This window comes from Cuculus canorus, chromosome 9 (assembly GCF_017976375.1).
Source record: "Cuculus canorus isolate bCucCan1 chromosome 9, bCucCan1.pri, whole genome shotgun sequence".
Classification (NCBI taxonomy): domain Eukaryota; kingdom Metazoa; phylum Chordata; class Aves; order Cuculiformes; family Cuculidae; genus Cuculus; species Cuculus canorus.
This window is the reverse complement of record NC_071409.1, coordinates 25,233,355-25,375,831: the sequence shown is the minus strand read 5'-3', so window position 1 is coordinate 25,375,831 and position 142,477 is coordinate 25,233,355. Positions and strand designations below refer to the sequence as shown.

Sequence of the window (142,477 nt, the reverse complement as noted above, 5' to 3'; positions counted from 1 at the left end):
ACACCCCAAAGCTCCGAGCTTTGCACTTGTTTTTATCTGAGCCAGGTCTAAGAACCAGCCTGCCCTCCAGCCCAAACTGGGATGGGTGGAACCTAAGCAAGATTCGAGCTCTTCATGCTCTCCTGTGGCTGAAGGCAGCATTGCAGCAGCTTGCTGGGGCTCAGCAGAGGTCAACAGAAAAGAAATGAAGTTTAATAACCTCTTAGTCATCCTGCTTCTCGGTCTGGTTTAATCATGGTTATATGATATTGATTAACCTAACAAATTAACTTAAACCCTTTCCATAATTCAAAATGGTGACATTCGCCGTCCCTGCTTTGCCTGGCTTACAGTGATGGTCACAATATCCTCGTCCTCCTCCCCTCCACCATTGCCCCCAGCTCCTTTCAGCACACTGCTCTGAGTTCTGCAGCAGCACGCCTACACTTTTCTTCTCTTTTACTTTATAAAAAAACATTCCATTTAGCTCTGGAGCTCCCAGATAGACTCAGCCTCTTCGCCTTCTGAGATAATCCTGCTTTGTACCGTTGATTTAGTGGCAGCCTCTAAAATCTCCATCTACATCCATTTCCCCAAACTCATTAGTGAAAATTCTGATCATTACGCATTTAACAAAAGTGCTTCTGGTCTTACAATTAAAAATAGCAAAAATGTGACAAAAAGAAAAGATTCCTTTCAGAAATTATCAAGGGAATAAATAGTCTGTAGCATCCGGCTAGAAAACCATGAAAGTTTCTTTCCAGAACAGCTAATATTCAAGAGGTTCATTTTCTTCCCTCCAAAGTTCATCTCTGCAGATGTATCTGTTTGCTTTCAAGGGGCTTTTGCATGAGCTATTCACATCCCACTGCACAGGTGAAATGCATAACTCTGTAAAACCATCGTAAGGTAATCACGCCGCTCCTCCAGCCCCGGGTGTCACCGTGTTTCCAGCTCTGTACATCTCACAGCCTTTTGCCTTTGTTTTGTATGTTCTAGGTAATAAATCGGAGCGATCGTGCACCTGTGCTCGGCTCTGGTGAGGCCACACCTCAAATCTTGGGTTCAGTTTTGGGTTCCTCAGTGCAAGAAAGATGTTGAGGGGCTGGAGTGCCTCTAGAGAAGGGAACGGAGCTGGGGAAGGGGCTGGAGAACAGGGGTTATGGGAGGTGGCGGAGGGCCCTGGGGGTGTTCAGCCTGGAGAAGAGGAGGCTGAGGGGAGACCTTATTGCTCCCTACAACTACCTGAAAGGAGGTTGTAGTGAGGTGGGTGTCAGTCCTTTTGCCCAGGTAACACGTGATAGGATGAGAGGAAATGGCCTCAAGTTGCACCATGGGAGGTTTAGACTGGCTGTCAGGGAAAATTTATTTCCTGAAAGAGTGGTGAAGCATTGGAACAGGCTGCCCAGGGCAGTGGTGGAGGCCCCATCCCTGGAAGCGTTCAAAAAGTGTGTAGATGTGGCGCTTTGTGACATGGTTTGGTAGGCACAGTGGTGTCGGGCGGATGGTTGGACTTGATTGTCTTGATTCCTCTTTGCCAACCTCAATCATTCTACGATTCTATGGTTTTATGATTCTATACAAAGGTTAAAAACTGTGCGTTGCGCATACTCTTCTCTGTGTAATCCTTCTACTACTGAGTAGTACAAATAAAGACAAATTTAAATGAAAGAAACCCCAAAGCACAAGCTCTTCTGCGGGTTGTAGGTCACACAGGTAGGGCTAAGGGGAGATGAGCAGCGGTGGAGCTGTGGGCTGAGCTCGTCATGGGGAGAGCCCGCGATGCCCCGTCACCGCTGCGGCTGTGGACCATTGCTGCCCTCAGCCCAAGCGCCCCAACCACCCCCTCCTGCTGTCCCTGCCATCTCACCCACCAGCACCTGCTGGACTTGTGCCCACTGTGCTTCAGTTCTGGTCCAGCTGAGGATTTTGTGGTTTCATTTTGGTCTGCCTTCCTTCATTTTGGGTGGGGACAGAAAACTCAGCCTTCAGAAGAACAGGAATTCAGCTGTGAGTCAGACTGAAAATAGTCCAAGTATGTTTTAGCAGCGGTAAGCGATCTAAAAATAGATGTTCCTTGTGATGATCAGTGCCGGGTATGGCAAAGGGTCACATCCCCACGCTGGGTGCCCTCGGCTCTGCCCAGGGCTTGTCCAGTCAAATGCAGAAGCCAAGACACTGGGCTACTTCTAATCGCTGCTTTAAGGCGTCCAACTTGTCGGTCTGAAAGAGAGAGAGTTGCTTTCCAGGAGACGCCTGGCTTTAGGGGAAGGAGCTGCAGGAGCAGGACCCGCCTTTTGAGGGAAATCAAAACTGGCTACAACTCCACCCATCAGAGCAGCAGGATGAAAAATGCATAAGTTTATTTTTTATTCATTTGAAACCCAAGCAAACCCAAGCTCCTCTGCAGCTCGGAATATAGAAAAAGTCCTACAGTGTTTTTTTCCGACGCTTGGAGGGAATTTGCAGGATTTGCCTTTGTGCCCATCACCTCTTGCCCCATCACTGCCTCTGCCTGGCACCGCTGCTTGGGTGACAGGAACCCTGCTCCACTCTCCCCCAGCTCTTCGGCTGCCAAAGCAGCTTCTGCTCTGCATTAGCTTAATGATTATTTATAAGAATATCTTTCCAGAAGAACGGGATTGCCCGCAGGCTGCTGCAGTGGCTGTGGATTTAGTGCTGGGCCACGTGAAGGCTGGTTGCCTGCAAAGTCAGAAGGAGCCCTGGATACGTGAAATGAGCTCTCCCCGTGCTCAGCTGCAGCGTAGCTGTGCCCTGGGTACACCACAGTGCCCACCGGCCGGGCTCCCATCACTGCTGGTGCCCATCTGTGGGAAGAGCCCTTCTTCTGTATTCCTAACAGATTTTTAATTCCTGATGTCGGTAGCGATAGAGCTATTAATTCAGCTGACTTTCGTTTGTTTTCTTTCAATCTGGTTTTCACTTTCTAAAAATATTTAAGCTGAATAATCTTCCTGAAGCCCAGGAGGAACTTAGCTCTTTAGGAGAGTCCGTAAGGCAGCCAAATGCACTCCCACGTTGCTTTAAATGTTATCACCTAACAGTACCCCCAAGGTCCACAGACAGTATAAAACTCAAACAGAAATGCTTACATGTTCACATATTTGTTCAAAGCAGATTTACAGCAAATGATCAGCAACACAGGGGTCTGACCTGAATGCATAAACACCCCGAAGCGAGCACATTTCAGGTCACTGATGTCATGGGCAAGGTGGCTGTCTTAATAGTTCTTCTTACTTTTCCAGGTCTTGTCTTGATTCTGATGCACAGAAGTGAAGCCGAATATTTAACTGCTGTTTTTGACTCCCGTTGTCTACCCCCACACTCTAACTTCCCTTCCTGACATAGTCATGTAAGAATGGCAGGATGGAAAGCCTCATGAATTACCTTCAGTTGAAATAATTCAGTCATTTGATAAATAAAAGCAATTCAGCAGCTTTCGTGCTGACTTTTGAAATGAGTTCTGCACTCTCAGCTACTGTAAGTCGTGGTCTTATGAATTCCTTTTCCTTTCTAAAGACCTGCTTTGTTCTGGTGAGAAGCAGCCAACCTGTCCCACCTGGTGCCAGCTTGATTCCATCTCTCTGATGGGAAAGATGAAGACTGTTCCTTGCACAGCCCAGCCTCCCCAAGAGCTGGAGGCCACACGCTGCAGGTGCTGCTCTGCAGCTCAACGGGGCAGGGGATGAAGAGCCTGGGGAGTGCCCCACCACCTGGTGAGGGGCTGGGGTGGCCAACAGTGCTGATGACCTGGAGGAGGCAACGGATCCCACCTGCCCCAGACCCACAGGCTCTCCATCAGACAGGGTGTGGCAGCTTGGTGGAGATCACATAAGAATCATGGTAGCAGGCTTGTGCTTCCACAAGGCTCTCTCAACCCTGTGCTACCTGCAAGCTGTGGGTAGGAGCACCCAGAGTGCCACACTGGGGGTGCGTGAAGAAAGAGCCACCTGACACGGTAAGAATGAGCTAATGCTTCTCAAAGACCTTTTTCTAACTAAATACTAAACTGCAGCAGAAGATTTTGTTGCTGAATGTGGCGTCTCTTGGGAAAGCCTGGTTAGATAATCTGTTGAGAGGCAAAGCTCATATGAGCGTTTTGTGTGTTCTTGGGCTGTGGTGAGAGCCATCAGATGGAAATAAAGTTTCTATAGAGAAACAAAGTGATTTGGTTTGGCGTATCTAGCAACCGAAATGTATGTTTAGTGTTCATGCAGCAACGTGAAGGGGAACTGTTCTTTGCGAAGATGCAGTCTGTGACACGAGCAGGAACATTGTGAAATGTAGCACGTAGAAGCAAAAGCGGGGTTGGCATACAGGGCTGTGGTCTTCTTCGAGTTACTAACTGAGTGAAGACCGTGGCATCAGTCCTGAATGACAGCCCAGTCTGTTCCTTCAAAGGCATCATCTCCTTAACGTTGTCCTGAAGCAAATGTGGTGGAAAGCATAAGGCTGTTTGTCTTCCAACAGAGTAAAACATTAACACATCAAAACATTAAGCAGCTTTAAATGAAATGGCCAATTGGAGACTGATGGTCCCTGCTAGCTGGCCCATGCAGCTCAACACCAGTGAGGAACATTGGAAATGCCACCTGTCTACCCCGAGCTGAGGGATTCAGCTCTACCACTCTCGCTGCCTTTGCACATGGGCAGCAATTGAGCTCAGTTCTGTCTGCATAAGCTCGCTTTGTGCAAGCCTTTGATCAGGCTGAGAGCGCTTTGGGCTCAAAAGGGAAGGCGGAGGAAGCGGTGTCGCAACGGCAGCAGCTCTGTGCTCTTGCCAAGCAGGAGGGGAGGTTCAATTGTGTGTGCAAATGTCTGTGCATCAAACAAGAGGTGAAGGAGAAGCCCCTGGAAGGAGTTCTTGGCCTCTGCTTGCATTGCTTCCTGACAAAACTTGTTTTATGAAGATAATCTCGATCTTGTGGATCACCTGTGTCATTCTTTCATATTAACAAAACAGAAATCAGTCTTTGATGTTCTCTAATGACATACTTAAATTATTAACCTGCTAGCTTGAGTAATGCTGCCTGCTTGTGATGCTGAGAACTGAAAAAGCTAAAGCCAGAAGTGACTAATTCTTACGAACCAGATTTGAGCTATAGGGATTGACAATAAAAAAACAAACCCTACTGAGGTTCAGCAAAGAAAGTCGATTATGTGCCAATTACTAAGCTGCTTCTGCACTCTGGAGAAGCTGAAGTGGCTGTGCAAGTGTGGTTTTGGGGGATGTAAAAGATACAATATTGAATTTTGTTGAAAGGGCACCTGAAGTACTTTTCTCTTTGAAAACGATAACACTTTATAATAGGGGTGAGGATGGCTTAAATGCCTGAGTTTTTGTTCAGTACAGATTCCTCCACTCTTAGTTTAGGAAGAGAACAATTTTTAAGTTGAGTACTTGTTGAAGAGTTGTGGCTTTTTTCCCTGCAGAACAAGATGCTGAAATCTGCTGGCTTGCCGTAGCATTTTATAGTAGTGTTTAAGTCTTTACAATCTTAGTTTACCATTATTCTTTCCAAGATGTAAATGTCATAGGAAAGTTAACCCCACTCCTCTGCCAGGCTGTGCATTTGTCCAGGCAGCTGAGTGGCCACATGAAGGTGCAGTTGGGAGCATCCAGGAAAATACAGCAAACGCTGTGGTCCTGCTGGAGGCGTTGGGGTTGTCACACGCAGCTGAGTTCTGGAGCCTCGTGCACAGCGGGATGTTGGGGCTGCAGCACTGTCACTGCTCGGAGGGCTCCACACACCTCTGTGAGGTGGCAGTGGGTGTCCAGTGCTCTTAGTGGACCAGAGATGGTGCTCAGCAGCACTCGGCATGACCGTGTTGGCTGGCAACACACGGCTGTCCGGGCACTGCTGCTACCAGGAGGAAGGAAGCCACTGGTATGGAGTGGCTGCAAGAGGAAACCACAGTTAGGGCACACTGAAGTCAACCCAGAAACTGGTGTGGTGTGAGCTGGCATCAAGAAACTTCTCTGGTTTGACTATATGGAGTTGATATGTAAAGATATGACATGTAGAGATATTTCTACAAGAAAGTCGGAGAGTGACTATTTATAAAGGCCTTGTAGTGATAGGATGAGGGGGAACGGGTATAAAGTGGGGAGGGACAGAGTTAGACTGGAAATAAGGAAGAATTTCTTCACCATGAGGGTGATGAGGCCCTGGCCCAGGTTGCCCAGGGAAGCTGTGGCTGCCCCATCCCTGGAGGGGTTCCAGGCCAGGTTGGATGGGCCTTGGGCAGCCTGAGCCAGTGGGAGGTGTCCCTGCCTGTGGCAGAAGGTGGGACTGGGTGATCTTTAAGGTCCCTTCCAACCCAAACTATTCTATGATTCTATATTTTCAGGATATTTTGGTGTCACGCCTCCCTTTGCCTCTGTCTGAGTACTTGGCAAGATGATGCCCAGGGGTACTGGCAGAAGAAAAAGTCTCTATGCATAGGCTGCAAGTCACTGCTGTAAAGATGAGCTTAAATGCATTTTGGCTGCAAATGCTTAAAATGGAACTTAAAGGCCAGAATCAGTGAATTAAGCATTGATTTATTCATGTCTTGGCTCTTTGATGATTTGTCATCTGATGTTTATTAAGAACATCCTTGACTATTGACCTTTCTCTTCTTTATAGTGGTCTGTCATCGGTTTATTTTAAAACATTGGCTTTTGCCTACTGTGGAACACCTGAGAGGATGACAAAGAGTTGCTTTACTATATCTGTGTTCGACAGGTTTAAGGACCACCCCCACAGCTGGAACATTAATGCTATTCACCTTGTTTGTAGTTTGCTTAGTGCCAGCCTCAGTTTCCCTTCTGGTTACCTTCCAGCTGCTTTCCCGGCTCCTTGCTTGTTGCCATTGTAAAATTGATGATGCCTGAGCCACACAATTTCAAGGTCATTGGGTGTCCTCCCCCACCACCCCAGAGAGCCCTTCCACAGGCCTGAAATCACGGAGCTGAAGTCTCACCTGTGCCTGGGAGAGAGGGACGCAGAGGTGGTAATAAAAGCTGGTGGAAAACAATGACTGTAATAAGGATTGGGGCCCTGAACTGAATGGCTGTGAGATGACAGCTTCTTGGGAAAGAGTAGAAAGGAGTATCTGATTCTACTGATTTAGTTTGACTATGAGGAATAGCTTTAAAAAATGAACCGTCTATCATAGGAAACTAAATATTTAGACTTATTCATTAGAGTGGAAGGCCTTCTCTCTTCTAGACAGCAGTTTCCCCCGAGCTTGGCACCAGGAGCAGCTTCCTTTTGGGGGAGGATGTGTGGCCAGCAGGACTGCAGTGCTGAGAATCTTGGGCTGAAGCACAGCTCTCAAGCACGACTTCACTCGTGTGCCATTAGTGATGCTTGCGGGGTGCTGGAAATATAAGATAGCAGGGAAGCATGGGTTTAGTACCCATTTAATTTATTTGTATACCGATCCACACAATTTCCTTTTGAGCTTCTTTCAAGTGGGAGAAGTAGTTGTGACATACAAATTAGATTTGTTGGGTTTGTCTGACGCCAAGTCAGGAAGCGGGGAAATACATCGTTAACAATAACCTGAATATACAGATGATGACATCCTAAAGCAAAACTGAGAAATAAGACTAAGCTAGACAGCCTTGACTGAAAATACAGTTGTGAACTTATAAGTGTGAGCAATATTCTTGTTTGTGTGAGTAGCTGAGATTCAACAAATGAAACATTTCCAAGGCTGTCAGTGGGCTTTGATGGCTGCTGTCTGCTCTTTGTATTTCATCAAGACTACAAGACTTTGATTTGTTGCTGTTATGTTTTCAGAGGAGATCCCTGAGCAGACAGCAAGGGAGCAACATGGGATAAGGAAAACACATGTCATGTACTGGAAATGCAGATGAGTGCTCAGATCTTTGGTTTTGAAGTGCTGAGGGACATGGTTTAGGGAGTGTTAGGAATGGTTGGACTCGATGATCCAGTGGGTCCTTTCCAACCTGGTGGTTCTGTGATTCTGTGGGTGTTACAGGACAGTCAGAGCATCACTCCATGGTCCAGGCTTCAGGTAATGTTGGCGTTGACTGGCATTTCCCCACTGTCTGTGCCTCATTTCAACTGCTGACACACTTCATCTTCATTCTTCCCCCTCACTACAGCTTAGGCTGAATTTGCAGAAACACCTAAATTGTTTTTGAAAGAGAGCAATTTTTCCATTATTTATAGTGGTAATTAAGTTTTGGTTGAGTGTGAAAACCTTTAAAAATGACTGGAGTCAAACAGCATCAGCTTTGGTTGGATTATGTAAGCACTGACATGGAAGTGAAGATTCTTTACTTTCCTATTGCTAAAGGAATTTGCTAATATTCACACCTGAAATTTGGAAACATGTTACCGTAGTGTTAGATCAGCCTTGTGAAGTCTTTTTTTTCCTTTGCATTGGAAGTAAACTGTGGATACTCGCTGTGCTGTAAAAGAAGCGAAGACTGGTCTGCCAGTGTGCCCCAGAGCAGGGCAGCCACAATTGTAGCTGTACTATAACTGGAGGACTATAATAAAACATGATTTAAAAACCTTTTATTGCCAATGTGACCTTTAATATTGCTTGTTACGATGTGACAGGAGACATTGCTTAGGAGACAGAAAAATGATGTGACCCACCAAGCATTTGTTAACCAAGTTGTTTAGAATCAGGGAATTATTTAGGTTGGAGAAGAGTTTTAAGATCATGAAGTTTATCCATTTCACAGCTCCGTGCTGTTGTACCTGCTGGTTTGTCGGCACCTTTGGGTTTGGGAGCAGCGACATCAGCTGGTGCTGTCGGAGGAGGGATTTGGGGCTGATGTGCAGGATGGGGCACAGCACAGGGGGCTCAGCCACAGCTGGACACGCACATCTGGCTGCGGTGCTGTGGTTGATTGCAACACCACTGCCGACAGCATCGAGACAACTCGCAGGGTAGGCCTTAACGTATTGAGATACTACTATTTTCTACCACCTCATTTAATAAATAATATATAATTATAAAAGATAGTTAAAATACATGGTTATCTTTACATAGCTTTATATTATAGAATATAGAGTTAAAATATATATTTCAAATTAATATAGATTCTAGTTGTATTTAAATTGTCTCTGTGCCCTTGCAGTTGTTTTCCCTTCCTGATCATTCATAGCATTTCTCCACCATGAGGGTGGTGAGGCCCTGGCCCAGGGTGCCCAGGGAAGCTGTGGTTGCCCCATCCCTGGAGGGGTTCCAGGCCAGGTTGGATGGGGCTTGGAGCCCCTGATCCAGTGGGAGGTGTCCCTGCCCATGGCAGGGGGTTTGGAACTGGATGGGCTTTAAGGTCCCTTCCAACTCAAACTGTTTTATGATTCTATATCAAAAACTCTCTGGCATGTAACCCACGTTTTCAAGTGCCAAAATATCTGTTGACATAACATGGCACGTTTTGGTACCTTTGAAATATCAATATGGAGCGTAAGGCTAAAATGCTGTTTCAGGGTCCCTGAATAAGGATGCAAAGGAAGAGCTGTGATTGCCAAGAACTGGGAAACTCCTTAAAGAAATAATTGCTTGATGGCTGTGATACTCAGTAGTCTCAATAAATTTGTTTTATAGCTGGAAGGATCAAATTAGGAGACTATGCTTTTTATTATTATAGTAAATCACTTGGGAAAGTGCAATAAAGTCTACTGACAGGTGGAGCCATCCCAGGGGAAGATGTTGCTCCAGTGTCTTGTGGGAGGTAGAAAGTGGGCAAGAAGGAAAGCCTCTCGTTTTGCAAACTCTGTGACGGACAAAAAAAGGTCCCTGTCCTCTCTCTCACCCCAGGAGGGATCTCTGGCTCTTCACTGAGGCTGCTGTGAAACACTGTGCAGGTGGAGGGGAAGGCAGGACACTGGCAAATGGGGGTTTGACAAAGAACAATGCCAAACCTTTTGCAATAATAAATCAAGTGAAATTTATGATGAGAATAGCAGAAGCCTGCATTTGCATTGAATGAATCAGTTATATGCTAAAAGCAGTGGTCCCTCCAGGCTGCTGCCTCAAGATTTTCTTATGTTATTACTGTACTGCCAGTCAACATCAGATTTATTAGATATCTCCTTTGAGAAAGGATCTCTCTCCCTTCTTCTGTGATGGATTGTTTTTTAACAATGAATATTAACATGTTCCGGCACTGTATCCAGCTCAAGGTTGTTACTTAATCATCTCATGGATGATTAATAGTGATTTGCTAAGATATTTTCAGAGGGATTTAATAGGACTTTACATCGCAAAGCATGTGGCTGCACGCTAAGCATTAGGAATCTATTAGAGTGTTTTTAGAGGGGTTTAGATTTTTTTTGGTACAAAATTATACAATGTATGTCTTGCAGCAGAAAACACTGCCTTAATAAGCATATTAGTATTAAATTTAGTATGAAATTGGAAATGAGGGTACTTTGATATGCTATATTCCTTCCTTCTGCTTTTCCAGCAGCAAGTCCCTGGTGTATACTTCAGACGTTTATTCCAATCCATGAGCTTCTATGAGGTCTCACTTTCCTTGTAATATATGTTTCTGCAGAAGTAGCAAATGCGAGGTAATGTAAAAAATAATACCATTCCATAGAGTTGGTTTAGAACTACAAATAAAAGAATATCCCATTTAAATGGAATTATGAAGAGCAAGTTTAACCCAAGCCACTGGCCACGAGCCCACCTGCGTTAAGTGGAGGGGCCACCCATGGGAGCCCGGGGCTCTGCTGAGCCAGCAAACAGCTCCAAAGGTCTGCACCGCTCCAATGTGCTTTTTCCACCCCTGTAAGGTTGAACTTCAAAACATCTTCTGACTTTCTCTTTTCCTTTAAACTAACAACCAACCCCCCGCATCTTATTTCCTCTAATCAGGTAATGGAAAGTTTCAATCTGACACGACTTTAAATGATGAATCTCAGGCTGCTCCACTAATCTTTTTTCTATTGAATAGCTCCTGGCACTTGAGGAGTTTACCATTCTTCTAAGCAAATAAAGCTATCAGGATGCCCGATTGTGTTTTTCCCTGGCAGGTTTACTAGAGGAAATCCTCCTTCTGAAGGAGCACAATGGCTGGTGATTTCTCCCGGGTGAGCAGCAGCCAGTAAAAACAAACATTATCCTGTTCTAGTACATTTTGACAAAGGCCTGAATTAAAAACTTATGTATGAGGTTCAATCGCCATAATTTTATATCTAATAATACATTTTTTGAGTGGAGAGGAAGTACTTTATCATTCTGATTTGTTTTTTTTTTAATGATGTGTGGAGAAATTCTGGTTTCTGTTGCACCTTTCAAACCCGATATATCTGCAGGGCACTATTTTGGTATTGACTACCCTGAGCAACGCTGTTTTGTCCGAGGTTTGTACGTATAGTTCTGGCACAGGGAAATAACCTTTTCCTGATACGAGAGTACAATTTATTTTCAGTACCTATTTGGTTTTCAGGTTGCTTTTTCTTCTTTTAATTTTTATTTTTTTTGTGCCTTTTAGGCAGGTCATTATGAAATTACTAATATGTAATTTAGCTGCCCTGAGGCAAGTCTCAACATATCTTCAAGAACTTGGTTTTCTGATATCAGAACTCTTCTCCCTGGGGCCAACAACACTCCCCTGCTTGACTTCTGTGCCGGGACATCAGCCTGGGACTAAAGACTGTCGCCGTCCAGACTGCTGCTGGATGCTTAAATAGTTACAGTGTTGTGCTGTGGGGTTAAAATATGTGACTTTTGGAGATTTTTGTGCACGTAGCAGCCACGCTCACTGCTGACTATGATTTGCACGCTATTCCCAAAGATATTCTGGATTACTGAAATTTGCTTGAAAAAATGTAAAGGTGTCTCCAGTTTCACAGGACTGTTGGACATGAATATAAATGGAGCAGGAAATAATTCCCAATGAAAATGGAGCTGCACGGCACACAAACACCCCTTGATCTTGTAATGGCTGTAACATCAGCTTAGCATCATTTTGCAAATTAACAGCCATGGTTTTGAAGGTGCCTTTTCTTAAAGTCTTTGTTGCCTGCGCAGTCATTCAGACAAGAGCAGGGAAGAGTTTTTTTTCCCCCTGGAGCAGGTTGTCCCACAGCTGCCGTGTCCGCTCGGTGTCCCGGGACCCACAGGCTGGAGCCTCCCTGCAGAGGAATCTCATTTCTGGCACAAGCTGCCTGTTCCTGGCCCAGCTCCGCCGAGGGAGGCGAGCCGAGCGCTTCGGCAGTGAGTTCTCCTGGAAAACTTTAACATCTTCGGTGCAGGGAAGGACTGACGGATGGTGCCTTCAGCCGTGCTGAAGCCTCGTGCTGCGTCTGAGCTCCGGGCTGCTGGGTGAGTTTGGGAGCCAGATTGCCTGGCTGCTCCGTGAGCCCTGCAGCAGACCCACGCAGAAACATGATGAGAAAACATCCATCCACAGCCCTTCTGGGACTGAGTGACTGCAGATGTGGTCCTTGAATCTTAAAGGCGTGTAAACCCTCTTGAGTTGGCAGGACAGGTTGGGTGCTGAGCACCCTGTGAGGGCAGATCCGGGTGCCGTGGGGTGCAGGGTCCAGCATAGAATCACAGAATCACAAGGTTGGAAAGGACCCACTGGATCATTGAGTCCAACCATTCCTAACGCTCCCTTAAACCATGTCCCTAAGCACTTCATCCACCCGTTCCTTAGACCCCTCCAGGGAAGGCGACTCGACCCCCTCCCTGGGCAGCTGTTCCAGTGCCCGATGACTCTTACTGTGAAGAATTTTTTTCTGATATCCAACCTGAACCTCCCCTGACGGAGCTTCAGGCCATTCCCTCTTGTCCTGTCCTCAGTCACTTGGGAGAAGAGCCCAGCTCCCTCCTCTCCACAACCTCCTTTCAGGCAGTTGTAGAGAGCAATAAGGTCTCCCCTCAGCCTCCTCTTCTCCAGGCTGAACAGCCCCAGCTCTCTCAGCCGCTCCTCTCTCAGCTGTGGGTGCAGTGGGTGTTTGGTTCCTCCTGCGCCGTTACTCCTCTCACCCCTACATCTCATATAGAGCAAAGGATTCTTTGATGGATCATTGTCCTGAAAACTGAAATGGAATCATGACAGATTTTTTTTCCTCCCTTTTATCTGACTATCTGGACAGTATTTTTCCTTTATATTTACAGTTTTCTTAAAAACACAGCTGGGTTCTTGCCCAGCTCACTGTGCTATTCCATAGCAAAAGATTTGGCCCCTCTGGAGCCAGAGCCGCAGGCTGGATTGATCCCTGGACAATGCGGGGAACCTCACTGGGGTAACTGAACTGCTGCCTGAACTGGAATCAGGAGACTGAGTACTGACTGGCCATTCCTCTTTGACACCGAGTCCTCTGGCTCTGGTGAGTGGTGGTTGGAAGCAGAAGAGGAGAGATGTTCTTTCTATGGGAGTTCAGCAGATTTATTCCATTTGGAGTATCAGTGTAATGCAGAGAGCTGCTTTAATCAAATGGTTTTCTTGGTTTTCAGCAGTTTTTAAACCACTAAAATATCAAATGATTGTGGTAGTGTTAGTTTTTTCTAATTTTGCTTTCCTGCATGTGGTGAAGTTCGTCATTTCAATGTGATAATACCCTGAGAAACATGATCTTTGGGCCATTTGGGGAAAATGATGTGCTGGAGTGTTTGTGCCACAGACGATGTGTGTTCTTGGCAGCTGCCTGGGTGAGTATCCTGAGCTGTTGGAAATAAAGCCTGCGGTGAGCCGGAGCCGCCTGCCCGGCCCGGAGCACGCAGCAGTGTCCCGGTCACAGGGGCTGGGGGAATGGCAGGCACTTCCCTGGGTTTTCTAATTGAAATTCCATGTACTCAAGGCAAGACTTCAGTGGGTTAACTTAAATAATGCAGATATATCATTCTTTCAGCTGGCCGGCATTGTCTATCGTGCTCGAGTGTTTTATTTGACTTCATCCACTCCACGTCTGCAGATCTCATCCCAAACTTTAATTTGATGACTGGATTGTGAAGATGGAAGGTGACTTGTTCTGTTGTAAATCCTGCTCAAAGCTGGGGGTGAGGATTTGTTTCAGGTTTTGTTTGGTTGTCAGGATGAGGGCTGTAACCCCCAAGTGCCTGTCCCGGTCCTTGTCCTTGCCTGGGACCAGTTGTGCATTTTTCATCTTCATCTTGTGCATGGAGTCAGAGTTCAGTGGGCAGATGCTCTCTCCTTTCTTTTGATTTTTCTTATTTCCTAGAGTGGTTTCAGTAGTACACTCAAAAAGACAGAAATGAATTTTCCCATTACCACCAGAGGTTAATACTGCCTTTGTTTTCTCCTGACTGCAGTACCTTTAGGCACAGTATTTGGTACATCTTGGCAAGGGAAGAAATAACATCGGAATTGACCTTGGTACCAAAATAAATACAGAGGGATTAATGTCTAGTTATAATTATCCTGTTCTCATTAACAGTTCCTCTGCTTACTCCCAAATATATGAGGTTCCAAGGAGTGAACTTGTTATATTTATGAAAGTAGTTTTTCAAGACCTACTGCATGTGCAAGGAAGAATAAGTTTTCATGCTCCTTAAAACCATTTTCAGATTGCTCTGTATAACACTCAGCATTACTTTACACGAGACAAAGATCAAAATAAACAGACTTAAAATGCTTCCTTTTATATCAGAGATATCAGCTGTTCAATGAAAGCTGCTGCGTATCATTACAATAATCCAACCCATTGTATAACATACTGATATCACTGAATATCATTTCCTCAAATAGCATTTCTTAGCATGAAGTACTTCAATTTGATTCCTTGTACTGAACTTAAATCTTGTTTTAAGGAAGGTTTCTGCCTCATGCCTTCAAGAGGCAGCCTGGGAATCTGTTTGAATGGACTTGCTGTCTGGTTGCACACCTCGTGTTTATTTTTGTGTCTCGGTAAGTTGATCTTTCATTTTTTTTTTTACTTCTTGACATCTGTTTCTAAAAGGTAAGAATGCTCACATGGCTTCAGCCTCTCCTTCTGCAGAGTGTTCTGTGTGTTGCTCTGCTGTAGGGGCACAGGCTGCCATGGGCGAGGGAAACCAGCCTGGAACAGTGAAGAAACACTTTGGGCTGAAAACGCAGCACTCAGAAGCTTGACTTCACGCACAGGCAAGAGATGTGCTCTGGATGAGTTCCTCTTACTCTTCATCCATATTCATTTCTTTCTTTCAGCTACTTGAAGGCTATTTAATTAAGCAGCAGCTCATTACAAATATTGCGGAATTAGGAGCGTGACATCTGGTGACCCGTCTCTCCGCAGCTGGCTTTTCACTCCTGACACGCTGCTTTGCGTAGGCTCTACCACAACACAACAAAATGCAGTAATGTGAAGATTCGGGGAGCTTTTCTTCAGCCGATTTTTTTTCAGTACCTTTATAAGCAGAAGCCGAATGGAACGACATAGTTTGTTATATGGAGAAAGCTGAAGTGTTGTAAAAATCAGAAAAATAGCAATTTATTTAAACAAAGTGACGGGAAATGTGTGCATTCTGCAAATCCTGAGGTTTTTTCCTGTACTGAAACTGCCTGCTGTTAATATGAGTCTTGCATCAGGTGAGCTTGGTCAGTAGTGGAGGATGCACAAGGCAGGGCAGGATCGGGATGCAGGCGGACACCCAGCTGTGCACAGCGCCTGCTCCATCTCTCCTGGGGCAATTCAGGCTTAATCTCAGGCAGGAAAACGAGATGTGCTTAATAACAAAAGACACCACGTCTTCTTGAGGCAGCTAGGACTGCACCATGTCCAACCCTGTGCCCCAAGAGAGGCAATCCTGCTCTTCAATCCCACACTTAAGGTGGAGAGCTGGGCAACCCCAGAGTGACGGTGCCGGGGGGGAGCACGCAGGTCTGTTTGCAAATAGCAAAGTTCTTTGCAGTGGGAGAGCTTTAGAGTTTACTCTGGCAACAAGAGGTAAGCTCAGGACTGTGAATTCTGTCTGTTGTTACTCATATGTTGAAACTGGGACAGCTCAGTAATATTCCACATGAAATACTTGACCCGCGTGTCAAAGAGCAAAAGAAAGGATGAAATTTTCATCTTTCAGGTAGTTCTGACATAATGTTGTCATTAATATTAAATCCCTGTTGAGTACTGACCAGTTCGATGCTCCTCACTCCTGACACGTGGCTGTGGTTCATGTGCTTTGAATTCTCTAAGGTGCATTTTTTTCCTGCTCAGCTGATCACCCATGGTGTGTAAGCGATGGAGAAGCGGGACACCGGTACTGCCCCCCCTGCCACTCCAGCACTGCAGCTGCTGCAGAGGACCGGGGATGAAGCTGTCACGCAGCTGATTTACAAGCGAGGTTGGAGGCATCGTTTTGTGGCACTGCTGCACCCACAGCTCCAAAGCTGGATGTTAAATTTTCAAAACGAACTTTTATCTCTGTTCTGTAGTTATTCCAGCTGTACTCAGGCCCTTGTGGCACCGCAGCCACCTGTCCTCTCCCTCTGCTCAGCTCCTGATCCAGCGGCAACAACGCCTCCTTCTCCCCAGACAGCGCCTCTGAGAGGTACTTTCTTGAGCATTTACCCATACAAGTATTTAAAGCAGAAGTAATCTCTTCACCTTCAAGACTATAAACTTTATGTTAGTAGTAAAGCTGCGAGTTTTGGTTCTGATTTGGAATTTTTTTCCTGTCTTGTCCAGCCATCGCCCTTGGAAACGGGTAATTGTTTCAGTCTGGTTTCTCCAGTTGTGTCCTCTGCTGACTTAGCACAGATGGTGGGGTTTTTTTCAGACTAGCACAGAAAAAAAAGGGTCCATAATACTTCCATTAACTGACTCATGTTTGAATTGTACTTCACCCATTCTTTCTGTCAGCGATTAGAGGCAGGAGGCTGCCACTCACTTTTTTCATGCCATGTTGCGCCAGTGCCTCACCACCCTCAAGGTGAGAATTTCTTCCTTACGTGTAATCTAAATCTCCTCTCTTTCAGTTTAAAGCCATTCCTCTGTGTCCTATCACTCCAGGCCCTCATAAAAAGTCCCTCTCCAGCTTTCCTGGAGCCCCTTTCAGGACTGGAAGACCTCTACAAGATCTCCTTGGAGCTTTCTCTTCTCTGGGCTGAACAGCCCCAACTGTCTCAGCCTGTCTTCATAGGAGAGGTCCTCCAGCCCTTTGATAGTCTTGCTGCTTTTGTTAGCAACATCTGGAGTCATCACCTCCAGCGCCGTGTTCCATGTTGAGTAAGAGTTCAGTGAGTGAATGGCCAAAGCGCTGCTGTAGCCCCGTCCCCACTGGTGTTGTGTGGAGCCTCACAGGGTGTGGAGGTCTGGTGTCTCCCAAAGGCTAATGCCTTCTTCACTAAAACAAAACCCCACCTAATATTCCTAACGCCTAATATTCATTTACCCGAAATCTGATTTTTATGACACGTATCTCTGAACACTACTTAAACATCAAGTGTTCAACTTTAAATATTGAGTTAGAAAATCCAGCTTATGTTTACGGAATAAGCTAATCATTAACCCGAGGCTGTTGAGATATTGCCCTATGCCCTATTATGCCCATAGCTTGTATGATTGCATCAACTGAACTCTACTGAGTGAGTACCACTCCATTTTTATTTCAGTGGGACGGCAGGCTGGGGAAAGGCTGTGCTCTGAACCGAGAATTTCCAGAGTACGGGTGTGAGCCCATACGCTTCATGAACGGGATAGCTGTTTCTAAGAACAGTTGTGTCATAGAAAAATAGAGATCATGGAATTTTTGAGGTTGTGTCCAAGTAAGGGACTGGCATGTTTTCTGTCTGTCTGCTGGGGTCTGTGTTTGTCACCGCAGTCTGGCTTAGTGGTAGGTCTATCAGCCCACTTGTAGTTCTCAAGCAATGGGCGATTACAGAGAAATCCCTGAATTTATTGGTTTTTTTAATACAGCCAGAGTGAGATCCTAGGTGAAAGGAAGACAGAAGGAACTTTTCAATGTCTTCCCATTTTTCTGATCTGATAACTTTTAATGTAGGCATAAAAGGATGGGTCTGGGCATGTATGGGCGACGGCTTTGTGCAAGGGAAGTTGTCATAATAAAGCATTGTGACCTCTTGAGATTTTTGTGAACGCAACATCAACCTCAAAATACTTTATCTGTGTTGGTTAATTCCCCTGGCTGGGAAAATATGTGCTGTAAAAATGCTTGTTTGGAGGGCATTCGTAGGAGATGATGTGTCTGAAAGTAGGTATCAACTAGACTCATGAGAATTAGCAGTGTCTCCTAAAGAAATTGGGGACTATGGTTTATAGAAAAGATGGTGAGTTCCTGAGGGGTGAGGTAGTAGGAGTGTGGGAAGGAAAGTCAACTAGAATACCTTGGAATTTGCATTTATAATCGGCAGCAATTGAGAAATTTCCTACAGATGTTAAGATATTTGGCTTAGCTTTTACACTGGGAGCTAAAGCTGCAGCCGAGCTCTGGCATCTCTGCGATGAGGGGTGTAACTGCTGACAGAATGCTCCCGCGCTTCCCTTCAAACCTGCAACAACACGCTTAAGTAACACCTAAATATTTGGTTTAAGCCACAGTATCCCCTTTGCTGCTCTGAGCCGTAAAGCATAAAGCACCATATGCGCCTGCTCCCGGCAGTGCTGGCTGTGAGGATGTCCACAGCCGTGCTGGGTCCTCTGGGGGTGCTCATGGCAACCCCTAGATTAACCCGTCTCATGTAACGGATCCACATCCCGCAGTGGAGCGTTATCCCTTCCCGCATGCTGTGGCCATCCTTTGGGTTCAACCCCTCCCCTACGCTGGAGGGGCCCTTCCTTTGAGTCTCTGTAGGCTGAGTGATCTCTGGATGATGACAGAAGACGGAGTGGGGCGTGTGCTGCTTGCATTAATGTTGTTTATAAGAACATTCTTTGCTGGGGGCTGGAGAAGTGTGCTCCCACGCCTGCCTGCAGAGCTGCCCTCGTGGCTAAGGGGCTGGCTGGGCACGGCGCCCAGAGGATGCTCTTCCGAGCTGAGAAATGCAGTGGGGAGAAATACCCAGTCCCAAGGCAGGTGGCCCTCAGACTGACAACCCCAAAATTAAAGTATGTGTACAGCCTCCTCCAGAGTACTTGTGATCCACCGCTGCACTCTCCAGATATGGAATTAATGGGTTTTTTTGTTTTCCTTTCTCTCTTTTTCTCATGCTTCTAAAATGCTGCAGCAAATTTGGATAATAAGGACTGTTGCTGTCTGATACGGCTGTGGCAAAACGTTGCATTTAGTGCAGGTTTTAATTTCAAATACCCCAAACCTCGGCTGCTAATTCTTGTTATGCTCAGCACCCTTTATTTGGGGCAGGCTCTGTGAATCACAAAATCACAGAATGGTTTGAGTTGGAAGGGATCTCAAAGCCCATCCAGTCCCACCCTCTGCCATGGGCAGGGACACCTCCCACTGGATCAGGGGCTCCAAGCCCTATCCAACCTGGCCTTGAACCCCTCCAGGGATGGGGCAGCCCCATACCTTCTTATGTTGAGGATTCCAGAACTGGACACAATTGTCCAGATGAGGTCTCCCAAGAGAGGAATAGAGGGGCAGGATCCCCTCCCTCTCCCTGCTGGCCGCGCTGCTTTGGATGCAGCCCAGGACACAGTTGGCCTTCCGGGCTGCGAGCGCACATTGCATTCTGAGAACAACTGCTGTACCCTGGCAATTGGCTTCATCAGCACAGACGACCCCTCTGACCTGTAGGAACAGTCAATTCACACCTCTGAAACCTGAAAACCGATGTCCAGCACATATAGAACTTTGACTGTTGTTTAGGGAGATAATCACCGTTTTAATCAGGATTTCCCCTTGATTTTTGTCAGCTCCTCAGCTTGGTCATGTAGGGATGGGTGAGTGGGTGAATGCATTTCCTGTAAGTGTGCAAAATAATCTTTGGGGCTTCTGGACTGCATATAGATTTCTCATTTATATATAAAATATTTTTTCTCTTCTTAACTGTATGGTCTCACCATATCCTAATGTCCACTCAGTCGGTGAGCTTTGCCTTTCTCTTACTGGGACACTAAATACCAGTATTCATAAAAACCCAAACCAAAATCGGCCAAGTGGCTAATGAGTAAAACGGGGAAACACCACTAAGTAATTGTCACAGAAAGAAATAAAGGAGGGGAACAATGTCTGAAACCATAGGGCTGTCCCCTCCCCTTGGTCGTTTAAAGAGCAGCTGATGTGAAACGCGTGCCTTGGGTGGAGCTGGCGGGTGGCTCACCCAACATTCCCAGATCCAGTGGGAGGGGAGCGATGGAGGCGCTTGGAGCGAGGGCAGCCTCGTGAGCCGTGGTTTGCACAGCCATGAGATGACTTCAACTTTGGCAAGACCTGCCCTGCAGTCCCTCTGATAGAAACCAGACCGGAGCCAGCTGCAGGCCAGGAGCAAACTGGGAGGAAGGGTGAGAAGGCGCGTCCTGGCTGACTTGGTTGAGTCTCCACCATGAGCCCCACAAGCCCCCAGCGCTGTGCAGCCGCTGAGCTCTGCCGCCCTCCAGGTCAGGAGCCCTGAGCTGCTGACCCTCATGTCCTGATGCATTCCCCCTCCCTGGACATGCAGAAGCGTGCATTGATTTGGGTATTTAGTTTTGTGAGGTTGGAGGAGAACTTTAAGCATCACTTCAACAAAGTGATAAAAAAAAAAAGGTGCCCTTTTCTAGGCAGGGAACAAACCAGTCTGTCGTTGCAACCGGATTTGGGATGTGATGGGTGGGCTCTGGGTCCTGCCTGTAAATTTAGGGACTTCCCCCCTCCCCAGCTGATTAAGGTAAAAAATAACATCAACAATTGATTTAAAAGATGTTTATCCTCACTGGCACTGGGAACAGGAAAAGTTTTGGCTTATCAAACCCTAGACAGGAACAACAAGGAGGAGCGAAAAAGAAGAAAGGAGGGAAATAAAGAGGAAATAAGAGGGAAAATACCAAAGATTCACCACCCCAAGGCTCCAGCACTGAAAGGCTCCTTCCAGGATGGTGGGCGTGCAAATGACCCCTTTTTCCAGATTATGATTTATATTTTTTCAGTGGGCTTGCACAGTGTTCCTTCTAGGAAAGTTCTGGAACTGAATCTGGTGGCGGGGGGGGAGGATGCTCCTTCCAGGGGGGCTCTTTGGGCAGCAAGCACAGCTGGGTTGCTTTTGAGAGTCATGTAAGGTGTTGAAGGACACTGGTTCTGCTGCAGTCTCAACTATCATTTAAGGCAGCCAAAACGAATCAGTCTCTTACATCAGTCTCGCTTTCGCACTGCCCGAGGTTTCTTTACCCCTGGCAGCCTCCGGGTTCCCCTGGAGCCGCCCTCCTGCTCCGGATGGGATGGCTGCAGTCGGTCCTCTCCTGGGATGCCGCTTGCAGCCGTTTCCTCGAGCCCATTCAACCATCCTCCCCTAGAGCAAAAGGAAACGCGCAGGAGCTCAAATGTGGAAACAATCTCCTTGCCACGCTTTTCCTTCCCTGCAGTGAACTGCCTCGTTGGTTGGACGCAGACCCAGCACCAAAGGCCTTTCATGGCAGCCTCCTCCCCATCCCATCCCCTCCGATACAACCCCCCCCAAACACCAACTCATGACTATCTTTTCCGTTTGCGTGTTTGTGGCTATGCTTTGACGCGAGAATCCCCCACCTCCTTGCATTTGGGCACTGCTGGGATTGCGTTTTACTGTTTGAAGCCATGCAAGAAGACGAGGAGGGCTGTGGGACACCCTGGGGTGCTGTCTCCACTCCCTCCCTCAGCAGCATTGCAGCTGGCAGATGTGCAGCAGACTGGACCAAGGCAGGCTGTTTTGTGGCCCAAACATGGCAATTTGCGGAAAGGTTCACGAAACGACATCAGCAGATGCAGTCGGAGAGACTCAGCAGCGTTTTTGCAGGGCAGCTGCCGCTGCTTTGCTGCCGTGCTGCTCCTCAGCCGCAGCAGCTGCTTTGCTGCCGTGCTGCTCCTCAGCCGCAGCAGCTCCTGCATCTCGGGTGCTGCAGCCTCTCCACCACCCGCCGGCCGTGACTGCTCTGCCAGCCTTAAAAGGAGAGGAACAACATCTCCCTCTTGGCATATGGGCTTGCCATTCTAAAAGGGGAGTGAAACAGCCTTTGGCTTTGCCGGAGCTGGCGGAAGGGGTGTGGAGCTAAATACTGGTGTAGAGAAATGCATACACCACCATCACAAGGTGTCTGTCTGGAGCCGGGGCACTGCTGTCACAGAACTCTCTTGTTAAAAACTGGGGGAAAAAAATAGCATTCTCTTTGTTTGGCTAAAAATATGAGGGGTGCAGGAAGTCATGTCTGCCACGCTCATTACAATGTAATTATTTCATTATAATGTAATTATTTAAGTGTATGTGTAGGTTAACCTGCAATAACTTTCCATGTTCACATCAAAATGAAATCTGACTTTGAAATATAATTGTAATCTCCCTCATTGGCAGGAGGGGAACTGTGCTCCCTATCACAGACTTCCCAACCATGTAAGTACAGTTAGCGTGACTATACATAAAAGGCTGTGTGTTATTTTACTACACGTGAAAGGCTGTGTATTATTTTGGAGCCATTCTGCTACTTAGAGTGTTAAAGGGAGCCAGCAATATTAATAGGTCTCAGCATTTCAGCAGTAAATCCAGCCAACACCACTCTGGCGAGCTAACATTAATCAGCTGATGTTGCTCTAACAAATGTCAGAAGATAATGATAGTTGTCCTTTAGATTGTGAGCCTTTAAAAAAACACCTCCGCTCCTGAAATTGCTGTGTTCTATGTAAAGGAAGAGTTGCCATAGCTTTGCACTTGTGCAACTTGGCAGTTTTGCAACAAAACACTTTGAAAATGCAATCGCTTTGGATCACAGACGCAGAAAACCCTCTCACGAAGCAAAGGAAATACTTTGATAAAATGCCAAAATGCCAGAGCTTTCACACAGAACACAGTTTACTGCTTCTGTTAGCACAGCAGCACGCATACTTTTAGTTAAATATTAAAAGCAACTAATAAGTAGTTGGCTACAGTCTTTCCCTGAAGAATTTCTTCCTTTCTAAATGTGGCTGGTGAATTATTTGATGCCTCGAACTGCAGTTCCAAATGTCATTTAATTGCTGAAGCATGCAACAGCACCTTACTTGCTTCACAGAATAATAATACAGGTTAGTAGAGCTGCCCTGCAGGTGCAGTTCTGGTTTTGCTCCAGCTGATTGCTATTGGGCTAAATTGCATCCTTTGGTGCAGGAAGGAGATGCAGAGCAAGCCCTTCCTCATTTCTTCCTTGCAGCTGCATGAAGAGAGGTTTGCTGGTTTTCCGCTGTGGTGGAAGCACAGGAGAGAGGTGCGCCTTTATCCCTGGGACAGCCAAGGTAGAGCACGGTGGGTGAGGTGTTGTGGGCAAGGTATGGATGCTGTGGGCAAGGTGCTATGGGCAAGGTATGGATGCCGTGGGCAAGGTGCTATGGGCAAGGTATGGATGCCGTGGGCAAGGTGCTATGGGCAAGGTATGGATGCCGTGGGCAAGGTGCTATGGGCAAGGTATGGATGCCGTGGGCAAGGTGCTGTGGGCAAGGTGCTATGGGCAAGGTATGGATGCTGTGGGCAAGGTTTGGACATGTGGACAGTGTCCTCTCAGATTGAGGCAGCTCTATGCTGCCCCAACAGCCAGGGACTCTGCTGTGGACCCAAACCAGGCATGAAACAAGGAAAATGATTTCTTTGTTCCTCCTGAATTTCTGCCTTTTTGCCCACTGTGGGCTTTCAGAAGGATTCCCATCCAGAATTTGAATTCTTGCAGGGTCAGTTCAGTCTCCTTCATTACAAGCTAACAAACTGGAGTCATTTAAAGTGCTATGCCTTGGATAAATAAATGGAAGCTTCTGTGTTTTTATAACATTTTGGCATAAATAGTATTTTTCCTGTGAAAAAAGAGGTCATGAGGTCTGGCAGCAAGGGGTCCAAGAAGCATCCGTGCTCTGAGTGCAGGGCAGCAGTGGAGCATCAGGGCAAACCCCATGAGGTCTGGCAGCAAGGGGTCCAAGAAGCATCCGTGCTCCGAGTGCAGGGCAGCAGTGGAGCATCAGGGCAAACCCCAATTAACGCCTGAGATTTACCAGGCTTGTGGTGAAGATGCGTGGTGTGGTGCCTGGAGAGAGCCGAATGCTCTGGAGGAGCAAGGCAAACCACACTTCCCATGTCTGTTCCTTAGCTTACTTAGTGATTTGTCACCGGTATTAGTTTTCAGGTCCCATTTTATTTTCTTTTTTACTAAAGTGGCTATAGGACAGTTTCTGCCCTTAAAATAAATGCTGTCGTGCACTCGCAGCACACGGACCGGGCACTTGGGCTCTTTGAAGTCAGAGAAATAAAGTCAAAGGGAATGATTCCATGATAAAATATCACGTTTTCACCATCCAGTGAAAGGCCACTTGTGTAAATCTTGTGGGCTTTCAACTGTGAAATGGCATACAAGTCTGACACTTTGGATTTAGATAAAAAAGGAAAGAGAGAGGGCTGGGATCCGGCCCATGAAGGAAAATTCAGAATAGCAGAGGGATGAGTCTGGCACAAAGAAATGACAGTTGGTAGTGTGTAAGTAGAGAGTTATTTGTGATATTCGATGGAATTTTCCCTTTTTTTTAATTAAACATAGAGGAGTTGTTGGGCAGCTGTCAAAGGCATTGCTTATACTAAGGCTTGGGGAATCTATGTCTTTTCTGGCAACAGAAGGTCATAGAATGTAAAGAAATTAATGGACATCTCTATTAAAAAATCGAGAATGTGGGGTTTTTTCTTTCTCTTTGAAAACATTTCTTGCTCAGATGAAAGTATCTGAGTTCTCTCTACTTTTGATTGCCTTCTAATACCAAATATTTCTAATTCTAGTAATAATTTAAAACTGTTACAGATTTTACAGTAGCTTGAAAACAGTGGTATATATGCTGATCTCGTTTACTTTTGGGGGACTGTCAGAGACTTTCATTAAGAAAAGTCAAAAATTGCTAGAATTCAAGTTGTTAAAGAGGATAAACGAAAATGTCTGTCCATGGGGTTTGCTGAAGCCTGTAGTAAGTGGCGGCAATAATCCAACTTAATGGTAGTGTGACACTTGACTTCCAAGCTCCTTGTTGTGTGCAGAACTCCTCCCTCGGAGTGACTTAAGCCCAGCTTTGGCAAGATGTGTGTGAGTCAAAAGCAGACACCCTTTCCTGTTCTGTTTAAGACAGTATCGGTGCGTTTGGGGAAGCTGCAGTAACGGCGACCACATGGCAAAACATGGGAGATGCAAACAGGGAATGGGCAATGTCTCATGGATCCTGTAGCTGAGTAGCTAAAATCTGAAATAGTAGATTTAGAGAGGGGATAATTGTCTGAAGTTATGGCTGTACAAGGCGGTTGAATAAGATGCTGGTGTGCTGAGGATGGTGGAAGATGTAGGTCTAGTGGTGCCTTCATCACCCACAGAGGTGGGAGATGCTCATGCCCTGCACCTTGTTTTCACAGCTGGAATGGAGGGTGAGGTGGCCACTTGGCCTCCCTTCAGAGGCTGCTAATAAAGTGACTGCTGTAGATGGGCTGCTTTGGCTTTGTGATCAGTAACTGAATTCTTTAGATGGTCTGCTCTGTGGCTTCATAGAATCTGAAGACATCGGATGTCTCCAGAGGAGAAGACTGCTAGAATCGGACCAGGTTATCCTTGTCTTGGTCAGGCTGTGACCAGAGGGATGGCTTCTCCACGTGCTGCAGTTGTAGATGCCCTTGTGAGCTACTGCTTGTGTGGGGCTGACCTACCAAATGTGGCTAAATACATTTGTACAGGATTAGGAGAATAAGAAAAGCTCCTGAACGCAAAGTACACCAACGAGTCTCTGCTTTACTCTTGTATTTAATTGGAAAAACAGTCTACGATGCGCATTACACCTCCCAAACGAAGCAACCAATACTGAAGGAGCACACGGGAGAATCCCTGTGAAACTTCCAGCTGGATGATGTGTATCTCAATTTGTCAGGGATTGGTGACTTGTGAAATTAGCAGTGGTTGAGTTTGCTCCCAAAAGCCCCCCTGCAGGGGGTTGAATATGCCACCTCAGAGGAGAAAAATAGTTTCCTTCTGCAGTAATTTCAGTTCTAATCTCCCTGCTGAAGTAAGGGGAGAAATAAAAGAATCAAGAGAGAATGAGCCCCTTGATGGAAGTTATAAGCAAAGAGTGTTTATGGTGAAGTTACCTTTCTATACTGACTGAACATTTAATCACGTGCCTTATAAAGTGGTAGTGAAGAGACAGATCTGTGTGGATTTGTGGAAAGGATGAAAGGAGATCATTAATAAATATTTCCTCAGTGCAATGTCAAAGGGGTAAGGTCATATCAAATCACCTTATTATCGCTAAGGATGTGGAAGGGAAAGATAATTATGTTATCAGATGATACAGCTCTATAGGGATCCCACAAACCCAACACAAGCCTGTGAGTTGGGAGAGGGAGAAGCAATGTGGACAAGCCGGGACAGCTTGGAAAAAACCCAGCTGTGCCTGCTGTGACGAGCTGTGAGTGCAGACCCTCCTTGGGAAAGAGAAACCAGGCACAAACGATGAGAGGTAGGCAGCAGGTTAGATCTCAGCGTGGGGCACAGCTCGGCAGCCACGGATGCTGAGGTATTTCTGGCTGTGCACACCTGCAGCCCATGTGCCGGGAAGAAAAGCCTTCCTCCAGGAAGCATCACAGGCACCGCGGCATTGGCAAACCTCAGAGCTCAGCAAGAGCCTCACCCAGAAGATAAGAGAGAGAAAGAAATGAAGAAAATTTCCAGGAGTTAATATTTAATTTGGCAGAGTCTGTCTGGGCAGGAATGTGATATTGCCCTGAAAGAACAGGGAGGTTGTGAATAGCAGGGAAGGAGAGGAGCTGTGCTGACTGTTTGCCAGGCAGTGGGATGCTCACCAGTAGTATTGAAAAAGAGAATTAAATAAAGCACTAAGTGTGGAAAGCTGCAGATAAGTTCTGTGGTGGTGTATTGCATTGTGGAAGGATTGCCCGGAGAAAGGAGAGCGATGCCATCGGTTGGGACCTACTGAGGTGAGGCTAAACAGAGCTCCAGAAAACGTGTCGGAAAGCGACAGCACGTGCTTCTTTTAGCAAATGGAGATAAACTTTTTTCATTCCTGAAAAATCTATGACTCTGCTATATTAAGCATCTGCATTTGTCTCAGGGGAACGAGGCTTAAACCACTGCATTGTCAAGCAGTCCGTCCTTTAGAGGTCAGCATTGGCAGAATTCTTGCAGTTAAAAACCCTGTATTCCTCAGGAAATGATAAACACTTCAATCCAGTGATCCACTTCTAAAAGTCCTTAGGATTTAGGAGAAATGAAATTAGTTGTAAATGTTAGGATGGAAATGGCATTTTTCAGGGCTGTAGCATACTCACACTGAAGATCTTCATTATTCCCGTGGCACGTGAATGGGATTGTGAAAGTAATATCAAACAGCAAAGCTGTTAGTGGCAACGAACCGTGTCATAGCTCTTATATCAGTCTTTGATACTGAAGAAAGAACAGATATTTCAGTAACCAGAAGGTCAGGGTGAGGGATGAACCAGTAACCTTAACAGTCATAGAATCATAGAATGGTTTGGATTGGAGGCGACGTTAAAGCCCATCTCGTTCCAACCCCTCTGCCACGGGCAGGGACACCTCCCACTGGATCAGGGGCTCCAAGCCCCATCCAACCTGGCCTGGAACCCCTCCAGGGATGGGGCAGCCACCACTGCTCTGGGCAACCTGGGCCAGGGCTTCCCCACCCTCACAGGAAAAGAAATCTTCCTAATGTCTAATCTAAATCTTCTCCCTTCCAATTTAAAGCCATTCCCCATCATCCTGTCACTCTATGCCTTTAAAAAGCCCCTCCCCAGCTTTCCCGGAGCCCCTTTCAGCACTGGAAGCTGCTCTAAGGTCTCCCTGGAACCTTCTCTTCTCCAACCCCAACTCTCTCAGCCTGTCCTCGTCTTGGCATTAACGGAGCGCAGTATCTTGCTCCTGATGTGAAATGAGACTACTTCTGGTTCCAGATTCACTAATCAAGTTAATTAGAAGGTGGAATGAAGATACGCTCCTGTATTGAGGATGAAATGCATGGGAGCACGGCTGGCTTGCCTATTTTAAATGCCATGTTTATGCTGGCATGTGCCCAAGGACCAAAGCAGCCTTGAGTATAAACAGACTGTAAGAATCAGCTGCTTGGAGGACTTCTCAGCCTCCTCTCCAAAGCACTCTCCGGCTCGCTTTTTAAAGTTATGTATTGTTGTATGCGTGAATACCTTCAGTAAAAAAAAAAAAAAAAAAAAGAGAAAAATCCAGCAGAAAGGCCTTTAATAGCTATCAACATTGCTTGGGATTTAACCTCTGAAAGGAAAAAATGGGAAACAAAGGCCATCTATGTATCAGCCTTTTTACCTGCTATACTTTGTATTTACATACTGCCCATATTATGATAATAGAATGATTTGGGATGGAAGGGACCTTAAAGATCATCCAGTTCCACCCCCCTGTGATGCGCAGAGATCCTGCTTCTAGTTCCCATATTGGGGAAGAGACCTTTGTTTCCAATCTGGATCTGTTCAACGTGATATACGGCAGGAAGGCAAAGCTGTTATCTGCAAGCACTGGGACGAAATTGAGGAGAGAGGACGCTTTATCTCCTAACTAGAGAAAGAAGAGATTGTCCATATGTTTCCCACATTTCCTTTGGTTCAGATAACGCTTTGCAAATTAATCAAAGCATCCTCATTCTTTTCAAACAAAACAAAATATTCCTGCCCCTGAAAACTTTTAAAATTGTTATTTTTCAAAATAGAGCCAAAGACCTGACCAAAATTCAGAGAAATAATGAAAAGAGCAGTCAGGTGTCTGGCCAGACAAATATCAGCTTTAATAAGAAAATATTAAAGCTGCTGATGCAACCCAAACAGAAGCCTCTTTGGCACAGGAAAAGAAAATGGCATCATAGGATCTGTTCTGTTCTGATGGAAATGGATTGGATTTTTCCTTTTTCACTGGGAAAAAGTAGAATTCAGGGAGTTCCAAGCAGATCTTTTTTTTTTTTTTCCTTGGTTGGCTCCTGTCGTGTGGTCAGGATCACGTATGTATATAAACATTATCAGACTGTGCAATCCTGATCTTTTTAAACAGTAACTAGGGATGATGTTACTGGTGGAAATGCCACTTGGAAGACGTATGCTGGTGGGGCCCTATACCGAGGCACCAAAAGAGAAAGAGCTTGGTGTATTTTGTTTCTCCTCAGCCTTCCGTATGCCATTACTGAAGCAGAAGTCCAGTGGATGTCCATCTTCTTTACAGGGGAGCAAACAAACTCGGGAAGATGTTGGCAAGTTTTATAAACTCCCTCGTAGGAGAGCACTGATATTTTTACAGGGTTATATATAGCATAAAGGTCCGCGTGCTCTCCCGGCTTCTTTTAGCCAAGAAATTTGTAGAGCTTTTTACTGAATTTGGGAGGTTTAGAAATGAGGTTTGCGACAGCAGTGGCCGATGCGACTCTGAGCCCCCAGAACAAAGAGGCTCTAGGGAAGCACCATGCTGTAGTGTGTCTGCACAGGGCTGGTGTGCAAAGGTGGATTTTCCCCGTTGGCATTTTTAATGAACTTTGATGCGGTTTACAAAGAAATTTTCTGTGTCAGTGGGACTTCTGCACAGAGCTACCGGGGAACCTTGGGAACCGGTTGCATCCCTGCTGAATTTAGCACACAATTTCTCCGGAGAATGATTTCATTTTAACTCTTGTTACTACTTGACTACACTGTTCTCCTTCAGGTCCTGTCCTGTTGAACAGGGAATGTCCTAATTGGGAAATACCACATATGCAAGTGTATGTGCCAGTTACATCCTTCATAGTACATGAATGCTATGCGGTATATAGAAAGTATTTCTTACACATCTGCTTCTTGCTCAGATCCTTTTTCTTAACAGTAAGTGGGTATTAATGAGAGTTGTTTTCCCCACAAAAGCAGAAAGTCTCCATAAAAAAAATACTGAATGTAAACTTGGAGCCTTTCAGCATCATGGAGGATATTTGGGTTTAAACAGTTTGCTTTATGAATTTTCCATCTATTCTGCATCAACTATAATTTGCATAATTATGAAATTGTATTATTGAGTCAAAAAATGAAGTCCTGTAGGGCTGTTTACAAACCACAAGCAATCGTACAGCCTGGTTTTGCCAGCAGTCACCACAGCAGCTGCTGAACTGGATGCTTGTTAGTCTTTGCCTCCGCAACGGGTGAGGAAGCTGAGCCGGGATTGCCAGAGGCCAGAGAGCAGCTTCCAGCTTCCCCGCGCCCGGAGCTGAGGGGCTCAGCAGAGCTGCTCGTCCTGAATGAGGCTTCTCTTTCAGGCTTTGACCTGAGACCTGCTGGTCTCCCAGTCTTGAAAACGTATATCTTCAGGTCATGTCTGCCCACCTTTCCAACACTCAGATTCTCTTTAGGAAGTGGCATCCCAAATAGAATAATTAAAACTACAATAATGATGTATTACAACAAACAATACCCCCCACGAGTCCTAATACGTGTTCAGCCCTTTAATGGCAGTGTCAGTTCATGGCTCTCTGCAGCTGTTGGTGAAGTTTTCCCCACCTCGGTGAGTTCATCCCCCATCTCCTCCCTGGTCCTGCATAACCTGCAGTGCCACTTCTTCTCCTCTGAGGCTTTTCAAGTGGCCACCGCGCCGTCAAAGGGGCTTTTCAGAGCTCTATCAAGTGAATTGTGAATATCTCGACGCGTTCCCATTTTCAAACCAAAACCCCAAGTGACGGCAAAGCCCTTGAGCGCTGGGCGCGGGAGGCACTGACACAGCGGTGGCTTCGCACGAGCCCCGGGTGCAGACACCTGCCCTCAGGACAGCACGTGTGGGATGGCATAGCCCCGGGAAAAGACGCATTCACCATCTTCTCCAAAGGTTCTTCCTCCACAGCGTTAGCAATTGCTAATGACATTTGCAGGGAGAGAAAGTATTTTGCACAGCTCTTCTGCTTTCGCGTACTGTTTTGCTCGCTGGCATCGTGTTGCTGTGTTTGAGACACAGGCATCTCCACAGCAACAAGTCACACGCAGGGCTATGACTTCAGCCGGGGAACATGCAGAAAGCGTCGATGTGCTGCCAAGCGGCAAAGATGTTGTTCCAGCACGGATGCAAGAGGCAGACAGTGACACTGGGCTTGCTCTCTGGCTGTCCTCCTCCTGGTGAGCCCCTGCCGGAGGTAATTTAGGCTCAAGAGAGAAAAAAAACCCTCCCAAAGGAACTAATTATTTTAATGTCTGCTGAAGAAGGCCTAAGAAGGACCTCAGGCCTTGGACAACTCTTCAGGAGTAATAATAATAACTTAAAAAAGGAAGAAGCTAGACAGATAGTGTTGTCATCTGACCTAAGACCATAAATCGCCGTGAGAAGTCTGGTGTTGACAAAACTTCAGCTCCGTGCAAACGAAACACCGCAAAGCAAATGACAGTCTGAGCAAAGATGTGCCAACAAGTTCGTCTTTGATCAGTAATTAACGACTGGTTTCACTCATTCATCAGAGCATGAACGCTTTCCCAGCTGTGTATCCGACACTGCAGGGAAAGTGAGATGGTCCTGTTCTGAACATTTTACAAGCCCACGAATGAATATCACATGAAAGTGAATCACCTGAAGAGCCAAGAAGGGGTGATGTTTGCTGATATGCTGTGCCTGGCAGGGAAGAAATGTCTGACAAATGAGAAACATCTCTTTGTCATTTTAGCCATCACTGCCAGACTAGAGCAGGACCCCTCTCTGGGGATGCCTCTATTCCAACGGAGACCTCAAGAGCATGTTGGACTCTTACACAGGCAGCTGGCACACATGGAGAATCATGTGTGCTGCACCTCTGGGGTTGAAATTTCTGGGTACCTTTCACTCTTGTTGGAAGTCTTACCCTTACCAGGCTGCTGAACATCTGAAAAGCCCACACAAAGCACCAGCGTGCCTGTGTTTTGCCTGAAAAAAGGCTTCTGGATGGAAAAAGTGGAGCTCACTCATCACAGAATCACAGAATCACAAGGTTGGAAAGGACCCATTGGATCATCGACTCATGCATGGTATCTGCATCCTTGCAAAAACCCACCACTTGCTACACTAGAAATAGGTATATCTTAGAATAGTGTCCCAAAACCTTGGTAAAATTAAATCAGTTTATCACTTACATTCTGCAATTTCTGCGCATTTTGTTATTTATTAGCAACTGAAACCAAGACTCAAGATCTGAAGTCTGCAATGTTCTGGATCTTGCTTTGCTTTTCTCTGTTTGGCAAAGCTTGCTGGTTACCAAAAGGAGAGAAGTACTTATTGCTAGAAAAGGAAGTTACTTTTTTCCTGCTCTGTTGACTACGTTTGTTACATCACCCAATCAACCTAACGATGGAAGCCCAGAAGGGAAAGATATTACTGTAAAAGATGCAAACCCAGGATTTTGCCTCTCCAGACACACAGTGACACAGAATATCCTCTTATGCTACATGACCCTGGTGGATTTGGTAAGTGTGATACCTTTGAAGAGATAAGAAAAACATGATTTTTCGTTTGTATGTTTATTAAATAGCCTTACGGTGCTAAAAAATTGCAGAAACCCATTCAGGTGCACCAGGCTGTTTTCAGCTCTTGGCTGCTTGCCTGTGTCTGGTGGCTCAAGAATAGTTCTTTAGAAATTATGAGACCTCTATCTCGTGAGAAGGACTTTGCTAATGAATACACGGCCAGTGGGGAGAGCTTGAGCTGCACTTGGTGTCCAACACACCCCGGCACAGCGTGCTGCTCGGATGCTTGGGTGAAGAAACCTTGCCCTTCATAACGCGCAGCAGGTAACAGCGGCGCGTGAAGAGCAGCGCGTGATTCGGGGCAGCTCCCAGAAAAGCAAGGGAGGCTGGCACACTCCAAGTCACATTTTTCTAAAGCTGAGATGTGTGATTCGAGGAGCACAGTGGGTCAGAATACAGAAGTTGTGCATCTCCCCGGGGCTCCCCTGTGCACAGGACAGACGGTGTTTCTCCCTGCCTCCTTGGCAGTGCCTTTTCTCTCCCTGCCAGCTCTGCTCCTGCGTTCAACAGCTTGCGTATTTCACACACAGCAATTTTCAAATCCAAAATATAACCTCTCTGGTGTAAAATTCCTTAATCTTTTTCATTGTAAAACCTAGGAACACCTGTGAGGTTTGTGGGCTTGGACTTTACCCCACCTCAACCAAGCAGCAGCTGTATAAATACTTCATTTAAAAATTCACTGCTTAATTGACATCTCTAGTCTGAATTCTCTTAAACAGTTAACACATTTTAATGTACTATATATTAGAGAGCAGTTGACACTTAGAGATTAAATCTGTTCCCGCTGCCATTGCTGCAGATTAAGGATTTGCACGTGATGATAGGACTATCTGATCTCATTCAGTTGTGTGCCTCAGCTTAAACGATCCTAACACAATTTAACGGCATCTACAAGGGGGTTTGCCAAGATAGTTAAATGTTTCTAAGAGAATGAGAGCTTGTTCTTACAGGTAGATGTCTGTGCCAGCAGGGAGGAAGGGAGTCTGGGGGCAGCGTGGGAGGACATCACCCCTGAAACTCACCACTGAACCACAGCTGCCTGCAGACACCTTGCTGTAAGTTGTTAAAAAAGTAATTCCTTGGGCTGGCTTTGTGATTTCATTAGCAGTTGTTGTTTGGGCTCTTAATAAGGAAAAAAAGCCTGCGTTTTAAATCAAGTCCTAGTTTTCAGGTGTAAAAGTGAAACATGGCACTACATAAGGTGCCAAAGTATCAAACTTGGAGTATCCAGCTCCTTAAAAAACAGCTTTTGGTGCTTCGCCCTGTAGGAATTAGAATCATAGAATCACCAGGTTGGAAAAGAACTTTTGGATCATTGACTCCAAGCATACTTATCTGCCACTAAACCACGTCCTTAAGTACCTCATCTACCTTTCTTTTAAATACCTCCAGGGATGGTGATTCCACCGCCTCCCTGGGCAGCCTCTGTGAAATTTTTTTTCCTGCTATCCAGTCTGAAGCTCCCGAATCAGTAGAGTTTTTGCCCCTCTTCCTGCAAAACAAATGTAAGCTTAGTGCAGTATATATATTTTGCTGATCACTGTAGCTATTTGTTATTTCCCAGCAACAGCTCTTAGAGATGCTGTCTGCAGCGCTCGGGTCTTTGAAAGAGTCAAGCCCGCAGCAAGAGCTTAAAACCCTTCCGGCAAGGGTTATATTGCAGGCTGCTGCCAAGACACAGTGTGAGGGGGGATGCTTCCCTGTCTCTGACATCAAGGAGCTGTCTCTCCTGCCAGCCCATAGAATCATAGAATCACCAGGTTGGAAAGGACCCACTGGATCGTCGAATCCAACCATTCCCAACACTCCCTTAAACCATGTCCCTAAGCACTTCATCAACCCCTTCCTTAAACACCTCCAGGGAAGGTGACTCGACCCCCTCCCTGGGCAGCCTCTGCCACTGCCCGATGACTCTTTCAACTAAGAATTTTTTTCTGATGTCCAGTCTGACCCTCCCCTGGCAGAGCTTGAGGCCATTCCCTCTTGTCCTGTCCTCAGTCACTTGGGAGAAGAGCCCAACACCCTCCTCTCCACAACCTCCTTTCAGGTAGTTGTAATAAGGTCTCCCCTCAGCCTCCTCTTCTCCAGGCTAAACACCCCCAGCTCTCTCAGCCGCTCCTCGTCAGACGTTCTCCAGCCCCTCACCAGCTTCGTTGCTCTTCTCTGGACACACTCCAGAGCCTCAACATCCCTCTTGTGGGGAGAGGCCCAGAACTGAACACAGGATTCAAGGTGCGGTCTCACCAGTGCCGAGTACAGAGGCAGAATAACCTCCCTGGCCCTGCTGGTCACACCGTTTCTAATCCAAGCCAAGATGCCATTGGCCTTCTTGGCCACCTGGGCACACTGCTGGCTCATGGTCAGTCGCTGTCAACCATTACCCCCAGGTCCTTCTCTTCCGTGCAGCTCTCCAGCCACTCTTCCCCCAGTCTGTAGCACTGCATAGAGTTGATGTGCCCCAAGTGCAGGACCCGGCATTTGGCCTTGTTGAACCTCATGCCATTGGTCTCAGTCCAGCCTGTTCAGATCCCTTTGGAGCCTCCCTACCCTCCAGCAGATCCACACTTCCACCCAGCTTAGTGTCATCCGCAAACTCGCTGAGGGTGCACCCCATGGTGCAGGAGTCTGACAGTGACTACAAAGGAAACCCCTCTGGTGGTGCCTCTTCTTTCCCCAGCGGGCAGGGCTGCCCCACTGCCGCCAGGAGAGGCCGTCGCCGGGCACCGCTCCTGCCTGTCCCTGCCAGCTCTCGCCTCCCCACCCCATCTGGGACTTCAGTGACCAGGGCTGGAGGAGCTTCATTTCACTAAAGGGCAGGTCTTGCACTGAGCTCAGACAGCGAGATGTGCAGATGAAGGTGCCTCCTCCCGCAGTGCCCGGTGCAGCCAGCGTTGCAGCCAGCATCGCTGTGCTGAGCCGCAGGGCTGGCGGGGGCTGTGCCCGCACTCGGGGACAGCTGGTATGGGCGATGGCGATGGGCTGAGATGTGCTGAGGAATTCTTGTCAAGCTATTCTGTTAACTCATGCAACATCCTGTAGGATGAGATGGTGAACCATTGTGCCTTGACAGCAGCATTCTGACAGCACAGCAGGAGTAGAGGGAGACACCGGTAGAAGGGTCGAAAGCAATAACAGGAAATCCTGTTTGTGATTACTGCTGGTGTTGACTGCAGAATCCCTTTGCAGGGGTTTCCAGGCTGCTTTTAGTCTGGAGAAAAGGAGCCTGAGGGGAGACCTTATCACTTGCTACAGCTCTTTGATAGGAGATTGTGGCGCTGTGGATTTGGTCTCTTCTGCCAAATAGCAAGTGATAGGGCAAGAGGAAATGGCCTCAAGTTGCAACAGGGGAGGTTTAGACTGGATATTAGGAAATGCTGTTCACCACAGGAGCTGTCAAGCATTGGAACGGGCTGCCCGGGGAAGTGGTGGAGCGCCCATTCCTGGAGGTGTTCAAAAAACTTGCAGAAGAGGCACTTTGGGATGTGGTTTAGTAGGCACAGTGGTGCTGGGCTCATGGTTGGACCTGATGATCTTAGGTCTTTTCCAGCCTTAATGATTCTATGCTTTTATGTGCAGGCAGCACCTCCAGCCCGCTCTGGAAGAACGGGCAGTTAGGGGACACAGCTCCTGAGAAGCAGGCGGCTTTGCAAGCCCAGGGCTTTTGCACCGTGCCCTGTAAATCTGCAGCCCTCTTGTTCAAACAAGCAGAAAGGAAGCCAGACAGCGTTTCCGCTGCCGCGGTGCCCGCGCTGCTGCTCTCCAGCTGCCACCCACTCACCGCTCGTGCCCTGCGCAACACCCACCGCAGGCAGCCGGCTCCGAGGAGCTGCCCTCTGGTTTGGCAGAGGCTGCCAGGGACCGCTGAGGCCAGGGAGATGGTGTTTCCCTGCTTGGGTTGAGCAAGGCCCATTTCTAGCAAGTTCTGTAGTGCACAGCAAGCTTTCGCCGTGCAGCTTTGGGCGGAAGGGTTAGTGCTTGTGCAGGAAGCCGAGAGATGGTGGTGGTGGAGACAGAAACAGCGAAAATGGATCTGACTGCCTCTGGTTGCTGAGGCTGGCCGTGCTGTGCCAGCAGCAGTGCCGGCCAAGAAGCTGTTATCTGTGGCTGGCAGCAGGAAGGGAGCCCTGGGGGCACCACCCCAACCATCACCCCACTTCCAGGGACTGTGGGCAATGGCTCGATCGGATGGCTTGTGCCTGTCCCCCCGCCAGATGCCAGCGGGCGGATGAACGGGGCGCAGGAGAGGCGCCTTCAACCTGCACATGTCAAGAAGTATGTTTGTCCCCGAGACGCGAGCTTCCCCATGAGCAACTCGAGATGCGGCTGCAATGCAAAAGCACTTCCCCTTGCGCCTCTTTTTTTTTATTAGCTGAAAGTAATTTTTGCTTCTTTAACAAAATAGATATGCAAACCACAGCCCGTCGCCATGGTTACTGATGTATGCTACCGCGAATAGCTTATTTCACATCCTTAGACCTATAGGGTTTGGAAAGCGTAATTCTTCTGGCCTTTCACTGTTTCCCCCCTCGCTAGGCCACCAACCCACTGTTGCAAAAAACCCCGTGTTGTAATTGGCCCCGCGCGCTGCCGGAGGAGGCGGTGGCTGCGCTGCCCCAGCCCTGCAGCACGCGCCAACGCACCCCGCGCTGGGGGCCAAGGTAAGAATTACGCTTTTTACCCCACTTTGTGCCCTGAACAGCTGTGCAAATTAGCAACAGAAAAGTGTGTAGTTGTGTAGTGGGTCACGATAAGTTGTTCGGGAAGCTGAATTGTTTGATAACCGCATTTCATTGCACCTACTTTGGCATACGGGTCTGGCTATCGAGCTAAGTTAGGGAAGATTTAAATAATATGTTAAAGAAATGGGCACAGAATATAGTTTATTATGCAAAGTTTAGGTGACAAAACTCTGTGGTTCTGGAGAGTTTTAAAAGTGGTAGTTGGGTTTGAAAGCAAATCCTTCGTGGTGTTTGCTGGGGGCATGGCGGGACCCTGCGCGAGCACCAACCTGCTCCTACAACACTCGGGACAACCCCAGCAGGGCAGCCGGACACCACCACGTCTTTCTCTTTTTTTTTCTTCTGCTTTCCTAGCATTTTGTCTGTTAACCTCCCGCGGTGCTTAATGCTCTGGAAAAGTTGAGAGGAAGGTTTTCCTGTGCTTTCCAGAGCGCCATCGGTCGCTTTGCAGCAGGTTGTTCTGTGCTGTTGGTGGAGCAGCGGCTGCACCTCCATGGTAGTGCAGCACTTGGGGTGTGTTTCTCAGGGGTGTGAATGCTAGTCCCCCCCACTCAGGGGTTCCCTTTGGCCCCAGGCGAAGCGGGTGGGTGCCCAGCCTTGCAGCATCACTCCCTGGCCCTGCTCCGGCTCCCTGCGAGTGGTTGGTAAAGCCCGCAAGAAATTAAGATGACATTAATCCCTTGAGCGTGACCCCTCAGCTTCCTGCTGGGAAATACGCTGCTGCCAGCCAAAGTCCCACCAGTTTTCCGTGACTAAATATGATGTTGGATCACAGGCAGGGTCCACCTGGACTGGGCATCCATGGTGCTCCCCATAGAGGTCACAGTGGAAGTGGACCCCGGCACTGCCAGCTGGGCTCCAGCACGAACTAAAAAGCAATAAAGAAACCATCTTTACAGAGAATGACAAGGATGTAGCACACATTGTAATTGCTCCCTGTGAGATTAGTAGTGTGCATTTTGCTCATTTATATGCTTGTAGACTAGAAGAGACTTAAACCACTTTTAACAAAGATATTGTTATAGAATCATAGACTAGTTTGGGTTGGAAGGGACCTTAAAGATCACCCAGTTCCGCCCCCCCCCCGCCATGGGCAGGGACACCTTCCACTGGATCAGGGCCTCCAAACCCCATCCAACCTGGCCTGGAACCCCTGCAGGGATGGGGCAGCCACAGCTTCCCTGGGCACCCTGGGCCAGCACCTCACCACTCTCATGGTGAAGAAATTCCTCCTTATGTCTAGTTTAAATTTGCCCCTCTCCAGTTTATACCCATTGCCCCTCGTTCTGTCCCCACAAGCCTTTGTATACAGCCCCTCTCCAGCTTCCTTGTAGCCCCTTTAGATACTGGAAGGTCACTATAAGATCTCCTCAGAGATCTTCTCCAAGCGGAATAACCCCAACTCTCTCAGCCTGTCCTTGTATTGTCACTTAATAGTTGCAGGAAGCTTTATAATAAAAGCACAATACAGTGGAAGGGCCAAGTCTGAAATTTGTACACTATCTTCATTGAAATACACATGCAGATAATATCATTAAAACAGAAAAAGGTGCTTTTAGCACCATGGTGTGAAAGCAATGGCTTCCGTGCTGCTGCAAAGCGGGGGCGGAAGTTTGTTACTGCCGAAGTTGCCTTAGAGGAGATGGAACCACTGCTTTCGTTATCGGCAAGACTGAAATTCAATGTCAGCCCTTTTCGGGGAATTTGAGTTTCACGACTGTTGAACAAACAACAGGCTAAGGAAGCGGATAGCTTCTCCAGGTTTGTCATCAGGTTTAGTCTGTGTTTACAGTATCGCCTTTAATAAAAGCCAGGGGACAAAACCCAAATATTAGATACTAGGTTTATTTTGTGACTGTTGTATCCCAGCTATTTGGTGTGATGGAATGAAGGCGTATTTCAAACCAGATGGCTCGGTGCTGAGATTTTTCTTTCCGTGTTAAACAGGCAAGGGCAGGGCAGCACCCTGCACCCCTCGGGGGGGATTCAGCCGGGTGGGTGACAGCCAGCTGTGGAGACTGCAGGTCTCTCATGTAGTTATCCTTGAAGTGCTGTGTTACAGTACATGCTAAGGAGAGGAGCGTTGCTTTCGGGTGCCCAGCTGGAAGCGGCTGAACACGCCTCAGTGTGTTGGGTCCCGCCTAGGGGTGCTGGGGGCATGGGGAGCACAGGAGGCTCATCCAGGCACTGACCACACAGTGGCTGGAGTCCGAAGACGTTTTCAGCTAGTTCTGAATTAAATTAGGTTCTTAGCTGACTTTGTTGTTCTTTAGCGAATGATTCCTGTTTGATTTACAACCTCACTCAAGCAGGAGCTGGAGGGTGACACAGAGTGTTTGTGCAAGGCAAGCTGGAGGGTTTGGTCCTTCTTGGCTGTGCGGGTATCTGTTTGCGCACCTCCTGCCACCCCTGCCTGCCCACCTATAGACACCAGGCACCTCTCTGGACCCCTGTTCCGTGGGGGTGGGCAGCCAGGGGCTGCTTTTCTGGAGCAAAACCTGAGAAAAACGGTTGCTGGGTTGGCAGGTTACCTTCTCCTGCCCATGTGCGTGTCTTAAGAAGCATATCTCTGAGGGAGGGTTAGAACTGATCTATGAGGCTTCCATAATGCAAGTTCCTTAATTCTGCAGACTTAAGCCATCTTTCAGAGTATTTATTATGTTTGTAGTGACAAAGAGAAAATTTAAATCTATTTCCATCTTATGAACCCTCAACATAAGGAGATGGAGCTGTTGGAATGGGTCCAGAGGAGGCTACAAAGATGATCCGAGGGCTGGAGCACCTCCCATACAAGGACAGCCTGAGGGAGTTGGGGTTGTTCAGCCTGGAGAAGAGAAGGCTCCGAGGAGATCTTCTAGTGACCTTCCAGCACCTGAAAGGGGCTACAAGAAAACTGGGGAGGGGCTGTTCACAAAGGTGTGTGGTGATAGGACGAGGAGCAATGGATATAAACTGGAGAGGGGCAGATTTAGACTGGACATAAGGAGGAATTTCTTCACCATGAGGGTGGTGAGGCCCTGGCCCAGGTTGCCCAGGGAAGCAGTGGCTGCCCCATCCCTGGAGGTGTTCAAGGCCAGGTTGGTTGGGCCTTGGGCAGCCTGGTCTAGTGTCACATGTCCCTGTGATTCCATGATTATGTCCCTGATGCCTTTACAAGATGATCTGTCACTCAGATTTTTCACTTTAACCTTTTCCCTTCAGATCATTTTGAAGTAGGGGCTGAAGGGGGAAGTGCTTTCACTCTGCTTGAGGTGCAGTTGTGAGGAGGATGCCAACACCCATCCTCTTGCAGGACACACCCAAAACACTGGTGTCCCACTGGTGTGCGTGGGGGCTTCTGCCAGCTGTGGGTGGTCGGTGGCCCCACAGCTTTCCTCGCTCGGTTTCAGAAGGAAGGGCAGGCAACGGTTGCACAACTTTCAGAGGTCAAATTCTTGCTTCACTTGTGTGAGGGCTGAGTTAGCTCAGCCAAGAGAGTTCCTCTTTCCCGCTCCGGCTGTATTAACACACAGTGGCTTTAAAACACAAAATGTCTCTCAAAATACTTAGTCTGTATGCAGAGTGTTTCTTTTCTTTCCCTTGTCTCCTAATTTATGTCTTTTTGTTCAAATGACATATGAAGCTAAGCATACAATGACATATATCTTTATATATTTTCTTCTGCTGCTGGAAGATAATTAGTCCATTGTCTTGTTTGGTATCCCAGATGGTAATTAGCATTATGAGATGATAATCTGTGAGACCACTGGATCTGTGATTTCCTTACAGTTTCCTCTTTACCAAGCCCTGCCCGGACATGCTGTCACTGCAGAGTTTGTGCTCGGCATCTGCGCTCTAGGGTTTAATTCCCTATGGCCTATATAAACCTACGTGAAACACAATACATCCACTTTATAGGCTTTAGTGAGAAATGGCAGATTTCAGGTGAGCAGGGCATAAACCAAACTGGCCCTATCCCTATCCCTTGTTAGAGGAGGGAAGTCTTTGAGCAAGGCTCCTGGCAGAAGCCAGCACCAGGAGCGATGCCAGCAGAGATGCTGCCATCGTGGGTAGCCGGTACCAAACCCAGTGGGCAGGTTGCTCTGTGCTGGCACATGAAAATGCACTTGATGAGAAACTTAATAAACCCTAATCACCAACACAACCAATTACCAACTGTGGAGCAAGGATGCTGCTATGCCAGTGGTGCAGCTGGGAGCCTCTCGGTGCCCCTTATCCACTCTACTGCTGCGGCCGAGGCAGGACAAGGAGGCACAATTGAGATACCAGTTAGTTTTTAAAGCTATCTCAGTGTATAGAAAGGATTGTTTGTGCAAACACCGGCTTACTGAATGTATTTTAGAGAAATCTGGGCAAGGAGGAGTTTGTAGAGAAAACTTTGTGACCGGAACAACAGCTTTGAACGTGCCCAGTGTACTGATGTAAGCGTAGGGAGAGGAAACAGCCGCACGCATTTCTTTGTGATAGAACAGAAACAGGAAGACCAACAAATGGCCCATTACAATATTCATTCCCAGAGACTATCAAGGCGTGTGCAACCAATGCCGGACTTATCTGAACAGTGCATCTGTACCGCCGCTGCTTTACAGAATGACAGGCAACGTCATGCAAGTCAGGCAAACCTAAAAATATAGTGAGATATGAGTTACCACAATTTTTTTACTGATCTGGATTAAACTTCTGTGAAACACAAGTGTAAATTCAAGGCATATTTTCCTGAAAGCAAAAGGAATGTTTCTTTACGCCCTTTCAGTCTCCTGTTTCTGTAAAAAAAAAGCCAAAAAAAAGAGAGAAAAGATAAACAGAAAAGAGCAGAAAGTTCTCCCATGCAGTGACGTGCCTTTGCTTCCTTGGCACTCAGCACTCCAGGACGCTCCCCAAGGCTGCTCTGTCTGGAGGGACCCTCAAGGCATCCCATTTTTCACTACGGGTTCAGAAGTGCTGCCTGGTCCGTGGTAGTGTGTGATTAGAGCACAGAAAAAAAAAGAAGTTAATTATACTAGTGCCAGGCTGTATAATAGAACTAAAAGCTTTAAGAAGGAAACAGCTGGAGTTCAGATCTCTCAAGCAGGTAATATTATTTGTCTCCCAAAGTAAAGCAAGGGATTATTCAGTAGAGCTGAAAAGCATATTATCACGTCATTTCGCAAAATGTAACTCTACTTAGTTCAGCCCTGAGTACAGATCAGGAAAAAGGCAAATTTAAAGGCAGATTTCTTCTAATCTCCAAGGCTAATAAATTTCAAAGCAAACAGCAAAGTGGTTTGGCTTATTCTGTTATGGATTGAAGGATGTGGCAGATATAATTTGGAGCAATTATTCAAAATTTCAGAAGTCAACAGAAGCTTAGTATCCATGAATGAATAAAAGCAGCACCCAATTGCAGTGGAGATGGCACTTTGGTACTGATTTTTTTCATTTGTAAGATAAAAACAAATGCATTCTGGAACAACTGGGTCTGGGTAACCAGTGGTGCTCACAATTATAAAGACAAATGACAAGATTGGGGAGAAAAAAAGAGAAGAGGGAAAAGACGGAAAGAAAAAGTTCTAGCAGAACTACAAGCCCTAGTGTGCTTCGTAGGAAAAATATGTTTGGAACAAGGTGTCTGTGTTGATAGGTGTTTAAGGCAAACAAGTTACACTCCTGATACTTAAGAGGATCTTTGCATCTTTCCTTTCTTCCCTGATATCAATATGTCTTGTAGTTTCCTTGTAGTCTGCTCTTTGTGTGGACTGGGGATGAAAACCGTTCTCAGTTCAGAAAAACACATGGCATGAGAGTCCCAGAAAGAAACAGAGAGACCCTGAAATTAGGCCATGCTTGAAAATGGGATCCCGCTCGGAAGGAGGGAGGCTGTGTGTTAGTTTTCCAGCAGCAGGGCACCACTGCACGACTGCCGCTTGTCACAGCATCCAGCCCCAAGCGTTGCTGTGGCCACTCTGTGCTTCCAGCCGAGAGAGCCCAGGGTGGGACTGACACTGAGAACTGTACAGCATAGAGGGACTGGAACTCAGCGTGAAGTCACCGAGGTGTAAAGGACAGAGGTGTTTGGTAGCTGGTGTTTCCACCCAAAAGGGGGTGAGCAGGGCGATGTGGGGCCCGGGGCATCCCAAGAAGCACGTGCGCTGGAGCATTTAATAGGTCCCTTTGGTGAAGCACCGTGTGCTGGCCTGGGGCACTGACCTGGGTGTTACGGACCTGGAAGGCAGATCAGACCAGATTTGAAAACTTAAGCACAGAAAAGACTTCTACAGCTTTTTATGCTTTTCTTTCTGAAGTGTGTGGTACCCAGCTCCTCGCAAGAGCCCTTGAGCCCCTTCTCTCGCTGTGCATGTCCCTGTGCTGCAGTCCCTGCTGGTGGAGCACCCCTGCGTGACAACTACGGGACTTAGGAAAAAAGGGACTTAGGAACAACTACAGGACTCGGAAAAAATTGCCTCCGTATAGCCATTATGATGTCTTTTTGGCATGGTGTAGATATGCTGGCAGCAGAACTTGTTTATAGCATTTATACTCTTTCTCTCCATAAACATTCACTTATGTGATGGCTCTTAATTTTCACAAGCAAAGCAAGGAGAAGGGTCTATGGAGGTGAACGTGTGAGTGTTTGATATATCCATTTCACAATGGTTTCCAAATCCCAAAGCAGTTAAAGCTTCTGTGGAAGCTCCAGGGATGGGGAATCCACAACTTCCCTGGAACAGGTTGCCCAGAGCAGTGGTGGCTGCCCCATCCCTGGAGGTGTTCAAGGCCAGGTTGGATGGAGCCTTGGGCAGCCTGATCCGAGGGGGAAGAAGGGATTTTCTTGTCTTGACCAATTGGCTTACCATTGGATTTAGTAACAGGGACGAGAGAGGAACAGAAACTGTTTGAGCATTCATCATAAGGTAACAGTTTGCTGAGTTGTTCTCTATGGAAGAAAACAGAAATTGAGATTAAAAGTTTAGGGGGAAAACGGAATAAAGGAGGGTTTTTTTGAAAACGTACGTGTAGATGTATTGAAATATACTCAGTCTTAGCAATAAACAGTTGCTTCATATGCTATAATACTTGGAAAAAAATACTAAGCAAAATGTCTCCTGGAATCAGTGCAAATATTTGTAGGGTTTGGGTGTGAGTTTGGCTCAGACGTGACTGCTGCTTTGACATCAAAAGAGAGCTGGAGAGTCCTGCCACTGCTTTTATTAAAATGTTAAAATACGGAGAACTGAAAAACATAATTTTCAAAGGCATGGGACTCTTTTATAGCAAATGGGGTAAAATAACTAAAGAGTGAACAATGTAAGAGCTATTTTGTGAGCCTCAGGGAGGAACAGACTGCACACCATGAAAGAGAAGTATAGATCAAAAAGAGTAAACCTCGGCAGGGTCAGAGGAAGAAAGAGCTAGAAGAGGGACCTAAAAAGGTCACTTAATCCATTCCCTCGCCCCAGGCGGGATGGAGGGTACCTAAATCACTCCTCAAGATGAGTGTCTAACCTTGATTTAGTACCCTGTCAGTCAGTCCTTATTTTCCCCTCCTAGGTTCAGCCTGAATCTCTCTTCCTGCAGTTTAAGCCCATCTTCTTGTCCTCACCACCATAAATACAGACACAAGATTGTTCCTTATGGTGTCCTTAAACCTTGGAAGATCACTGCTGTGCTTCCTCCAGTCTTAGTGCTGACAGGCTGTCTCCAGTTCTCGTTTCATCCCCACCATGCCTGGAGCTCCCGCCCCACTTGCCGCATCTCAGTGGGCCAACACCGGTGGCACCAGACCCCGCGTGTCCCTGCTGCCCTCTCAGTGTATTTAGGTGTACATCCTTCTCTTTTTCCATCCCTTAGGTTAGCGCAACCTTGTTTTGTTGAGATTCCTTCGTGTGTTGCCCTAGATGCAAGTGTCCTGGCAAAGGACACATTTGTGATGTATCTGATGGGTCTATGTCAACATAGCTCCTTTTTCTGCGCTGGTCCCACTGGTGTGGTGACACTGATACCTGCCCACGGGACACTCACCAGAGCAGAACCGGCCCCTCGGTGACGGCTGTGCTGGCCTCCAAGGGACAGGCTCTCTCCGGAGCCTGGGAGGCTCAGAGCAGAGGGACAAGGTCTCTTTGGAGCCCAAGAGACTTTGGAGCCTGGGAGGCTCAGAGGAGTGGGATGGGGTCTCTTTGGAATCTGGGAGGCTCAGAGCAGCGGGATGGGGTCTCTTTGGAACCTTGGGAGGCTCAGAGCAGCGGGATGGGGTCTCTTTGGAGCTCGGGAGGCTCAGAGGAGTGGAATGGGGGTCTCTTTGGAGCCCGGGAGGCTCAGAGGAGTGGGATGGGGTCTCTTTGGAATCTGGGAGGCTCAGAGCAGCGGGATGGGGTCTCTTTGGAGCTCGGGAGGCTCAGAGGAGTGGAATGGGGGTCTCTTTGGAGCCCGGGAGGCTCAGAGGAGTGGGATGGGGTCTCTTTGGAGCCTGGAAATCTCAGAGCAGCGGAATGGGGTCTCTTTGGAGCCTGAGAGGCTCAGAGCAGTGAGACACCGTGCTGGGGTGCTGGGAGGCGCCCGGGGTGCAGCACCCGCCTGCCTTCGGGCTCACCTTGTCGGGGCAAACTGCAACAGTCTGCAATGCGCTTTATTAGCCCCGGAGTGGGGAAAGGGATGAAAGCGGGGTGGTTGCGCCCGCTCTGGATCAGCACTATCGCCTCGTGAGCAGAGCCGCATTTTGGGGGGCTCTGGGGAAAAAAAAACCAAACCCAGCCAATGGCTAAGGCAGCGCGGACAGCGGTGGCGGCGGGGCTGCTTTCCCGGAGAGGTTTTCCATCGCTTCCCTGCCCCCGCTTGGCTGTTTTTTTTTCCCTTTCCTCCGAAACCGGAGGCGGCGGGGCCGGGCACGTGTGCAGGGCCCGGGCACCGTGACTCATGCGGCGCCGGGCCGCTCCGCGCCGCGGGATGAGCGAGCCGAGCCCCCGCGGGAGCGCCGCTCCCAGCCCGCTGCTGCGGCTCCGGCCGGCACCAGGTCAGCGGGGAGCGGAGCGGGGACGGGCGGCGGCGGGAGCCGAGGCTGCGGTTGGAGCTGGGGCCGGAGCTGCGGGTGCAGCCGGAGTTTGGGGCTGGAGCGGGGGCCGAGGCCGGAGCTCGGGGTGGGGGTTGGAGCTGGGGAGGGAGCGGGAGCTGCGGGAGCTGCGGCTGGAGCCGGAGCTTGGGGATGGCGCTGGAACTGAGGCCGGGGCTGGAGCTGGAGTTGTGGCTGGAGCTTGGGATGGGAGCTGCGGCCCGGACTGGGGCTTGGGGTTGAGGCTTGAGCTGGGGCCGAGGCTGCAGCTCCGGGCTGGAGCCGGAGCCGGAGCCGGGACTGGAGCCGGGGGTCGGCTGCGGGGCCGGGCCCGGGTCTGGCGGCGGGGCCCGCGCTTCCGGGCGGGGCGGGGATGCGGCGGAAGCCGGGGCGGGCGCGGGGAGCCCGGGCCGTGCCGCCTCCCGCCCGCCGCGCCGGCGGCGCTGTCAGCGCGCGCCCCCCCCGCCGGGCGCCGCCAGCGGGCGAGAGGTGAGGGGCCGGGCCGGGGCGGGCTGAGCTGGGCTCGGTGCGGGCTCTGCTTGGGGCGGGCGCCGAGGGTTGTGCTGAGCTGGGCTCGGTGCGGGTTGGGGAGGCTGATGCGGGTTGGGCTGTGCTGAGCTGAGCTTGGTGCGAGTTGGCGCAGGGTGGGCTGCGCTTGGGGCGGGTTTGGGCAGGCGATGCGGGTTGAGGGGGCTGATGCGGGCTGTGCTGGGCTTGGTGCGGGATGGAGAGGCTGATGCGGATTGGGCTGTGCTGAGCTGGGCTTGGTGCGAGTTGGCGCGGGCTGTGTTGAGCTCTGTGCGGGGTCAGGCTGGGCTGAGTGCGGGGTTAGGCTGGGCTGGGTGCGGGCTAAGGCTGGGCTGGGTGCGGGGTTAGGCTGAGCTGGGTGCGGGGTTAGGCTGCGCTGGGTGCGGGGTTAGGCTGAGCTGGGTGTGGGGTTTGGCTGGGCTGGGTGCGGGGTTAGGCTGGGCTGGGTGAGGGGTTAGGCTGGGCTGGGTGCGGGGTTAGGCTGAGCTGGGTGTGGGGTTTGGCTGGGCTGGGTGCGGGGTTAGGCTGCGCTGGGTGCGGGGTTAGGCTGCGCTGGGTGCGGGGTTAGGCTGAGCTGGGTGTGGGGTTTGGCTGGGCTGAGTGCGGGGTTAGGCTGGGCTGTTCTGGGCCAGGTGCGGGTTATGGCACGCGATGCAGGTTGGGGAGCCAAGCACAGGCTGGGCTGTGCTGGGCACGATGCGGTTAGGGTGTTGGGCTGTGCTTGATGCAGGTCGGGGTGCGGGTTGGGCTGTGCTCGGTGCAGGCTGGGTTGGGCACGGTGCGGGGATGCAGGTTGGGTTGTGTTGCTAACAAAGAGGGTAACTTGGAAGGGTTGGCTCCAGCCTAGGTGTGGGCATATCCCAACATCACACAGAATCCCGTCTGGATGCCCACACACTGTGCTGCTTGTCCTGGGAGCGCTTAAGGGAACAGGGTGGAAATAGGGCTTTCCCCCCCCCCCCCCCCTTAATTTTTAGAGAAAGTTCTTGAATTCAGAAGTTTGTTTTGCGTCTAATTGCTGCAAACGGATCTTTTGCTTAAGATGTTGGCATAGTGGAACAGGAAAATGCAGGGACGTCATCTGTATAAAATGGTTCTTTGGAAAAATTTATGATTGTTTCTTTTAGGCAGAAATTATTTCTTTTGGTGATTTGTTGATAGGGGGAATATATGCTGCAAAGCTTGGTAGTGCAGTTGGACTTGGTGTTAAAGGTTGGACTTGGTGTTAAAGGTTGGACTTGATGTTAAAGGTCTTTCTCAACCTAAAAGATTCTGTGATTCAGCAGCAGGAGGACAGAGGTGGAGACAGTGAAACCATGTGAGGGCCTGTTAATCCAAGAGGCATCATTGACAGTAGAGAGGTCTGTAACTGGGGAGCAAGAAAAAAGAAAACAATGGTATCTTTAACACTGCAGGGAAAAAAAAAGGTTCTAATGAGATGACAACAGTTTCACAGTGACAACAAGGAAGTAATTTGCATAATGACTAATTAACTGATGGTACTTATTCCTGCAGGGGAAGTTTGAGGGTGAGCACCTGAGGTGAGGGCTTGGAAGCTGTAGTGGATTGAGGCAAGGGAGGGCACCCGGCTCCCTGAAGGCTCTGCTTGCCTGTGTTTGGTACTGACCCTTCCAGACCTGCTGATGTATAACAATATTATGACAATTTAAAATAGAAGAGAAAGAAAGTAAATACTTGCCATCCCCAGCTTCACTGAAATGGGTGATGAAACTTCTGCGTGTGGAAGTTTGCGATGTACCAGTGCTGAAACCCGCTGTGCTGAGAATCTCTGCACGTGGAGTGGTGCAAGATGAGCTTGGAGCACTACCCGTGAGGTTTTCTATGGACCAGAGCACCCCGATGGTCCATCCGGAGGGAGCAGGGGTGCTGAGCTCTGTGGTTGCAGCATGTGCTTTTGCAATTTAAATTTTATGAAGCCTATGTCACACTGCTTCCCTCGGCTCCTGTTGGGTCAGGTGAAGACTAGAACATTGTACAAGGGAATTCCTGGAGTTAAGGGCTGGGCTTCTGAGCTTACAAAATTTCTTTAGGCTGTGTTGAAACAAAAGGTATTTAAATAAAAAAGTGATGGTGATAACTGAATATTCAGAGTTTCATAACCAATTAGGTCTCCAGCCTTGAAAAAACTTTGTAAACAAGTTACCCGGCACGTTGTAGGTATGTTTTGCTGGTCGTGGTAGAGCCTGCCTCGTTTATGTGGCATTTAAAAGTACAGGCTCATGTAGTTGTTATTTACTCGGGCTGCTGAGGAAAGACACACAGGCAGCAGATTGCTCAGTCTGATAGACGCGAGCGAACGTGGCAGGACATATTTATTGTCTCATTTCCGTAAGCCATCATTGGATTGAATTCATTTTGAATAGTAGGCGAGGGGCTGAGTCTGGGGATGCTTTGTTGTACTACGAAGCAGTTGAATCAGTGGGCAAAACTGGGGCATTATGTGAGTAGTTCGTAATTCATTCGGGTCAGGAAATGGTGCCAAAGCTGTGCCATGAAATCTCCCCTCAGCTGCAGTGGAGGGGATGGGTTCTGTACACCCACTGTGCCGCACTGGCGTTCCCTTTGATGGGAAGAGCCTCGCTTGGTGCTTTCGTTTGCCCCCAAACTCGCTGTGCTCGCTGTCTCAGAGGTGGTGGGAAGTTTGGCTGAGCCACTTGCTGCATAGGCACAAGCTTCGTGTTTCTCTGGGCTGAAAACTGTATTGCAACCACGGGAAATGGCGGGTTCTGAGGTGTCCGACATCTGCCTCCAGCTCAAAGCCTGCCAGGCAGGGGCTGGCGTGTCGCCTTCATCCTCAGGCAGAGGATGTTAAGAGTTTTAGATCTGGTAGATTAACAAGGGAATAGAGTGTCTGTCTTCAGGAGTATCAACAAAGCAGTTTAATTAGTGGAAGCAGAGAATTTTAATTTAAAATTTCTCTGGTATATTATTTTCTAATTGCGGAACTAATCATAATTGGGAATAGTCTTTACTCTGGGTTTTTTCTGTAGGCAGTCATGGCCAAGAAGTTGCTCTTTCACTGACTCGCTGCGGTCAGTGTACATTATTGTGAGGGCTTTTGGTCCAGTTCATCCCAGTGAGACTTAGGAGACTGCGAAAGCATAATCCGAGGATCTTGGAATGGGGGTTTAGTAGGGTGCTGCTCAAGTTCCTGGAGAACATCACGCTCATGGCGCCTCAGAAAGGCTGGGATGTGGGTAGTGCTCTGCACTGGGCTGTGGTGGGTGACAGGCACTCTGTGGCTGCCGACCCTGGAGGAGGGCATGTAAAAATCCCAGAGGGTTTGGATGTTACTTTAGGCTGGAAGTGCTGCTAATTCCTTCTGCTTTGGGAAGTTCAACAGTATAACCAGAATAAGTATGTGTGAATGAAGCTGCTTTGAGCCTTAAGAAGTTCAGTTTCAATTTTGGAGATAGGTTAATTTTGTTTTGCATGACTCCACCTCTTGAATTCTGTTACTTTGCCACTTCACCAAGTCTCAGATGCTGTTCCTTAACAGAGGAATAATGCCCAATAGTAGATTACTAGGTAATAATTACTGAGTTTGTCTATAGTCTGCTTCCTATAGCGAGGCCAAAGATTTAATAAACTCCCGTTTGTAGACACCTCTGTGACAAATACCACACACTGACAAGCATTCGCAAGTAGCAGGTGCTGCTGTTGCTTTCTTTTAAAGCCTGTTTTACATGGAGGTTTCTGGTGCTTGTCCAGTTTGTGTTTCTCAGAAGCACAGAAAATGCTACTTTCCAGAATTTCCTAATCGGGGATGATACTGTGGAGAAGATTCTGTGATGTTATTCTCTGTGATCTGTCCTGCAAGGGGCTTTGAACAGCTGGTAAATGGACTATTTGGTGGCCTTTGCACCACATCCAAGCTGCGTCACTTTGCATCCCGGCCGCAGGTGCCAATTTGACTTCCCTGGACTTAGGCTCTGTCTATATTTGAAACCTGGAAAAGAAGTCTGAGGTGCAGGAGGTGGTGATGCATCACACCAAACGTTCAGCAGTCAAAGGGTTCTCCACAGGACACCTGTTTGAGTTGCCTAGAGGAGATGGACCATTAAAGCTATGTGGTTTCTTCTGTCCTGTCTGGGATGGGTTATGTGGCCACAGTAAAAGTTCTTATACCTGTGGTGTAGGTGGAGATCTCATGGCCGGTTCAGATGAAAACGGCTTTCCTCTCTGCTTTTATTTCCTTTAAGTACTTGTTTTTATTCTGCTGCTTCAGATCTAATGAAGAGGTGGTAATGACACAGGAATGCCTGTAATTCAGGAGGATGACCCTTAGTACCTCTTAATATCCAGAATAGAAGATGATTACTACTTAGGAACCACAGGTATAAACTGCGAACATCATTTTTCTAACAGTGCTAACACCAAGGAGCTCACGCGTGGTGGATTTTATAAGATGCCTTGCAGTAAGTAGTCATTACTTTCAAAGGCTTAGTATGCGTTTTCCTATGCCTCATGCACATTTTAAATGCAAAGGCTATGAAGACATGATTCGGCTGTTAACGAAGACCAGGTCATTAAGGTAAACTGCAAAAACACAGTTTTTCCAACTGTTCCTTTTCATTCTCATCTTTTTATGATTGTTGTCCATGCCAAGGGTGACTTCTATAGCTAGGAATAATTATCAGAAAATTCCTGCAACAATTCCTGTCCAGAAGGAATTTTACTGTGGTTGTATATTGTATATTTTTTAGAGGTGTTCCGGTATGGACGAGGAAGGACACTCACACAAGTGATCAGGGAAATAATCTGGATTTGTACCGTTGTTTTGTTTGTCAGTGGTGGCAGAACAATCCTGCACACAAACATGCAGGTGCTGCCCAAGGGCTCAGAGATCTGCTGGAGTGGGAGCAGAGCTCGGCTCTGTGGATCCGAGAGTTTGGTTAATGTGCTGTATCCTCCCAGTGGCTCTAAGGTGTGGAATCTGGCTGGATTTGATCGCTTCCCTGGGGACTCCTGTGTTGGAATCTGTCCTGCTGGTTTCAGCTCCACGCAGGGCAGAGGGGTGACAGGAGCCAGGGCACATGTGGTGGGTCTCCACTGTTTGTATTTCTTAGGGATTAGAGCAGTTGCCTATGATTATTTTTTGTTATTTTTTATTTTATTAACAACTATATTTTGTAAACTTAGTTTCCCAAGTCATGGAGCACAGTAAACAACATTTCCTTCCTACTACCCCCCATAATTATTTACCGAAAGGATAAACATGTGAGTGTTTTTTTATTGCTGTCCTTGGTGACATTTGGAGTCTGTTCTGCTGTGAATATGTGCAATTGTAATTCCCATTAGTGTCAATGAGAGTTTGCAGCAATTAACAAGGGAAAAGAAGGGACCATTAAAACTGTATCACAGTTTTGATGACACTTGAATGTGTCTCAAGATGAAAAAATGTGTCCCAAGATAAAAAATATCACATTTAATATAAAAAGTTGAGATACGAAGGTTTTGCACTTGGCATTTTACAGTGGAGCGTGGTTCCTGGTGAGGATGTCCAGGCGAGCAGTTGATGTCACTCATTCCTGTTCTACCTTTAGCAGTTTGTGCAGGGTGAACATCTTGGTCACTGTGGACAAATGTTGTTTTACACTGTTCGGTGCATTCAGAACCTGCAGTGAATGTTCCTCCTCCCAAGACTGACCTGGGATTCCTTCTATAGCTTCAGTGGCAGCAGTGATGCTCTGGTAGGGTCACAAGTCTGCTTACGCCTGTTGGGCTACTTGATAATTCTGTGAGGGTTTGAGGTGTGCTGGCGTCAGGATGAAATCCAGCTGTGGATCAGGAGAATTGCCTTTCCTCTGGCATCAACTGGGGATTTTTTTTTTACACGTCTGCTTGCTGCCAACTGCTACCCAGTATAACAGCCCATGTTTCAAATTATGTGCAGCTGATGCATTGTTATAAAAGAATATTTTAGAAAAGATATTTTATAAAATATAAAAGGATATCTTATAAAATATGTTTTAAAATAATATTTTGTAACAATTGATGCATTGCTATGAAAGAATATATTTGGTTTAGGTAGCTGGGAAAACCCTCTTTTAATGTACTATAAAGAAAAAAATGGAAGATTGCAATAGATGCAACCTGTCCTCACTGAAGTCTAACTCAAGTTCTCACTAAATGCAGCTTCAATTTTCAGTGGGGTGATTGCTGTTTGCTATTAATTAGGAATATCATCAACATGGTAAAAGTATACTTAGGTCGTTCTGATGCTAAAGAGTGCGCTCCGAGTTCATTTTTGGTTGCATCTACCGACTGCGTGAGAAAACTGAGGAAGGCAGGACTGAGTAAACCAAGATTGGCCGAGTTTTGTGCAGCCAGGTTATCATTCCTGAAAGCCGAGTGTATAATCAAGCATTTAACTGGGTGCGGGCAGTGCTGCGTCCCACACAGCCCCCGCGGTGGCATGTCCTTCTGCAGCCCCGGAGCTGCCGGGCACTGCTGGCAAGGAGTCTTGGAGAGAAACAGCCTCCAGCCCTTCCTTGAGCACTCAGGAAGTGTGCAAGTGCCTGTTTGGCTCTGACCTTAGGTTTTTTGGTAAATATGCCAAATATTTGTTTTCACAGAGAAATATTTTGAGCCATACATATGCGAGCTGTGTACCGGTGGCTGAATCACAATGAATTTCAGCACAAAGGAAAGAAAGAAGTACTGACAGGTTATAATACGTCTGGTTGTTTGGCTTTTAGAGAAATTGGCCCTGGCACAGCCCCCATTGCTGGCCCGGCTGCGTTTGACTCATTTTATCCGTTCTTTGTTTAAATTTACAGGTGGCAGTTTAACTTTCTGTGTGTAATCCCGGTTTCCCTGTTGGAAGCGTATCTCAGTGTTATAGAGTGATAGAATAGATCATAGAATCATAGAATAGTTTGGGTTGGAAGGGACCTTAAAGCCCATCCAGTTCCACCCCCTGCCATGGGCAGGGACACCTCCCACTGGTTCAGGCTGCCTGAGGCCCATCCAACCTGGCCTGGAACCCCTCCAGGGATGGGGCAGCCACAGCTTCCCTGGGCACCCTGGGCCAGGGCCTCACCACCCTCATGGTGAAGAAATTCTTCCTTATGTCCAGTCTAAACCTGCCCCTCTCCAGTTTGCACCCATTCCTTCGTCCTATCCCCACAAGCCTTTGTGAACAGCCCCTCTCCAGCTTTCTTGTAGCCCCTTTCAGGTACTGGAAGGTCGCTATGAGATCTCCTTAGAGCCTTCTCCAGGCTGAACAAGCCTAACTCAGCCTGTCCTCGGATGTCCACTGCGGAGGGGAAGCTGCTGCTATAAGGTGAGGTTTTCTCACTCGCCTACTTCTCATTGCCATTGCATTCAGGGCTGGATCTTCCAAAAGTGCCTCGGTCTTGCTTGCAGTGGCTCGGAAAAAAATTAACAGAGCGCATACTGAATTTCCCCCTTATCTCGCTATACCACATTTTAAATATCTTGTAGTGAGGTGTTTTGTTTCTACGGTTTCAGACTTCGTGTTCCGCAAGATTAATGGACTTAGCAGCCCTGTTTGCGAGGCTTAGTGATGATAACAATGTAATAAGTCATGAGACGGTCGCAGATCATCTGGCAAGGCAAAATATGCCTTGGGCTTGAACTTGGGAGCAGGTATTTTTGCAGAGAAAAGTAGAATGTTGCAAGCATTATAAATAATGCGTCCTGCCTTGGGGATGAGTTTAAGTTTGCCTGGGAGCCTGGATGGGAAGCAGCATCAGGATTCACCCATCGCGCATACTCACAGAGAGGTGGTGTTCATCGAGTACGTGTGTGGTATTGAACGCAGCAAGTACGAAGCTCAGAATGTTTCCTCTGGCTGAGCTCGGGTGTGGATGCCAGCGGAGCAGGCTGGCAGCGTGATGCCAGACCCAGGCTCCCCGCAGCCCTTGCTGCCCGCGCTGCCTGGAGCGGCTCCACTCATTCCCACTGCGCTCCCAGCTCCTGCGCAAGCGAGTCTGGCTGCGAGCGGTGAGTAAGGACTTGAGAACCCAGAGCATTTTTGGGCTCTGGGCCCAGTCCTGCTTCCAGAGAAGTTAATGGGAATTTTTCCTTCTAAAAAAGGGAGGGCGGTCAGAGCTCCAAGAAGGTGCTCCTCTGTAGTTCCTCACCTCCAGGCTCCCGTGTGGACGGGGAGGAGATGACCCACCAGTGCGTGGCCGCAGCCAGCTGAGAGTACGCTCCTGAGACAGCTGTAGCTTGGCACAGCAGTGGCACCTGCACGGATTTCAAGGAGATCAGCTTTTCTTTTAAATTTAAGCAAATTGCTGTAGGAACAAAGGAAGTTTGCTGTGGTAATTGGGTCTGGGCATACCTGAGATCTCAAGTCTTTAAAGTCCGTGCTCCGAGGGGCACCATGGAGGAACGTGCAGGCTCCAGGAGCTCACTGAACCAGGCAGATATGTCAGGTTTTCCAAGCAGGTTGCCAAGCTGAAGGCAACAGTCATTAGACCTTCATTCACCGTAGAAAATCTGTGTCTCTGTGCGTAGGCGCCCAAGAGCCAGTGCTCCAACATCTGCTGAACTTGGCTGGTGGAGGCGCGGGTGGGGATGGGGCTTCTCTGGGCATGGCTGTGCCAAACCGTTCACTTGTCCCCAGGGGTTGGTGCTCACCAGCCCAACTGATGTTGGCTATTTCAGCATCGCTTGTGCCGTCTGGTTTCCATGAACAAAAGCTCCTGTCAACTGCATGTACTGATTTTATTGGTGAGAAATAAGCTCAACTGTTTTTTGGGTTTTTTTTGGTCTTTTTTTATGGTGACTCTCTGAGCCTGGAAAAAATAAACCAAACAAAAAAAATGTTTCTTCCAGTGCTTGGAAGTCTTTATTAGCTCCCGGGCAGCATTCTTCACTTGGTATGATAACTTATGGGTTTCAGTGAAATCCTTTCCATGTGTAATTTTATATGAGAATCCTTCAGCGCTCGATGCGTAGTCAAAACTTAAACTGACTTGGAGTCTTCCTTCACAAGCAGTGGAAAATCAAAGGTGGCGAGGCTGTGCTACTGATAATACAATTATGTGCTTTTCAGCTTTTTGATGTGTGGCAGTTAAAAATGTTCTTTTGGGAGCGTGGACAGTTGCTGCTATGACTTAGCTTTGCAAACTGCTTAAAAGAAAGTCCCTGGGAAAATACCTTGCTTGCTGCTCCTCAGCATTTTATTGAGTTCCCGTATTTATGTGCAAATAGATTCCATAAATGAATCTTCAGTCATGTGATTTCTTGTGAAAAGTAGACACAGATCTGTTTAATTCTTCTAATGAAATACAGCTGATAGTGGTAACTAAAATACAAGATTTTGAACCTCTTTCACTAATTTTTCTGCATGACCTATCTAATTACTGTTTTAGGTTTGTTTGTTTTCTATAACTTCTGAGCACTCTGTCTTTCATCACCATTTTTATAAAAATTGCTTTCTCTTAAATCTTTTCAGAAGCTATTTTGCCTATTAGTCCGTGTTTTTTTTGTATAAGACTAGAATTTTAAACATGTGTATTTGGTATTTTTAAATGGCTTTTAGAGGTAAGAGTGAGAATACAAGGGGAAGGGTAATCTTTTGAGCTTTTTCAGGTATTCCTTCACTGTGTGGTTCAACTTCGGCAGCTCACACGGGTATGTTAATGAAAAAAGGGACGTGTTGAGGAGAACTCAAGTGGAGGATAGATGGGAATCTTCCATGTGAGGAATACTTTGGTAAAGCAGGTGCAATTACTGGAGGTAATCAGTGATGCTGAATGTTTGAGATATGACCTCTGCTGTGGCTCTTCTTTGGAAAGAGAATAGAAACGGAGCTGCGGAATTGGGGCTCAGTGTGAGTGGCACCATAAAATGGGCTTGAGTACTTTTTTGTATTGCGGTTTCATACGGCGTGGTTCTTCAGGCTGTTACTTTGCATTGTTTAAACAATAGGAATGTTTAAGGTCACTCGGATGACAGGGGCATAACCTGAGTATTGAGATACTTCTGAAAATTGTCCACCAATTTTTGTCCACATCTGTGATCCTTTGGCTTGTTGATGTTGGTATTTTTGTTCTGTGGTAGCAGGCATTTTGAGAAAAGTGATCCATTCTTATGTAGTGTGAATATATAGAAGCTGTTTCTTCTGCAAGGACAATTAAGGGGAATTTGAAGGTTATGCGTTCCGTGATTTGGCACTGGTTTTGCATAGAAAAAGTTGCCCATCGAGCGAGCAAAAAGGACACAGCTCACTTCTGGCTGGAGAAGGAGGCTGTTGGAGACCAGGCTGAGAGCTTTGGTGCAGCAGGAACGGCTGCTCCCTCGGCCTGACCTGAGCAGAACAGGCTAGGAGAGCAAGTCTTGGGCACATGTCGTGGGAACAGGAGCCATCTGGCAGCTATTACAACATGAGACCATGAGGAATACAAGAATGCAAGAGGGTAACGAAGGATCCGCATTCATTCTGCCTCAGAGATATTCCTTGGTTAGGTCAGCTGTGCAGCAGCCATAAAAACTTAGCAAGGAAGTGGGTTAGGACCCAATCCATACCCCAGGAACAAAAATTAATATTAAAGATCCAACTGGCCAAGGTGCGAACCCCTGGTGCCATTTGAGGTGATGCAGACAAAGGTGCCACCAAATTCACTGCACCTTCCACGCCAGGCTGCTGCTGGCTGTTTTTCTTAAATACACATTTGTTAAGCTCAGATGATGACAGCCCGTGGGTGATCTTGTGTGCCATGTGTGTTACACCAGCTGTGTCCCTGAAGCTGCTTTTGTTTGGTGGCCCCAGGACCTGGTGCTGGCAGTGGCCGGGGTTCTTGCTGCAGGCGTGAAGGCATTACAGCTGCCTCTAGTCCGAGCACAGACGTTCTGTAAGGGTCTGATGGGTGTGGAAGTAACCAGAAATCTCTCTTTCATGCTCCCATAAGTTCATCTTTATTGCCTACAGCAAAAAGCTGAAAACAAGAGAGAAGTTGTGTGCAAGCGTGTCCTGAAGCAGCGTTACGCCAGCTGGGTTGTTCAGGCATCGGGGAACTCATGAACAAAATGAGTGTTAGCGAAATTCATCACCAAGCCCAGCTCTTGATATCATTCCCAGAGCTTGAGTGCTCCCAGGAAACTGGAGAGCCTGGTTTTGGGAAGGCTGCAACACATGAGCTGCTTCTCCTCTGCAACACATGAGCTGCTTCTCCTCTTGGCTGGGGAGCTGGAGAGGAAGGCTGGCCCGACCCCGTGAACCGCGGTGCTGTGTGGGGACAGCCTTGCTCAGAAATCCCATTGGAATTCACTTCCATCAGTCCTGGCATTTCTTCCGGCTAAGATCTGTGCAGAAAGAGCAGTTCCAAACAGGGCTGTTAGCGGGTTGTTTTCATGATTATTGTTAGCTACGTAAAGATTATGATTCAAGATGAACAAGCATAACGGTAAATTACAGCAAAGACTGATTAAAAATGGTTTCGAAGACATTTTTCACTTTGCTAAAATAAAGCACAGTCATTCAGTTTTTATTATTTTGTTTTAATTTGGAACTTTTCCTTGATACCTGAAGACGTGTATTTATTTAGCCTGGGTGATATTGTTCTTGTTGCAAAATTAATCGCATCACTAAGTGTTTCTGTGCTGCTGAGCATGGTGTGTGTAGTGATCTCTGAGTTAAGGAAAGTGTCTCATAAACTTGATTAGTTTTGTTTTATACTGAAGAATCATTTTGCTCATATAGCAGCGCACATTTGTCTCAGATGCCTTGGATGGTGACAGAGCGTAGAAGGTTAGAAAACCCCATTCTCTAGCATTTAAATTCTTACATAAATAATGAAATTATTTTAGATTCATAATATTTTTTATCAATTATATAAAGTCTTTACTATGCTGGAAGGATACCACTGATAAATATAAATAACATGTAAGGCCAGAGTGTATTAAACCACTGAAAATACTCTGGTTTGGATTTGTGATTCTTTGAGAAACGGAAAGCTTTGAACTGAAGCGAAGTCAACTTTATCTCCTGTCTTGCAATAGATGCGGCAGTAGTTTTCCAGCACTGTCCTTGCCTTGTGATTCATGGTAGTGTTAGCAGGAGTTGGGCAGTCCCATCTTGGTGCAGCGCTGGCGATGCCTCGCTGCTCTGGGCATCCGTGATGTGGCAGCGCTGTGGTGGCTGGGGATGGGGTGGGTTTGGAGATGTGGGTCTCTAGACCTTCCTTGGAGGTGCTGTGCCGGGGTGCTGCTCTGCCATGCCTGGGTGACAGCTTGGCCCTGCCGCAACTCTCTTTGAGTCCCTACCATGGTAGACACTTAATTTTCACTCGTTGCCGTGTAATTTTCTCCTCCATAGAGAGAGGCGTGTGATTGCCGCAGCATCACCACAGCTCGCCATTACTGAGCTGAAGTGACCAAGCCACTGAACACTGAGTTCCAACTTGCTGTTGAAAGCGGAACTCTGTGTAATGTGTTCCTCATTATCTGTATCCGTGTCTTTTTTTGTTTGCCCTCAAGTCAGATGCAAGATGAAGCAATGCACAGAATTACACCTGATTTGCCCTGAGGCAAGCATCCCGGGGATGTAGCAGGTAGTGCTAAGGTGCTCTGCATGGAATTTTGCTGAGGGTGCCTCAGTCTTAGAATCATAGAATAGTTTCAGTTGAATGGGGCCTTAAAGATCATCCAGGTCCAACCACCCTGCCATAGGCAGGGACATCCCACTAAATCAGGCTGTCCAAGGCCCATCCAACCTGGCCTGGAACGCCTCCAAGGATGGGGCAGCCACAGCTTCCCTGGGCAGCCTGGGCCAGGGCCTCACCACTCTCATGGCGAAGAAATTCTTGCTTATGTCCAGTCTAAATCTGCCCCTCTCCAGTTTGTACCCATTGCCCCTCGTCCTGTTACTCCAAGCCTTTGTGAACAGCCCCTCTCCAGCTTTCTTGTAGCCCCTTCAGGTACTGGAAGGCCGCTGTAAGATCTCCTCAGAGCCTTCTCTTCTCCAGGCTGAACAACCCCAACTCTCTCAGCCTGTCCTTGTATGGGAGGTGCTCCAGGCCTCTGATCATCCTTGTAGCCTCCTCTGGACCCATTCCAACAGCTCCACATCCTTCTTATATTGAGGATTCCAGAACTGGACACAATACTCCAGATGAGGTCTTACAAGAGAAGAATAGAGGGGCAGAATCACCTCCCTCCCTGCTGGCCACGTTTCTTTTGCTGCAGCCAAGATAGGGTTGGCCTTCTGGGCTGCAAGCGCACATTGCCAGCTCATGCCAAGCTTCGTGTCAGCCAGCACCCCAGCACCCAGGCTTCCCTGTTGGCCTCATCGGGTCGGGAGTGTGACTGGGAGCGGGGCTACGCGCCAGTTTGGAGCCAGTGACACGAATGGCCTTTGCCATTTCTGGGAATGAAGTTCAGATTTAATCTTGCCGGTTAATGTGACTTGTGCAAGGATGCGGTGGCTGCATCCGGGCTCCCTGTTCGTCGTTACTCACATAACAAAATGGTTGTTGTGTGGCTGGGGAAGGACTTCGAAGCCTTTTAAGAGTTTGGGGACAGGAGCGAAAGTGAGAGGGGGTGCACAGAGCAGGGCAGGGCAGCAGAGCTAAGCGAAGCAGCCTGTTGTCTGAAGCAAATGCTATTAGTGATATATGAATAATAATGTCAGTACTAACCACGTCTATGCCGTAATCCATCAGGCGCTCACCAGAGCAGCCCTCACGACTCGTTTTACCTGCCATGGGGATCTTATTTCTGGGGAAGGCAAAAGCCACCCTTTGCAGCCAGGGCCACGCGGCAGCTGCCTTCGGAAAGGAAGTGAAAAGTGATATAGCTGACGGTAAACAGTGGGAACCTTTCTCGAGGGAACACGCAGATTTAATTTAGAGCCTTAGCAGTAGTCAGGTGCCAGCATTTTTCCCTTTGCTCTGCAGTAGTTGTTGAGGTGTCTGACCTACAATAAGCTACGCTGAGTGTCTGCTGCATCTCCTACGAGCGAGAGCTCCTCCAGGTCACTTTATCTCCCTGAAACTATCAGCGTCAGCTGAATTTGATGTTAGAGGGAAGCGGTTGCTGAGTCATGGGCATCGCTGTTTTCTGTAGTAGCGGTTGTCATGATTGATGCTAATAACCATGTTTTATGGGCACCCTGATCTAGTGGGATGTCCCTGCCCGTGGCAGGGGGGTTGGAACTAGATGATCTTCAAGGTTCCTTGCGACCCAAACTATTCTATGATTCCATGATTTATAGGTATATAACGTTTTATATAAGTATACACATGTACTGTTAAGAATCCCCTGTCAATATATAGATAAGGCTTGTAGTGATGGGAGTAGGGGCAGTGGAGAGAGGCAGATTTAGACTGGATGTAGGGAGGAATTTCTTCATGATGAGAGTGGTGAGGCCCTGGCCCAGGGTGCCCAGAGCAGTGGTGGCTGCCCCATCCCTGGAGGGGTTCCAGGCCAGGTTGGATGGGCCTTGGGCAGCCTGAGCCAGTGGGAGGTGTCCCTGCCCATGGCAGGGGGGTTGGAACTGGATGCTCTTTAAGGCCCCGTTCAACCTGAACTGTTCTGTGATTCTATAATATAGGCATGTTTCTTGGTGATGTGTAGCTTTTACCCCCTAGTCTTGAATCTCGGTCATGGCCCCTGTGCTGAAGTTCTTCTCCCTGTGGTTTGTGAAGAAGACATCCAAAAGCTGCTGCATGCAGAGCACTCTCAGCATCGCCGGCCATCTCCCCCGAAACAGGCAGGAAAAGGGCTTTATAAAGCCACACGCATGCACGGTGCAGGAGAGAACAGGAAACATTTTGCAGGTGAAGTGCACTGTGGTGGCCCAGGGGAGAGGGTTGAGCAGCCGTTGTGCTGGGTGACTCTGCTCGTGTGCCCCGAGGAGCCCAATGTGCGTGTGATGCCACTGGCAGGATCATTTCACTCCCCTCCTGCAGCTCTTGGCTTCCTATCCTCATAGTTCATCAAACAAACTGGCTTTAATGTGCAGAGGTCTGATTAATAAATAGCTCAGTACTTTTTGGAAGAGCACATAGTTATTATGTTATGGCCTCTTAAATGTCTTTGTCTAGAAACTCGATGTTTAAAATTAATATTAATTAGAACAAGCACATAAGATTGATTTTAAAAAAAAAAAAGAGCTTTTGGTGATTTCAATTCAGTTTGATTTCTTTTTTTTTAAAAAAAATGACTTCTTGGAGTTTTAAGTCAAATCACTTGACTGCCTCTTTTTTTTGAAGATAAACGATTCTAGACTGGTGTGGGAAACGTTGCTTTTCTAATGACTGAAATTCCCCTATGCCAGGACAATGCAGAACTGAGTACTTCTAAAAGATATTGTGTAAATGCTATGGTAAAGGAATTACAATTTGGGTATGTTTTTACTACCAGAAGCAGTATTTGTAACTTCAGTGGTGTGGATGGATATGGGAATGCTTTGTAATACATAAATCAATGGCAAAATGGATTACACGCAGAGTGGTCCTTCCTGCCATTTTGTGCCTCTGGTTTACAAGTTGAAAGAGCAGAATAATGTCTAGGATACACATTCCCTAGCCTAGAGACAAGCACTGACCTTGCCCTGGTTTAGTTTATAAATACACATCCATCTAAAGCTGCTAGATAATGTGATTTCTGCCTTCCTCCAAAGCCCCAATTTTTATAAAGGAGATTGATATATACCATGATTTATAAAATTAAGGAAAAATTCAACAGGCTTATTTATTGTCTTTAAAGGTTTTTTTTTTAAATTATTGTAATAGTGGTTACTTTGTAGCCATCTACTCTTTAAAGGAAAGAGGGTTTATGGAATTTCCAGTATAACTTTCTGACTTGAAAATAGCATTACTCTAATTAATCTAAAGTAAGAAAGGATCGGGCTGTGGGATTTGTACATCAGTGCCATTACACTGGTGCTGGGAATTCCTTCACACTTTGATTAGGGATGTAAATCGTGGAGAACTGATCAAGGCAATATTTTATTTCTGCACACTGCAGTAATTTGTGTGCAGGTGGGGGCACTTATTTCCTGGCATGTTGTCTCTTTTTGTACTATTTATCCAGTTTTCATGAACTGAGTACACTTGGTTGTGTTAAATTCAGAGGTAACGTCGCAGTTAGGTGTTTTTTGCTAACACAGTTTCAGAAACTGTGAAATATGCTCCAGATAAACACTCAGCTGATGAGGATCTGCCCGAGGAGCCCAGTGAAGTCAGTGGGAGGTTGCGCTGCCTTCCTGAGCAGTGAAATAACCGAAATAACCTTTGAAGCGCTGCTGCTCGCACTGCTGCTACTCAAACTATGCATATCATGCAAAATATCTGGGTCATAGAAATAATGTTGGCAGGTTTTTTTTTTACGAATCCGGTGTGGGACTTCCTTAGTAGTTCAGTATGTGCTCGTTGCTTTACCAAGCTGTTTTGTGTCACCAATTGTTGGCCTGTGGGGCTGTGAACCGCATCTCCAGGGTATTCCCTTTCAGAGTTGACTGTTCTGTGCTTTTACACTCTGCTTATTCTCGATATATGTGAAAAGACAAGATAGAGAGATCTTTTTGCTTTTCCATGCTGTCGCATGGGTATAGTGGATACAGTTCCTACAGAGCTAGAGGACGAGAAAATTCGGTTTGTTCAGCGGTAGTTTCCTAAAGAATATTTTTCTTTAACCAATCCTTCACTGTTAAGCGGCCAGAAGTTAATTAGCTCATTGTTTCTGCTTAATTTTTGTGACAAGGCTATAATTATACCCCCCAGTTGTGCCATGAAGTAATTGCTTTATCTTTTCCAAATTTTATGTTGGGAGGAATTATTGGTAAACTTTGAATTTGGCAGAGGTATCAGTAATTTTTGTATTTCTTTATTTAAAAGACAGCCGTTTGGCAATTTCAAGCTTTGAGGCTGTATTGTCAGTGTAATTGGGATATTGATTTTCTTCCATTTGCTGTCTCATTAGAGTCATTGTCATGAGGCTAGATTCACGTTGTGTAATTATCTGTTCTTGCTGACAGTTCTCATGTCATTGAGGCTGGTGTTTCCAGCTTCTACTTTCTGTAAGCATAAAAATAGCATTCTTTACTGCCATGTTCTTCTTTAGTGTTGTGCTTTTTGCCTGTCCAACTTCAGACGTCTTAATTTCTCTGAGACGTGTGTACGAACACAGAGAAAACAGGGATGTCCTTCAACGCCAGTTACAGGCAGAGTAAAAACCACGGCCTCTGGGGAAGAGTCCTGGTGCAGTGAAGATGCTCCTGGTTGGAGATCTTACTTTTCTGTCAAAGATTGCAATGAGAAAAGGAGGAAAAACCTATCTTTAACCCTTCTGTACCTCGTTTTATTATAGCAATAAGAGGACATATTTAATCTGAACTTAAAAAACATAATTATAGTCCTTTCTGTGTTGGTTTCGGTTTCTCAGGCATTTCCCGATGACATTTCCTTAGATTTGGGAGGCGGTCTCTTCTCAGAAACCTGCTCAGCAGACAACTAAGTCGCCTCTCTTAAGGAATTGACTTCTCAGTGTTATTTCTCTCTTTTGTCTTTTCCAAGAATAACTTTATAATTTGTTTTCAATATTTTTAGCTTCATTTTCCTTCTATTCCCACTGATGGGTGAAGGCAAGGGTGTGCTTTGTCCAAACCAGTGTTGCAGCAGCCTCGAGACACGTAGCACATACTGTCACATTTCAAAAGGTGAACTTCAGCCCCTCAGTGGATTAAGAGCAGCCTCGATAATACAGAATGGTCTATGAGGTGGAGTCTAGGAACTGCCAACCCCCAAAGAAATTTAATTAAATTAATAAAAGATCATTTAAAATCAACTCAACTCCTTTCGTGTCCTCCCACTATGGTTCCTCCCCCGGATTTGTTGCAGTCTTTCTTAGTTTAGCAGAGACGGCTCAAACAGAGACATCTTTATATCTGCTGGTTGTGCAGACAGCGATATCCTGTAGTCTTTGTGGCTTAGGGGGTGCTCCTTATTGACTTGCAATATCACAAGAAAATTTCGGAAGTGAGAGGAAAATTCTATGCTAACATCTTCCTTTATTTATTGGAGCTATTGAAGATACACCTCTGGTCTGAAGTCAGTTTTGAGTTTTGCTAGCAGGCTATTTTTAAAGCTGACATTTCTGACTATGTTTTCAGGTAGATAACAAATTCTGACAAAACAATTTTCTTCAAGTAACGGCACAGACAAAATATACCTCTGGCATTTCTTCACATGCGGAAGATTTACCTTTGGGGCATCACAGCTCCTTGGAGGAATTCTTTCCTTTTTGTAACTGGCAACCTAAAGAACGAAGGGTGAAACTCAGCGTTGTTTAATGCAGTTACAGATCTGTCAGTGGCCTCAACAGGAGCAGGTTTCTCTTCAGGATTTCTTTGTGAGTAGGTGGTTAGTCTGACTTCACATAAACTTGTTACAAAGCTAGGAATACAACATAGTTCCCTGAGTTTTACCAGGAATATTACTCTTTTTGCTGTATGTGAGCACAAAAGACAGTTTTCATCTGTTTCCCTTCATGCTGTCTTTCTTTCCTTGATAGGGATGATTACTCTTGTAATGAGAGTGAAATTAAATATCTTGGTTTGAAAACGTGGCCTTTAACTTCCTTTGGCTTTAGCATTTAAAGTATATCAATTGGTGCTCTAACTCTTCTTGGTATTGGAAAAATCAGCGCTTGGTATGGATGGTACACTAAGTGGATGAGCGGGAGGCAATCCCTGCTTAGAGCTGTTTCATGGCTTTGTAGAAAGCTCTGACCACCTGTGTTGGCATCACCCTCTCCCAAGGGTCTTACAGGGAATAAACATTCATGACAAAGTAACACTCCAAAGTCCTCATTTTGGGCTGTGCAGGAGGGATGGTGGGAGGAAGTAGATATATCTGTTATTTGTGCTGGTGGAGGACAAGAGTGCCTTGGCTGGAGGCCAGGTGATGCCTTTCAGGCTCTGGAAAGGTCCCTAATGTGAAGGGCAGTCCTGCACGAGGTGGCTGGAGATGCCTGGAGCAGGTCCCACCATGGTGCCCAAGCGGATCTGCTGGCACGTGGCTGTGGGCAGGTGGCATCATGAGGGCTTGGTGCATGAGTCTGCCATGAGTCTTTCAGATCTCTTGGTGCTTACCCATCCCAGCTGGGTAGCGTTGCAGGGGGGAGACAACCACACATATTTGTTTGAGCACTTTTTGCAGAGTGACTTTGCAAGACCGGGGTCTCTGCTGTATCCCGGGGTGCTGACCTGTACGGAGTGCTGGCACCGATGACTCCGACTTCTCAGTTTTAGGCACTTGAAGCAAATGAATGTCTGTGTTTACCAAGAAGACACCTGACTGTTAACTTGTGCTTGCAAGCAGTTATGTCACCTGCTAGCAGGGATTAAATATGTGGCCATGATTAGAAATGTCCTGGCAAGGAACCCACAGTGCCTGTTATAATCTTATTAGCTGCGTTGGGTGTGCTTTGCTTCTCCCGCAGTTTGTTGCTCTAATCACTTAGTCCCTGGAAATAGACTCTTTGTGGATTTTCCTCATCTGTTGGTTTGCATCCATGCTGACCAGTGTCACTTCCCAGGAGGTGTTTCTGATGACAGTGCCGGTGACACTGCTTTGGGCAGTGGGAAATACAAAAATCGTGAAGCAGTGACTTTAGAAAGATGGGATGTGAAAAATCCCCTCAAAGCAGGCGGGCAGGAGAATTCCCATTGTCTGTGTTGCTCACTTGCTGCGATGTTGTCCCACAGTATGTCATGAGCACAGCTGCTTTGAACTCCAGGCTGCTCTTTTGAGATCTGCAGGCTGGGACAAGAGTCATAATAGATTTAGAGTTATAGACATGTGGAACCAGAGTTCTATGTCAAAGCTGGGCGTTGCAGATAATGAGGGCAGCGGAGCATCTCTCTCGTGAGGAAAGGGTTGGAGTCCTAGGTCGGTGCAGCCTGGAGAAGAGAAGGCTAAGAGGATCTCATCAATGCTGATCAGTATCTGACAGATGGGGGCCGGGAGGATGGGACCAAACTCTGTTCAGTGGTGCCCAGTGACAGGACAAGGGACACGGGGCACAAACTGGAGCAGAGGAAGTTCCACCTGTGAGGGGTGGCTGAGGGATTTGGGGCTGTTTCGCCTGGAGAAAAGGAAGCTGAGGGGAGACGTCATTGCTGTCTGCAACTGCCTGAAGGGAGGTTGTGGTGAGGTGGGTGCTGAGCGCTGCTCCCAAGTGAGAGGTGATAGGATGAGAGGGAATGGCCTCAGGTAGCACCAGGGCAGGTTCGGATTGGACATCTGGGAAACTTTATTCACTGGAAACGTTACTGGGCATTGGAAGAGGCTGCCCAAAGAGGTGATTGAGTCTCCATAGAATGGTTTGAGTTGGAAGGGACCTTAAAGCCTGTCCGGTCCCCCTGCCATGGGCAGGGACACCTCCCATTGGATCAGGGGCTCCAAGCCCCATCCAACCTGGCCTGGAACCTCTCCAGGGATGGGGCAGCCACCACTTCATGGGGCAACCTGGGCCAGGGCCTTCCCACCTTCATTGTGAAGAATTTCTGCCTAATGTCTAATTTCAGTCTTCCCCTTTCAATTTAAAGCCATTCCTTCTCATCCCATCACTCCAGGAAAAAGCCCCTCCCCAGCTTTCCTGGAGCCCCTTTCAGCACTGGAAGCTGCTCTAAGGCCTCCCTGGAGCCTTCTCTTCTCCAGGCTGTACTGCCCCAACTCTCTCCACCTTCCTTGCCACCCTGGAGGGGTTTCACAGACGGGTGCATGAGGTGCTCAGGGATGTGGTTTCAAAGTGGACAGGCATGGTTGGACTCGATGGTCTCAAAGGTCCTTTCCACTCCAATGGTTCTATGAGAGAGTGGGGCAGGTGGAGGGCGGATCCCTACCCCGCCCCGCCCCTCATAGCCCCGCCCCTTCACACTGCCCACCCAACCACCACGCTCGGCCCGCTAAGCCACGCCCCCTTAGTGCCCCACCTGATCACCACGCCCCAACCCTTCACCACGTTCTGCCTGCCAAGCCCCGCCCCCTCAGCATGCCCTGCCCTTCACCCCTCTCTGTCTGCTAAAGCCACGCCCCCTGCCTCCGCCCACCAAGCCACACCCCTTCACCGTGCTCCACCCGAACACCCCACTACTCGCTAAACCACGCCCCATTGGCCACACCCTACCGCTATAACATGCCCCCTTCACCACGCTCCACCCTATCACCACGCTCCGCCCACCAAGCCCCGCCCTATCGTCACTCCCCGCTCATTAAACCACGCCCCTAACTACGCTCCGCCCGCTAAACCACGCCTCCTTTCGCCACGCTCCGCCCAATCAGTCTCCGCCCGCTGAACCACGCCCCCTTCGCAGGCCCCGCCCAAACACCACGCTCCGCCCCACAGTAAACCACACCCCTTAGCGCCTTCCTCCCAATCCCCGCGCTCTGCCCGTCAAGCCCCGCCCCCTCGCCCCGCCCCTTCGCCGCTCTCCTCCCGCCGCGCCCCGCCCGCTCTCCGCATGTCGGGCCGCGCCCGGGCGCACACGCTCGTCGTGGGGCGGGCGGGGAGCCCCGTGGCGCGGGCGCCGCTCGGGGCAGCGCCTCCAGCGCGTCTGACAGGCGCGACCTTCCTTTCATAAGACGGCCCCCGCCATTGGCTTCCCGCCCGGAGTGTGGCTGCAAGGCCGCCTGCGATTGGCCCGCTCGCCATCATGCCTGGCTCGGCACGGGGAAGCGGCCCCGGGCTGGCGTGAGTGCCCTGCGCGGGGCGGCAGCGGCCAGCACCGCCGGGACGCCGCCCGCTGACTGTAACGTGTCTCTTCTCTCTACAGGTTGGTACTAAGAAGTGCCTTTCCCTGACGTCTCTGCTGCTTGGGACCCGCTTCTAGAGCAGCCGCTGCTTTTTGCCTTGCTTGCTGCCAAGCTAAGACTGCGAGGACAGCGCAGGACCCAGCCAGCCGCTTACAGCACCCAAAAGTTTGCTGGGAAGGTCAGAGCCCTGCTGCCCGAAAACCCAGGAGAGGAGGAAAAAAAAAAAAAATATATATATACACACCCAATATCGATCGTTGCTCTAAACTGCTGCATCTCTCTATGCCAAACTAATCGATCCCGATTGCACCGCAAAGCCCCTCGTGCGGTTCGGCTGCGTGGAGATTCCCTTCCCGACAACTTTCTTGACAGCAGATTTGGAATTTCCAGTGTCCCCGGGCCTGCCACGTTTTCCTGCTTGCACTCTGGGCTCCGGCTGGCTCTCAGGATGGGTTGCTGAGCGCAGGAGGCTGGTTCGGGCCGTACAGCGTAACGTTGACCCTGCCGGCAATTTGAGGGCGAGACCTCTGGCCACCAAAATATCACGCTTCGAACTCCTGGTGGCACATCCTTGAGGTTGTGGCCACCCTGTTTGATACATACTTTTAAAATAGGGAGCCGGGGTGGGGGGGGAAAGAAAAGGTATTTTGGAGGTGGCACTTTCATCATTTCCGATTTATCGGTTCGGCTACTTGTTTGTCCGTTTCATTGGGAATTTTAACTACCTGTAAAATCTAAAGATGGCTGTTAGTGTCACGCCAATTCGGGACACAAAATGGCTAACGCTGGAAGTGTGTAGGGAGTTCCAAAGGGGGACTTGCTCACGACCAGACACGGAATGTAAATTTGCACACCCATCGAAAAGCTGCCAAGTTGAAAACGGACGCGTAATCGCCTGCTTTGATTCATTGAAAGTGAGTAACTGTTATATTATTTTCAAGGATATACGGTTAATGAAAGAAGCAGTTGTAGCCAGAGAAACCCTGGAGCCCGAAAGGGAGCAATTACTGCCTGCCAGCAGCGGGATGTTTTGCTGCTTCTATTTTATTGATGCTTGTTGATTTGTTTTGCTGTTTTCCTCAGGGAAAGGATAGCGGGGTTGAAGGGAAAATATGCCTGGCAGGGCTCAGATCCTCCGGTATGGCTGGTTCCTTGCCTCTAAATTATTCTCTGCCAGTAGCTGGAATAAAGGGCGCTTCACGTAGAAACAGCAAAGTCACTGTAAGGATTCTTTGTTTTTAATAGCACAAACCACGTAAGCAATATGATGATTTGTTTCCTTCTCGCAACTACCAGCGGTTGTTGGTGTCTCTGAACAGCTGATGGTGAATCTTAGAAGAGTGTTTTCCTCCCCGGGTTATTTGGATGTCTGAGAGCACCCTGCTTGTATTTCTGTGTCTGGGACTGCTGTGGTTATCCCGTCTTTTTCACAAATGCACTTGCTTAAGGAAAGGACAACACTCAGTGGGAGACAAGGTGCCTCTAGACGTGTAAGCAGGATCTATCAGGGAGGGTGCAGCCTCCCTCTGATTTTTAGGAGCTATATCCAAGTTAGGTGCTGTGAATATATAGCTGCTGTTTTACTGTTGCAGTAGTTTCGGTCATAGGTGTTAAATGTGTAGATCCCAGTGCTTTCCCTACATTTTTTATTAATTAAATAATTGTTTACATTTCAAATACTCATCCAACAAATAGTGCAGAATTGGTTTAGTAGAGTCAAAGAAAAAAAAAAATCAAAAAGTTAGGAAACAGAAATACGCCTGTCAGATTTTCTACAGTGTAATTTTCTCTTCCTGGGACCAAATCCCGGGCAGCTGAGCAGAGCCTGAGCGTGTGGAGCTGGCTTACGGCAGAGACGCGCTCGGGGGAGGCGGTTGTAGCTGTTAGCAGCTACTGCAGGTCGCCTGTGCAGCCAGGCCCTGATTGCGTGGGAGCTGGGCAGCCAGCAGGTTTATCACAGTTTTATATAAATCCTGCAACATCCCTGAGTTTCAAAACACGTTTTGTGTTAGATCAGGGTAAAGGATGAACATTCGAAATGCTCTTGGGCCTGAAATACCCAGCCCCATCACCCCCAGCTGTGGTTTATCTTGGCGATACTGAAATATTTTTGTTTCTATGTTTATTTAGAAATTGCAGTAATTATGATGTATGTGCGGGAAGAAATAATAATTTTAGAATGTGGAATTAAAATGTTTTTGCACATTCAAAAAGCATTGGAGTTCGGAGCGGTGCCAGGAGCAGCTGACACTGATGGGGAGTCCCAGCTCTGAGGCTTTGCCCTTGGTGGTGGAGTGGCCTGGGGCCTCCTGCCCAGGTGGCCACCGCCCAGGTGAGCCTGCCTGGTGCTTCGTCGTCGTGGCAAGGCGTGGTGTGGCGTGGCACAGGCCAGCTGCGAGGGTGCTGTGCTGCAGGTGCTGCCGTGGCCACCGTGCTGGGGTGTCATTGCGCTGCACCTCATCGTGGTGGTGTGCTGCACCCTGTTGTGCCCTTAGCACTGTGCCCATGGCGGCATACTTGATGGAAATGCGGGCCTGGCTGTGGAGCTGTAAACCTGGAAGAGGGTGTGAGAGTGAAGAGCTGTTGGCCGGTGAAGTAGTACCTTTGGTATCCCCGGTTTGATTTTTCCACTGTGCTGGTATTTGATCGCACGGCAGCTGCAGCAGCCTTAACCCTGCTGGCCTTGCACTTCTCTGAGCAAGGACCCAACAGACAAGGCTGGCACAAACACCAGAGTTAATTGGATGTGAATTTCCTTCGCTATGGGAGGCACCACCTGAGCTCACTGTGGATTGCATCCTCCGCTCAGGTTTCTGCTGTCCCTGGTCACTGGAAGGGCCCTGAGAGCAGCAGTGTGGGCTGGTGCCTGGACGAGGGACAAGCCAGGGACCAACCGCATTGCCCTGTCCCTGGCGATACTACTGGCTCTTCTCTTGCCGTCAGCAGGGCTCTTCCATTTCCTCTTTTAATGGAGGAGATTATTATCACCTTTGTAAAGAGCTGCAAGGTCTGTGGATTATAGCGGCAGGTGACTTGACAGCATTATTACATTGCTTCACAATACTCTATGGAAGAGTCCGCTGTTGCCTGTGTAAAGCCAGTGCAGGAGCCAAGTTGTAAGCTGCGAAGGAGGCTGCTGTTTAGGATCACACTACTTACCAGGTGTGTTTACCTGTGTTCATACTGAGAGGTTTCCATGGGGCTGAGGTGCTCACTCCAAGTGCTGTGTGCTGGAGAGACTCCTGGGAGACCTGGGGGATCCCCTCGCTGCGGAACGGGAAGCAGGACAGGATCACCTTGCTGTCACCACTAGAGCAGGGAGAGGTGCTCCTGGACACCTCTGTTTGGTTATTTGGTTTTCCCTAGTTAAATAGCTTCTGTAATGTATGAGAATACCTTTGATAAACAGAATACAGAATCTATGCCTCCAGTGAATTCCCTGTCCAGTCCCCATGGCAGAAAAGCAATTTCTCAGTGTGGATTTTGTTTCAGATCTTGGTGAATTTTTGTGTGTGTGGAGCCAAACCAGCACCCGTTACTTTCTTTATTATGTTTTCCACACTATCAGCACCTATAGATGTTGTGCAAAAGTGATTTAGGGAAGTGTTATATCAGGTCTTTGCAGAGCCTTTAAAGTTAGTTAATAGTTTAGCATTCAAAAGTGTTGTTTAATATTTCAGTAACTCAGTGTGGATGTAACGTTCTCACCCTTCACTAAAATACCAATACCCCTTAAAATTTAGCTTAATATTAAAATACTTGATTTCTTATAAGTATATGAATAGTAGTGTTAGTTAAACAGCTATTCCTGCATTGTCTCTTGGATGTTAGACAGATATTTAATCACTGAGTTTTGCTTTACATCACTCACTCGCTCAGTCTTAGAAGACACGTGTATTCGCCGACACCAGGCAGGTGTGTGTTAGTGCTGCAGGAGCCGCAGCTCCCAACGGGAACACCTGTTCCGGGGCTGGAGATGGCCGGCCAGCCTGCCTATATTTAGAACATCAACAGGCAAAGCAAATCCCCTCTGAGAGGACCCTGTGAAATGGCAGTGCTCTCCAGCACTGGCCTCTGGCCCAGGTGTCTGCCGCAGATGCTGTGCAAGAACGGAGCGCGCGGACGCAAGGAAGTGCGCCTCATCTAGGCTGCTTCTTGGAGGTAAAAATAGATTTCAGAAGGAGAACTTTGAGCTTTGTTTTTCCCCTCCCTGTGAGATGAAAGCAAAACCTGTATTTGTAGGCCTGGAGCAAAAGGAGAGGGGCATCTGCTCCATGTTGGGTTGCAGGTGCTGTTGTTGGCAAGGGCTGCGCGTGGAACCATGGCGCTGATCACTGGCCACGAGCCGTTTGTTGGGAAACACGAACCCTGCACACGCCTTACCAAGTCTTTCTTAATTCTGGATTGGTAACAAGCAGCCGTTGTTCCGTGGCCATGAGGAACGTTGGCGAGAAAAAGGAAGGCAGACACGTGTCTGTGACCTCGGCGAGCGGTGCAAGGAGGAGGTCAGGGCCACGTCAATCAGAGCAAGACTTTATCATCCCTCTGTTGAATTCACTGCTTCGTAATTAGTCCTAACGAAACCTGGAAGGCTGTCCCTAGGGAAGTACATTAATCAGGATAAATGCCTGTGCGATAATCCAGCCCTTAGATATTGGGAGGATCATTTTAAAATGAGAATGGTTATGTAGTATATTCAAATTGTGAGCTTGAGTGGCTGAATCAGCTCCAGCTCTGGCTCTGCGTTGTTTGAATGCCGTAGGATTTTTTTTCCTAAATTTGGATGCCTAAAATCCTGTTAAACTGTCTACAGCAAAAATAAGCTTGTGAGTTCCTCAATCGGGAAACCAGATTGCAACAGATATTAGATTTTTAGTGTAATTTAAAAACATTTTTCTTCTTTTTTTTTTTTGCTTGGAAAAAATGCGCTTAAGTAGGATTCATTTTTGAAATTACATTACCTTAATCAGATGTTCCGATAGATGAGTCATCTGACGTTTCCTGAAAACTGAGATAAAGATGTCTTCACAACGGGGAGATAGATGTCAAATGCAAGTCTCGTGGGAGGCTGCAGATGTGCTGAGGCCACCCAGCCAGCCTGCCTGCAGCTTGTCCCTGTGCACCATCTCCTCTGGCTGCCACGTGCTCTTTCTTAGCCATATATTTTGGCAAGTATAAAAACAATGAGCAAGAAGATGGGCAAGGGCTGGTGTGGACTGGGACTGGCATTTCTGTAGTGCTGCCTGGCTGTGGTCAGCCCTGCTCGGGGTCGGTGCCTCCTCACTGGCTTCCTACAGGGTGCAAACCAGGGTGATCCACAACGGGCTGGTTCTCAGTGATCTAAACTTCATGAGATTTCGGTGGACTCGGTAAAGATGCAGAATTTGGGCTGAACCGCAGTTTATTCCTTTGGAGCTTGTGTTCCCTACGAGTACTGAGACTTTCAAATACATTTTTGCTCTCGGAAGTTACGCTCCTGCTGAGGGGGCTGCTTCATGCTTGAGTTGGATGTCCTGATGAAGTGTAAAAAGCTTTTTCCTGCTCTTGAACAGCCCAAAAGGCTTGAGCGTTCATATTTCTCTGCTTTTTTTAACTTCTGAGAAAAAGGTAGGGACTAGAAGTTCAGGTCTTATCACTGGTGATGGCTGCGTTTGAAGTCTGGTGGCTTGTGTTAGAGACTCTCACAGGAAAACATTTCTTCCTAATAACTAAGCTAAATCTCCCCTCTTTCAGCTTAAAACCATTACCCCTCATCCTGTCTCCGTCCTCCCTGATAAAGACCCCCTCCCCAGCTTTCCTGGAGCCCCTTTCAGTACTAAAAGGCAGCTCTAAGGTCTCCAGGAGCCCCAGCTCCCTCAGCTTGGCCTCCTAGCAGAGGGGCTCCAGCCCCTGCATCATCTTCGTGACCCTTCTCGGGACTCACTCCAACAGGTCCATGTCCTTCCTTCATGGAGTGCCAAGGACTCCGGAACTGAATGCAGAGCTCCAGGTGAGATCTCACCAGAGCAGAGTAGAGGAAGAGACCTTACTTATTGTAATACAAAGAAAAGAAAATAGTGATAAATGTATTTAATTAATAAAGTGAGAATGGCAGATCATTTGCTCTAGCAGTCCTTTAATTAAGGCAGAATTAAAAATCCAGATACATGAGTACAGAATGCTTTAGCAGATGACTCTTTAGTAGTTGTAACTTTGGGGTGTTGTATGGCATCACTCGAGTGTGAGGCAACCACAGCATTGAGGGCGCAGAAGTTCGGTTCGGCATGGGAGGCACATGGACAGACATCTGATTCCAAGGAAACTCGTAAAACAGTAACCCTTGGAAAAAAATGAAAATATAAACAGTGTTTGAATTCCTAAGATCTGATTTGCCATTTTTCTCCTCTTCAGGCTGTGCGCCTGCCAGTAGGCTGAGCTCCAGCGGAAGCGAAGGGAAAGCGGCAAACACATTGGGGAAAATGGTGCGATTGCTAGGCTGAGTGGCAAATAGTGCATTAAAAAAACAAAGAGTCAAAACCATGCGCATTCCTCTGCACGACTATAAATGGCATTTTGAAAGCTTATCGGATACTGAGACAAAGAGTTGTGGCTCACTATGGTGTCCAGAGTTCACGTTACAGTTTCAGTTCTGCAGGAGGAAATGAAAAAAAAAAAAAAGACACATTGCATTACAGTGTTTGCACCGTCCTTTTTTTCAGAGATTGGACACGATAGAAACCAGTGTGGGTTTCTGTCACGTACGGTCAAGAACTCTGCAGTACAGTCCACATCAGCAGAATGCTGAACTAATTTGTGGGAAAATTTAAAAGAGGTATAAAATAAGAAAACCTCATGTAAGGAGTATTCAGTTGTTTGTCCCGAGCGTTCAAATGAGAGCCCAAGCAGCTGGAAAGGCCTCTCTCCTGCCTGGATTGACCCCAAGCCTCTTGCTCTCTTTGCCTGAATACAGGTGCCTTGTTACCGAGGTTCACTCCAAAATGTGTTGGAAGCAACAAATGGCATTTGAGACCGAATGATCACATCTGTTTTCTTGACTTTGGCGAAGTGTTAATGTTTCTCCATAGAGCCTGCATAGCTGTGTGAGCCCAACGGGATAGCGCTTAGGCAGTGCTGCCCTGGGTGCTGCTAGGGAGGCAGGACTAGCTCCTGCATCCGAGCCGTGTCCAACATTGGAGGATGGCCAGACTCCTCAAAAAGAACTCTCAAAGCCAAGGCAAATCCATTGCCCTCCTATGATTTGGTCAGATTTGAGAAACCAGTTAAGAGAAAAGCTTGGATTGTTTTGGGGTGATGTGTAATGGACACCTCTTTAATCTGTTTTCTTCTGCTTCCTTCTGCACGAAGTTGTTTTTTCTTGTAAGTTGGTGATGGATGCTTGGGGCCGGGCTCATCGGAGAACCGAGGACCTGCTCTCCCTGTTTCGCACCAGTGGTTCTTGCCTTGGGATCCAGCTCCTGGCACTGCCCCTGCACCATCCCACTGCTGGTCGGGGTCTGGACTCAGTGGCACAGCCTTGGGGGTAGAGAAGGCTTCAGTGATGAGCAATTAAAATATATTCCTGTCTATCCTATATCTTTTCTCTGCTTCATCTCACTTTGGAATGAACAAAAGGGAGACCGTGAGGGCTGGTGCTGGCTGGAGCACCTTCAAGGGAGGGAGCGCTGCCTGCGGCATCCAGTCAGCTCTCCCGTTCTGCAGACAGAGGATCCCAGGCGGCGCGTAATCTCAGGGACGCTAATTGCTTCATTTTGTTCTCTGACTGCCTCGCTGTGCGTTTCCTCCCTCCTGGGCTTGTCTCATGCTGTTTTAGGGGAATAAGAGTGATCTTTCTAGTCTTTAAAGGATATGCAGCAACCTCACCGAGTCTCTTGTCTTGTTTACCTACCCATTATTAGCAGGCTTCGGGGTCTAGTGTGATGGGCTTACAGTGAGAACACTCCAGAAAAGTGAAAATGGATTGAGTCCTTCAACAAGCAGCCTAGACAATATTGCATAGTATTGCCTGCTAAAGACTTCAGTTGATCAGTGGTGGTTTTGCTGTGTAGCTGCTTCTCACAGAAGCTTGTAAGCGATGGATTAAACTGAGTTTGCTACCTACTGGTGATTTAAGACCTGGATACTGATAGCGTGAAGGTTTGGGACTGCAGTGTTAAGAACCTACTTTGATTCCAGGCAGAAATGTCAGACAGAGAACTGAACTGTTTGCCTATTTGAAAGATAAGTGGGAAAATCAAGAGCTCTAACTATGTACTTTTTTAATACTGTATGTAAGCATTTTTTATATTAATTCTGTTATGAATTTTATTTCATAACAATATATGTTATTGTTATGACTGTGCTAATTGGGGTGCTTGTGGGCAGCCTTCATCGCGAGGGATTGGCCTTGTAGGGCTGAATCCATCCCCAGCAGCACCGAGGCAGTGTCAGCTGGCCCCTGCTTGCCTGACTGTGAGCATTACCTGATTGCGGGGTATACTGGCTTTTAGTTTCTTCATCCAGGGCTGCACAGCAGCACTTAAATTAGTTCCCATACAAAATAGCAAAAGACATGCTTTTATTCTGATCAGAATTCTGTCTTTTTCCTTAATTCGCACACTACTACTTGAAGGGCTACTGCTATTGAAATAAGATCTAATTAAACACTGGGTTGTAACATGCTGAAACACGGGATTATGGAAATAATTTTTTGGGGGATTCATGTTTGAATGTGTTGAAATACTTACGACATAGCCTCTTCACCAGAGTATGTCTAATCATTTAACTGATACAAGTACCCACTGAGGTAGTTGGAAGCGTCTCCAGGATTTTGATCAAATAGAGGAAAATATCAGCTTCTGACAATGTAAATTTTTTAAAGAGGAATAATTAATGCAGCACCTTCATCTGCGAGGTGTAGCAGTGCTGGAGTGCTGCACACAGTGATGGTGAGCTGTGGGATGCTGTGGCTCTGCGAAGTCCCACTGCGTTAGTAGCAACAGTGCAGGAGACCTTGAAGGACCACAGCTTGAAGCTGTGCTGGAAAGTAGTTGCATATCCAGGCAGTGCTGGTGGGAGCTCCAGGAGCTCCAGAGGGAGTTGTCCCTGTGCCATCCCTGCAGGGGCTGGCAGGGGTGTGGTGCATGCCTCCTGCCCAGCCACGTCCCCTATCCCTCTGTGGCAGGGCATCCGAGAGGCAGCACTGGGGCAGAACTGATGAGTGCCGTCTTCTGCGTGTCTCTGTGCCCACTTGCAGCTGAGATCTGCTCAGTTATAGAGAAACAGAATTGCGTTTGGTGGGCACTGCCTCGAGAGGTGATGACCCTGCTTCAGAGTGAGTAGAGGCATTCTTGGATGTTGCCTCTACACTGGTAAACGGGATCTCTGTCCTCAGATTGTGGTTTTTTTTATATCGCAGTCACTGCACGAACCTCCTGGTTGATGAAAATGCTGAACTCAGCAGCCTTTTGCACCCCAGTGACTGCCAACTCTCAACCCTGGAGATCCCAAAGGGTTCTCTTGTTGCTCCGAAACAAGATGCTGGCAGCAGTAGTGCTGCTCTGATGGGAAAATGCTGATATTTTAGAAGCTTGAAGACTGCTGTGGAGTGGTGGTGCTTTAGTAGGAAGGTTTGAAGAGGCTGGCTCGGGTAGTGGCTTTGGATCGAGCTTGCATCTCAAGAGCACTTCAAGTCCTGTCAAGTTCCTGGAAAGACGCTCTGCAGCCCCAGATTCCTCTGAACCATTCCTAACTTGGCTAAATAGTACAGCGAGTTAGCAAAAAAGGAAGACAGTACCATTTGAAGAAAGGGATGGGTTTCTTGAGGAAACTGACAATCCATTACAGAAGTGAATTCTTTTACCCTGACAGGATTCCTGAGGGATTTTGGTCCTCGTCTTCTGTACTAGGTGAGGGAGGGGTTGCATGTTCTTTTTGAGAAGGCTTTTTCCAGCCTTGACTGGCCCCTGGAGAGGTGTTCACTTCTCCGGAACTCAGCAGATCCTCAGCTGTGTGTAGCAGCTTGCGTAGCATCATTGGGAACAGTGCACGTTTGTTAATAGAGGCATTGGAGAAGGCACCTTTAACTGAAGGCTTTTGAGGACAACAGACAGTGAAACATTTTCTGGGACTTCAGGACTCCCTGTGAACTGGCTCAGGTGAAACAAATACTGAGAGGAAAAAAAACCCTTATGCTTTGTCTTGGTCTTTGCAGGCAGCTCTGGCTTTGGAGCACGTTGTGCACCCAGAGCAAGCTGGAGCTGGAGAGGCCGCTGGCTCTTCTGTCACTTCCCATCTTCAAGAGCAGAGTCAAGTTTAGAGCCAGCTTTTGGTGCTAAATTGTGCCTGTAATTCAGCCTTCTGGTGTAGGACATGTTCAAAAGATCATTTGCATTGACATCTCCTTGCTTGGCTGGTGAAATCCTCCCTGCAGTGAACGGAGTTGAGAGAGCTCGGATTTGTGCAGGGATTGTAACCACATGGAAAAGCAGACGAGTTAGGTAAAACCCCCGATTAGTCAAACTAAATGATTAAAGATTTCACACTTAAAACAGATGCTCCACAGGGGAAACAGAAGAGTCAGGGGGTATTTAGTATTTAGTCTATTGTTATCTATTCCAGGTTTCTATTGAACACTGAGACTGCCCCTGATGTTCTCTGGAACAGAGTAAGATGCTTTCCTTTCCTTGCACAAGGCATGCAGTCAGTGGATGGATGGATACGCGTGGTTACATATATCAGCTTTATTTCAAAGTAAAGTGCTTTAAAATCTTTTTGGTAGTGGAGTGTGAGGAATTGCTTCATAGGAAAAAAAGTAATTTGTGATTCAGATCTTTCCAGTTGATGCTGGGAGGGCTGGTGTCAGGGTTTGTCGGTCAGGGCAATTTCACATTTGACCAAGTGTTTGTTGCACAGAAATGACTGTGTGTGGAGCTGCAATCTGGTAAAATGCACCTGCAGCAAAAGGGTGAGCACGCTGTGACCAGAGCGAAGGATTTTGATCTTATTCTGTGGCTGCACTGGACAGGAGGGGAAAAGGGATTTTTTTGAACAGAAGTACCATGCAGCTTCAGTTAAAACTGGCTTTTTTGGAAGTGATTATAAGCTCTCAGGAGCACAAGTTAAAAGAGTCTCCGTACTCTAAAGTTAACTCAGCTTAAGTCAACTCAGCTTTTCACTGCACTGAAAGTAAAACTGCCTGCGTTGTCCTGAGGGCACCAGCGAAGGTTGTAACAATATAGGACTGGACAATCCTTTAAAATGTTGCTAGGAAGAGTGTTTAGAAGGGTTTAAACAATTTTTTTTCCCACAATAAGTTGTTTGGAACAACTTATTTGAACATTCCTAGTTTTAATGTCATGAGCAGTGGGCGCAGGGCTGTCATTTCTGCGCTTTCACTTGGGAAAGCGTTTGTGCAGAGAGGGTACATTTGCAAGGAATCTTACGGAACTCTTCAGGAAGAATAAACCTAAAGGCATAGAAACGTGATAACATTGGTGAGAAGTTAACTTTTCTGCATGCAATCAGCCTAGTGGCTGATTTTTAAGAAATATCTGGATGTGTACATGGAGGAAAAAGACATATGGCTAGATATAAACCAAAATTTAAATGCCTGCAGAGTGTGATGCAACTGCCTTTTGCTTCTGGTACGGCTTCTTGTATCACTAACATAAATGGACTGGCAAAGGTAAGAATGCCATTGCGAGAAGGCAGAACTAACCACGTCTTGGCAACCGTATTTGGTATATTAGGTCATGGATTACTGTGTTTAAAGCTTTCCTGGAACATTACTTTCCTAAAGCTGAAATAAACTTCAATTGTACACAGAGTCAAAATCTAGTTTATGTACTCTGCCTTCTTCAGAGGTCTTTTAGGGATTCTTGTTATCTTACAATCATTTAGTTGCCCTCTTCCGTAAAATTTCTGTGCAGCAGGACCTCACAGCTTTGTTGGGCTGGAGAGGGATCTGTAGGCTACTGGTCAGAGCTTTTTCTATAGTCACTACCACTAAAAGCCATTAATTAAAGTAGCTGTAGATGCTTAAGGATTTTTATGTGCCTGGTTACTCTGAATAGAGATGCGTGTTCAAAAGTACAGTTGTGTGTGGTGTTGCTCACTTTACTTTTAAAAGTTTTGAATTGTGAACAATTATTCAAATGCTGATTTTAAAAAGGCAGGGAAAAAGCCTGTCTTGAGAATTATTTCTCATTTGGTTTTAAAACCTCCTTGAACTGATGTTTAAAAACAAAAAAATCGTCCTCTGTAGGTATAAATTGTGTGGTTTCTTTGTGTGGAATTAAGCAGCTCTTGCTATGTCTCTATTTGAACGTGTATCCACTCGTACTGAGTAGAGCAATTGCGTTGAGCCTTGTCTCACTGTGACAGACAGAACGTGTTCTATTCCCACCTCTGGTCTCTCCCCTCCGGCTCTTGGTTCCCGAGTTATAGGGTCAGTCTCAGTTTTTTTGTGTCAGATCTTGTGCAGTGGCCCCGGACCACTGGGGCGGCATTCTTAGGCACAGCTAATTTTGTCCTGTCTCTTGAATTCTTGGCCTTTCTGTGGTTTATCCCAGCAATTGCTGCAACCATGCCAGGTGGCTCCTCCAAGTTTTGTTCAGGCTGCTGTATTTTCTGTATTGACTTTGATTCTGCATCTAAAAAGGCGCCTTCAGCAGCTGGAGAGACCTTTTGAGAATTACGAGGCTCTCCTTGGTGCTTAAACAAATTTAAAATAGCAGTTGCTAAAAATACACCCATATTTAATTTTTAAAATTTGGAAAGCATCGCTGCGTTTTATTATTGTCTGGAGTGCAGCAGAAGGGCACTTGTCCAGCACCATCCGTCGGGGCTTCGTTCTTTCCTCTCTGTTCTGTTTAAATGACAAGTAGTTCGATGTTATTAAATGACTACTTAAGTTCTGTTTTGATCACCTGACAAACCACTCTGTTCAGCTTCTGCTTCTTAACTTGGTTTAAAAGAACGTCTTGGCCCTTGGGAGCTGAGAAAGGCAGGGATTTCCAGTGGTGTTGTGTGCTTCAGTGCTCTGATGGGTGGGAGGTGCTTTGCCTGCTGGAGGCTGGGACCTGCATTCCCAAGCAGAAACTCTCAGTGCTGGATGGAGAGGATGCTTTTAAGGGCCTGCCTAATACAAGTTCAGATTCTGTTGCTGGGGCCAAGCATCAGGAAGGCATCAGCAGTTGGGGTCCTCCTTGCTCCCTGTTCTTGCCGTTGTTAATGCAGAGCCTGAGGAGGAGGAGGAGGAGGATGGCGCGTGGTGTGTCACCACCTGTAGCAGCGGTGGGAGCAGTCCTGGGCAGCAATGCCAGTCCTTCCTCCAGCTTTCTTCCTCCTTTCTTTCATCTCAGCTTCTGGTCCTATCCTTCTCCTTCCACTTCTCCATCCTCCTCCTGCTTCTATGCCAGGAGCTGACAGCCTTCAGCCCTCGTTCTTAGGGTGGGAAAATTAATATTACCAGCACTGCTGAGAAGCCTGACGTTAAACTGGCTTTGTCCATGAGGAGGAAGAGGAGAGAGGTGTGTGCCAGTGAAGCCGTGTCTTATCCTTCATCAGCACCCTTGGAGGTGCTGCGGTGGAGCAGGATGGAAGCTCCAGCGCAGTGCAGGGGAACAGCACTGGCTGTTTGGAGCACTGCGACTCTGGAGCCTGTGAAATACTTTCCTGGGGCTTCTAGGGCTTGGCAGCAGTGAGTGGCAAAGTTTCAGCTTGAACTTGTTTGATTGTAGAGAGTTTAGAGGGTAAAAAGTCTTCCTTTGCTGTTTCACTTCTTTCTTGTTTTGCTGCTTTTAGAGTCAATCTGGTCTCACTTTAAAGAAAAGAAGTTGAGGAAAAGAGGGGAATGTTTTAATTTCCTTTTAATACTTAGAAATCAGTTGTTTCCTCCCTTATATATCTGTGTGAAATATATTAAAGGAGAATTCAGGCTCTAAAAGAGCAAACCCCTTTAAAGCAGCCCTCCAACCCAGCTGTGAGGCTGATGCTCTCATCTCTGTGACTTCAATTTTGCTTCACACATGCTGAACTTAGGGGAAAAGTGCTTCTGAAATGAGGTCATGATACGCTGGTCTTCCTTCTGAATGTTACTTTTTGTTCCATCGGTTCAGCTGGCTCCCACACATGGAAAATTTTCAATTGCCCACCAGCTATGTGGCTGAGCGCTTCAAGCGAGAGTGTTGATGTCTTCAGGTCATAGGCCTGGGTTTGAGTTTATACGCCCTACAGATAATATCTGCAGAGGTTGCATTTTCTTTTTCTTGCTGTATACGGGAAAAGTAGTGGAACTGTTGAAATGTCTTATAACGAACTTAAACTGCCACTTCCTACAGAGAGGTTGCTTCTGTAAAACAAGTACAGCCCCCTCGTTTTCACCATTGCATTTGGATTTTGTACCTTCCTGCCCCTGCCCTGACAGTGCCTGGGAGCCAAACTTCATCCAGAGGAAAGCTGCTGCTTCTGCCTACACAGTTTGTTTTTGTGACAGGACATTTCAATTGTCAGTGCCCATGTTAAAATAAACAATTGCAGGGAATTCTGACCACAAAGCAGTATTTTGGCATATTTAGTGACTATTTAGAGTTAGGAAAATAAACCCTGCCATCTGTGTTTCCCACCCATTCATGTCCATTGTCCTCTTCTGTTCTGCCAGTCAAGCAAAATAGCGAGGGCAGATTAATCTTCACCTCTTCATTCCCTCGGAGCCCAGATGCTCTGTAAGACCTTACACGTGATGACAAAACAGTTTCTGCTGTTTATGTGTAGTTTTGCTCCTCTAATGTCATTGTCACATATTTAATAAGCTTTACTGAGCTATCATTGCCTTTTTTCCCCCCAACACGTGACTTTGACAGAGTTTCAAGGCTTTAATACCAAATATTCACCCTGCAGCCATGTTTCTGAGCGCACACGGGCTTTCACTGGCTCTTTTCCAAGGAGAACAGCACGTGGATCTCAAAATCGTGCTGGGGCTGCAGGACGGTTCCAAGGCCAGCGAGCAGCCTTCCCTTGGAAGCAGGAGGGGGATGTGGGGACGAGCCAAGGCGACAGACAGGCACCGTCCCTGGTGGTGTGAGGGCTCCCAGCCTGCTCCGATGGTGCTGTGGGGTGCGCTCCGTGGGTTCCCAGCACTGTCTGGGCTGTACGAGGCCTGGAGTGTGAGAACCATTGGATTTGTCTTAACAGTGCAGATCTACACTGTGATCATACACATACACTGTGTATGTTTGTATCTATTTGCTCTAACAAAGAATTGCATTTTTAATAGTAAAGCTTATACAGGGGCTTTAACAGAGAGAAGATAAAGTGCTCCTGAGAGCAAGTGATGTTTTTTTCTTAGCCTTAATTATATTTGCACGGCACTGGAATGGACAATGTTGATACTATCTGTATTTGCACACTGTGACTTACAGTGGATCTTTTGTTCTGTTGTTTTATTGTCGTTTGGTGTTACTTAGAAAGTGAGCAAGGCCAAACCTTCTGATGTAAAAGCTAAAAGGGGTACGGCGTGTGAGATTACAGCAGCACTGCCTGTTAGCTAAGGTTTAATTAGTGCATACATCCGTCATGCAGCTTTGTCTTTGTAAAATATTGATCTACAATATCAGTGTTGTGGGGCCTGGAAAGCACTTAGTGCAGGAAATTATTCCCAAGCTGTATGAAAAATAAATCCGTGGCTGATACAGGGCCTGTTGAGTCCAGCTTTGCTGCAGCACCTGCCATTCCCCTCTGCTTCGAACGGTGTTGTGTAGAGCTCTGAGCAAGAGAGTCTTCATCGGTGTGGGTTGAAACTTTCCGTTTTTGCTAGCATTCCCGTGTCCCAGTGTTAATGGTTATTGAGTAGGTGGTGGAGCCAGACCCTGACCTGAGGGTGTGGTGGCTGAACACTAGACTGAGCCCGGGCCTCGGGTGTCGGTGGGTGATGTGTGGTGATGGCGAGCTGTCGTGGGCCACCACAGATCGGGAATTAAACAAAGCTTTGCCTGTGGCATTGGGTGATCCCGCCGGAGCTGGGCAGAAGCAGTCTGGGCTGGCAGACTCAGCCATCCCTCGCCGTGCCCCGAGGAGCCCTGCCGACTCCTCCACGGCCAGGGAGCTGCTTCCACGGCTTTCCTGCGCTGCTGGGCAGCCCTGGGGCGATACCAGCAGTGCAGGCCCAAAAGGGCCAGTGTCTATGGCATTCCCTGGTCCTTCGGTCTGCGGAGGGCCCCTCCATGCCCATCGTGCCGTACGCACAGACTGTGCGTGGTGCCTGCCAGGTGAGGCCAGCCTCGCGCGTGATGTGGCTGTAACATGTACATTTGTACCTGCGGAGAGGAGTGTCCTCTCCTTTTGATTTTCAATGGAGCCATTACACCACTTCAGGGCTGTGTTTGGGTTTGTGGTTTTTTTTTTTCAAGTAAACATGACAAGTGCATCCCAAAATGCATCATGAAGTGGTGCTTTATGCGAGGGCTCATGTGTTGCTCTGCCGCTTGGGTTCACTGGCCAGTGAACCTCCAGCTCTATACCACGATTCTTGACTTTGCCACAGCCCCAGTTAGCGGTAAGGACTGGCAGGTTGTTTATTCAGTTAGGAAGACTTTATTGTGCCTTAGCACACACTCGCTAACTAAAACAAACCTGATGTGTCAGCCTTTATTTGCCCGCAACACTTTCCCTTTGCTACTCTTGCTTGCTTATACTTGTTCTTTGTTAAAGACTTTAAATGCTCCCTCTTTCTCCCTATGTCAAACCCTGGTTCTCTTTTTTGCCACTGAAATCTGAATTACTTATGGACAGGTTTTCATTATAGTCATTTTTAAACTGTAAACTTGGTTAAGTTTTCTCATTTCTCTGCTGCTGAACCATTTCTTTATTGCATCCTCTTCTTCCCTCACTTGCCTAAGCGGTAAAAAGCATTATTAATGAAGCTTGTCTTAATTTTGGCATGGTTTGGTTGCTTTCTTTATCTAGCCTCTTATTTTAAATCTGCCTTTCTCTCTCACTATGCGTGCCCCTCCAGATGATGTAGTAAAATTTTGAACTTGTGTTTTTCTAACACGGTCCCTTTGCTAACATCCAGTGAAATTACCCCTCCATCAGCGAGCAGTGCAAACCATCTTTTAAAGGTAAGGAAGAGCGCTTTTTGGTGTGGAAAAGCGCTCTCAGGGAAGTCTCACCTGATTTTCAACATTTCTTCCCACTTGTGAGGCTTCTGTGAAGTACCCTTCTGCTCTACAAGAGCCACCAGAAATGGGCTATTCCGTACACTGGCAAAATGTTCCCCAGGGTTATGCTTTGGTGTGCTGGGCTGTGCTCTGCCCACCTGGGTCCTGCCCTTGGCAGTGGTTCACAAGCTCCCGTGCAGCGTCTGCTCATCTCCAGTGCCATTCTTTGGCAGTTCCTAATGGAGCTGAGGGATTGCTGCCCGTGAAAGGCAGTGGGTTTCCTGTGCTGCATCCGTCATACTTAACTCACCTGAAGCTGTTCTGCAGTGGGTTTCAATGCTAATGGTAATTGCTCAAAATTAAATATATCCTTAAATACTAAGTGCTGTATTTCAGCCTTCCTTGGCTTCCCCTAGGATTTTCTTATCTGTCCCAGTCTGAGCAGGTGTGGTGCTCTCTGTGCTGAAGACAACAGAGGAGGACCTGGGGATGGAGTTTAGCCAGGTCACAGCTCACTTCAGTCATTAGCACAAGTCATGGGCTGAGCTAGCCGGGGATGACAGGAGCCTATGCAGCAGATCCAGCTGTATTCCCAAGGAGTGTGCTGGAGCAGAGCTGCCCGGCATCCTGCAGGGACACCTGGGCAGGACAGACCTGCTCCTCCGGCCAGCGTGGTGGCTGCAGCAGAGTGTGTCCCCTGCTCTGCCCTGCCTGTGCCGCGAGCTGAGCTCTGCTCTCCGGGCTCTCCCAGCACGGCTGCTCCAGCTTGCCACTGGGCTCTCCTCCTGCCCCTCTCACATACGCTTTGCTTTTTTTGTCCAGAAATGACTAAGCTTCCTGTTATTCCACTCTGTCAGTTTTTCCCCAGTACTGGTGTCATGTTGAGCAATATTTACTTGCCAGCAGCTTCCTCTGGTGCTGTCCAGCTCTGGCTCTGTTGTGTTCCCACATACCTTCCAGCAGCCGGGCTTTGTTACTAGCAGCCCTTACAGATGTTCGCATTCACTCGGTTGGACTTGTATCCACCAAACCCAGTATCTATAAAGGGAAGAATTTCTTCACCTTAAGGCTGGTGAGGCCCTGGCCCAGGTTTCCCAGGGAAGTGGTGGCTGCCCCATCCCTGGAGGTGTTCCAGGCCAGGTCGGATGGGGCTTGGAGCAGCCTGAGCCAGTGGGAGGTGTCCCTGCCCATGGCACAGGGTGGGAATGGATGGGCTTTGAGATCCCTTCCAACCCAAACTATTCTATGATTCTATAAGTCAACCCCAGAAGAGCTTTAATGAGTCACTCCAGGAGTACCATGTGAACCACGTTCTGTCTGTGGAAGGGAAATGTGCATTGCGGTTCTTCCTGGAAGCAACGGTGTTGAGTGCAGTCAGGATGGGCATTGTTGAGTTGTCCTCAGCCGTCCTGAGCTGATAAATGCTGTTTATGTGGATGAAGGAGTTGTTTCTGCCTCATTGGAAGCTGTGAGCCCATTTTGGTTTAGAAAGGCTTTCCTCCAGACAATTGAAAATCAAACACTTCTTTTCCAGCAGCGACAGCTTAGGAGAAGGCTTTCCTTCTGGAGCTCCCAGAGCGGTATGGAGGCACTGGGTAGCTTGGAGAATGGCTCCTGTGCGTGGCTTGCAGGGTGGGTGGTGGGAGAAGATGTTTCTCGTAGACCCTCTGGATATAGGGACCTCTCTCAGCCTTCTGCACCGATATGGGATGACCAGCTGGACACAGACGTCCCCGAGCCGGTGTCCTGCAGGGCTGACATGCCTGGCCCCCAACATGTGCCTTCGCTAGGACCTCGGCAGCAAACCACCACGGATACCCAGAGCTGCCAGTGTAAAAATAACGCATCAGGAGGCATAAACAAGTTATTTTTGTGTATTAGGGGTGGCCGTGTGTAACTGACTCAGGGCCTCGCCTTGCTCTGACACTGAGGGCTTACTCAGGCTTCATTTAGAAACAGCTTAAGGCGTTTCCCCTGGTTTTTGGAAGGTGGAATGGGGGACAGCGAGGCAGAAGGGGATGTCGGTGCCCCAGGAAGGGATCCGAGTGCCAGGTCCAGAGATCCTGCAGCAAGACAGGCTCATCCTGCCGAAGCCGCTGCCAGTTCTAGTGATGGTTATGCCCCATTAGTTACACCGGGGTTTCAACAAACTATAAGGGATACAAAGCACTCAATCTCTCTGAAAATCAGCAGTTTATTAAAAAAATGTGAAATTTATACCAATATTTTATCACTAGTGATTTTTGCGAAGCTGCTGGCACAGTTCAGTGGAAGGAATAGAGTTGGTTTTGGAAAGCTGGTGCAGCTGACTGCAGCCCGCCCTGCCCTCTTCTCTTGCTGTGCTGCAGGACGCCGCGGCAATTTGCTCTCTTCGGATAAATCTGAGATTTTGTTTTCCTTCAGAGAAATGTTTTCTAGAAGTTGATAGGGATAAAGCTGGTAGAAGATGAATAGTGCCCAGCAGAAACTAGGCGTGAAAGATAACACAGAATAAAAAAACAGTTTGTCTTACGTAGAATTAAACACTTGTCCCTCTTGTTTTGTTCCTTTTGATGGCACTGTGCCACTTTGAAAGGTTTCCATTTTCATTGTTATAATTTGCATGTGCTAAATACTGTCAGTTACTAAATTGAATGGAACAGTACCTGTTCCCAGCTAGGTTCCATGGGTTTTGTGGTGATGAGTGATGACCGTGGAATGAAGCACTCTGTATTTTTGTAGACTCTCTCCCTGTCCTCTTGTAGAGATTTTCTTCTGTGAGAGCAGGCAGGGCTTTAAGTGTCCCATAAGTGCTTGTATTGGAGCCCGTGGTTTAGATGTAATGTTATCCCTTGGTTTACCCACATAGATAAACCATTTGCATTGGGCATGCTCTCTCCATGGCTGGAGAAGAGCACTGCTGGGTTGGAGCTGGTTGCCCTGGCTGGTTTGGCCAAAGAGCTGCCGCAGCAGCCGTTAGATGTGAGTGGAAGGCAACACCTCTTTTTGACTATAAAAGGTATCCATGCAAGTTCCTTCCACACCAAGTAGCCAGCAAGGAGAGCAAGAAGGAGTTGTGAAGTGTGACAGAAAGCCTCCCTGCCTCACTGTATGCAGATGGGTAATGTATTTTATTATTTTTTTTGATCTGTGAAGTGTCCATGAGAGTTTTGTGCCAGGTAGCCAGCCCTTCCGCTTTTCCCTTTTGAAGTGCCTTTACTGTTCCTTGACATAACAGTCATTCTTACCTGTGATTTCTGGCCATCAGTCTACCTCTAGGAGAAAGATTTCACTGTTCGGTGGAACGTAAAGCTCAGGTAGTGTTGAAATGCATCTCCACGTGCCAAAAAAAAAAAGGCCCCAGCTAACAGTTCTACTTAGTTGTGATTGTGATGCAGTAGAGAGGGAAAAGAGAAGAACGGTGTTTGTTCTGTCTTGCACATCTAAGGAAAAGTGCGAGCCTGGTTTCTGTCAGCCCAGTCTTTATCTTTTAATGATTGTTCTTTGATTTTCACTTCAAAACAGACAGAATTAAGCTTTAAAAGAAAAATTTCAAAGGCAGTGGGGAATTTAATTGCCTGCCGACAGAAAACAAGAGGGAAGGTGTGGGACATGGTGTGCCCTGTTGCAGGTGGCAGCGGCAAACTGGGCTTCAGGGGCTGTGGCTGATCTGTGGATGCGTTTTGGCTTGAGGTCCATGATTCATCCTTGCTTGTAGCTGCATGCTGCCAGGTTCCTTAATTCCTGTTGAACTATGTGTGATGAAGTTTTGCAAGATTTCGTTGCCATTGAGGAGGTGTTCGATGTAGTAACGTGGAGCTGCAGGAAACTCAGTAGTTGCCTGATTGCAGCATGTGGTGAGATGCAGTGAGGAGTTGTGTTCCATGCTGACCCTTGGACAGCCGGCCTTGCCCTTTGCTGGCGCATGATTGCACATTAATTACTCTTTGTTTAGTGTACTTCTGCCTACAGCAGCTTCTGTCAGCTCCAGCTCCATCAGTGCAATAAATAATGATCAGACGCTGACACTTGTTGGCTTGGTTGGATATGCAGACCAACTGTTCACTCTGCAGTCTCCTCACTCCCATTTAAGAACACAGTTAAGTACCTGTTTTGTCAGGTTGAGCATAGCTGCTGCTGCTGGTTGCACACCTCTCTCTACCCCAGCAGCTCCTGCATGGGTGTCCCTGCAGCTGTACAAGTGCTGTTATTTGCTGTAGTGCCCCACAGAGTCTCCGTCGTGGTCTCCTGACATCTCTCCCCTTCCCAGCTGTGGCTGCTGCTCTCCATTTGGTTTGGCAGTACCGAGTATGTGCAGTAATCAACTGGAAAGGTTTGGAGGTTACTGAAGCGGTATGCTTCCATCTAAGAAAGTTTACTGTATTGTAATGTGTCTCGCACATGTGAGCCTTAGGCACCGGAGAGCTGTTTGCATTCCTGAAAATCAGGTCACTTCTCCGTGCCTCTTCCAGCGCCTTGCGATGGGCAGCCGTGCCCTGCACTTAGTCGGTTTTCCTTGCAAGCAAAATGTGCTGGGTTTTTCTCTAGTTTGACTGAAAGCACCAGCCAGTTCTTCCAGAGCTGTACAGAGGAGCAGAGTGTGCTGCTCCATCGAGATTTCAGTGTGGCTTTACTGGGAGAGTCAAGATTGTTTCTCATGCTGGTAATTCAAAACTGCTATCCTTTGCAAACTTGTGGAAAAAAGCTTTTAGTGCTGAGAAATTAACTGTCACTTTTCCAGGAGAAATAGCAGTTGCTTCCTATAGTGCCGCTAACCTGCTCTGCATTCCTTGTGTGAAGATTTGTTAGAGCCCATGCTCAGTGTTTGTGCGATGAGGATTCACTGTCTTTTCACATTCCAGTGGAGCAGAGCTGAGTGGATACATCTCAGGGCAGAGCTGAGTGGATGTGTCTCGGGGCAGAGCTCAGTGAATGCATCGCGGGGCAGAGCTGAGTGGATGTCTCAGGGCAGAGCTGAGTGGATGCGTCTCGGGGCAGAGCTGAGTGGATGCGTCTCGGGGCAGAGCTCAGTGGATGCGTCTCAGGGCGGAGCTGAGTGGATGCGTCTTGGGGTGGAGCACAGTGAATGCGTCTCAAGGCAGAGCTCAGTGGATGTGTCTCGGGGCAGAGTTGAGTGGATGCGTCTCGGGGCAGAGCTGAGTGGATGCATCTCGGGGCAGAGTTGAGTGGATGCGTCTCAGAGCAGAGCTGAGTGGTACATCTCAAGGAAGAGCTGAGTGGATGCATTTAAAACCGTTACCCCAGGCTTTGGAATTCATTCGCAGAACAGTTCCCATGTGACTGATTGCCCTTAGCTTCAGATAAATGAGGTTCGTATTTTAATGAGTACCTCAAGACCCAACAGTTTTCATGTTCTGTCTTTTCCTCTTATCTAGAAACTGGTCCTCTTTCCCCTCAATTGATGATATCACCAGGGAGAAGGTACCGTTTAGCTCTTTGCCATGGTGGATGCTCAGGCATTGCCTTCATTCTCTGCCTGAGTCTGCCTGCTCGCAGGGGAGCCTCTGGTCCTCCTGGCTGAGGTGTTGCTTTTAGTGGTGGAAATGACCATTTAGATATTTAAAGTTTGGAGTACAAGTTTTCAGCATTTGGCTGTCATTTGAGAGAATTACTCAGCACTGCTTTGAGATACCGAATCAGGTGAGATTAGCCTGTACCCAGCGGAGTCCCTGCAGAAGGAGGGACACCAGCAGGAGGGACGCAGATCAGTCTTGCCGAATATCAAGTATCTCCTGCAAGCCTGCAGCTTCCAGTGGTTTCAGTTCACATTTGGGGCTGGTAGCATCCCTGGAGGGGAGTGACCTTTGATTAATCCCAAGTCAGTGGGTGTCCTGTCACAAAAGAAGTGTCAGAGCAGGTCCTGGGGCAGCTGCCTGTGTTTTCAGTAGGAATTACAGTTCTGGTATTTGCAGCCTCTAATTAACCCTTCAGCGGATCTATTCATCTCTGACTCTGCGGGCTTGAAGTGGAGGATAGGCGGCAGCGAGGCAGCTTGGGCTGCGTTCGGGCACTTGTGCAGAAGTGGACCTGAACAGGCACATCGTACGGTTGGATTTGCCTGGGGAAAAAATCTGGTTGAGAGAGGGACTTTGGCAGGAGAAGAAACCCAAAGCACAGAAACAGGGTAAGACACAGACACCCAAACGGGGCAGGATGTGTGGCGTGTCGCCGACGGCAGCTGCCAGGGCACGATGCCCAGCAGAGCAACCATATGGGGCACGTGCCATGGGGTGGGATGTGGCAAGAGAGCGGCAGCACCGTCTGCTTTGCCTGGAGCACTGGAACCGCTGCTGGGAGGTCTCACCATCGGAAAGCACAGAGTGGGGTTCTCTGTTTGGATACAGAGGCACAGAATACAAACTCAGAAAGCTTTGTTTCACTTCTACTCGGTGACGTTGCGAAGTCAAATGCTATTTTGAAATTCCATTTGATAATTTTCTGTATTTTAATTAGAATTTGTCATTTAATTTCAGTTGAATAAAATGGTGTTTTAACACTTACTTTTCCCCACTAATGTTCTTAGGTAGTTTTTAGTCAAATTTAGGAATAGTTTCAGTCAATTAGTATTCGTTACTTTTCAATCAATAAATTATTTACCTGACAAATTTATTCTAATTGTATTTAAAATAATGTGTCAAGACACTGTATTTGCTAACAAGGAAAATACTACCTAAGGGATAGCAAGAAAACAGAAAAATATAAATTGTCAGGTAAGCCACATCAATAAAAAAACCCAAACATGTAAATATGTTGGCTTTTCCAGGTTTCAAATCCAGCAGGGTTTTCCAGTGTTGGGGGCTGCAGCTTTCACCAGTGCTTTTAAATCAGTCTCTCTTCGATAAAAATCGAGACAGAAAATAATGACAGGAATTGACCTTCAGACTGGTACAGGAGGGCTGGAGGTGTGCTGCTGGAATGGAGAACAGTTTATTGATATGACGTTATTTTTCTGTTACTCAGCAGTGACCTTACCTCTGAACACGAGCAGAGGCTGCGCGGCGTTGGCAGGCGGCGCGGCTGCTCGTCTCACCTGGCACGGCGGAGCAGTGCAGTCTGTGTCCTTGTTTTACCTGGCGCTTCATCCCTCCGCAGCCGCGTTACTCGTGAGGATGGAGGCAGATAAGAGACCTCCCAAGTTTCACTACCGGCATAATCCAATTTGCTTATTTATTTAAAGCCTTAGCCTGCAAAGGACCCAGCAAGAGTAGATTTTAGGAGAGATTCAATATCACCACTGGAAAAATGTACTCACGAAAGTAATGTGCGTTGTGGCGGGTAATTCTGCATGGAAGTTGGGAGGAATTACTACTCTTGATGGAGGAAATACAGAATGAGCTTTCAGGGTGAGTCTGGAGGTTGCAGGATATTATAGGCAAGGTTTAAAGCAAGAAGGATTTCTGGTGAGATTACTCCTGTCTAGAGGAGTGAGGCTGGGGAACATCCTCCTCCCTGTGCCTGTCTGACTGTCTCGGCCCGGCTGCCCTTTGCAGCATTTCCATGGTTGTATCCTGAACTCCTGCAGTCGGGCTTTGCTTTTCCAGATGCACGTCCATGCCGCGTCTGCAGCCTGCTGTCAGCTCAGGGGTTTATCTCTGGTTTTAAATCAGTCCCACAGGTCTATAGTGCTCTGCCGGGTTTGTGCCTTGGAACACGGGGCTACGCCTCCGCAGCAGTAGTGCGGTGTAATGCAGGCAGCTCCAGATGCCACTGGATTGCAGAGGATTCCGGCTTCTGCTATTTCCTACCTGAATTCTGCACAACTGAAAATGCTTTTACGTATTTAACTCTTTCAGCGCTTTACATTTTTATGTTTAATAGTTTGAATTACCATGGGTGTTGGTTCAGTTTTCTTTTCTTCCTCCACCTCAACAAGAGGAAAGATGCAGAACAGAGGAATGAAGCCGTGAAGCAGGATGGGAAGGAGCCAGGATGCTGCTGTGGGGAGGGGAGCGGCTGTTGGAGGCGTGGGGAGCCACAGAGGAGATGCGTACCGGCAGCCGGAGGGCAGCAGGCGCAGTCTGGGGGGTGGGGCGGAGGAAAGGGTCATGGCACCTTGTCCTCTTGGGGCAGAGGAAGAGCCTGCACGAAGCAGGTCTCGAGGAGACGGGTCTTCTTGTGGGTTGCTCGCAAGGTCGCCCTGAGATCAGTTCAAGGTGCTGTTGTCTTGGGGGAATGGAATGGAACGGGATGGGATAGCTCTGCCTTCTCCGTGCCTACCTGGGGGGGCCCTGCCCTGGGTTTCCCTTTGTAGCATGCAAAGTAGTATAAAGGTAAGGAAAAAATAGTCACCGCCATGAATATGAAAATACCAAATACTTGGAAAAGTGCTTGAAGGTCACGCTAAGCTTGGCCGTTGTGCTCCCGCAGCTCTGCCCTGCTGCTAAAGACGTAGGCGAGCATCTAGCTCGCAGGGTATGATTTCCAGCCCCAAACAGCAGCAGCCAGCATCCTCTTCCTGCAGCGGGAGACTCCATTTGTTAAAGATTCCCATTTCCTTAGCGGCTGCTGCTTACACATTGGCTCCACAAGCTTATCCTTTGTGACAGTCATTGTCCCCCACTGCAGCCCGGCACCCTGCTTCAGGTCCCGGCACCAGCCTGGGGTGAGTCTCTGCTGCTGTATCAAACCAGCCTAAACGTTTTTAAGTACTGGGAAAGTAAAATTTGGACAATTGTGCCTTCAAATTGCTCTTATTTAAGAAACCCAAACACTGCAGAAGCCATGGAAGTGCAGGCAGGGACAGCTGCGAGCGCAGCTACAGCGTTGTGGAAAGCTGTTGGAGCAACATGCTGGAGATGAGTTGCAAAGCTTAAAGAGGGAAATTAATGATGTGTATAATTAAAGTGAAATTTTCTGAAAATATTTTATATCCTTTTTTTTTAAGGATATTTTTGGCTTTGCAGGGTATCGTGAGTTGGTTATTTGGTCCTTTCTCTTTAGGAAGCAGCACGGCAGTTGGCAGCTGTGAATGTTGCTCACGTTGCAAACAGCACAACTGCGATGCCTCGTGTTGCCATAAAGCCTCGCCGCAGCGTTAAGGAGGGAAAGTGTGCTTCCTCTTTCTAAGGTGAATGACATAGTGTGAAGAGTAGAGACTTTTCCCCCTCTCCCCTCCTGGTCCGTGTCCTGGAGCTTACCCTGAGCCCCCTGTGTGCCTCTTGGAAGGAGTCCTTCAGTCTCCAGCCACGTCCCGCTGCAGGCTGGGATGCGGGTGCTGTTGGTGTGTTGGAAAGGCCAGTGCACTGTCTGAGCAGGGTGTGGGGGATGCCAACCTGAGAACACGCTGCAGGCGTGTCGGTGGGAGACAAAAGCAGCCGTCGGAGGTGCCAGGGCTGGGGGTATCCCCAATTGACTTGGTCCACGCTCCACACAGAGGGATCAGCGCAGCGATGATGCCTTGTCCCGTCTTGTGCAGGTTGGTTCCTACGTGTTCCAGGTTAGATTCAGTATCAAGATGCTCTGTGTCGTGCCTGTATAATTTAGGGTAGAGCTTTTTAAATCAAATGTCAGAACGGCATTGCTCCCGCAGCAGAGGCACGGCCAGGGCTGCCCCGGCACCATCTCTCACGTGCTGCGAGCTCCAGCTTGCTGTGTTTGGCCTGAGCTTGCTCCCTGTTTGCCGATGTGAGCAACAGGCGGTGGCAATTCCTCTTGCTTGAAATCGTAAAAGCAAGATTTTATTTTTAAACTATAGCAATTCAGGTTTAAATATAGCACCTGTGATGGAGAATTCTCCTGCGTGTTTATGCTTGGGTGAGGACAGGAATTATCCAATTTGGATCCCCGTGCCACCCACCTCCCCTTCTCACCAGGCAGAAGACGCGGAACATGCCAGTGTGCTGCAAAAACAAATGAAAATAGCTAAATGAGGGCTCAGGTCTGTATTTTACGTGTGCTCTATCTAGCTTAAAAGTCAGGTTTGATACCTGATAAGAAGAGAGCGACTACGTTTGAGTAACTGGGACCACAGAGAGGGTGCTGGAGGCAGTGCACGGCAAGTGCCCTGGGCAGAGCCGGGACTGGGGCAGTGGGAACAACCCTGCAGGCAGCCAGGATGGGTTGCTACACAACATTAAAATACATTGACTGTGTAAGAAGTATGCGATAATATACCTAATGTCATCCCTCTTGTGGTGTTCCCTTTCTGAATTTGCTGGAGGTAATGCTGACCTGTTGCAGCAGCTCTGCTGAACAAGGGCCCTGTCCTTTTGTGTTCCCCTAGTTTGGATGCAGCATTTGATAAATTGCTTGTTTTCCATCCTACCACACCAAAACAAAGCCTGAAAATATTATTAAATATTAATTATGCTGCAGTACATCCATTAAACAGCCACAGTGGAACCCAATGGATCCTCAGCTCACTGCTTGTTTTAATAATTTATTTGGAACTGCTCAGATCCCAAGAGGAGAGACTGAGCGGCAAAGGGACTGTTGGTCTGACCAAGTCATTTACTTGGAGATTATACACTGTGAATAGAAATGTCGGGAAAAGGAATCCTCGGTACCTCGGTGAGGCTTTGTACAGCGCGGTTTTGTTCACAGCCACTCGCTGGGCGGCACTGTATGGAGCTGTGATGATAAATAGATTAAATCTTGCCTATGTTTGACTTGATCTCGACATAAAGAGATTCGTTTTACTCTTAAAATGTTAGTTATTATGTACTTGAATGAGGATCGTACGGATTACTGGAGATTGCTTTAACAGGATTTTATGGCTTTAGTTCAGAGTGCGCAGTTTCTGAAGTCCTTGCTGGAAATGCTTTGTAGTTTGTCCTACTGTCATCACCCATGTGCAGCCCCTGGGAATAACAAGCTCCGGACAATTGATTTTGCTGGATAGGCCGGGAAAAATGCAATTCCCTCTTGTCCTGCTCTGGTTAGGGGGCAGACGTTGGGTCTTGCTTGGGAGAAATCCAGCGTTGCTCTGTCGGTGTACAGAGTTTGTGTGTCTGAGGAGTGGGGTAAATACAAATATTGGTAAATTAATACATGTAATGTGTTTACAGACATACATGAATATACAAATATGTGTAACAATGTCAATATCAATCCAAAATTGTATTATAGAGTTGGAAACATTTATATACCCGTAACCTGCTGATGCATTTCCTGATGGCTGTTCTGCAGCACAGATCCAGGGTGGTTTGGTGGAGCCTCCGGTGGCTCGAGCTGGACCGTGTCTGGGTGACACTGTTGTGGGTGAACAGGAGGAGGAAGGTGTGAAGCAAAGTGACCAGGCGTGCATGTCCCCAACCCTCTCCCCATCTCCATCCCCATGCTCCTGTTCCTGGAGCTGGGGATCATTCTGCGCTTCCCTTGTTTCTCCCTGCCTGCTCCTGCTCAGGGCTGTGCAGTTTGATCGCCAGTGGTTACAGGGTGAGGCTTGGCCGGGCTGGAGCAGAAGGTGCATCCACCCTGTGCCACTGAGAGGAGTTGGGTGAGTCCTGGAGCGCATCCCCTGCCTTAGTCCCTGTGCGAGGGCTGCCAGCAGTGTTGAGCATGCCAGAAAAGCCCAGGGCGGCTCCTGCACACCTCAGAAACAGTGGGATGTGATGCACTGCTCTGCTGTTTTCTTTCCTCCTGGGTTGATGCTGGGAGTCTGCTTACCCTGTTTTCTTTCTTTTTTTCTTTCTTTTTCTTTAAGCCTGCGGAATTTCATGGCAACTCAACAGTTCCTCTGTGCTCCTTTCCATATGAGTGCTGTTAGCAATATAAGCGAGAGTGATAAATTAGAGGGTTTGTGAGTTTTATCTGCGAGGTACACACACAAAGATGTCATTAAGTGGACACTTCAGTGTGTTTTATGGCTATACTGGATATGAAAAGATGCACAAAGATAAAGAGAATAAAACTTGCAGCCAAATCAATTTAATTATTATAACCAAGATCAAATCATGCCAGAAAAAGTGAGACAGAGCATCTTAGTACATTCAGATGAGTCTGATTTCTCTATTTGTAAAGGCAGAGTTGGTGCCTGCAGGAGGCAGGGATCACTGGCACTGCTGGGGTGGGGAAGCAGCGCCGTGTCCAGAGCTGGGACACTGGGATTGCCACCAGCAGAGCCCCCAATGCATCCCCGAGTATCCAAGTGCTAAGGAAATCATTAACCTGTTGGGTTTTTATTATTAGATGGTGAAATATAATACAGCTGGATACACAAAGCAGGTGCCAAAGCAAATTGGGGTTTGTAGGAATATTGATGAACTGAAAATGTTGCAGTTAATTAGGAAGGGGAGCAGGCATGTGAATTACATCTTCCAGTGGTTCCCTGGAGTTGTTTCTTTTTTCCAGTTGTGATTAACTTAAGCAATATGAAATTTGTAATTTGCTCGTGTCAGTTATCTTGGCTGCTGAGTTGCTGGAGTGAGATGCCGTCTCTCTGCCCCTGGCTGGCAGCAGCGGTGCCCCAGCGCTCCAGGGCTGAGTGTGCAGGGTGACTGAGCACCGCAGGATCCTCTGGGTGTGCAGGGTGACCGATCACCACAAGATGCTGTGGACATGCGTGGGGCATGGCTGCAGCCCCTCTCCTGGGGTCACTTGATGCTGTGGCTGGGCTCTTGGTGCCACGCTCCCCAGCTTCGGGGTTTATAATAGAGGGATACTCACCTGTGACAAGCAAGTGCATGTTTATGCGAAATCCTTTGTTTAATAGAAATTCAGCAGTTCATGCAGTAAGAATCACCAGGTTGGGAAAGACCTCTGAGATCCTTGAGTCCAACCATACCTATCTGCCACTAAACCATATCCTTAAGTACCTCATCTACCCATCGTTTAAATAACTCTAGGGATGGTGTCTCAACCACCTCCCTGGGCAGCCTCTGCCAGTGCCTGATGACCCTTTTGGTGATAATTTTTTCCTGCTGTCCAGTCTGAACAAGCTTGAAGCCATTCCCCCTTGTCCTATCACCTTGGGAGAAGAGCCCAGCACCTATGTCTCTACAAATTCCTTTCAGGTAGTTGTAGGCACTGAGAATGTCTCCCCTCAGCCTCCTTTTCTCTAGTTGTCAATATTTATTCTCGTCCACTGCTGTTTAATCAGCGCCTTATTACATTTTCTGCTGCTTTCCCTCTGCAAGGCGCGGCTGTTGTGCCTGCTGGCCTCCGCGTGGCCGTACCAGCTCAGTGTCCTGCCATCCCCAGCTGCTGTTGGACCTGAGCACTTGCACCCCACAGCTGTGGGAAGGTGTTACCTCGACCACTGCAGCTCCATGTCGGGTTTGTAGGCTGGAGTCTACCTTACTTATAAGTTTCTTTAATTATTTTGAGGCCAGTATTATAATGCTGGGGCCAGTGGCAGTTCCGGCGGCCACTGGAAGTGGGAAGTGGAATTGGGCTGTCGCTCAGTGGGACATTTAGGGATGATTTTCCAGACCAGAGAAGTGCACTTGGTCGGATCAAATTGTGGTGGTGATAACTGGAGAAACAGATGAGCTCTGAAGGGTAGCTTGAGCTGCTAAAGGAGGTGAGAGATATAAACTGCCACATCCTTCCCTGCCAACCTCTGATGCTCTGCACGTCGCCGAGCTGCTTGCTGTACCCGATGGGGAAATTCATGTTTCAAGGCACGGCATTTGTGTTGCCTGATTCTCTGTGTGTTTGTTGTAGGCAGCTGCGCTGGCACGTGTACTCCCAGGGTATCCCAGCCGGGATGGTGCCAGGAGTGTGGTTATTGCACACAGAAACAAGAGCCTGCTGCATTTTGCTGTGCTGTGGTGCGTTTTCATTTTATGCATTGAAACCGCATACAGAAACAAATGTGCAGGTGCTTCTGATCTTTGTAACTTGGGCACAAAGCATTGATTATCCCATCTCAGCATTTGCCCTTCAGCTGATGCTCTGGAGCTCATCTGTTTTCCTCCAGTGTGCCAGTGCTGTGAAGGAACCGGCAAAGAGTTGCACTGCCTGAATGGCTCCAAACGCAGCGGTGTCCCTGCTTCTTCTCCTGGGGGGAGATCACCACAGTGGGTGCGCCCAGCGGCTGAGGGTGGATCCCGGTTGAGATGCTGGATCACCTACTTCTCACCTCCTTCCTCTGGAGATGGGCCTTTGCTACTGGGTTCAGTGGTGAACTAGTAGCAAGAGATGGTGTTGGACAGGCTCTAGGGTGAAGCATCCGTGGCCCCATGGCAGTGGGGAGTGTTGGCCATGCTGTGGGGCAGCAGAGATGCTCCAGAGGAGTGGAGGAGCAATGATGGCTCCTCCAGTGTGTGTGGGGCTGGACCTCACAACGGGCTGCGCATTGACGTTGGGCAGTGCCTTGATGATGGTGGTGTTATCTCTGGATCGCTGCCTGGCCTCGGCCTCACCAGCACAGCTCTTGGCTCACTGGGACTGCAGGTTGGATGGTTCAAGTCGGTAGAGTATGTCCAATAACTGTTCTGGTTTAACATTAAAGAAGTTTATCTGATTGTGTGCTTGGGGACCAACTACTACAGCAAAGCGACTGCAAACGGTTTATTTTTAAAAAGCAAACCATAGCTTACGTGTAGTTAAATGTCTTCCTGTAAAGCACATGGGCAGCGGTATAAATAGTTTTACCATTTACAGGCAATATTTGGGTTTTACATAACAGCCATCTTCCTGCTTAGGATTTAACACGCCAAGCTCTCTGCTCTCAGAAGGAATTCATACTCCCTAAAAGAGGGAGGTGTTTGCATGTTTGCTTTGGATCAGGAGTATTTAATCTGTCGCAGCTGCACTGTTGAGCGTGGCTGCCGGTTCGCTGGCTCTGGCTCGTGCGGATGCGAGCCGGTTGGGTCCCCGCAGTGCCAGTGCAGAGGTGCCAGCATCAGGCAGAGCCCCCCGGCCGAGGGGAAGCATCCACAGAGCATCCTCAGCGGGGGCTGTTGCCGTTCAGTATCGTGGAGCATTTGGAATACCCGGAAGTGATTGGTTTAATTATGTCAGTCATAAATAACTGTTGAAGAGTAACAGGGCGGTCTGTGTTCATGCAGCACACTGGGATGTGCTTTTCTTTTGTTTTTAGGCGGTAGTCTGTTAAATGTGAGAGAGTTGTAGGTCTGATCTTGGAAAGCAGGACTGGGTAACAGCACAGAGAGGCTTTCTTGAGCTCATGGTAAGGTTGCGGGTGGTTCGGTGCCGTGGTGGCTGCCGAAGGCAATCGGCAGAGGTTACAGCCTGCTTTTGGTTGATGCTTTTATGTTTAAAAGCTGGGTTCTTTGCATCCTGTGGCGTGGAGGTTGTCTCATTGATTTAATAGTAGCAACAATGACCGCGATGCTGCCTACAGGATCACATATTTAACCATCATTTCACAGAACCACCTGAGGAGAAAACGTTTGCTCAAAACCCTGGGTGACTCCAACTGTCGTTTGGAATAAGGAACTGAGTTTGGGCTGCAGTTCGTGTTTCCCTGTGGCTCTGGAGGGATGTCATTCCCTGTGGCACTTGAGGTGCACGGTGAACACCTCCATCGAGGTGAGGACCTGGCGCTGGATGCAGGCGGTGTGCCCAGAGCAGCGGCAGCTCCTCCGCCAGCCACCACACACACCCGGCTTTTCTCTCCTGCATCTCAAACCCTGTTGCTAAGCAACAGTTTTTAATTGGGAGGATTCATTTGGCTGCAGGACATCCTGAGCAGCAATGTCTGCTGGAATTTTCAGTTGAAAGGTTGTTGCAGCCTCCTGCCCTTGGGCTGTGTTGAGAAGTGACAGTCCCTTTTGTAGAATCTTGTTAGCCAGCGGGCATCGTGGCTCTGCCGGCGGCTATGGGCTGGCATGGGCACCGCAGGGAAAGGAGCAAGGGGTTTATTTCAGGGACACGGGGGGGAGAGACGGGGTTTATTCCAGTAACGTCTGTGTAGGTGAGTAGCACATTGGAGCTCTCCATTCTCCTCTGCCCCTGGATTTGTGTGGTGAGATGTTAGTGGGACAGACGGTGGATTGCTGAAAAACAAGGAGCTTTCCTGTTTGCTTTTGGGAGCAGTAGTTCTTGTAAGAACAGGCACAGGGTGGTGTAGCAAGAACTCAGAAACTCGGCTTGTGCTGCCGCAGGGGCAGCAAAATAGCACAACCAACCAGCCCCCACAGACTGGGGCAGCTCAGTTTTAAGGCTTTCCCAGAGCGACCGTGTTTATCAGCTTGGTGTGTATAAATGTGTTCGCTTCAGATAGGCAAAGGGTGGTCAATGTTTCCTGATTCCAGCAGCACAGAGAAGCATTCCATGTGGAGCCGGGCTGCTCGTCCTGGCTGAGGGAAGTGGTCAGAGCTGAGCTGGGTAGATGTAGAGGCAAAGGCACCCGCTGGCTTGCTGGGTCTGTTTGGTTTTTATGGTTCATCTCTGTGCTAGAGGGAATACGCAGTTACACATTACACTACTGCAAATAGCATTGCTGTGGCAATAACCAAAGGCAGGGAAAGTCCTGCTTTGGGAACCCCTGCCTGAGATTCCAGGAGGTGGATGTGGTGCCTTGGGGTTCCTGGGAGAGGAGAGTTCGTGTTGGGAATCACACTGGGTGATGGCACTGCAGGTGCCAAGCCACGGCAGGGTGGTCTCAGTCTTTCCTGCCTTCCTGCACCCTACGAGGATTGGGTGGGGAAACCCTCCCGTTGCCTGCTCGCGGAGTTTCTGAGCACAGCAAGACTGGGCTTTGGCAATGCCCCATGGGATCCCACAGGTCCCTTCCGCTGGTGCCATGAGGTCCTGACGGGTGGCGCCCAGAGGAGTAATGGTCTTGCGAGAACAATTTCCTAATTAGACCTTATTTATTGCATCACCAGACTGTGCTTTCCAGGAAAATTTTAGATAGGAGCCAAATCCACTAGGGTGAACTCATTGCTCTTCCTTTGCATGGCAGATTAAATGGTGTTTCTGAGGAGGTGTTGGGAAGTCATTATTTTGAATTGGAATCAGGTTGAAATTTTTGCGGGTAATGCAAGATGTGGATGTTTGCAAGTTCTTAAAGCAGCTTTGAAGGCCTAACAGCAACTACTCAAAGTCAGGAACGTGCCTTCCAGACCTTGGTGTGGGTATCTGCACAAAGTATGTGCACTTTGGCCTGAGGGCACGTGAGACTGAGGGTTCACGTGCGCCTTCCCTGAGTGGGAGACAGAAACCCACAGCAGAATTCCGGAGACACCGAGATCATGGTGTGGGAGCTGGACCCGATGCCACCTCGAGATCACCTCTGCAGGTGGGGTGGTTGGACAAGGGCAACTTGTGTGCTGTTAATTCGTAAACCCTTGAGATTGATGCCCTTATCTCTGCTGCTGTGGTAGGTGAGGAGAAATAGCGTCTGCAGGGGATGGAGAGGTTTGGCCAAAGCTATGGGCTACGCTGGGGCTGTGGGTGAGTGTCAGGGCTGCCGCAGCGCCCCACCATGAACCTCAGGGCTACCACTAGTCGTGCATCCCTGCTGGGCTGCAACACATTTGTACAGGTGGCTTTGCAGCTCTAAGCTCAAATTATTTTCTTGTTAATTAGTTATTGACGTCTGCTGATATTTCCATTAAATATTCCCTTGAGGATAAAGTAAAACTTGTTAGTACCTGTATTACCTAAGTCGTAACTGTGGCTGATGAAGGAGCTTGCATCTGAGAAGTGAATCTCGGGAATACTTTTGCATTATTAAGTGTGCAATCAGAGCATTTACTGGAAAGAAATAATTTTCAGAGAACACTATTTACCTTTATATTCCTAACATTCATTGTGGGATCCAAAAAACAGGCTATGCTGCACTTTACAGAAAAATGATGTGGTAGAGAAGAACATGACAGTGACCTCACAGAAATGGACTTAATTTCTGGCTCATAGTATCTAAGTGCGACATCAAAATCATAGAATCACAGCATTGCTTGGTTGGAAAAGACATTTGAGATCATCGAGTCCAACCATACCTGTCCACTACTAAACCATCCCTGAGCACCTCATCCACCCATCTTCTAAACCTCTCCAGGGATGGGGACTCCACCACCTCCCTGGGCAGCCTCTGCCAGGGCCCCCAGGACCCTTTTTGTGAAGAAATGTTTCCTGATGTCTAATCTGAGCCTCTCCTGGTGCAACTTGGGGCCATTCCCTCTTGTCCTGTTGCCTGGCGCTTGGGAGAAGAGACCAACCCTCACCTCACCACAACCTCCTTTCAGGGAGCAGTAGACAGTGATGAGTCCTCCCCTCAGCCTTCTCGTCTCCAGGCTAGACAACTCCAGGTCCCTCAGCCATGTCTCATAGCCCTTGTTTTCCAGCCCCTTCCCCAGCTTTGTTCTTCTTCTCGGATGTGCTTCAGCCCCTCAATGTCTTTCTTATAGTGAGGGGTGATAGGTTTGTCAGATGACCCAAGTCTTGTAGAAATATTTACACTGTCTTATAAAAATGTGAATTTTCGGGTGATTTTTCCAAAGCAGAGTTGTCTACAGTTCCTTTTTCTGTTGGAGTTTTGCACGTTTTCCACGGTTCTGCAAATGTCCATGTTCTTCCTGCATTGTGGGAAATGAAACTACATTGCATAGCTGGGAAGTGGTCCGGGGAAGCGCTCAGGGTCAGGTTCTTCTCCTTGCTTCCCTGAAGGCAATGGGAAGAAAAAATTCCCAACCTGTTTCCCAATCACCAGACCTGGATTAACCCCACGCTACACCTCGGTGAGGCTTTCCAGGAGACTGAACACCACTGGGGTCAGGCAGAGGTGGCCAGTGAGACCTAGTGTGAGTTTAGGAGAACGAGAGCAGAAGGAAACATGGACTTGCCCCTGTGTTTCAAATAAGACTTAAAAGTTTGTCTTCTATAGTAGCTGCTGTCAGCTAAAAATATTATACTTCTTCCTGGTGATTTACTGATAATTTAAAGAGAAATGGTACATCTAAAATGTGTCAGCCACGATAAATAATGATTTTTTTCTGTAAGAGGATTTGAAAAATGCAGTAATAAAAGCACATTTCTCTAGGGTTCCCCGTGGAAAGGAATTGGAAAGGTTCCTCCTTCCTTCCGTCTCTTCTGTGTTGCAGTGGTTTCCCAAATTTCCCAAGAGCCTGGCCCTCAGAAGGCAGGCGTGCTGAGAGGCAGTGCTGCTCGCTGCCACCCATCTAAGGAAACAAGCAGAAAACTCAAAGGAAACAGGCATTTTATGTCAACAAATGAATACACAGAGTAAATATTTACCTACGGACACATTTTTATTCATTCCTGTTTCCAACCAGAAACTCCTCATCATGATAATCTGAATAGCAGTCTTTACAGAAGCACAGCAATCCTCAGGAAACAGCTGGATTTCAGGGTCTGGTGTCTGGCTCATAAAAAAATTGACATTAGCAACGGCCACGTTTTTAAGGTATTCAGCTCTTCGTATGCTTTGGGTTTATTGTTTCTTACAGAGCCGTGCAAGGGTGAAAATGAAGTATCGGGGTGCCCCTGGATCCCTGTGCTGGCTCCGTGTCTGTGTGGCAGTTCCCACTCTTCTGTGGTGGTTGTCTTAGCAGCTGCTCCCGGTTTGGCTTCTTCCTCTTGCCCGGCTGCCGTGACATGGGCAGGGACGCAGACCCAGCTTCCCTGGCACGGTGACGATGCTGCCCAGTGCCAGCGGTGTGTGCCGAGTGCTGGTGGAGCCGATGGGATGTCTGCCAGCAGGTGGCAAGTGGGATGTCTGCCAGCAGGAACCAGGGGTAGGCGAGGGCCTCCGGGTGTTTTTGGATGGAGGTGCAGCCCATACCCACAGCCAGGGCCAGGTCGGTGACTGGTCCATATTTAACACGGATATGGGAATTGCGAGAGAGTGAAGCAGGAGGCTTCACCCCTAGACCGACAGCCTTGCTCCTGGCCCTGCCAGCATGGCTCATGCCAGACCAGAGCCTGGCACAGGTAAGGGGCACCTCCCAGGGCCCCAAACAGGTCCTTGATGGGTGAGTGCCACCCGCTCCTCCCTGTCCCAGTCCCATCATCTGCTTTTGGCCAAGGCTAGACAGCTTAAAATACTGCAGACATCCCGCTGCCCTAATTTAATGACAGCCAGCCTGGCTGTTTGGTTCAGCCTGGGCTCTCTGCCTGGATGTTGTTGATGTGATAGCTGGAGAAAAACATCATGTGAGAGCAGCCCGCGCACCCTCCCGCTCCGGCATTCCTGCCAGGAGGTCACCGAGCTGCCCGGCTGACAGCGGAGTTCTCCTGTTCTTCCTTGCTCTGCAGGGCCAGTTTGCGATCAGGGGGTGCGCAGGGTCGGGGTGCAGTGATGCTGCCATCCGGAGCGCGGTCCTTGGTGCTGTGGGTGACAGCGGGACCGCTGAGTGGGGACACCCGGGGAGGGCTCCGCGTCTGCCCTGCGTGGCTGGCTGGCCGTCCCGCTGGCAGAGCCACAGCGGGGCTGCAAAGTCCACTGCGCCCCAGGCACCACAGCAGATCCAGCTCCGTGCCCAGCACCAGCGGCATCAGCCAGCCCTGGCCCAGCCTCTTCTCCTCACAGCTGCTGGCAGGGAGCTGCCATCTGGCTCTGCTGCAGAGTGAGTGGTTTCTTCCTGCAGGAGGGCACAGAATTAAATGCAGCGCTGTGCGGGTGTTTCCCCCCTGTAGCATCACACTGCGCACCGCAAGATTCCCTGCTGGCTCTGCCCATGGAGAAGACCCTGCCCCCTTGTCTCCAAAGACCCCCTGTGCTGAAGAGCGTGCCTGAGGACCCTCAGGAGTGAGTTTAATACGTTTTAGTCCGGCAGGATTCTGGTAAAACCCTACCAGTACACTGGTGCAGCATTTCGGGCGCTGCCAGCATGCTCAGTTTCCGCTTCTCTGAATTCACTTGCCAATCATGCTCAGGTTTTATCAATTCAGAACCAGCTAAGGTTCAGAAGAGATTCAGAGAGATGAAAATCTGTCTTAAACTTTGTTGACTGAAGTCACGAGGATCTATTAAAAAGGTAATTAAGAAACGTACTTGCTTGCAATAAAAAGGAGGTGAATCTTGATTGGGATTTTTGACAGTGGCTTTCAGCCTGTGGTTTCCAACTCCTGAGCACTCTGTGAACTGTTCCATGGAATATAAGTAAGACAGAAAGCCATTTCTGAAACAGAGAAGTCTGGATTTCTTTTGGAAAATTTGTTAGGATTTGAATATGCAGAAAGGTTGAAAGTTAAATGCTGCGCTGGGCTCCAAGGCAACGTAGAAACATGAAAGATGTAAGTTCTTTGACTATAGCTAATGACAGCCAAGTATAAGCACAGTTTTCCTGGGATGTGGTATGTTCTTGTAGTCCTTAACTTAGAGTAAGTTGTCTTCCCTAAAGATTAGCTGCTAAGTGAATAGAAGTGATGGCCTTGATGGGGAAATAGCAGAGGGAGCTCCTTGTTTTCCCAGGAGCCAGAGGGTACTGCGGTAGCTCATTTGAATGGTTTCCTCTGGCCTTAAAGAATTTGAGTCTATGAAGAACATAAGAGGTCGTGATCTACAACACATACTGCCAGACTTTGAATCCAGTCAGGAGAGGCGAGGAGTGGCCTAAACCCCACCACTGAAATACGGACATGGAGTTTATCTGCATTTCAGAATCAGGTCTGTTAATTGCTCCTCTCCGATTTCAGCAACATATGTTGTAGTTTCATGTTACTCATTTAGCAGTAATTAAGCCTGATTTTTACACTGTACTGGTGTAAGATACCATCTTCCAGGCAGCTAGTAAATGTGTAATTTAGACCTGTGCTAGTAAATGGTAGCAACAATTAACATGGTTTTAGTATCAAGAGAAAAATCGATATAAACAAAGCTGTTCCAAAGTGTTTGCTTTTTACCTACCATTTCATGTAACTGTGAAATGCTTTGGGGGATGTGTGTCCTGAAATGAGGTTGGTTTATGTGTGCAAAATGGCTTAAACCCTGAACTGTGTTGTCCATAAGGTGTTAAAGGAGAGAGCCGAGGGTCATTTTGTCTGAAAGCATCCCTCCAAGGCTGAAGGCGCCCTTTCCTCTGAGTGTGTGGATGAGCCAGGTGGGAGATGTCTCGCACATGGTTTCAGCTGAGCATACGGACAAGCCGGGTGGGAGATGGCCGGTGCCCCCAGGCTGTGCTGGCCCCTGCACAGGTCCGGCTGTGGCTCCTGGCTGCTGGGGCCCCATGGACATGGATGGGTGCAGCCTCACCGGAGGTGTCTCTCGCCACGCAGTGCTGGGGGTATCCCGAGGAGCTCTCACGGGTGGAACAGCAGCAAGCGGACACATGTATGCGTGTACATATACACACAGAGGCATGAAACTCAGGCTCCGCAGACACCAGTTCCTGTTGCCACCATCGCTTTGGGCGGATGAGATGATCCAAGAGGTCTTTTCCAACCTAGTGATTCCATGGTGGTGGTTCTATGATTTGTCTTTTCTACTGATGCATTGTTAGCGTTTGTTACTGGACTGTCCTAATTCTTACTTGCAGTAGGAAACTCCATTCCCCTGTACAAATATTTTCTCAGGCTGCAGATGTTTTTTTCGCCCATCATATCTGTAGCATAGATGTTGTGCTTTTAGCTTTTGTGCATTGTCTGGCTCCTGGCTTGATTGCTTTCCAGCATTTGGAGCTGTGTTTTTAGGGAGATGTTCTCGCAGTGACTTCAGTGGTCCGTCCCGCGCGACAGCTCTGCCGAGGACAGCCCGTAGCACCCCTCTGGCTGAGAGGTGGACACCCATGGGAGCCCCCGGGCTGTGAGAGGGGAAGGCAAAGGCTCGAGGGGCTCGGGAAACCCTCCTGCTTTTGCCACAAAGGAGAATCCCAGCGCCTGCAGCCCCACGTCCCAGGGGCAGTGAGGCAGTGGCAAGTGCGGGACAGCCTGCGCCAGCGTTTCCCTCCGTCTGCACCTTCCCACTGTGACTGGCAGCAGTCGCTTAGCTCCTCTCCGTTGTTTCCAAAGGTGGACAGGATCATGTAATGGAAAATGCATTTCATTCAAGGAAACGTGCTCAGGGATTACAAACGGGTGCTCGGAAAGATAGGCTTTCTTTGCTGTTCTTTACAGACACGGGGCTTTCTGTCGTCTGGGCGTGTGGGCTAACGATACCCACAGCTCTTGACGTGTTTGTCTTTGTATCAGGCATGGCTGCTATGCCAGGATTACTCGGATCTCAGTTGAGTGACTGTGCAAATGAGTTTTAAGATCTTTGGACTGCCAGCACAAGAGACGAATTGGAGGGAGGCAGCAGCAAACCATTTATCCCAGCCTTAGGGGAAGACGAAAATCATTGCACAGATGAGATTTCTGGCAGGTCTTATAGCAAGAACACATTCAACTTTTTAAGTAAAATTGCAGTATAAGGTCAAACTATATTGAATTAATTTGTTTCCTGATAAAAAGGGCTTCTTACTTAAATTAAGGCTATTTTTTTGCCTTGTCATTGTTCCTGTTTGGATTTATTTCAAACATGACTGAGTAAAGGAAAAAAAATGTAATTTAAGGAATCTGTTTTTTTGCAGAAGAGGATTCAGTTCTCCTTTTTGGTTGGATTTTTGTATCGTTATCATCCCATTAGGGTTATTAGCATGGACATTTTCTGAAGTCTCATGGCATGAGAGACCACGGCTCAAATGCCATTAGTAGAGGGGGTTCCCTTCCCTAGGTGAGGGAGCGCCAACTTGATCTTTGGGAAGAGGGAGCCAGGTCTGGCAAACAGGGTGGATGGATGCTGAGGGCTCAGCGATGTTGTTATGAACTGAAAACTACTTCACAGACAGCGCTGTGGGCCAGTGCAGTGTCTTGATGTGAATTCACTGTTCGCTCTTGCAAGGTGACGTTTTCTAACTAAGGGTGAGAAAAAGTCTCTGTTTGAACACCCATCTGCTCACAGTGAGTGAAGTGATCGAGTTGAGCCTTGTCTTACTGTAACAAGTCAGAACGTGTTGTATTCTCATCTCTTTTTCTCTCCCCTCCCACTCGTGGTTCCCGAGCTATAGGGTCAGTCTCAGGTTTTTGTGTTGGCCTCGTATATTGTACACAGAATTCTCCCTTATTATTCCTTAATGTGAGTGGTTGTCAGATTGATGAATATCCTTTCATCCAAATAAAATTAGTGCTGAAAGCTGTTGTTTACCACATCTGAATTTAATGAAAACTTCAGAAACAAGTCAGTTCTGATGGTTGTCTTTGGTTTACACAATTATAAAGAAAAGCCTCATCTGTAAGTCCAAAGATGCTGTGTTACAGCTCTAATGAGAGTGCAGAGCTGGTGTTGTTTTCCTGCTAGAAATGCTGCTTTGCCCGCAGCTTTTGTGGTGTGCTCCGTGCTTCTCGTGCCCCTGCACAGCGGGAAGAGAAGCACACCCACTGCTCGCCTTCAGCAACTTTTAAACGAAAAGGCATTTTTTAGAGTTGCACCACAGAAATACATAGTTCAGAAAGGCAAAGCAAGCAGCTGATACTGTAATTGTAGAGTTGCTCTGGTCAGTGTGGGGTAAGCTAGTGAAGTAGCCGGGGCTTTCTTCCTAGGTCTGCAGGGTGTATGTGTTCGGTTTATCTGCTGACATAAGGAGCGAAGATACGCCTGTAGCTTCTAAGCCAGTTTTGTCAATTCTCTTCTTCAGGGTCGATGTTCAAGGGAAAACTGCAAATATCTTCACCCACCACCACACTTAAAAACGCAGCTGGAGATAAATGGACGCAATAACCTGATTCAGCAGAAGAACATGGCCATGCTGGCCCAGCAGATGCAGCTCGCCAATGCCATGATGCCTGGTGCCCCGTTGCAGCCTGTGGTACGTGTGCTTTTTCCCTTTGGTCCCTGAGCAGGGGGTTGCAGCTGAAGTGAGCTAGGGATGTGCTCACCTGTAAAATCCCTGTACACAAACGCCTGTAACCGATGGAGAAAGCCATACAGTGAAATGCCTGTCTGTCTTTGTACCGCTTGATTCTCCCTTGCCTGAAGTAATATTGTTAAATTATTTTTGTTCCTCTTCTGTTCATTTAATTATGTTTTTGCAACTTATTTCTTAAGAAAGTGAGGTCTGTGTGGGATTTCATCATGTGAGAGTGGAATTTCATCATGTGTGGGATTGTTCAAGGCCAGGTTGGATGGGGCTTTGAGCAGCCTGATCCGGTGGGAGGTGTCCCTGCCCATGGCAGGGAGTGGAACTGGATGGGCTTTAAGGTCCCTTCCAACGCAAACCATTCCCTGATTCTATGATTCATAGGCATTTCCTTTTGCCGTATCATGTGTGCTATGAAGTTCCTGGGTTTGAAAAGATTCCCAATGGATGTTTTCTGTTCCTTCAAGGGAACCTTCTCAGGGGATTTCTTGCTGGAATTGGACTTTGCTTTTTACAGCATGTTGTGAGACAGAGCTGAATGCTTGCCGTGGGTGATGTACGGTGCCTGCCAGTCTGACCTGCATGATCCCCAGCTCAGGGCTGGCGGAAAGGACAAGTATCAATAATCCTACTTCCTGTAAAAAGCCAAGGTGCGGGGAAGGAAGGATCCATCAGAAATCACTCATCAGGTCACAGTAAAACGTGATCATCAATTACATTATATCTGTTTCTCTCACGCCTTTGTAAGTGAGGGCAGCGCAGTGTTCCACAAAATTGCCTGCGGTGGCCGAGTTCCTTGCCCTGCAGTAATCCCACATTTCAGCAGATGGAAATGTGATTGGCATCCACCCACCGCAAACCTGCATGTTTGGGAGCTAAACACCCTGTGCCAGGGCCTTCTCTGATGCAATCCAGAGAGGTCATTTGAGCTAAATTTGGCCCAGAACCCTTTTGATATAAATTTCCAGCTCAGACATTACGGGGTACTGATTAATGTATGAGCAAGGCTGATATATTCTACTTAAAAGGCACATAATGCTCCCCTGGCTGAAACTTTTTCTTTCGATGGGTAAAATGTCAGAACAGGAAAAATAAATTGAAAAATAAATAATAAGTATGTCTTATTGATAGTTCTCTAACCGTTGTTTTGTTCCTTTCTTGCTGGCAAAGGTACAGTTTAGGGGTTTGAATTTACTTCTAGATACCCTCTGTTAGGAAACCTATTTTCACTCAATTGGATAAGCTCAATTTCTATTTCAAAAAACATAGTGGTAATAAATATTCCTCAAAATATAGTAAGTCTGTAGGAAACATCAGCTTAGCAGGAAGGACTGTCAGACTTGTACCAAATGCTTATTTGACCCCACATTTAATGGGTCTTCAGAATGCCAGTAAATACCAAAGAAATGCCAAAATCACTGAGCTGAGTGGTGCAGTTGTCACAGTGGGGCTGTGTGAACCTCATGAGGGTGGGGAGGCCCTGGCCCAGGGTTCCCAGAGCAGTGGTGCTGCCCCATCCCTGGAGGGGTTCCAGGCCAGGTTGGATGGGCCTTGGAGCCCCTGATCCAGTGGGAGGTGTCCCTGCCCATGGCAGGGGTGGGACTGGATGGGCTTTAATGTCCCTTCCAACCCAAACCATTCTGTGATGTAGTACTTGTTTGGTTCAGTTAATGTAACTGTTCTCTCAGCTTTATGCCTCAGCTCTTTCAGGAAAGAGCTTATGTAGGGGAGAAAAGCAGAAGCTGTTGTGGTGGATTCATCATAGTAAATTGACTTTAGTATTTGTTAGTGCAGCATGAGAAGAGACGATATTTTCTTTTCTCTTTTGACTGGCTTTTCTTAACTAAAATTATCTGTGTCCCTCGGTGAGGAGTGAGCTGAGGCAGCGTCGGCGTGCGGACACTCAAAGCTGTGGCACTGCAGAGCTAGATGGCTCAGAGCAGGCTTTATCACATTGTCCTGTAGGTGCTTTAACTTCAGGGCAACCTCAAATTGTTTTTATTTAAGTTCCAGCAGTTTGAAACAGTCATGTGCACGTGCCACAGGCTTATTTTTATATGCACTAGTGCGACAAAGTCGTGTTTGTGCTAGAACCAACTGATGTCCTGGTACTAAAGCCATAGTCTGGCTGAGCCCAGCTCCTCCTAAACCAGCAAGAACAGAACCAATCTGAGCAGGCAGAGCTCTTCCTTGGGATCTCGCTGCTTGCAGTCAGCAGGACACGCAATCCCCGTTTGAATTCCCTCCCCTCAAGTGCTGGATAAAGACAGATAGAAGAGGGAGCTCAAAGAAAGATGAGGAGAATCCACAGACATTAGTTGCAACTAAGATAATTAAAACATTTATCAAACAGAAAGTTGAGTGAAAGAATCTCACTGCTTTGCTTACCAAATTAGAGTCTCTCATTAAGTCAGTTCACTTACTTTTATTAAAGCATATGGAATTGATTTTTGTAAAACAAAACAAACTGACTGAAGCATTGTTAGATGGGATGTTATAAATCACTTCCTAGAACACCCTCAAATAGCAGCCGCTTCAACTGTGCTAAAAAATAAGTAATTTAAGGCCAAATTACTAGGATGACACCCAGCTGGAAACAGTATTGCTGGGCCAGCCAATGGGCCTCGCTATGGATACTTGTATTGAATTGAAGACAGAATTCTGGAAATTTGGAGCCTGTAATGTTTGAACTCAAGCGACCGTACCCTGAAATTCCCCAGACATGGCTGGAAGGTTTGTGCTGCTCTTCCAAGTACATTGACTCAAATTCTACTCATTAGGGACAGTGTGAGTGTAGCAAAAAGGAGAATTTCAGTTTGAGTCAGATGTTACCTTCACACTGGACACTGTCAACATTAAAAAGGAATGTTAGTCTAAAGGTCTGCATTCATATATTTTCCATGTTTAACCAAATGTTGATGTGTGTCTACTCACAGCTTTGTGAAAAGAGACAGATTTGGTTGCTATTCATGACACAAACAAACCAGGGCATCAGTGAGTGATGCTGCAGTGCTTCACAATAGCGGTGCCAGAGCCTGTTTTTTCCGTTTCCATTGTGGAGGAGGGTGGAAATGCCTGGTGGAAGCAGGACGATGCAGATGTGAGGCCAGAACAGCAGAGATGGACTGTGGAAGTGGCTGGAGACTCTAGTGCCGTTCTTCCCCCAAGGAGCCCGCAGGGTGCCAGGCGCATGGGGAGCTCAGAGGCTGCTCACTCTGCACAGAATCACAGAATCATTTTGTTCGGAAAAGACCTTTAAGATCATAAAATCCAGAGCATCGGTGCTCCAGAGGCAATACATTGCGGTGGGGCAAGGTCCCAGACCTTCCTGCAGGTTGTTTGTCGGTCACGCGCAGCTGCAGGCTTGTCAGTGTTTCTCTCTGTGTATGCAGTGCACTCCTTGCACTTTGGATATGCTTTGGGATGTGGTTTAGTGGTGGACAGGTACAGGTGGACTTGATGATCTCAAAGGTCTTTTCCAGCCTAAGGATTCTGTGATTCCTATATGTTCCTTGGCACAGCAGCAGCTTGGGAGGTGGCTGTTAAAGACATGTTAAAGAACCCAGCAGAGTGCCCTGCCCGGGCTTCACCGTGTCGTGGTCTTGTTTGCTTTGCGTGGCCTAAAGGCCGCAGGATATTTATATCAGGATAAAATGATCTCGGTAGGAAATAAATGGCGTAGTCTTTTATTTACTGTATAGCAAGTCTATTGGGCTGAAAACAAACACTGGTATCTCTTAACAGGCTGGTTCGTAGTTTTATTTTTCATGTTCATTATTACACAGCTGATAACACAGTAATGAAAAGTGCAGTTAATTAGCATTGGATTTAAGAGTAATATTTTATCTCCTGTACAATTTCTGTTTGTTTTTGATTCACGTGGATGAAGAACCAGAGACATTACAAAGATTATTCTCGTTTACACAACTTGCAGTCTTTTTTCTTCTTCACTAATCTCTGCGTGTGTTTTTGTCCAGTGTTTCACATGGCTTTGTTCCTTGCTCCCAAACGGTTCAGTCATTTCCTCAGGAACACAAAAACATGTGGTGTTAATGCTGTCTGGCTTCAATAGACGTGAAACAGAGAAAGAGTTGCTTTAACTCTGTAGTTGTTTTTCCCTCTGCAAATTAGTTTGGAAGAGAAAACTCAATGCCTTCAGTAATTACTTTATTTAGTTACTCAAGATAAACACTCCGGACTGAATTTTATTTGGCAGTTCGACTGGTAGTGCAGTGCGTTTGCCTTCAGCGGGGCAGAAGAGTTATTTAATCTTTACTGCAGTGCAACAGCTCCGCATTTGGTCTTACAGCATTATTTGGTCTTCTACATCCAATTATCTTCACACCATGTGCTGGCCTACAAGGGCGTCTGACTCTTTCTTTTTTTAAACCAAGCAAACAAACAAACAAAAAAAAGCCCAGTATTTGCATGCTCGCTCTCTTTCTCTAGCTTAACGTTTTGGGCTAGATCAAGCATATCCTTGGTGCAGTGTATTTGGTTTTGAATATCTGCGTGGACAGCCTGTTTAATTTTGTAAAAATAGATTATTATGGTTGTCTGGTTGTGTCGCTGTATGAAACCACTGCAGTTCTTGAGCCAGTACTGGCTGTCAGCAGTCAGAAACATATTTATCTGTGTCTGAAGTTGAGTGTGGTTCGATGGTGTGTTGGGCTCTCATCCAGAGCCTTTTGTCCCCAAGAGCTTGTACACGTTTGGACGTGTCCCTCCAGCCTCAGACTTTCCTCCGCAGCCTCGAGGAGTGCTCCTTTGTGATGGCAGTGCTGAAGTGCAGGTCAAGTGAGAGCATGCTCTAAGAGCTGCCGTGTGCTGCAATGGTGTAGGGAAAGCTGGAGCAGGAGACCCAACAGGGGCTGGTGGAGGATGCCCGTCCCTGCAGACTCACTCATGTGTGACATTTGCACAGGTGTTCTTCATGTCCGACCAACACAACAAACGCTTCTTTCCCCTTCAAAACTCACTACCATTGTGCTCAAGATGATGGCCAAGAAGTTATTACGCTGACGGTGTGGCAAGTATAAACATTTAAGGTGTCTTCTTCTTTTCTTTGGTCGCAGCCGATGTTTTCCGTTGCACCGAGCTTAGCTACCAACGCATCGGCCGCCTTCAACCCCTACCTGGGGCCCGTCTCCCCAGGCCTGGTCCCAGCGGAGATCCTGCCCACCGCCCCGATGCTGGTGACAGGGAACCCTGGGGTCCCGGTTCCTGCCGCTGCTGCTGCCGCTGCCCAGAAGCTGATGAGGACAGACAGGCTGGAGGTAGGAGCCGATACGTATAGCTTACTCTCACAAGTTGTATCATTTATTATGTTGCCTACATATAACATATTTTTCTCATGGAAGAAAATAATGCAGGTTTTGCTTTGGTTGATAATGTTGTATCTTGGTGACAAGTAAGGACAGGGAGTGACTAAGTCATCGTGCAGTAAGTTAATGCTTGCAGTTCTGCTTCTGACCCTCCCTTGAAGAAAGAAATGGAAATATTGAGACCTTTCGGAATGACACTGGCAGCAGCATGAGCACCTCGTAACTTGTGTTGGTGTGTGCCCGGGTTTTAATGTCAGGGGCACACAGGCAGAGAAGCTGAGCATCAGGGTGGACGTGAGGGCAGAGCTTCAGCTCCCTGGGTAAAAGACGGCTCTCGGCCTCTCTCTTCCTTTCACTCTGGACAGATGGTGCCGGCACTCCCCCACAGGCCTCCCGCGCTGGGCTTATCATCCTTGCGACAACCCTGACAAGTGTTGGTGCTCTCTAGCTAGTGCTCTCCCTTGCCCTGAATCTTTCTTATCTGAAAGGCCTGACAGTGTTTTCGGCACCTTATCGGTGCTGCAGCGGTGTGGGCGGTGAGCCAGTGACGTGCTGCCGGCTGCCGCGCGCTTGGGGTGTGCCTGGGAGCGCAGCCTGAGAGCACAGCCTGTGTGCGAGCCCTCGGCAGCCCCGGTGACACCCAGTGCTTACAGGCAGCAATGGGAGAGGCCGAGCAGGCAGGCGATCTGCTGTCACCCCATTTGTATGTTGGACACTGAGGTGTGTTCGGGCACATAACGCCTGCGAGAGGTCGGCTCTCCCTGTAGCACGGCCAGCGATGCTCTCCCTCTCCGGCATCACGCAGCAGCCAGCAGCAGCTTTGATGAGAGAGTGGAGCCGTGCCACAGCCCATCCCTGCAGCCCCAGTCCTCCCTCAGTGCCTGTGCTGGTGGCCAGTGCTCAGCATTAGCCGTCGGAACAAGTCTCAGAGTCCTGGAGCTGCCGCATCTTCTCTGCATGGGGAGGATGCGAAGGCTTAGGGGGCTGCAGGACGGATGAGTTGTTCTCCTCTTGGATATCCCTGAACTTGGGGAGCACGCTGGGAGAAGCAAGAAGGATCTTGGTTTTAAAATGCACCCAGTTGTAATTGTAATGCTTTTTTTTCTGCCCGTTTTTCTGCGTTAACAGGGCTTAATTCTCCTTACAAGGACAATTAATTCCCTTTCTTAGTCACATCTCTGCTCACAAGCTGCTGCTCGGAAGGCAGCGAGCTGGGAGGAACATGGAGGGTCATTTGGCAGCGAGTGTTTCCTGCTGCCGCTGTCACTATTCTCAGAGCTCACATCGCCACAGGTTCCCCTTCTGCTGAGTCACACCGTTTCCCTTTTTAGAGATGTTTTCTCTGAGAAAAGCGTTCTCCAGAGCACGGTCAGGTTACAGGAGAGGCAGCCATGCTGAGTTGAGAGCTGGCACACGCGTGGCTCTTTGGAATCACCAAGGGGCTCTCTTTGGCAGTGGATACCAGCCAGAGGTGGAGTAGAACCAAAATGCGATTAGATAAATTCATAAATAAATCATGCTTGATCAGGAAATGAATACCGAGAGGAGGATGCTGATGGCGAGGAGCCCTTTGGGTTGCAGCGCCAAAGTCAGCTGCCTTGTTTGATTGTGCTTCCACCCATGCTGAGGCCACGGCACTGGTCAGTGGTGTTGGGACATGTGGGCTCAAAAGGTTTCTGTTTGGAATCAGGAGCAGGACATACCCTGAGTCCCTCAGCACCAGCTCTGGCAATGGCCAGGGAAACGCATGCGTCTGTGAGAGCCTGAGAGGGGCTGTGTGGTGCCACCTCTTCACGTGATGCCTCCAGGGCAGAGCTCGTGCTGACCAGCAGTCTGTGACTGAAGTGCACAGGGAGCTTATGAAATTTGGGACCTCAACGTGCAGGATTTAGCCCTCTGAATACTTGCATTCTCTCCATATGGCTCTTTAGAGAAATGATGCACTGTGGAGCCAAACTCCACTGCATGAGAGGGTATGATGAGCGACTCTCACAAAGCACCCAGGGGCACGGTCTGCAGTAAACCACGTTTTTATCAATTAGGAAAGGCCAGTAAAAACATATGAAATCAGTAAATTTTTTTTGAAAAGGCTGAGTGGTTACACTTTGAACTTGAATGGAGGGGAAGATGATGGCCAGGTTGGGGACCCCTGAAAAGAAGTGCTGAGACTGGAAACTCTGGCAGTGCATGATTGTGCTGGGGCCCTGTGTGCTGGATGAGCTCCGACAGGGCAGGGCTTCATGGCAGAGCGAGCCCTTGACAGTGCCGGGGAGGCAGCCTCAGCCCTCCGGTGGGCTCAGCTCACGGCCAGAACACAGTCAAGCTGAACACTTGCTTCTCAGCTGTGGTCTCCACCTGACTGATGTCCCAGCCCAGTCAGCACTCAGTAACCTTCTCTGCTGTGGTTTCTTTTATCTCTGTAGGCTCCACTCTTCAGAGACATCTTTGTCCTTGGAGGACTGTCCCGACCCAGCTTTCCTATCAGGGCCTTTCCTTGGCTCTGCTTTAGCCATCACACCATGTAGATCACTTTAAAAAAAAATCCAGCTTCTTCTACCCTTTATGCTCTTCAAGTTGCTTTTTATTTTCACTGAAACCAAGAGCACGTCCAGGCTGACCCACAGACGCTGTGGTTCCACACCATGCTGCTATCTGTCTGTTGAGGGGAGAGGATGTCTTCTCCTTCTCCCTTTTTTCCCCTTCAATAAATACAGTTTAAATAGTGAAATACATAGATGAGAAGATCATTTGCCAGTGCTTTGCAGTGTATCGGCCATTTCATCTGCTGTATCCAAATTTAGTGTTAAAATATCAAATCAGCACGTGGTATTTATGAACAGCGAAACATTTTGATGTCATTTATGGTTTAGAGAAATGCAAAACTGATTGGAAAGGTTTTGAGTAGTTGGATTGTTACCTCTCAGAGAAGCCGGCATGTATCTACCTGCTCTTTAAGTGAACGGTGCTGTCGGTATTGTCATCTGTTATGACATGATTCAAGAGCTTTATAAGGCTTAGCTCGCTCTCCCTTGGAATGAACTGTCCTTGAGAAAAATAACCACTATGATGTTAGCATCTAATCTTGGAATATGATTTGTTCTGCTTAGAATTTTAAACACTTATTTTCAAGAATGATGTACTGTGGCATTAATTAAGTTAGCACACATGTTCTGGGAGACTGAATCAGACTGTTCCACAGCCAAAAGCTCTCAATACAGGTACCTGGGTTTTTAAAGAAAGCAAGGAGACAACACAAATCTGTCAGGCAGGGCGCCCGGTCTCCTGAATTAATGTAGTCATGACATGAGATTGGTGACTTTTAGTAGCAGTAGGATTGATTTCATGGCTTTAAATTGGGAGGGAGGAGATTTAGAGTAGACATTAGGAAGAAGTTCTTCATGATGAGGGTGGTGAGGCACAGGTTGCCCAGGGAAGCTGTGGCTGCCCCATCCCTGGAGGGGTTCCAGGCCAGGTTGGATGGGGCCTTGGGCAGCCTGAGCCAGTGGGAGGTGTCCATGCCCATGGCAGGGGGTTGGAACTGGGTGGGCTTTGAGGTCCCTTCCAACCCAAACCATTCTATGAGTCGATGTTTCACGTCACACGTACATCCATCATGCAGATGTTTGGGTGTCCAGCATGTTCAGCCCCTCTCATAAGGAGTTTGGATCAGGGTGGAAATTTCAGGGACTGAGGTTCTTCCTACACTTTTCCTCACACTCCTCTCCAGCCAGAAATATCTTGAACAGAAGCGTGGCTCTTCCAGTAAACTAGAAGAGAAGCGAGAAGGACAGGGAAGTGAGAGAGAAAGGAATTACCCAACTGTTTTATTTAAAATGTATGTGTTTCTGCTTGAATGCCATCATTTTCTCTTGGAAGTATTCAAGAATGAGGAATGACCACAACCAAGCTGCTGTTGCCTGCTTGCTTCATACATACCATTTTGTGCCAGAAAGAAGTAGCTTAGAAGTTCTCGGAGATTTTCAGATCTTGGGTAATCAGGAAACCTGACCTAGCGGTGCCATTTGTTTAAACACTTAAAATGACCTGGAGAACAATACGCCTATTTTGCTAAATTTTCTTGAAGGAGAGAACGAGACAGGAGGTGCGAGTTGCTCATGGAATAGTAGGGGTCTTAGCTTTCCCATCTGTGTCCCTCCAGCCCAGCCCCCCAGCAGGGGCTGAGGTCACAGGGCGGTTTTCTCCCTCCGGGGTGGGAATCCCAGCAGGGTGATCAAAATGAGTTGAGCCCAAACTTAGAACAAGTTGAATGAATTGTGATGAGTCAGTAATGTTTCAGCACTAACTCAGCGTTTCTGCAAACGAGCTAGAGGTGCCCAGGTGCCTCCGTTGTTTATGTTTCTCAACATCGTAGTTGGAAATTATGGTACTAATTACAGGGCTATTATTAAATAACTCAATAAAAACTCTCCAGATCGGAAAGACCAGACAACGCATCATGCTTCTGTGCCTCTCTGTGGTCCAGCAGATGTATGATCTATTACTGCGTGCCCGTGGCAAAAAGTAACACCATTTTCAATGCTTGCTTTTAAATAAACAAGACTTGGAAACATTCTTGGCTACCATCACAGTGGTTGAAAAAACATTGCTGGTCACTGATTAAAAGGACTAGCAGTATTATGGTTTGCATCGGACTGCTGTGAACCGTCAGTCAGAGATCTGTTCCAGAGCACTGAGGGCACCGTTCGTTGCCTTATCTCAGCTACTGCATGCCAGCTCTGTGAACATTTGCTCTGGACGTGACAAAGGTTGTCACTATTACAATTTTCTGGTCATTCTTCTTTGGTTTATAACTGTGATAAAATTAACGCATCTGTGGAAGCTTTCTCTTCCTTTCTCTGCTTATATAGATACTTTTTTTTTTTGATGTATATACACTTAACTATGAATTTGTATTTATCGTTGTGTTATTAACGGAGTAGTTCCTGCTTACATGTGGAGTGGGTTTGACACCTTGATTTTGTGGGTCACCACTACAACACACAGAGCAAAAGCAGTCAGGTGACATTACTTGTGTCCTTTTCTTGATCTCCAGAGGAAGACTTCAGTTTATTTCTAGACTGCAACCAAATAATCAAAGGAAATGATCCATTTTGTCTGCTTGGGAGGCCTGTATTTAGGTAGAAGACACTGTTTCATGGCCCAGAAAGTATTCCTGGACAAGCAGGTTGTAACGCAGGCAGTGGGTTGACCAACCCAGCCCACTTTCTGGAGGAACAATGACATGCCAGCTCCATTTGGTCTATGCTTCAGAGGGAGTGGGGAGGGAGACCAGGAGTCTTGTGTGAGCAGGGAAGTTGCCCACATCCCACAGGTACCAGGAGCAGACTCGTATTTTTTGATGGCTTAAACAGGCACCACCTCCTTACCCAGTCCGCCCTGCATCAATGCTGACCAGCAAAGCGGCCTGTGGCTCTGTGTGGGGAATAGACCAGGGAGGCGATCCAGCTGATGAGTTACCTGACAGACAAGTAGTTGTTTTCCAGCTAAGAAATTCACTTCTTCTGTTTCATGTTTGCTGCAGTCCTGCAAGCACGCAGCTGTGGGCAGTAGGGCCATGGGGATGACAGACAGCGGTGGAGGTGCCTGAACTGGCTCATTTGGCTCTGCTCATTTGATCATGCTGAGATAACCCTGGACAAATGGATGTTCCCGGGGAAGGAGTTCACAAATGGCATTGCTCTTGTCCTTCAGGGATGTCATTTCATAAGTCTTAGATGATGGGCAGCTGGAACTTGAAGCAGCACGGAGGTTAAAAAGCAGCTACAGCGCTAGCATGGATGGAAACCAAATAACAACCACGTTTGGGTTGTGCAGGGATCAGAGCCAAGGTCCTTGAGGAAATACTGATGATTCAAGCTCATGGGCACCCACCTTTAAAAGGAAATTCCATCTACTAAAGTGGTTTTATTTTTATACGAACTTGGTTGCTTTTGTCCCTTTCTGTTTCCTACGGCCTTTGGAAAACTACGGTGACAAAGGCATTTTTGTTCATGGTTTGCGAAGAGCTGACCGTGAAAAGAACACATGTAGTTTTTTAGAACATAGGGTTTGAAAGGTGTGTGAAGAGGGAGCTGGTGCTTGTCGTGTTGTGATGGAGTTAGTGCCTGCACCACTGGCGGTGGCTGGAGGTCCTGGGGGCTCTGTGCTGGCTCAGGGCCAGGCTGGAGCCCACGTCCCAGGAGCAGGGATGCCGCAAGGGGATGCTCTCCAGCCAAAGAGGCTTCTAGCTGTGGTTTCTGATTTATTCAGCTTTGTTTGGCTGCTGTTGCGTAGCACTAGGGTGACAGCAGGGCTGGTGACCCCTCTGTCTACACCCTCCACTCTTTCCCAACACAGCCCACCTTCCACTGATCCACAGGGTGACGACTACGCAGCCCAGGACAGGCTGCCGTGGGTTTGGGATTGACCTCTGGTGGCAGACACCTGGGTCGTGGGGGACACTGTGGTGCCACATGCCACATGAGCAGTGTCCAGTGGGGCTGACTGGGGGCAGCCACGCCGTCGTCCTGCCATGCCCGCAGCCGGGCACCTCAGTTAACACGTCCAGCATTGCTGATTTGGGTACATCCAAGCACCGTAGCGCTTGGGGCGATCTTTGAGAACTTGCCACAGCATGTTGCTTTGGAAAACAGGAAAAGCCTTGTAAGCGGCGAAGCAGGAGCCAAAATGAAAGCTGCTGTGTGCTTAGCTCTTGGTCCTGCTGGGTTTTGATGCTCCTTGATATCAGAAGTGGTTTTAGAGGAGCCAGGTGCCTGCTGCCCGGGAGCCAAGCCCACCATCCTACCACCACTTTGCTCCTCCTTGTGCTGGGTCTCTGTCCTTGTGGTGCTCTCGCAGACGTTCAGAAGCCCTGGCTCTGCTCTGAGCCATGCCAGTGACACCCGTCACCCACGTTAAGCGATTCTCTTTTCCCGGTGTCACAGGTATGTCGAGAGTACCAGCGTGGCAACTGCAACAGGGGAGAGAACGACTGCCGGTTCGCTCACCCCGCCGACAGCGCAATGATCGACACCAACGACAACACGGTCACTGTCTGCATGGATTACATCAAAGGGAGATGCTCACGGGAAAAGTGCAAATATTTTCATCCTCCTGCACATCTGCAAGCCAAGATCAAGGCTGCCCAGTACCAGGTTAACCAAGCTGCAGCTGCCCAGGCAGCAGCGACTGCAGCTGCCATGGTGAGTTTGGAAACACCTCTGGAATAGAAGTATGCTGACAAGAGGAAATAATGGATGTATTAGCCGTTCTTGCTGGAGTGGGAGGTGCTGGGGGTCCCAGTCACTACGTGGTGCAACGAGCTTTCTCAGCATGTGGTGCCAGATCTGCTCTGAAGTAGTTTCCGACCGTTAAGGTGTTTCACTAATTTTGCCTGCTGGTGTAGAGTATCTATATGTACATATATGTGTGCATACGTGTGTGCGTGTGTGTGTGTGTGCATATATGTATATATAGTTTATTGTACGTTTGTGTGTGGGTAGATGTGTATCTATCTAGTTGCACAGATAGATAAACCCATATTTCAGTTCCCGTAAGTCGATGTTTGTAGACACTTAGCTTGAAGTCGATCTTACTGTGTGGATGCTATTTGTAGCCCGTCTCCCCGTCCCCCACCTGAGGGCTTTCGCAGCTCTCGCAGGGCACTAGCGCAAACCTCGTAGCTTTAACAGCCAAGCCTGGAACCACCCAGGGACTGGTTTCCCAGCGAGGAACCGCACCTCGAGGAGGTCTGTGGTGCCGTATTGTCCATCTGTGCTGAGCCCCGTGGGGTGTGGGAAGAGGGGTGCGGCAGCCAGGAGGCGTGGGAGCGGCAATGCCGGTGGTGCGAGGCAGTAGCCGCAGGCTCACCAGCTCCCGAGAGATGCTCCACCACCAGTGAGCTGGTGGCCGGTTGTGGGGAGCCCCATCTCCGCTCCCGAGCAGCCGTGTGCACCCCACGGCTCTGGCGGCTGCCAGCGGGAGGGGGCCGGGGCGGGGGCCGCCCGCCACCCTGCATGCCTAGTCTTGTTACCGTTGTACACGGCATCCGGTGATTTGTTTTTATTTGTTTTTTCTCACCTCCCCAATGCACTGCTGCCCCCATGATGCACCTCTGCTTGCTGTTTATGTTAATGCGCTTGACCCCACTGGCCATTGCCATCATGTGCTCGCTGCCTGCTAATTAAGACTCAGTCGGCTGTCAAATCACTGAAGCGACCCCTCGAGGCAACCTTTGACCTGGTACTATGACCTTTCACCTTTTAGCTTGGCATGTAGCTGTATCGTAGAGTCGAGTTTGGGGTTCATGTGTAGAAATGGAATATCCCGGTCCCTCCCGATCCCCGGCAAGGGGCGCGGGGGCAGCTGGGCGAGGCTCCAGAGCAGGATCCCACCGCCCCCGCGCCTCGCCATCCCATTCCCATCCCCTTCCCTCCCCTCCTGTCCCGCCCTGTCCCATCCTGCCCCCTCCCGAGGGTGCCACGCGGGCGGCCACGGCGCAGGTCCGGCCGTGGGCGCAGGGTGCGTTGGCATGGCTTTGCGGCGCTGTGGCGTGGAGGCGTCCTGGGGGTGCCGGCATGCAGCGCGTGCTCTGCATGCCCGGGCAGGCGCTGGGGCCTGGGGAGTGGGTTGGCGCCAGCGGCCCTGCCATCCGCTCTGGACGGTGACTATTAACATCGCTTCTACGTGTTGATCCTCATGGAGCTAGCAGTGCTGCTTCCCCTGGCCCCAATAGCCTCGCTCCTGATCGAAACCCCGAAGCTTTACCGTAGCGTAATACTTACTCCAGTTCCTATAACGGCTCCAACACGTTACCTGTGCCGCTGTAATGGAAGGCTAAAGTAGTGCTCCCTCGTAAAGCTTTGACCTCGCCTTTTATTTGGTAGTTAAGTCTGCTACGCTGCTTGCTTGCTCATGGATAAACATGGTGCTGCCTGGTTTTTTTGCCTTCTACTGATTTTTCTTTTTTCCTTTCTCTCTTTCCTTCTCTCCTCCCTCCCTCCCATCCTCCTCCACATGCCCCCACCCTGTTTTGTTTTTTTCTTTTTTTTACTGGACTTTATTTTTATACCCATCCACCATTCAGGGAATTCCTCAAGCTGTACTTCCCCCATTACCAAAGAGGCCTGCGCTCGAAAAAACCAATGGTGCCACTGCAGTCTTTAACACTGGTATTTTCCAATACCAGCAAGCTCTTGCCAACATGCAGTTACAGCAGCATACAGCCTTTCTTCCACCGGGTAAGTACTTCTCGTTTGCCTTTTTCTGGGGAGGGAGAAAGGGGAATTCTGGAAAAAAAAATACACTAGGAAATAACCATTTGTTCCTGATGGAGAATGTGTAGAGGTGTTTGCGTAGCGGCCTCAGCCAGTGCCAGGTGCAGGCAGCCTCTGTACAGGCTGCAACGCTGCGATACCTGCTGAGCCGCAGGCAGAGGAGGTGCTGACTGCAGGAAGGCTGGCTTCTCTCTGCTTCTTTCGGAAGCTGGGTGGGTGTTCTCCAGTCTAATAGAATAACCGGTGTGCTGCTCTGTCTTCCTAAATCAGAATTTAAAATCTTTTCTCTCGTTCCTCTCTCCCTCAATTAACTTCTCTTCTTTACCCGTCTCTGAAGCTGTTGTATTTGTTTCTCTTTGCTGTAAGACCCCTTTGCCTTCATGTGCTTAGCAACAGTTGTTCTGAACAACACTGGAAGGTGTTGATTTTAATTACCGTGCAGCGATCATAAAGGGCACAGGCAGGCAATATTGCAGGTAGGCTAATCATGAACATACACAAGAAATCAGGGCTCAGGACTCTACTGCTACAGCCTCAGGGCTGATGTTGCGCTAAGCAGAACCCAGCTGCACTTGCTCTTATTTGAGAGTGATCAAATCTACACTTGTCTCAGTGTAATTGCTGAAGAATGGGTGCCTGTAGTTACACAAGCAGAAATCCCTTTGGAGGACAAGCGATGGGACTTTAAAGTTTCAGTTCTGCAGACACCATTTCATGAAAAATTCTATATCTAGTATGTCAGGTGAATTTACAGCTATATCATCACAGCTGAGTTAGTGTTTTATATATGAACCCCTATTAAAACAGCACTATTATTCTAGGAAGTAGACAGAGGACATCCGGTAGATCAGTACTCAAATTGGAAGGAATCTGTGAGGACAGCCCTTTGTAAGGCAGACTGGTTGATGGGAACGAAGAGAAGAACATACAGCTATTCAGTCTTTACCAAAAAAAAAAAAATGAGAGATTTTATCCTAAATGTTCTTGGCATGTAAGTTCCCGGAAATTCGATATAATGCCTTTTACCATTCTTTCTTGATCTGGCGTATGACCAACGTGTATAATTTAAATGGCACAAAAATCAGTTGCTTGATGTAGTATGTTGTAAGAACTTATTTAGGATCCAAAAATACATTGCAGCCACTAAAATGTATTAGTAAAAGCTTGTTGGAGTCAATGGAAAGACTGATCGAGTAAGCTTTAGGCCAAGTCTCTAGCCCACAGACTAAATAAAATTCATATAAAAATGCTTGTGCAATCACAGTCCTTCCTGTGGATACAAAACAAATTCACAGATTTGTTTTGGCAAAACATAACTGATATAGTTGGTAAAACATACAATTTTCCAGCTTCCATTAAATCAGCGAGGGGCTGGATAATTTCTGGAAGTGCTTGAGCTCCTGCGAGTCCCTCCCTTTGAACTTAGAAGCTGGTTTCTGCCTGTCAGACCTCGTTTGCAGTTCATCATCAACTGGGACCTTTGACGGTGACACTGACACACAGCCTACCGTCAGCTCCATCTTGCACAAATCCATACTGAACCCCACAGGAGTTTTTCCAGTGGTTCTTAGCGCTTCATTTGACCGCTGAGTTTTAGTAGATGTGAAAAAAAAGGAGCATAAAGGACTTTTTAGCATGAGCTGCTACAAATTCTCTTTATATGTTTTTCTGATAACAGCAGTTTGAGCTTTCCAGTAATCCAGGACTTCCCCAAAGTTTGAAAATTGTATTTGCCACCTTACCTTTCTTAGTTTTCCCTACTTCAAATCAGCCAGCATCAGTCCCATTTGTGCATAGGCACCTGGAAATGGTTTCGCCAAGAAAAGTTGGGAGAGCACAGAGTGTGGGTGGCCTCAGCTCCACTGCCATGGAGCAGCCGCAGGATAATTCAGTGGGGTCTGAATTAAAGTGACATTTTTCAGGCTCAGACACCTAAAGTGCAATTACTCATATGTGTCCTTAGTTGCTTCAGCTGCAATTTCTGGAAAAAGCATAGGTCTGGAGAGCAGGACACCTCCAGAACCTACAGGATCCCGGTGTGTACCGCTATGGAGGAGCTTGGCAGGACCCTCCTCTCTGCAGGGCACTTCACTCTTGACGTTTCACCCTCTCATCTTCCAGACAAACCCAGATACCTCTTCTAAATTATAAGACTTCATTCTGCCTGCCTGTATGCAAGGGCACGTGAAAGCAAATAAAGGGATCGCCCATGCCAGGGGGTGGACGCTGCTGCTTTAGCCTACTTTAAATGAGTACGTGCTGTTAGATACACGTCTCACCGCTCCCCAATAATGCTCCCTCTATGTGCAGCTCCCCCGTTGAGGTCTCCCAGAAACCTTGGTGCTGGAAGCTGTCCCCAGACTGAGAGGGGAGTCTGAGAGGTGTTGCAGGGAAGAACTGGGAACACTTGTGGTGTTGACTAGTCGAAATAAGTGTAGTCTGCCGCATGAGGAAGCTCTGCACGACTTAATAGATGTTCACAGCTTGCTTTGGTACTTCAGTCCTGGCTGCCCACTCTTGACACCTTGGCAGACCCGTGGGCGGATGTTTCGCTGTGGGGCTGTGAACTTGCAGAGCGCCGGTTCCTCGGTGTTCACTGCTGCACACGCTCTGAGTCCTGCAGTAACTGTGAGCTGGCTGGGGGCATGGTTGTATGTGCGGATAGAAAGCTCCTACGTGCAACCAGATGGAATTCATGCCCTGGTGCTTGTTACCATCCTGTGCCTCAGCTCGCTGTCTCCTCAGCTGTGCTGATCCAGCTGTTCCTGGCCTGTGTGTGCAAACCAGTGACCATACAGTCCTTGAGAAGTGTAATCCTCCAGGACGCTCCCAGGAGCTGTTGTCCCGATGCTCCTGCAAGGGGCAGAATTGCAGCAGAGCAGCAGAACCGCGGAGCCAGCAGTGGCAAGGCTTCAGCCACCTCTGCTGTTAAGTTAACGCATTGCATATTTATTTAGTTACTGCAGCTTCAGCTCCAGAGAACTGACTTACACATCGCTGGCTCTCAGTCAGCGCGCAGACACTTGCTGAAAGCGGGATCTGTGTAAGCCCCTTCCTCTGTGGAGCCTCTGGCTCTGTGTAAAAAACACTGCTCTCCAAAACGTTATGGAGGGAAAGATCAGGCACAACTGTTCACCTCAACTTATGCTGTCTTTGGGAATATTTGTAATTAGGATTTAGTAGATTGGACAGAATAAATAGACCGAGGGGAGTAATATGAGGGAGAAAAGAGAAAAAAAAATGCTTAAAATCCCAGTAAGCCAACAATATTTATAAAAATAACTTTATTCCACTGCAGAAATAATCTGGTCATGAAGTTATGAACAGTTAACGGAGCACATCCTTGAACTGAAATTCTGCCTTGTGCTGAAAAGCTAGGGAACATTCGGAACTGCACATTTATTATTCATGCATTCTCATTAGTCAGTCAAAACTTCTGAAGTCAAGATGAATATTAAGCTCATAGCAAAAATGATTTTTATTATGGGTAAGAGGGTCGTACAGCACTATGTCTTCGTATTTGCAAGTTACTGCACCCTAGCTAGTATTTTCATTTCTGCCTTATGTTCATTTGCTTCAATTCCCTTTCAAAACTGTGTGCACTGGTTATAATCTTAACGGTGGTAACTCAGACAAAATATTTGAGCTGAAAAGCTTTACAGTTATATTTCAGAGACGTTATGAAAATCTTGACTTGTTTGTAGCAGGTACACCTAATTATGCATGGAATGATGTAATATTTCAGGTCTAATGAAGTATGTACAACCTTATAAATAGGGCTCTTCTGCACAGAGACAGAACTCAACGACTCTTCTCTGTAACCTCATTAACACCACAGAGATGTCATAAGAGGGACCGAGAAGGCAGTCTCACTTGCTGTTTGTACTTTATAGCCAAATTTTGCTCTATTTTTAAATCTTGCGAGTGGTCCCACTGACTTCAGCCATGACTTGTGCAAGGAAATGTCAGAAAAGCTACCCTTGTTTTAACCTTTTCTTGTGAATACTTTCAGTCCTGTCAATGACACAGAAATAGAAGAGTAATTAGGAAACAGCATTATGCCCTTTTCTTTGTAGCCTTACAGATTCAGTGACGACCTTGTCCCCAGCAGTAATTATACACACTGACTTTTTCCCTGCTTAGTTAAATACTCTTGAGATCGTGCAAGCTACTGCAATGCTTGGCACCAGCTAAAAGTGTTTCCTGTGCCCCTTGTGACAGTCACGTAATGTCAAGGAAGCAGCATCACTGTGGCTCCCACCAGAAGTCTTCTAGAATACAGTTCCATTTCCACTCCAGTCTCTGTTCCCAGATTTCAGAGTTTATTTCAGTTTCTGCTGTGTCAGGTATAATTAGCAGCATTTAAAATGTTATTTGTTAAATAAAAAAGTAAATCATTTATTAAAAATGAATATTCTGAAATATCAGTATGTTGATATAGGAAGCAAAAACAGAAGATTCTGAGTTGAGCCTGGTGGAAGGCATTTTGCTATGTAAAGTAAACAGAATTACCAGCTTATTGATAATTAAAAGGTGATCCCATAATGGAACAGCCACTGCTGTTGGCTCCCTAGTTGTAGGGCAGAACTCACCAGGTGCTGTCACTTCAATTATTTTTGTGTGGCCTGTAGAAGTCAGGTTGTGAGCCCAGCCACCAGCAGCTCAAAATACATCCCATAATGTAGAAAAAGGTGCTGAACAAGTATTCTTAGGTGCTGTTGTGAGCTGCGTCAGAGGCTTTAGCTGTTCAGTCACTCCTCTTGGCTGCATATTAAGCAAACAGACCAGAAGACAGTCAGGGTCGCTTCCACTTCACCAGCAGCTCGTCAGTGCCACGCAGATATGAGAAAAGTGCCGCCTGCCAGAGTCACCGGGGCTTGGCTACACATTACCTAAATACTGGAGCAGTCAGACTGCGGCTGATGAAACGATAGAGATTAAGTCATCACTCTGCGAGGAATCGTCACTCCAGCCCATGTGAGAAGGGCACAGGTGAAACGGTTGCTTTAGCAGGAGAGGACAGGACAGGACAGGACAAGACAGGACAGGACAGGACAGGACAGGAGAGCCTCACCACCTCCTCTTGCTGTCTGGTTTCCCTGGCTGGAATGAGCCATGTGTTGCACATTATGGGCAGCTGCAGGGAGAGGGCACAGCAGCGCTGGTCCCTCACTCCAGCCACTCCATGTGTCCTGGTCTCCTAGCAAAGGGAACCTGTAGGTAGGTGCAGCTTCAAAGTATTTCTTTTAACCTGAGGAAACCAGGGGAAGGACCGTTACAAAGCTTATGTCAAAATGCAAAAAGATTTAAGGCTAAGAGTTTTACAATAAAGCTAGGGAAACGGTTCCTAGCCCTGCTAACATCCCTCGATGTTAGGATGGCACACACGCTATACCAGCACACAGTTTGATCGTCTCTCTCCCTTCACTGAAGACTGGTTCTAATGGATCACTGTGCTATTGTATTGATTGTGCTGACAGTTACATGCCACTGTTCCCATAATAACAATTTTTCTTCTTTGTTCAAATGAAATTTCTAATTACACGTGTGATGGGTTGTTTTAATTCTTTTCCCTTTCCAAATCCACCTTCCTGTTGCAATGCATGATGGGCAGGCTCAATATTGTGCATGACACCCGCTACAAGTGTTGGTAGGTGCCAGCTTTGTTTCTTGATTATCTTAAACCTGTGGTGCAGCTCACGGACCCTCAAAATCCACTGCTAGATCGTAACTTGTATCTCTCGTGCCAGTCCACCTCCCTTAGCCTCCTGCACTAACACCTGTCAATTAAATGCAATTGTTTTATTTAATTGACATGGACATAAAGACGTTGTTAATTTTGTATAGCAGTTGTTTGAATTGCACATTGTTCCTTGGTGGATTTTGATTGGACTATGAGTTCCAGTGTTTGGAAACTACCTTGTGTTAAATAAAGACTGTATTTTGCTATAGCCACGTAGACATATACTGTCCTTCAACAAGATTAATTTTTATTTGCAGTAAATATTTGGGTTGAATTTTTAAGAGGCAAAACCATGTAAATATAAGGACATTTAAAAATTCTTGTGTTGATTTTTGTATTGAAATGGTTAAGCTTGTTTGTGTCGATTTTCTTGATTTGATGGTAACAAGCATTTTCCCCTTTTTTTCTCTTTCATTTCCCTCCCCTCTCTCTCCCCGGAATGTTGTCCTGCTTTGCACTGTGGTTGCATGTCACGCGCTGGCAATGATGTCTCGGGCTTTTCGCTGTGATAAATACCATGCTCAATTATCCTACCACGTGTCGCTCTGGTTCCCATACTGCTACACTCTTCTGTATGTTTGCTTATATGATTTTCCTTCCGAAAGTTCCCATGGTGCACGGTGCTACGCCAGCCACTGTGTCTGCAGCAACAACATCTGCCACAAGTGTTCCCTTCGCTGCAACAGCCACAGCCAACCAGGTTTGCTAATTTACAGCTTTGTTCCTTACAGACAACTTGAGATCGGTGCTTTTAATGAGCATGGGGGTTTTGATTTTACCTCTTGTTGGCCTACACATTCTCTCCGAGAGCTGCAGCACAGCTTAATAAGCCTTTATCCATGCTCAAAAGGTGCTGCAGTTCCATTTTTGATGCTAAAAATGACTGTTAATAGAGTTCCTGACTCAGTCTTAACATTTATGGGCCGTGCTGCTTATTTCTGCTCTTAGAGATGTGGAGAGAAAGGGATAATACATGGAACCCATTATTTATTTCTATTTCTGTAAAGCTGACAGTTCCTTTTAGTGCAGAACTCGAGCGAAAGCCAGTAAAACCTTTGTGCAGAGGGGTTGCAGGATCAGAATTTAAACAGTCTGAGTTGAGCAGTCTGAACACGTTCTGACTCTCCTCTTCCAAGAGCAAAACAAAAACGTTTGAGCATGGGCCACTCAGAAACTTCTTTTAAGCCTTTGTTTCAGTTCATGATTCTACAAAGGCCCCGTCACTTGTTGCAGTTGACAAAGTTGAGTTAAGAAAATGCCTCTTAGAGTCTGGTTTTGTTTCTAAATAGCTACCCTGATTGTTGCCACCTTTGGATGTATTTCAAGAATTAAAAACTAAGGATTTACCAAATAAGCGATTAAAGGTCTGCCCAGAAGAGCCAGAAACGATGTTTTAAGGATAAACACCGGGAGTAGGGGGGCTGCAGCCCCACGCATATCAGCTGGAGCTCACCTGATAACAGAACATGGCAGTTGGGTTGTCAAAAATGCACATTTCTGTAGTGAATCTGGCTGAAAATGCAACAATACAAACTTTCTAAAGATCCTCTTGTTCCTCTTAAAAGAGGATGTTTTGAGATTTACCAGGAGGTCAGAGTTGCCTACTTCATGAATCCATCACTTTTGGTCTAAGGTGCAGGTGTTACTCTTGACTCAGCGGGAATCACACACTTACCTTTAGGAAAAGGAAACTAAACCTTTGCTTCAGCATTTTGCAGGCATGGTTCTGTATGTGGAGATGAGTGTCAGATTTTAAGGAGGCTCACCCGACATACTTAGCTTCCTAAGCCTTTAGACCTGACTCCTTAAACAATTCCACAATCCCATCATGAAGCTGTCGGGTGTGCGGCTGTGGATTGACATTAAGCAGCAGTCCTCGTGCTTGGCTGCACGTGCTCGTCCCGGCTTGGGTGGCTCTGCCGCACTGCCCCGAGGGTGCCAAGTGCCACAGGCTCTTGCAGAGTTAAGTCCAAAGTCTTTAGCTTCCAGCCTTTTCCACCTTTGCCAGCTGAGCACGCCCGGTTCTTGGTTAACCTGTTTGCTTACTGATCCTCAAAAATATTCTACTCTTGCTGTGATATATAGGCGTGCACATCCCGAGTCTCAAAAGGGTCCTGGATATCAAAAAATACTGAGGTTAATCTACTTAGCGAGCAGCACTTTCTGCTCTTGAGAAATGTTTGCATAATGACTGTGTCACTCATGGATTTAAACTAGCATAAGAATTACTTTGCATTTTGGAAAGCGAGTCAATAGGTAGGGCTGCCTCTACATACCTGTCACCTACACAAGCAACCACCTGTATGCCCCAGAGTAACTTAATGCGGTAATTTATTGCACCATTCGATTAAATGTAGTGTCTCTCTATCCTCTGTAAGTCCAGAGACTTGTAAGAACAAGGTGAGCCACAGAAAAGGTCATTATGTTTTAAAATCATCTCTGTCTGAATAGCCACCCACTTTCCCAAATAGATTGCAGGGAAACTTTCTGTTGTAGAATCCAATCATTTCATGCATATCCTCCCTGGAGCCTCATAACACACTTAGTAAAGTACTGCAGCCAAACCTCAATATATACATATATGACAAATATATGTATATACTACGTGAGCAATGCTGGAATTATTTAATGCCACACGATGCAATGTGCATGCATGCCAAAAGTCTTAAGATCTGGCCCTTCATCTTCACTGACTGGTGTTGAAGGTCCTTGGTATGTTCCGACAGCCCTATCCCTGATGCTTCTACGCAGTTGGGTGCAACAGCCTGTCCTGCAGCAGTAGAACAAAATGGTATGAGAAGCTTCATTACGCTTGAAGCCCATTTCTGTGCAAGCTGGCTATGTTGTAGAGTTGTTTGAAGTTGCTAAGCAAGGAGAGGGTGCAAGGGATGGAAAAACAGACAGCAGGACCTAGAAGAGTTAAGAGGAAACCTCCTCGTTCCCTTTCTTGTGTGGATTAGCAGGTCTGCCTTAGTATCCATCAGGAAAGAGTTTTTTCAGGTGCAACAGCCGTTTGTGGTGATACAAATGATTTTGTGTCATACACCCCAGCACGTTTCCCTGTACGTGAGCACATCTCTGCTCCCTCTGGCTGGAATCGTGATCCCGTCCGGAACGCTCACGGTCCCTCCAGCACCTGCATGCCTCCGTGTGCTGCTTCAGCTCGCTCCCACGGGCTTCAGCCTGTGCCCTGCGCACAGAGGGCTGCACGGCCGGGACCCGAGGGTGGAATGTGGAACAGAACTTTGTTATTGGTGCTGCTGGTAACCTACTCTGGGTTTAATATTGTTCTTTTTAAATGGAAAACTGAGTTGATGCGGCACTTCAGGAGAGCCACGTACTGAGTTCTGTTTACGCAGATGAACATTTTGAGAATTGTTTCACTGCTTTGGGGTGGGTCTGAGCTTTTCAGCTGATCCACTGTGATGCCCAAAGCAGCTGTGGGAAGAGCAGGCTGCTCTTCTCAACAGTGGATTTTTACCAGCCGTGAAAATCAACCTCAGTGCATCTTAGGTTCAGCAATCAAAAACCAAGGTAGTGACAGCAGTGAACACTTCACAAAATCAGGCTGAATCGAGGCCACTGTAGCATTTAGCTTTTTAAATTGATACATTGAAAGCACAGATTTTTGTGTAGGCCAACAAAAAGGGCTATTTTCCATTACTGCATTGCATGACTTTTGAGGATTTTAACTTCTCTTATTTCCTAAACAACCAATAATACTTATTTATATTTGTCGAGTAGTACTTAACACAACGTTGTCCAGTTTTACGTTGCTATTGTAGCACTTCAGTTGACTTTAACTTATAGGTACAATATAAAATCCACCAACTCACAGCTGATCCTCACTTTTCCAAACTTAAGTTCTGTAGCAAAATGCTGTGTCTCTGGGTTGGCTCCTTGCACGTGTTATTCATTGTTTACATTTTTTCACCTATAGATACCCATAATATCTGCCGAACATCTGACTAGCCACAAGTACGTTACACAGATGTAGACATTTTGTCATCAAACAGTAAGTTCCCAGTGTGCTTGGATATTGTTGCTTGACAGTTTTCTTACCTGTACGGGTGCAGAATTTGTCTTGTTCGGGGTCAGAATGTTTTTATTGCCTTTCTGAGAAAACTAATAAGCTGTGAGGGAAGAGGCTCTGAGCAGAGATGCCGTAGTTAGCAATGACTGCGTTGGTGTATTGGACCAGATGTTGGTATCGCCGTGTACGTGGAGAAGGAATGTGTTATACATACGGAGAAATTTCTGAATAGCAAGATCAGCAAGTCTAAAACGAGATGTTTAGGTTTTGTTCGTGAAGGATGATGGCTCTAGCACTGATGTGAGCCAGGTGTAGAGGGGAGGTGGTTACCTTAAACTGTCTTTAGAAAGAACTCATTTGAAATCTCCAGATTTGGAAAGCCGGCATCTCTGAAAACACAGGTTTAGTCATCTGCCTGGCTGCAGCCTGGTGCCTCCTGAACACAGGCTGTCACTTTAGGATGCATTAGGTACAGTATTTTCCTGGCACGGGGGACAAGGCAAGGAAAGGTCCCACAGTGCAGGCGCAGTTCATACCTGCGTTGTGTTGGTGTGAACGGCAATGGCAGACAGTCTGTGGCAGCTTTTCATACCTTTCATCCCACAATGTTTGAAATACAGGTTTGAGAGATTTTTTCCCCTGTATCTTCCTGTGGGTGAACTGTGGTTTCCAGTCTGTCACTAAATTGCCTGTTGTCATTCCAGCCACCTGCAGCACATCACCTCCCTGAGGACAGCTTGTCATTTATAGTACCTTTTTCTCCCTTGCACTCCATTTCTGCTGTGGTTTTTGTGGGATGGCTTGGCCATAATGGAATTATTACTTCTGGTGAGGATTAACTGATTTGCTACAGTGGGTTTATAATAATAGTTATTCCTTTCAGCTGAGCATGAACATGTTTGCACTGCTCAAGTGACTCGGGTGGGATGCCTCTGGTCTGCAGCCTGTGCTTGCTCCCAGGCTTCCATTGCCATCAGTGGGGACTGAGGCATCCCCGTTTTGGAGACAGTCCAAAGGTGGAGGAGGAATCGCTCTCCAGAGGTGTAATAGGCAATAGGGACCAGGAAAACGGCCTACACTACATGGGCAGTTCAATAAGAAACATTACCTTGGGAGTACAGGTCCCACATTTCTAAGGATGTTATTACATTGTTATGGATATTAGGAGAGATTTCTTTACTGAAAGGGTTGTCGGGCAGTTCAATAAGAAACATTACCTTAGGAGCACAGGTCCCACATTTCTAAGGATGTTATTACGTTGTTATGGATATTAGGAGAGATTTCTTTACTGAAAGGCAGAGGCTGCCCAGGGAGGTGATTGAGTCCCCATCCCTGGAGGTGTTTAAAAGTTGAGCAGATGTCATACTTGGGGACAGCGTCTAGCGGCAGATTTAGCAGGGCTGGATCGATGGTTGGATTCAATGATCTTAAAAGTCTTTTCCAACCGAAACCATTCTGTGAGTCTATTTAGATTCCTCCAGGTGTTGTTCGGGCTCCCAGGTTTTAGAGGGCAGAGGCAGCAGGGCCAGGGAAGGGAGAGGAGCCCAGGGCTGCTGGGCAGCACTCGCACAGCACTTCCTGGGCTCTGGAAACTGCCCCCCATATCCCAATCCCGCGGCTGGGAGGTTGGTGTATGGGATGCTTTTATCGCTGCAAAATTCGGGTGCAAAGCGAACTGCTGCTGCAAGAATGCGAGTGAAGGGAAATCCTGCAGCGGGTTGGGTGCATGCAAGCGTCCCTTGTCCTGGGTTGCACGTTTCCCTGTTGCACGTGCAAAGTTTGGGCTGACGTGGTGCCAACATGTTGCAACTGCATTGAAAATGCTTTTATCTTTTTTTCCCTTTCTAGATCATAACTAAAGAGCAAAGGACAGTGTGTTTGGATTGAGACGAGGACAAGCTCATTAGCCATAATGTATATAATACCGTCAAGCAACACTCGAGAACTCCCTCAGCAGTAAAGGCATCCACACATTGCATGTTAACGAGATGAAACGAGAACTTGGAAATCCACTGCACACTGTTGCCTATATACTTTGTACATTTAATTGATATTTGTGCTGAGGTGATCTTATTGTCTAAAAACTACACCATGGTCTGTCTTTTCTCGCACAGACATCTGCATATGGATTTGAATACGCATATGCAGTCTGTTTCCTACATAATCACGTACGTCACCTTGAAAAGACAGACGATGATGTAACCATAAATCTATTATGTATTGGTACGTCTGTAGACCAAGATATAATTTTTTAAAGTAAGTTTATTTCTTTCAAGGTTTACAAATAACAAAGGTGCACCTTGTATTTAAAATTGCCATTATAGACGAGAGCGTGCATGCACAGTAATTTTTGTTTAAGAGTAATATTTTTAATGTAATAGATTGTAAGAAGTGGTAAGAGAGGTATCTGACAGAGATGAATGTGCCAAGCAAAACCACAACTGTGTATATTTTAAAGCACATCAATGGCTTTAAGTACCACGTTGTCAAGGATTCTCATGAAGTGCCATAGACTGTACATCCGATTAGAGTATTATTTCTGCAGTGTTATTTTCAGAACCACGTTTTCACTTACTTTACCAGTACTAATCAGTCAAAGGGCACCGTTCTGTTTCAAACCAAAGCTGTCTCAGAAATGGCCAACTATTCCTTACCGTAACAGTAGACAGCACAAGACAGATGCTCTAGCCGTACAAATTAACGTATACTGGACATATATATAAACTATTAAGGCAATGTAGTATAATATTTATGCATATTTTACTGTATAACATGATATCCAAAAGGGAAAAGCCATTTCTGAGACACAGTAACAAATGTTTGAGGAACTTCTTTTGCTTCTATTTATAGCCTCTGTCGAAAGTCAAAAGGACTATAAATGTTCTGCAGAGAATGGGTTTCGCTTTTACTTCATCACAGTCACGCGTTACGTGGTGACTCTAAACAAAGACGAAAGAAGCACTGACATCAGATGCATGACAAACCAAAATCTGAAAAAATGGAGATGTTAATTAGCGTAGAAATCGGGAGGGTTAAATACTCGGGTGAGTTTTATATGTGACTTTTTTTTGTTCAGATAACTGCTTATAGCCTTAGAAAGCCTTTACAAAATAAAAAAAAAAAAAAAACAAAAACAAAACAATAGATGTGCATTCGAGTTTTAAGAACGGATTCATCCAAAGGAATTCCTTTTTGTGGTTTGGATGTTGCAGCTAGTAAAGGATATTTTTGCTCTGTTCAGCAAAGTGCTGAAGTGGGGGCCAGGTCACTGGGAGGGTAGCGGGGAGTGGAAGAAGCGCGAGTTCGGTTGTAGAACTTGCCATACTTCCAAGTTTACTGCGAGTTTTTATGCTTGAGAGAGATGCTTTATAGTATAAGAATGATGTGTTGATTTTACTGATTGTACTGTACATCTATTAAAGCCTTAGATTATTACATTACGGGTTAAAACCCATACCAATGTAATTTCAATCGTGTTAAGAAAGTATAGGTGACTTCACATGTTATTGTAGTTACTTAACATTATAGAATATTACTTATTTTTTTCTTGTTAAAAGTGTAGTTTTTATTTCTTACATTTATTAGATTGTTTTCATTTTCTATTACCAGTTGAATACCATTTCAGTTTATAGAATTTTGTTTTATTAGAGTTTACTGATGACTTTTTCAAAATACAAAAAAAAAAGTAGTTTCCTTCATAACATACTCAGTTTTGGATTTACATGTAGTGTCATATGAGTATTCGTGTTATTGTTAACGAAATGATTTCTATTTTACTGATTTAATATGACAATGTAAGAATGTCAGTCATTGTTAGTTCTTGTCTAGTTTTCATTAAAAGAACAAAGATCTTTTATATGGATATCTTATAATTATATAATCATTGCTAAGTAAGAAGTTAAGTTGTTGCTATCGCAACAATCCTGGCAGACAATTGAGTAATATTTTGATGATTTATTTTGTTTGTAATTAGTTATTATGAGAAAATCTAGTTCCTAGATATTAGAATAAAATTTATTTTCTACTGTATCCATTTCAAATGTTAAAATATTGTTTAAATATTTTTTGAAATCCCTGAATATCAGGCCTTGTTATAAATAAGCTGCATAATCAATAGATCAAGGGACTTTTTTTGTTGATAATCCAAATACTCAAAGTTTACGTAACAAGAATTATAGTGTGTGTGTGCAAACTCTTGAGGGTTGATTATGCTGCAGTTTAGCATGTGGGAACGTATAGAGAGAAGGTTGACTTTTTGCACTTCTGTATATAGTCAAAAAAGAGAGAAACCTGTATAATAGTAAGATCTTATTTTGAATAAAAATGTCTATAATTACAAGGAGTTTTGTTAAGGCTAATAAAAATGACAGGCTGAACAAAATTGCTTGCAAAAGTGGCACAGAGTTAGCACTCCATCCCCCTTCAAAAGAGTTGCTTTGCTTTATGTGGACAGCTTGTAGTTTGCCAGGATTTTTTCAGCTGGAAAGATATGCCATCCTTCCAAGATCTCATGACTGACAAAAGCTCCTCTGGGTCAATTCTGCCTGAAAATCATTAAGGAAAAAAAAAAAAAGTCAAAAAAAAAAAAAAGGAAAAAAAAAGAGGAAAAAAAAGCGCAGGTACTTCAGACCATCCGGGTGAAATCATGGATCAAATATGCCGTACATTATTCAAAAACTACTGCATGTTTAAAGTATCAAAAAAGTATATTAAAGATATATGCTATTCAAACCAGTTTCTGACAATTTCAGTGGTTTATTGTTCACAAAAAAAAAGAAAAAAAAAAAAAAAGATTCTTCAAAACCAATACTGACTTTCACGAGAGTAAAATCACGGACAGGCAAACCAGGCAGCGCGCCGGAGCCGTAGGCGTTATGTGGTTATTTTTTATTGCTGTAGTGGTCCTGTTCTTTTAGCAGGTGAAACCCCAAAATCCTGGGAAATGGAATCCTTTTGATGGGAAAGCGTTGAGGAAACCTGGCGTTAGCGATGCCCAAGCTGGCAGGAAGCAGCGATGGGGCCAGGGCTGCCTCTCCTCTCGCCAGTGCTCGCACTGGGTCGGCAATGACGTTGCACTGATCTGCAACCCCACCGCTTTCATCTGCTGAAAGGACAGATGTGCTTGGTTTACTATTCTGTAATCACAGACTTACTTTTTGCTTGTAGTTGCTCCAAATTATGTACTCTGTCCTGGGCTGCAATTTGTTTTTAATGCTTATTTTATTATTACTGCTATAGTTGACCTTGCTGTATGGAAAAAAATAAAGTGAAATTGCCCTAATAAAACTTCTCTTTCTTAATTACGTTTTTCTATATCAGCTTAAACATCGCACCGCTGTCTCGGTTAATATCTTTCCTTTCACCTGCCCGTTTGTTGGACTGAAGAGATACCATTTATTTCATGGAATCATAGAATGGTTTGGGTTGGAAGGGACCTTAAAGATCATTTAGTTCCACACCCCCTGCCACGGGCAGGGACACCTCCCACTGGATCAGGGGCTCCATCCAACCTGGCCTGGAACCCCTCCAGGGATGGGGCAGCCCCCACTGCTCTGGGCACCCTGGGCCAGGGCCTCCCCACCTCAGCGTGAAGAATTTCTTCCTAATGTCTGATCTCAGTCTTCCCCCTTCCAATTTAAAGCCATTCCCCCTCATCCTATCACTCCAGGCCCTTGGAAAAAAGCCCTTTCCTGGAGCCCCTTCAGATACTGGAAGCTGCTTGGAGGTCAGCAGTGCGTAGGGTGTGAAATACACGGGGGGTGGGTTAGGAATGCCGAGTATGTGATATTGCAAAGCTCCAGAACACCTCGGACACAGATGGAGCCGTTGTTTCCCTCCTGTGGCACTTCTTCCCCCGGGTGCAGAGCCCAGGCCGGGATCCTCGGCCTCTGCCCTCCAGCGTGGGTGCAGGGCCCGGTGCCGGGGGAGCCCCGTTCCCAACCCTCGCAGGCTGGGATCACCCTCCGACAAATCACTTTGATAATTACAATTACTGACCAGAAGACCCCAGGCTTCACTGGGAAAACGAAACACAGCAGAACACTCGTTTCCCATGTGGATTTGAGGTGTCTCTTGCGTTCATTAGCACAGCCTGAGGCCTCCCGGGAGAGCTGGCATTCCAAAGCTTGGCTTTATTTACTTCATTTCCAAAGCTCCGCGCGTCGGGACACCTCATTCCCTGTCAGCTGCACACTCGGCTCATTTGCGCTGCCTTCGCACCGACACTTGGGATGACACCAGCGCTTGAATTTATCAATGCATTTAGCTGCTCAGTGAAAAAAAAACCAGTGTCAAGCAGCACAAACACTCTAAATGAGCAAAATTGCGGTGACTTTATTTTCTCTCTAACCTATGGAGGCTGCTACAGAGGCTCCCGTGGCTGCTGTGGCTCTGGCTGCCGCTGTCGGTTGATGACGAGGGGCCGGAGGCTGCTGCGTGCTGCTATCAGCCCTGCAGCGTCCGTGTCACCCAGGACCGTGCACGACAGCCGAGCCGGGGGCTGTGCAGCAGCTCTGCTGAAGAGCTGAGAGAAAATAGAACTGTTCCGAGGCTGAGGAGAGCCAGAAGGAGCTCCTGGCGAGGTGGCATCAGCGCCTGCAGCCCGAGGAGCTCCTGGCTGTGGCGCCTTACTGCTGGGGCAAGGGTGGTAACAACTGCAGGAGCAATCAAACAACTGTGTTAAAACCAAAATAAAATGATTTTGGAGACGTTTTCCTCTACTTTTACACAAGCTGCTGTATTACGTTCCATTTAAGCTTCAACAGTCGGTTCAGCAGTTGGAATGATTTAAACCAACTTCTTTGCACTCTACATTCCTGTAAGGGAATCAAGGAAGCATTGTCCCTGCCTATGGCAAGGGGGTTGGAGCTGGATGATCTTTAAGGTCCCTTCCAACCCAGACTATTCTATGATTTTATGATTCTATGATTCTATGATTCTATGAATCTATGTGTGTGGCAGCTGAGATGCTGCCTGAAATGAGGAAAGGATGCTCAGCCTTTGGGGAAGGAGGAGCAGAAACCTCCTGCTGCAGCGTGGGTGTGGGCGGCTGGGGACCACAGCCCACCGACCCTGAGCTCCACATCCCTCCCAGCCCTGGGTGACCCTCATCGCCCATGAGGTCCACACTGCTGAGACACGCTGGCACGGTGCCTCGTGCAGCCAGGGAGAGGCACTCGCCATCCTGCCTTCTGCTCCGCAGTTAGTAAAGGAGTTTTAATTGCCTTTGTGTGAGATCTGATGAGAACGGGGAATGGCATCAGGAAGAAGGAAACAGAATCTGCATCCAGATATTAGCTGTTATTTAAAAAAAAAAAGACTATTTCCTGCCCAAACAGAGCGGATCGCACCATTTTCTGTGGTCACGGCAGCGGCGTTGCGTGCCACTTCGGTGCCTCGTGCACTGAGGAGAAGCACCAGGTCAGGCACGGCTCTGCCCTCCGGCATTGCCCACAGATGTGCAACAAGATGTGTGCCCGGAGAGAGCAGCACGGCCAGATCATGCCATGGGATGCAGCGACCCAGCACAGCATCACCTTCCGTGGCCACTGAGCTGCTGGGAAAGCAGGTTTGAAGAGTTGTAGAGGTTCCTGCAGTGGTGCTGAGCGGCCCCAGGGGCGGGGATCAGGATGGGCATCAGCTGGGGATAAAGGGCTGCAGGGAGCTGTG

At 47.5% G+C, this 142,477-nt stretch overlaps 1 protein-coding gene and 1 long non-coding RNA gene across 13 annotated transcripts; one reads left to right on the top strand and one right to left on the bottom strand.

Moving 5' to 3' along the window:
* Positions 1-37,049: 37,049 nt before the first annotated feature.
* MBNL1 (muscleblind like splicing regulator 1) lies at positions 37,050-140,095 on the top strand. 12 transcript variants are annotated; one of them, XM_054075035.1, is made up of 11 exons: positions 37,066-37,200; positions 68,610-69,503; positions 110,213-110,383; positions 115,510-115,710; positions 122,703-122,960; positions 123,946-123,999; positions 124,844-124,997; positions 130,648-130,683; positions 131,382-131,476; positions 134,717-134,791; positions 136,658-140,095. In XM_054075035.1, the coding sequence occupies exons 2-10, from the start codon at positions 69,330-69,332 to the stop codon at positions 134,771-134,773; spliced, it is 1,200 nt and encodes a 399-aa protein (XP_053931010.1). In that variant the 5' UTR covers positions 37,066-37,200; positions 68,610-69,329; the 3' UTR covers positions 134,774-134,791; positions 136,658-140,095. The 12 variants fall into 12 exon arrangements, with proteins under 12 accessions (XP_053931019.1, XP_053931010.1, XP_053931008.1 ...); XM_054075033.1 differs by lacking the exon at positions 37,066-37,200 and adding an exon at positions 46,114-46,267; XM_054075036.1 differs by lacking the exon at positions 37,066-37,200 and adding an exon at positions 46,689-46,792.
* On the bottom strand, positions 69,518-74,347 carry LOC128853089 (uncharacterized). Its single transcript, XR_008451328.1, has 3 exons — positions 73,551-74,347; positions 71,749-71,856; positions 69,518-71,143 (listed from the first exon to the last, which is right to left on the bottom strand). It is a non-coding gene; the product is annotated as an uncharacterized LOC128853089 (long non-coding RNA).
* Positions 140,096-142,477: the final 2,382 nt, after the last annotated feature.

Bases quoted from the DNA above. Each gene is read 5' to 3' on its own strand.
- MBNL1 (XM_054075035.1), top strand. From the start codon at position 69,330: ATGGCTGTTAGTGTCACGCCAATTCGGGACACAAAATGGCTAACGCTG. The intron at 115,711-122,702 runs GTAGGAGCCGAT...CCGGTGTCACAG, and splicing joins TGAGGACAGACAGGCTGGAG to GTATGTCGAGAGTACCAGCG. The intron at 124,000-124,843 runs GTACTATGACCT...TCCACCATTCAG, and splicing joins TCGAGGCAACCTTTGACCTG to GGAATTCCTCAAGCTGTACT.